At 35.7% G+C, this 121,317-nt stretch overlaps 18 protein-coding genes and 4 long non-coding RNA genes across 29 annotated transcripts; 15 read left to right on the plus strand and 7 right to left on the minus strand.

The window, feature by feature from the left end:
• Positions 1 to 10,621: 10,621 nt before the first annotated feature.
• LOC148173654 (retinoid-inducible serine carboxypeptidase-like) lies at positions 10,622 to 12,187 on the plus strand. Its single transcript, XM_088039910.1, has 6 exons — positions 10,622 to 10,670; positions 10,743 to 11,203; positions 11,251 to 11,361; positions 11,409 to 11,601; positions 11,652 to 11,822; positions 11,871 to 12,187. The coding sequence occupies exons 1-6, from the start codon at positions 10,625 to 10,627 to the stop codon at positions 12,185 to 12,187; spliced, it is 1,299 nt and encodes a 432-aa protein (XP_087896036.1). The 5' UTR covers positions 10,622 to 10,624.
• Positions 12,188 to 12,229: 42 nt separating this feature from the next.
• On the minus strand, positions 12,230 to 12,511 carry LOC148173655 (NADH dehydrogenase [ubiquinone] 1 beta subcomplex subunit 2, mitochondrial-like). Its single transcript, XM_088039911.1, has one exon. It carries the CDS (start codon positions 12,509 to 12,511, stop codon positions 12,230 to 12,232), a length of 282 nt encoding a protein of 93 aa, XP_087896037.1.
• Positions 12,512 to 12,772: 261 nt separating this feature from the next.
• On the plus strand, positions 12,773 to 14,461 carry LOC148173656 (retinoid-inducible serine carboxypeptidase-like). Its single transcript, XM_088038892.1, has 7 exons — positions 12,773 to 12,904; positions 12,951 to 13,411; positions 13,458 to 13,568; positions 13,616 to 13,808; positions 13,856 to 14,023; positions 14,071 to 14,303; positions 14,348 to 14,461. The coding sequence occupies exons 1-7, from the start codon at positions 12,862 to 12,864 to the stop codon at positions 14,411 to 14,413; spliced, it is 1,275 nt and encodes a 424-aa protein (XP_087895018.1). The 5' UTR covers positions 12,773 to 12,861; the 3' UTR covers positions 14,414 to 14,461.
• A 203-nt stretch (positions 14,462 to 14,664) lies between these two features.
• On the plus strand, positions 14,665 to 16,283 carry LOC148173657 (retinoid-inducible serine carboxypeptidase-like). Its single transcript, XM_088039011.1, has 5 exons — positions 14,665 to 14,782; positions 14,827 to 15,398; positions 15,447 to 15,810; positions 15,859 to 16,091; positions 16,139 to 16,283. The coding sequence occupies exons 1-5, from the start codon at positions 14,740 to 14,742 to the stop codon at positions 16,199 to 16,201; spliced, it is 1,275 nt and encodes a 424-aa protein (XP_087895137.1). The 5' UTR covers positions 14,665 to 14,739; the 3' UTR covers positions 16,202 to 16,283.
• Positions 16,284 to 17,621: 1,338 nt separating this feature from the next.
• On the minus strand, positions 17,622 to 18,608 carry LOC148173658 (zinc finger protein 830). Its single transcript, XM_088039534.1, has 2 exons — positions 17,896 to 18,608; positions 17,622 to 17,851 (listed from the first exon to the last, which is right to left on the minus strand). The coding sequence occupies exons 1-2, from the start codon at positions 18,591 to 18,593 to the stop codon at positions 17,701 to 17,703; spliced, it is 849 nt and encodes a 282-aa protein (XP_087895660.1). The 5' UTR covers positions 18,594 to 18,608; the 3' UTR covers positions 17,622 to 17,700.
• Positions 18,609 to 18,663: 55 nt separating this feature from the next.
• LOC148173659 (uncharacterized) lies at positions 18,664 to 20,080 on the plus strand. The gene is made up of 7 exons (XM_088039533.1): positions 18,664 to 18,754; positions 18,799 to 18,914; positions 18,962 to 19,128; positions 19,167 to 19,402; positions 19,451 to 19,638; positions 19,685 to 19,856; positions 19,904 to 20,080. The coding sequence occupies exons 1-7, from the start codon at positions 18,752 to 18,754 to the stop codon at positions 19,991 to 19,993; spliced, it is 972 nt and encodes a 323-aa protein (XP_087895659.1). The 5' UTR covers positions 18,664 to 18,751; the 3' UTR covers positions 19,994 to 20,080.
• A 3,009-nt stretch (positions 20,081 to 23,089) lies between these two features.
• LOC148173660 (putative carbonic anhydrase 3) lies at positions 23,090 to 25,974 on the plus strand. Its single transcript, XM_088038625.1, has 6 exons — positions 23,090 to 23,274; positions 23,325 to 23,354; positions 24,899 to 25,048; positions 25,092 to 25,318; positions 25,365 to 25,589; positions 25,634 to 25,974. The coding sequence occupies exons 1-6, from the start codon at positions 23,214 to 23,216 to the stop codon at positions 25,823 to 25,825; spliced, it is 885 nt and encodes a 294-aa protein (XP_087894751.1). The 5' UTR covers positions 23,090 to 23,213; the 3' UTR covers positions 25,826 to 25,974.
• Positions 25,975 to 27,559: 1,585 nt separating this feature from the next.
• On the minus strand, positions 27,560 to 47,879 carry jus (EB domain-containing julius seizure protein). The gene is made up of 6 exons (XM_088038626.1): positions 47,635 to 47,879; positions 33,904 to 34,062; positions 30,966 to 31,106; positions 30,806 to 30,920; positions 29,395 to 29,576; positions 27,560 to 27,816 (listed from the first exon to the last, which is right to left on the minus strand). Exons 1-6 carry the CDS (start codon positions 47,732 to 47,734, stop codon positions 27,653 to 27,655), a joined length of 861 nt encoding a protein of 286 aa, XP_087894752.1. The 5' UTR covers positions 47,735 to 47,879; the 3' UTR covers positions 27,560 to 27,652.
• A 923-nt stretch (positions 47,880 to 48,802) lies between these two features.
• LOC148173662 (putative defense protein 3) lies at positions 48,803 to 50,142 on the plus strand. The gene is made up of 3 exons (XM_088039171.1): positions 48,803 to 49,314; positions 49,576 to 49,789; positions 49,839 to 50,142. Exons 1-3 carry the CDS (start codon positions 49,110 to 49,112, stop codon positions 49,900 to 49,902), a joined length of 483 nt encoding a protein of 160 aa, XP_087895297.1. The 5' UTR covers positions 48,803 to 49,109; the 3' UTR covers positions 49,903 to 50,142.
• A 482-nt stretch (positions 50,143 to 50,624) lies between these two features.
• On the plus strand, positions 50,625 to 79,483 carry LOC148173663 (uncharacterized). Its single transcript, XM_088039912.1, has 15 exons — positions 50,625 to 50,660; positions 50,706 to 50,712; positions 50,769 to 50,780; positions 50,863 to 51,003; positions 51,053 to 51,291; positions 62,455 to 62,545; positions 73,528 to 73,556; positions 73,714 to 73,756; positions 73,802 to 73,891; positions 76,755 to 76,957; positions 77,091 to 77,216; positions 77,271 to 77,378; positions 77,506 to 77,662; positions 78,417 to 78,656; positions 78,767 to 79,483. The coding sequence occupies exons 1-15, from the start codon at positions 50,625 to 50,627 to the stop codon at positions 79,039 to 79,041; spliced, it is 1,797 nt and encodes a 598-aa protein (XP_087896038.1). The 3' UTR covers positions 79,042 to 79,483.
• On the minus strand, positions 79,472 to 80,078 carry LOC148173664 (protein CutA homolog). 3 transcript variants are annotated; one of them, XM_088039043.1, is made up of 2 exons: positions 79,947 to 80,078; positions 79,472 to 79,869 (listed from the first exon to the last, which is right to left on the minus strand). In XM_088039043.1, the coding sequence occupies exons 1-2, from the start codon at positions 79,988 to 79,990 to the stop codon at positions 79,485 to 79,487; spliced, it is 429 nt and encodes a 142-aa protein (XP_087895169.1). In that variant the 5' UTR covers positions 79,991 to 80,078; the 3' UTR covers positions 79,472 to 79,484. The 3 variants fall into 3 exon arrangements, with proteins under 3 accessions (XP_087895169.1, XP_087895172.1, XP_087895171.1); XM_088039046.1 differs by having other exon boundaries at positions 79,930 to 80,078; XM_088039045.1 differs by having other exon boundaries at positions 79,926 to 80,078.
• Positions 80,079 to 80,112: 34 nt separating this feature from the next.
• LOC148173665 (uncharacterized) lies at positions 80,113 to 82,751 on the minus strand. Of its 2 annotated transcripts, XM_088039042.1 has the most exons (4): positions 82,363 to 82,751; positions 82,003 to 82,190; positions 81,692 to 81,956; positions 80,113 to 81,650 (listed from the first exon to the last, which is right to left on the minus strand). In XM_088039042.1, the coding sequence occupies exons 2-4, from the start codon at positions 82,154 to 82,156 to the stop codon at positions 80,138 to 80,140; spliced, it is 1,932 nt and encodes a 643-aa protein (XP_087895168.1). In that variant the 5' UTR covers positions 82,157 to 82,190; positions 82,363 to 82,751; the 3' UTR covers positions 80,113 to 80,137. The 2 variants fall into 2 exon arrangements, with proteins under 2 accessions (XP_087895168.1, XP_087895167.1); XM_088039041.1 differs by lacking the exon at positions 82,363 to 82,751 and having other exon boundaries at positions 82,003 to 82,231.
• A 1,933-nt stretch (positions 82,752 to 84,684) lies between these two features.
• On the minus strand, positions 84,685 to 90,144 carry LOC148173666 (uncharacterized). Its single transcript, XM_088038737.1, has 4 exons — positions 90,025 to 90,144; positions 86,688 to 86,823; positions 86,353 to 86,635; positions 84,685 to 86,309 (listed from the first exon to the last, which is right to left on the minus strand). The coding sequence occupies exons 1-4, from the start codon at positions 90,055 to 90,057 to the stop codon at positions 84,770 to 84,772; spliced, it is 1,992 nt and encodes a 663-aa protein (XP_087894863.1). The 5' UTR covers positions 90,058 to 90,144; the 3' UTR covers positions 84,685 to 84,769.
• LOC148173667 (venom metalloprotease inhibitor-like) lies at positions 87,309 to 87,839 on the plus strand. The gene is made up of 2 exons (XM_088038738.1): positions 87,309 to 87,511; positions 87,553 to 87,839. The coding sequence occupies exons 1-2, from the start codon at positions 87,427 to 87,429 to the stop codon at positions 87,771 to 87,773; spliced, it is 306 nt and encodes a 101-aa protein (XP_087894864.1). The 5' UTR covers positions 87,309 to 87,426; the 3' UTR covers positions 87,774 to 87,839.
• Positions 87,993 to 88,390, plus strand: LOC148173668 (venom metalloprotease inhibitor-like). Its single transcript, XM_088038739.1, has 2 exons — positions 87,993 to 88,110; positions 88,157 to 88,390. Exons 1-2 carry the CDS (start codon positions 88,050 to 88,052, stop codon positions 88,348 to 88,350), a joined length of 255 nt encoding a protein of 84 aa, XP_087894865.1. The 5' UTR covers positions 87,993 to 88,049; the 3' UTR covers positions 88,351 to 88,390.
• A 301-nt stretch (positions 90,145 to 90,445) lies between the features above and the next one.
• On the minus strand, positions 90,446 to 91,971 carry LOC148173669 (uncharacterized). The gene is made up of 4 exons (XR_015770241.1): positions 91,898 to 91,971; positions 90,854 to 90,984; positions 90,662 to 90,800; positions 90,446 to 90,609 (listed from the first exon to the last, which is right to left on the minus strand). It is a non-coding gene; the product is annotated as an uncharacterized LOC148173669 (long non-coding RNA).
• A 2,323-nt stretch (positions 91,972 to 94,294) lies between these two features.
• LOC148173670 (uncharacterized) lies at positions 94,295 to 97,067 on the plus strand. The gene is made up of 5 exons (XM_088038915.1): positions 94,295 to 94,447; positions 95,897 to 96,040; positions 96,093 to 96,233; positions 96,286 to 96,561; positions 96,615 to 97,067. Exons 1-5 carry the CDS (start codon positions 94,333 to 94,335, stop codon positions 96,974 to 96,976), a joined length of 1,038 nt encoding a protein of 345 aa, XP_087895041.1. The 5' UTR covers positions 94,295 to 94,332; the 3' UTR covers positions 96,977 to 97,067.
• A 1,352-nt stretch (positions 97,068 to 98,419) lies between these two features.
• LOC148173671 (uncharacterized) lies at positions 98,420 to 118,949 on the plus strand. 4 transcript variants are annotated; one of them, XR_015770234.1, is made up of 6 exons: positions 98,420 to 98,674; positions 98,728 to 98,926; positions 98,971 to 99,242; positions 99,294 to 99,391; positions 109,247 to 109,275; positions 118,804 to 118,949. XR_015770234.1 is itself a non-coding variant. In XM_088038636.1 (5 exons), the coding sequence occupies exons 2-4, from the start codon at positions 98,795 to 98,797 to the stop codon at positions 99,349 to 99,351; spliced, it is 462 nt and encodes a 153-aa protein (XP_087894762.1). In that variant the 5' UTR covers positions 98,420 to 98,674; positions 98,728 to 98,794; the 3' UTR covers positions 99,352 to 99,391; positions 109,247 to 109,334. The 4 variants fall into 4 exon arrangements, 3 of the variants coding, with proteins under 3 accessions (XP_087894762.1, XP_087894763.1, XP_087894761.1); XM_088038636.1 differs by lacking the exon at positions 118,804 to 118,949 and having other exon boundaries at positions 109,247 to 109,334; XM_088038637.1 differs by lacking the exons at positions 109,247 to 109,275; positions 118,804 to 118,949 and adding an exon at positions 99,443 to 99,716.
• LOC148173672 (uncharacterized) lies at positions 99,632 to 100,159 on the plus strand. Its single transcript, XR_015770237.1, has 2 exons — positions 99,632 to 99,715; positions 99,766 to 100,159. It is a non-coding gene; the product is annotated as an uncharacterized LOC148173672 (long non-coding RNA).
• On the plus strand, positions 105,027 to 107,105 carry LOC148173673 (kinase D-interacting substrate of 220 kDa-like). 2 transcript variants are annotated; one of them, XM_088038639.1, is made up of 3 exons: positions 105,027 to 105,042; positions 105,096 to 105,325; positions 105,374 to 105,494. In XM_088038639.1, the coding sequence occupies exons 2-3, from the start codon at positions 105,163 to 105,165 to the stop codon at positions 105,394 to 105,396; spliced, it is 186 nt and encodes a 61-aa protein (XP_087894765.1). In that variant the 5' UTR covers positions 105,027 to 105,042; positions 105,096 to 105,162; the 3' UTR covers positions 105,397 to 105,494. The 2 variants fall into 2 exon arrangements, with proteins under 2 accessions (XP_087894765.1, XP_087894764.1); XM_088038638.1 differs by lacking the exon at positions 105,027 to 105,042 and adding an exon at positions 107,033 to 107,105 and having other exon boundaries at positions 105,220 to 105,325; positions 105,374 to 105,729.
• Positions 106,630 to 108,915, plus strand: LOC148173674 (uncharacterized). Its single transcript, XR_015770236.1, has 3 exons — positions 106,630 to 107,281; positions 108,235 to 108,662; positions 108,726 to 108,915. It is a non-coding gene; the product is annotated as an uncharacterized LOC148173674 (long non-coding RNA).
• Positions 109,415 to 110,443, plus strand: LOC148173675 (uncharacterized). The gene is made up of 2 exons (XR_015770235.1): positions 109,415 to 109,521; positions 110,150 to 110,443. It is a non-coding gene; the product is annotated as an uncharacterized LOC148173675 (long non-coding RNA).
• Positions 118,950 to 121,317: the final 2,368 nt, after the last annotated feature.

Here is a 121,317-nt window from a genome sequence, read left to right on the forward strand (position 1 = left end):
AATAAAGGATTTTCTCGTGTCGAAAAACTCGTATTTAGAAACTGCATTAGTGTGAATAAAACTAAGTTATTGTCTCATAAAACTTATACGCTGTTAAAACTTTAAATGATGGCATAAACCAAGATAAACTTGCGATTTGCATTTATATACAGCTTTGTTTTAAAACTTTCACTATAAAACCCCCTAATAAGAACATAACGCGAATTTTAAATGTACGTTTTCGGTAGATTTTAATTAAAATTTATGTCAGTTTCGAATGGAGAGATTATTGTTTTATCTTTACGGAGGATGTAAACTGGGTGGAGATGACGAAGAATTTTTTGTTATTTTTAGCTTAGATCAGTGGAGCGTGTTTAAGCTGTTTCAATTTCCAACTTTATGGCAGACATCCCCTGCAGTCGTTTGCGTTTCGGGTATCGCCTTTCCTTTCCTGTTTTCTTTGCCAGACGTGACGGGATGCGAGTTTAGACTGTGACTAGTACATTGTCTGAAAAATCAATAAAAGTAAATTAGTTTCGGCTTATTTCGGAAAGGAGCGGCTTTTTGGCTTTTACGACGAAATAACGACGGAAATTTACATATAAATGCGCCCGAGATGGAATCGGCAGGAAATTAATACGGTTTCGTGGGATTTTTTCGGCAAAATCGCCGACTTTTTGTTGTCTTTATCCGTCACATTCTGGGGATGATGCCGCGCTTTAGTTTAGTACTTCCGCTCAAGTGGTTCACGATTGCAACTTTGCCTGCGTCATCACTTTTCCATCTTGGAAACTGTTGCAATTTCGTCGCATCCATAAAACTCTTACGATTTTCCGTTCCGCGATGATGAATCGCGAAAATGGAATCGTCTAATGACTTTTTCTTGCAATACCGTTACCATGCTTTGGAACATTGGTTCCGTTTATAGGTTCACACAATTGAATTAGTTCTATTTAGTTCTGTGTTGTTGGTCACGCCGAGCATGTGCTTAAGAATGCAAGAAACGATCCAGTAATTTGTTTTCATATAACTCACGTACATATTCCTTATTATAATTTTATTGCTGCCTTGGTAAATTCGATAATAAATGCTCACAATGCTGCTTTGTTCAATTAAGCGACTTTCGAAAGAATTTCACTACTGACGTGCTTAACCAAGATGGATTAATTACTTGAGACTAATTGGGGCTGCAGTTATGACGACGACAGACAATTTTAAAATGTTATGTCTTATCTGACTAACTGTTGAGAAATGGAATAAATCAACCTTTAAATAAACTACCGGAAGTTGTTAAGACGGCTGAAAAAGTGAAAAATAAGCGGGTAGTGCCACCATCCTGAAAACTCCAATAAAAATAAAACCAACTGCTTCGTCATCGCAATAAAGATAAAAAATTAATTTTCTTCTATTATAGTTCTCAATTCTAGAAAATTCTCACCAATATGCCTTGCATTCTCTCCTAACAACACGATTATTTTAATAGCATAATAAATCATTTTCTACATGTGTAGTTTATCTTGAGGTTACATAAACATTGCTTTTTTCAATTTCAAGTTTATAATTTACATTTTTTTCAGCACCAGATGAGAGTCTTCAGCTGAAATGGTTCGACATTCCACTGAAAACATCGCTTCCATCGCCTCCAAGAAGTTTTCAGTTCCTTTCCGTCGGTTACCTAAGCGCAATATCCGTTCCTGCAGTTTTAGTTATTGTATTTGAATAAAAATTTGAAAATTGTGTACGCATTAATTTACGGATTAAACAAATCAAATAAAATTTGAGTAAAACAAAAAAGTTCACTTTATTTCACCACACTAAAACTTCTTAGAAAAGTTTCTATTTAAAAAAAACTAACATTTGGTCCATCTGAAACTAAACTTAATATTAGAGAAGCATTAAGATTGTTAAAAAAGGTAAAACAACGCGGACGTCGGCGCACACTTTTAATTGGTTTGCTTCCCCCGTCAGAAAGCCCCTTCTCTCCCTCACCGACTTCCCCCATCTTTAAAAGCCTTTTCCTGTTTTTCTCAAAACGCAGTCCAATCATATAAACCCCGAATTGTGCGCCATAATTCCAAAGATGCCCCATAAAATATTATTGAATATCAGAACGTGCCGCTCCGTTTTGGGGCCACCTTACTTACCGCACCTAGCCCTCATAGGTATTTTTCTCGTAATTTATGAAATATAGATTAATGATATGAGGTGTGAAATACGACTGTAAAAAGTGGAAAACCGTGTATAGTGAGGTGCTCTCGTATTCATGGGACGTTATATGACATGACGAGCTCGTAACCGAGGTATAAAAGGGCAGTAAATATAGCTAGGCTGCTTCTGGAATATGTATTCTCATGCTAATTTTATGTATCTTTACACATTCCGCTATAAAACCTCCGTAAACAATATATTAAAAATATCGACCCTTCAAGAGAAGATGCTGGATGGCTACGGAGCATATTTTAGCAAAAATTGGGTTCGTTCTGGCTTTATAACCAAAGTCATGCAATAACTATATGTAGCGTAAAGACATTAGAGTAGTTGGTCCAGAAGGATAATAAAAGATTTAGAAATTACTGTCGTCCATCAAGCTTTTATGACAATCGGACAACCCTTGGAGACAGTTTATTGCCTGTTTTCTTTCAGAATTGTTTTATCTCAAATTGCTTGATATTAGTTAAAGCAACAAAGTAAGAACTTTTATTTTACGAATACTTTTCTTATGATTTATACCCAAGACTGATAGCAACTAAGTAGGTAGTCGGTGCGTTTGCTTTTAATGTTTGTTGACACGTACGTGCTAAATATGTAAAAACCCTTTTTAAAGGTTTCACACTGAAAAAAATCCGGTCCGGGTGTCATTCATTTCAGGTCTCAATTAAAGAGAAATGGAAGGCATTTTTACAATCCTTTTGCTAAAGAGATAGAGATATGAAAATATATACGCCTATAAAAACACGTAATGGCTATATAAAGTTGTTGATGTTGCTTCTCTACTTCTCAAAATGACTAATTACTATTTCTACAACCCTATAAACAAGATGGCTGGGACGAAAAGGCGCCATCTGTGGAAAAGTAGCCACAGCTCGAGAAGTAGCAGACCGGCAGATCTCTCCTTTGGTGTAGAAATCGATAAGCTTTCACACCTCTTTTGTCTCCCTCCTCTTTCAACAAATAAAACATAAAATTCTCATTTTTTGTAAATCCGCCCCTTTCACAGATTTTTAAAGCCCACATAAACTCATTCTTTGCCATTGTTGCTTTTAATTTTATTTTACAGCTATTTCGACCTCGTCTATTTTTTTCTAAACGTACAACAAAGTCGTATTGGCCTTGTAACAATTGAGAGATTTTACGAGATTTTATATTGCCGCTTTAAACATTATAGACGTGCTTTTGCAAATAGTTCCGGTTTTTCGTTTTATTGGCTGGAAAGAGTTAATTTCTCTTAGTATCTGTTAGACTGTGTTATCAGAAAGTTGCTCCAAAAATGAGGACACGGAGCGCTAGTTTTAGTTTGGTGGTTCAAAAATTTCTGGATATTTTTTCTTATTCGGATGTAAGTAATTTGATTTAGTATATTACGCAACAAGAATGGTAAGTAGCCAATTACGCACGCAGTGAAGCAATTGTATATAATAATTTGACAAGTGCGTAATTGGCCTTACCTTCGCGTTGCGTACTATACTTTTTCTACGAATACGACTACATTTTGTCACCGCATTGATATTTGGAGTTAGCTGATTATGTACACACAGTAACAAGAACATTTATTTAGTATAATAATTAATGTTACGTTGAAACAATTATTAAAAATTAATTAATGGGAGATTATTGTTAGTGCTAACTAACCCACTTACCTAATTAAATACATAAACTGCTGTGATTTGATCTTAAACCAAAATCAACTTAATTCCTTTTGTAAATATCACTAGAGTTACGGAATAATTGTAACAACAATAGAATTTTATTGTAGGCTAATTAGTTGATTACAACATAGCAGAGCGCAGGGGTGTGTTCATAAAGTGAGACGTCTGTGGAGCGTGTGACGTCAGAGTGTTTTTGCGTTTATGAACGGTTTCCGTGGTTATTTAAATGTTCGACAAATAGGTACATCACCTACATACAAAACGCAATTTTCGCGAAAATTCATGACAAAAACTATACCAAACTTCTGATATCGACATCTCGCTTATTTTTTCGAGTAAATTTAAGTTATTATACATCAGTGTAGGTACGCAGAATTTTCCGCAGATTCCAAATCTAGGATTTAAATTCAGATCCGACAACAAATAACTGAGTTATGGCCGATCAAAGTTTCGGAAAGTTGATTTTCATTTTTTCTCATTTTTCGTAATTTTTAAAGTTAAATATCTCGGAAACTATTTGAGATATTGAGATGCGGTTTGCGCCATCGTTTTTCTCGGCTCATTTTACGTTAGAAAAAGTGCTTAAAAGCCCAAAATTCGATAGTCGATTTTTCGCGAAAAAAAATTACGACTCAAACGATGAAAAAGCTCCTCTTTCGACTGATGTATAATTCAAAGCTATTAAACGTCGTTTTCATTTTGGAAACATTGATTGAAAATCACCCTAAAATGTCGTTTTCAAAAGAGTTTTTGGCCAATGCCTCGTTTATTTATCAAGAAAGCTGGGCTCATTTTACGCAGAATGTCACGGTTAATGTCAGAATGTCAAATAACTGAGTTATGGTCGTTTGAATTTTTGAATTGTCGCCAGAGTTTGCGCCATCGTTTTTCTCGCAATTTTTTACATAAGAAATAGTTCTTTGATTTTTCTACAGTCAAAATTTTCGCAAAAATTCATGACTAAAACCTAATACATATTTAGTTTGATTTGAAAATATAGTCGATTAAATTAGAATTTAAATAATTCTTGAATCAGAAAACCACGAATTTCGAGAAGCTAATACAAAAGCAAAAATTAACAAGTTGCATTTAAACTCGAAATATTTTAATTTTGTTGTTTTGCAACAAATCTTTAAAACCAAAAAAATTACATCAAATAAACAAAGCTAGAAAAAAAATTCAAATATTCAGAAAAAATGGCAAATTTTTCTACAACGTATTCCCACTAAAGAAAATGTAATTCTGTAAAGTTTACTTTGCTGGCCAGACACACGTCAACATTATTTGCAGTTTCAGGGGCAGTAAAAAAACTTTAATCCGCCCCTGTAGACTGTCTCTAACGATTTATTTTCATGGTGGTTCTGTGTTTACAAGACATGCGCTTGTTGCGTAACGCCTATTTCGTAATGGTTGCTGAAAATTCCACCAATCAAAGAACAAACCCTCCCTGAACAACCCTCGTCGTATATCAGAGTCGTAACGAGAATAATTTACATTTTACCAACTCCCGGAGCGCAAGATACTTTATTGATCCTTTGAATTTTCTCGTGGTTAAAACACCAACCAGTCTATCTAACATTGCAAAGCTAATATTAATAAGATGACAAACACACCATACATTTTTCAAAATGAAAGGACAAAAAACTAAGAAAAAAATGCGTTTAATAATTCGAGTACGCTTCCAAATTTCAATTACAACGTAATAACCTGTCTTGATGTACTTGCCTATCGATGTACTAGTATAGTGTCAAGGTCGACCACTTTCCATCAAAAGAATAAGTTGTACAATATAACATGTTTTTTGCTATAAACAGGTGGTAATTCAAGTTCCGGGCGGCTTGCCAACACGCATCTGCAAAATTCCTGTTTTGTTTACGTTTGCGAGTTGTAGTAAAACAAGATTTAGTGAAAGTGACGTCAGACGAGTCAGTCAACGGGAATTTACTATGCATTGTAGTAGGAATAATACCAATGGTTGCAATTAATAGTTATTTACAGTACAAGCGCCTAAACAGACCTCATAGCTAAATGAGCGATAATGCATGTGAGCGAGATTTTACTATGAAATTTTTGAGCGACAACTGTAGGTACATGATTTTTTATACTACTTTTTCTATACTAATTATGGTGATTTCATTAAAAAAAATTTTTAGTAATGTTATTATTTTATGTTAACTTCGTCACTAAGCGCTAAACGTTAAAATAGTGTCAACTTCCCTATACAGGGTCCGGCAACACTTGTGTCCACCAAAAACTCGTCTTTAATTTTAAAGATAAAATTTTGAAAATTTACATACGCTCATAGTTGACAAAGCTCTAGAAGCTGACGCAAAGATTTGTTTTTTATCACTAATAGTTTTGGCGTCGCGACGCCTTAAAAATGTAATTTTTAGTTAATTGTGAGGGTTTGTGATATCAACCTCTAATTTAATTTTTTTTCATTATAAATGTGTTAAAAATATCTCAGTTGTCATTTTAGATTCAATGCAAATTGTCTTCAAAATTTGAGAAAAAAATGCGGTTTTATCAAGTTAGTTTCCAATTTTATTACGTCAAAATTGGGAACTACGTTTACACCCATCTGTCAACATCTTGTGTCACAAATGACATCTATCCTTTGGTTCGCTTTAGATTGTAACAAAAGTCTTACTTGGTGAAATTATCGTCTTGTCGATGTTAATTAATGAATTCTGGTGTCCATAAAGTGCAACATGCCCGTGATAATCAAAATTAACTTTTATAAGAGTGAATGAAGTGACTTGTGAAATTTTGGTGTAAACGTAGTTTGGCACTGCGCTGTCAGAATTTTGAAAACTAACTTGATAAAAGAACGTTTATTTCGCAAATTTTAAACACAATTTGTATTAGATTTAAAATAAAAACTCAGATATATGTATCACAGTTATGTTGAAAAAAAATTGAATTCGCGAATTTTTCTGCAAAAACTCAAAAATCGCTAAAAATTATACTTCTTAGACGTCGCGACGCCAACCAAACCGTGATAAAAAATAAATTTTTTGCGGTAGCTTCTAGAGCTTTGTCAACTATGAGCGTATGCAAAGTTTCAAAATTTTATCTTTAAAATCAAAGATGATTATAGGGGTGGACACAAGTGTTGCCGGACCCTGTAAACCATTTGATTGTTGAAAACAAAATTTATTACAATTGCGTCAATTTTCGGTAAATTATGTTATAAAAGCCAAAACAACACGAAAGACCTCAGCACAAGAAACATAACTTCAAACTAACAGCACCAACAGAAGTACATTGGTTGCAGTATATACTAGTACAGACTAAATAACCCATTCGGATATTAAGGGCACTGTCTTCACAGCTTCCATTGGCTTTCTTGAAGATTCGCATTTCATTTAACAACAAATAATAATTATAGGACACTGACTTGCCGAGGTGCCAACTTAAATTCATTTCGTAAATATTCCCTAAGTGTGAGTCAAATTTTACACAAAAACGCATTTTTTTAATGTTAAACAGAAAATATGATCTATGCCTTTAAGAACATGATGATTATATGTCAATAATCGATCTTGATCTATTTCTATCTTGATATCCATATTCACGTATTTTATAATTGCAGTTTACACTTTGAAGCTCTAGATCCTTGAAAAAAATGTTAATAATTGTAAAATTCGTGTTAAACTCGTAGTAAAAATCACACCGATCGCGATCCCCAGTTTTGTTTTTGGAAATGTTTTTCAAAAAGTGACAATTTTTAAAAATTGTCAAAAAAAAAAAGGAAAGTTGAAGTCTTGAACACTAAATTCCTATCAGAGTCACTGTGTAAAACAAAAAAAAATTATTATTTTGTTTCAACAAACTTGATTATTGAGAAAATGTTATCAAAAAAACGAAACACGTCTATCAAACTTCGACGTTTGTGTCGATTTCGCGGCAATAGAAAAAGCTCTTCCATAGTCTTTATGTTTAAATATTGGAAGCGAAACATACGCCAGTTTGAAGCAAAAAACCTATAAATTTTGAAGGTAGCCTGTTTTAAAAAAGTAGATCGAACAGTTACTATCGCGGAATTAAAATTTTGAAAATCAAATCAACTGACGATTAAAATTGTGATGTCAGTCACAATGACAATAAAGCTTGAGTTACATTTCAATTTATAAAAATTCATAAAAGTAATAAAAGTGAAATCACAGCATATCCTCGGCGCAAGTGCAAAATAGTGTATCTCAAAAAATCGCTATTCAAGTTTTAGCGAAATCAACTGCGAAATTTTCATCTGTCTAGAGCTAGTTATAAAACGGTTTAACTCCAAAAAATTTCACGCTTTAGTTGTGCGCAATAATTTTAAAGGAATCGATGCATAGTAAAACAAAGAAGAAAGGAACAAAGGAGAAAGACTACATATTTATTTTGCGTTTATCGTAACAAATATTCTTAGATTTGAATCTGTTCATAAATTCAAGCTTTTTAGACACTGCCAAGATTCTCACATTCTAGAATCTTATGTTCTCGGACATTTGTTTTTTATAATGGTTTTAATGTTTTAATTTGAAGAATTCAGTTAATGGAGATTTTATGAAAATAGTCATTTTTCGGCTCAAAAGTGTTTTCCATCAACGAAAAGTTGAAGAACTGAAATTAATACGAGTTGAATAATGTGTATTACTGGTTGCAGACAACAAAATGTGTTTATAATAATAACTCATTCGAATTATTGTCGTTTCTTGATAAAAATAATACACAAACTAATCTATGCAAACGATGAAACGTAAACTGTTGATTTGCCAGACGATAACTGCGGCATTCATTTCCCAAAGAACCGTCTAAATATTTGTCCTTCATTTAGCAACGGTCTTGATTTTTTCCCAACACCTTTTTTACATTCATTTTTATGGCTAGTTTTAATGACTTGTATTCTTCAAACGCTCTGATTTACGCACTTCAGTTAAAGGTTTAAACCGAATCTTCTGTAATGCTAACCAGGAAGCCATTGAATCTTCCCATAATTTATGATAGGACAAACGTCTCACGTTAGTCGTAAACATAAAAATACTATAAAAAGAAGCCACACACAAAAAATGCGAACTAAAGGCATTGCATAAAATGTTGTTGGGTGGTGACTGCAGACATACAAGGTCCTTACGTGCCTTTATTTCGTAGTTTCAAAAAAAGCTCCCGATTTCATCTCGTTTTTATACTTTTCTCCAATAAGTCCCATTTATTGGTCATCACATTTTTGTAATCTCAGTAACTCAATTTCTATCTATATGACCCTATAGCACTTTTATTCCCTATAGATCTTTACACTAATCTTAAATACTTTTTTCGGAGCCGCATCTCGACGCTATGATATTAAACTATTCCAATTTATGGACGATATTACTTACATATAAGAGCAGCTAGATCGTAAAATTAATGAAAGTTATATCGAATGAAACTTAGCGAAGCAATATTCCCCTCGGTATAAAAATTTTTAGTGCACCATGTGTACTAAGATCGTAAAATTTTTACGGCTTGCCTCGCTCCCCATTGGTTATCTTAAACATGGGGAAATAAAAGAATAAATTGGGAGAGAGGAATGGTCGTAAGCAACCCTTATAAAGTACATACATTTCAGACCCCAAAAGCTATAAAACTGCACTGGCATCTGAAATGGCGGACCGCTGAAATATATTGCAGGGACGTGGATGGGACGTTCCCAGGGTCCACATTGCCATTATTATTATTAACTAATCAGATTTTAAACTGCTGAGTCATAAAGATATTAAGTAATTTGATAAACAGAATCAAACCTGAAAGTCTGTAGCCTGTAAAAAAACAATAAAAAATTCTAATTTAATGTTAATAACAAAACTCATTAATGATAGTAAAAACTTTCTAAATAATATAGGTACGTATAGAAATTAATATTAGAAAAATTTGCAATTCACATTTCATAATTCTTCAATTGCAAAACGTACACAACAAATTTAATCGTAGATTTTTATCTCGAATAAACTGTCTAATTTTTTTACTATTTAACCAAATCCGTTACGACAACTTTTGCGAATTATCCCATTGCTCTCGTCCAGTTCACAGTCATTTGAACTTTGCAACATACACGTAATACCAACATTATATGGACAAAGAGTCGTGAGTGAAGTCCTCCAATTACGTTTTTGTTTATTACAACTTTTTCTATTACCTAACAAGGAGCATCTCCAAGGAATACAATAACAGTGTTCTTATTGACCTACTCTATCAATAATTTCTAATCGATACAATTGTGCTAATGGTGCTAACAGGTGACGGTAGCATATTTTGAGGCCCAATTTTAACGATGCTTTGTTTTATTCATTATATGAGAATCACGGTAAAAATTGTACTACTTTTAAAATACACAGTCTGATTATTGCAATATTCATATTTTGCACACAAAAGAGGGCCACTTTGCATAATATCGCGATAATCAAAATTAATGTCGTTAATAACAAAACAACACAATTTATGTAACTTTCTCCAAGTCAACAGAAAGTATGTGTACTTTATCAATGAGACGGTAAATTGTAATCACTTTTACTTTTCATACTCATAAAGAAGCAATTGTCATCGGTCTGCTTCAAACGAGATGCATCCGTCGGCGTCGCAACGGCCGTCGCACGGATAAAATCCCCGCTAATCTCTTACCACCATATTCAAATAGATAAATAAATAATCAATTAATAACTGAACTAATTGAGAACAATACGGGCGATGTCAAAATTCTGCTTTACAGTCACGAACAACTATATAAATGTTTGTCCCCAACTTCCAATATCAGTAAAATGTTTGCCGTTGTAGTCTTCACTTTATTCTGCACTAGCGTCATCGGTAAGACCAAGTGAACGTTGTTTACAATTCGTGTCCCCTTTTGCTACTTTCTTGTATAACATTTTGTAATAGCTCGCAAAGGTGTCGGGCCAACCGAACAAGAATGGGGTTTCGTCAAGGTCCGCGAAGGAGCACAGATCTTCTGGTGGTTACATCAAACGAGAGCTGAAGTTGACCACTACAGTGAGCGGCCTCTTGTAATTTGGTTGCAAGGAGGTCCAGGCGCCTCCTCTACAGGTTACGGGAATTTCGCAGAATTGGGACCTCTAGACGCCGAGTTACAACCGCGAAATTTTTCCTGGATCAACAATTACAACGTGCTCTTCGTGGATAATCCTGTGGGAACGGGATTCAGCCATGTTGACTCTCCTAATTATCTCGCGACGACCAACAGACAAATCGCTGAAGACTTCGTTGAATTGTTAAAAGGGTTTTATGAAGCAGTCCCTCAATTAAAGGACACACCTTTGTACATCTTCTCGGAGTCGTACGGAGGGAAAATGACGGCAGAGATAGCGCTGATGGTTGATAAAGTACTTATCATAATTGTCTAGACTTTGGGTAATTATTGAATTTGCAGGCGACCAAAGATGGAACTCTAGAGGTTGAACTAATGGGAATTGGACTGGGTGACCCGTGGGTTTCACCCATGGACTCTGTGAACACGTGGGCTCCTTACCTCCTCCATTTCGTAAGAGTTTCAACAGTCTTTTAGTATCACTTTGGTTTTTTTTTTAGGGCGCTGTTGACCAAGCCGGGCACGACGAAATCCAAGCGATGGCCCAACAAACCCAACAAGCTTTTAACGATGAAAGGTACAGTTTAGCCACCCAATTATGGGCAGCCACTGAAGGAGTCATCGCTAAAGTTACCGAAAACGTTGATTTTTATAACGTTTTAACAAAAATACCGTCGCAATGGAAAGCGCGAAGTCTGTTTTACAAAATCGAAAAAAACTCTCGTAATTCTGCAATTTTCCAGGTGGGATGATACACCCATCGTTCTTCCGTGACGCCCTCGATAATAAAATCCACGTGTTAATGAACAGTAAAGTGTCAAAAGCGCTAAATATCAACACAATGTGGGGGGATCAACAACACGCTGTCTTCAGTGCACTCTCTGCCGATTTTATGAAACCAGCGACAGACATAGGTGAGTAAAAAAAGTAGATTCTTCTCATGTATTCACTCCGATTTTTAGTTGAGTTGTTATTGAACACCACCGATGTTAAAATCGCTGTCTTCAACGGCCAGTTGGACTTGATAGTGGACACTCCCGGAACCGTTCAATGGGTGGACAGACTCAAGTTCGACGGTGCTGAAAATTGGGCCACAGAGCCCAGAAAACCCATCGTGTGTGACTCTGCGATAGAAGGTTACTACAAAAAACTCGGGAATCTAGCAATGTTTTGGGTCAATAGAGCTGGGCACATGGTACCCGCCGATAATCCAAGAGCCATGGATTTCATTCTAGCAGAAATGACTGAAAACTTTGATAAAAAAAATTATCTGTTTTGATTGAATAAATGGATTATTAATTCTACTCGAGTTTTATTCAATTTATTCGGGCGGTATTCCCAGTTCTTCATCTGACCATTTTCTGGGATCGGGATAGGGAAATTCGCCAAAAACGTGACCAGGCTCGGTGTAGAAGTGCCATAACATCCACCACCATAAGAAACCTTGGATCGCATCCGCTGCTAGAACTATGGATTTGGAAGGCTGGCAGGGAGGACATCGATAACTCCATGAATGCGAAGACTCTCGTTTTTGGGAGGTGTAACTAGGTCTTCTATGAGCTAATTTAGCAGTTTTGAGGAGATTTAACGTTCGTGAAAACATTTTGGAGTTGTCAGATTGACAAAATATTTAGTTGCCAGGAGCCAGTAGAGTAATAATTCAGCCAAAGTCTCTAGATTTTACATATTTCGTAAGTTTCAAATTTTTAAAGCCTGAGATCTTAAAAACCCAAAGTGCGTCTGACATTGCAGCTACTTTATTTTTCTCAAATCCCTACTTAAAAGACATTCCATTTTACCAAATAATCTTATCTCGACATCACTCAGGTATAAATCCTAAGAGCACAGCTACACAATATTAACAATCGTATCTACTCTAATCAATAAACAATCAAAATAAGAGCTATCGCTATATAAGTGCCCGCATTTCAAAGTTTCACACTTTTAAAAACCATGAAGCACCTCATTTTCTCTTTGCTGTTTGCAACAGCTCTTGGTAAGAAGTCTACATCCCAACTTCTCTTCTCAACCCTTTTTTATAGCCCGTAAAGGCTTCGGCCCCACTGAACAAGAATGGGGCTACGTAGACGTCCGCGAAGGAGCGCACATGTTCTGGTGGTTGCATCATACCAACGCTGACGTTGCTGATTACAGTGAGAAACCAGTGGTCATTTGGCTGCAAGGAGGACCCGGAGGTTCCTCCACCGGTTTTGGAAACTTCGGAGAGTTGGGTCCTTTGGATCCTGACTTGAACCCACGGGAGACGACTTGGTTGAATAATTACAACGTGCTTTTCGTGGATAATCCCGTGGGAACTGGCTACAGTTACGTGGACTCCACCTCTGCTTTGACGAAGACCAACAAACAAATCGCCGATGATTTTGTAGTGTTGTTACAAGGGTTTTATGAGGCTCTTCCTGAGTTGAAGAAAACACCTTTGTACATCTTCTCAGAATCGTACGGAGGAAAAATGACGGCAGAGATCGCTCTAGCTATCGATACAGTAAGTCTATGGTTTAACAAGAGCAGCAAAATAATGTCATTTCTAGGCCACTAAAGCTGGAGACCTTGAGGCTAAATTATTGGGTGTAGGCTTGGGAGATTCATGGATCTCCCCGATTGACTCGGTTTTGACGTGGGCTCCTTATCTTCTTAGTGTGGTAACTTCTCATCGCTGCTTTTACTTTCTTTTAAGAAAAGTTTCTAGGGCGCTGTTGACCAAAACGGGTACGAAAACATCGACAAATACGCACAAGCCACGAAAAAGGCTCTTGAGGCTGAAGATTACAATGGAGCCACTAGTCTGTGGGGGCAAACTGAAGGAATCATCCAAGTAGCAACCGCCGGCATTGATTTCTACAACATTTTGACTAAGATTTCCGCAGGCTGGAAAGCCCATTGTAAGTTCTTGAAACTCGGTCTTTTTGTATTTATTTGATGTTTTTAGATGGGCTGGTAAAACCCGCTTTAGCCGACGATGACGACTATAAAATCGAACAACTAATGAACGGTGAAGTGAAGGAAGCCTTGGGCATTGACGTGGAATGGGGCAGTCAAAGTGGTGTTGTCTTCAATGCTCTCAACGAAGATTTCATGAAACCTGTGGTTGATATTGGTACGTTTTTTATATATCTTAAACCGTCGCTAACAAAAAACTTGCAGTTGAAGAGTTATTGGCAAAGACTGACATCAGAGTAGCTGTGTACAATGGGCAATTAGATCTTATCGTCGACACCCCTGGAACCATTAAATGGGTGGACGAACTCAAGTTTGATGGCGCTAGCAAGTGGAAAACAGCCCACAGAGAAGTCATTAATTCTCACAATATTGTGGAGGGCTATTACAAGCGGGTGGGAAATCTGGCGTTTTACTGGGTGGACAGAGCTGGACACATGGTAACAAAAATCTGAAATTTTTAAATGATACGAGGGGTTTTTAGGTTCCCGCTGATAACACTAACGCCATGGACTTTATTCTAGACGACGTGATCAACGGAAATTGGTGAAAATAAAGTTACAAAACAATTGTGAATAAAAATTGATTTTTGTTTAAACAGGGTTTGATTTCCTCACAGATTCCCATGTTAGTAACCTTTCATCAGATGAGTAATTTTTATTATTCCCGTTTTCATTATAATATTTCGAGTTCGTTGCATATAATAATGAGTTTAATGCGTCATTTTATTATCAATATCAAGGCTACAAAAAAGTGGCTCACTTGACGTGGTTGGGAGGGGGTCAAACCCTACAAAAATCCCAGTAATGATGACATTACTTTTCACTCAAGAGCATCTTATCTTGTCAGTAAATTGACGCAATCAGACTGCACACAATGAAGAATTTGCCCTTCCTACTTCTATTTACAGCAGCCTTTGGTAAGAACCTAATTAGATAAGCTAAAACTGACCGTTTTCCATAGCCCGGAAAGGCTTCGGTCCGACGGAACAAGAATGGGGCTACGTTACAGTCCGTGAAGGAGCCCATATGTTTTGGTGGTTGCATCAAACCGCCGCTTCAGTTTCAAACTACACCGAGAAGCCTTTAGTGATTTGGTTGCAAGGAGGACCTGGAGCTTCGTCCACAGGTTATGGAAACTTCGCCGAGCTGGGACCCTTAGATATTGAGTTAAATCCGCGCAACACCACTTGGTTGAGAAACTATAATGTGCTCTTTGTGGATAATCCCGTGGGTGCTGGCTTCAGTTACACGGATTCTAACGACACCTTGACTACAAATAACAAGCAAATTGCGGATGATTTCCTGGTTTTCTTAAAAGAGTTTTATCAGACAGTTCCGGAGCTAAAGAATACACCTTTGTACATTTTCAGCGAGTCGTACGGAGGTAAGATGACAGCGGAAATCGCTCTAGTCATAGATAAGGCCGTTAAAAATGGAGAAATTGACATCAAATTAAAGGCAATTGGCTTGGGAGATCCTTGGATTTCCCCAATTGAATCCATGTTGTTTTGGGCTCCTTACCTTCTCAGTGTGGTAATCATTAGTTCAAAAAACTCTCGCTTTTTCTAAAAACATTTTTAGGGTGGTATCGACCAAAACGGTTACGAAAACATCCAAAAATACATGTACGCCCTCAAGAAAGCTCTAGATGAAGAAGACTACGAAACAGCTTCAAAACTTCGTTACGAAGCAGCAAGCCTAACCATAGTAGCGAGCGCAGGAATGGATTTTTACAATATTCTAACTAAAGTTCCGGTAGACTGGGAACTTGGAATGGTAATCCCCGGCGTAAGAGACGAAATGGACGATTTGAACAAAATCGCGATTATAATGAACGGTGTTGTTAAAGAAGCACTAGGTGATATTACCTCGATCTGGAGCCTACAAAGTGGCGATGTGTTTCAAACTCTCGACTTAGATTTCTTGAAACCTGTCGTGAACCTCGGTATGAATAAAAATGTTTTATTATTAATACCCAGTTCATCTTTTGCAGTTGAAGAAATCTTGGCTACCACCGATATTAAAGTAGCAGTGTACAACGGTCAGTTAGATCTCGTCACAAATGTTCTAGGGACCATGCAATGGGTGGATAACTTGAAATTTAACGGTGCCGACAAATGGAAGACGGCGAGCCGAGATGTGATTAATGTGGATAATGTCGTAGAAGGTTACTACAAGAAAGTGGGGAATTTGGCGTTTTACTGGGTGAACAGAGCTGGACACATGGTAAGAAAAAATGAGACGGTTTAGATTGAGCGAGAGGTCGTTTTTAGGTTTCCGCTGATAATCCGAAGGCTATGGACTTTATTCTGGATGACGTGATTAATGGAAAGTGATTAAACTAATTAAAAATTAACATTTCTACTTGTTACTTTGTTTCATCTTTCATTTTGTTTGTTATTAAATTAAATAACTGTATTATTCAAGTAATATTTGGTGGTATGCAACCAAACACACATTCTTCCAATAGGGGTGACGTCGCATCAAGCGCAAACGTTTGAACTATTCTCCTACTTTAAAAAGCTGGTTTCAAACTAAACCTTATGTATAACGTCTTTAAGGATCAAAATATCCAAGCATCTTTTTGTTAGCAAATTGTGGTTTTATTTAAAATATTTAGGAAACTTGGACCTATGGATGTTGAACCTTTATACATTGTCTTTCTAAAAAGCATATAAACTTGAAATATAATGTAAACTATTCCAAAAGAGTAGCTACTTTAATTTCTCCGCTGTCTCTCATTGGTCGCCGTAGGACCTTGAATGACAAACCGATCTTATTTTGGAAATTGCAATCTAAACTCCTTGTTCCTTTCTTTCACAACTAAAGCAAAGTAAAAAGGTTCCAGAATCTGGAACAGGCATTTTCATTCCACAAATATTTATATGTGAAGAACAGTGGCGCTTTATAATGAGACCTTCTAATTCTAACCCTTAAGAGCAAGAACTTTGCAGTAGAAGAGTGGTTTAAAAGTTAGCGCTTTCTGGGGCGTCACATTATTCCACCCTATTTGAAGGAAACTAAAAAATGGAGTTAAACTACAAAATTGGCATCTTCCTTGTTATTACTGTCTGGTGCTAAAAAAAAATCTTAATGCTAATCTTACCTTAAACGCTCCAAAATGGCAGCCCCGTCCGTAGCTTAGCCCCCATTTCTGGTGACAGACTCCCGGAAAAATCCTCATCGTCGTCTTGCGAGTTTTGTGCCAAAGTTTTACCTAAAGAAAGAACAAGCATTCCTTAAATATCCCTGCTGTTGCAAGAGTAAAATGATCGTCTATTCAAGCCCAAAACTTACGCATTCAAAGTTGCTTGTGCCCATGTTATTTCACACCACACAACACTCAAAACTGTTCACACACCACAAGAACACAATCACTGGGCCCTTTTCCCTTAAAACAAAAACACTCTAAGAGTTTTAACACTGAAAAACTAAGGAAAACTACGAAGTCTTAAATTTTCAAAACGCGACGCAAACCTGTCAAAGTTACGCTGAGTCGGTAAGTTAGGAACCTGTAACCTTAAAATATTAAAATAAAGCTAATTCGATTTCTGTTAGATTATTTTGCAAAAGTAACTTCAAAGCTGTGATTAAATAAATGGAGTTTAAGATCTGTAGCAGCATTTTTTTTATTTCCGCTGAATAAGCAAGTCGCAAGTTTTAGAGCAAAGTTGGTACTCTTTAAAGAAGTGGCGCGAAATATAAAAAGTTCAAATATTGTTCTCATCTCGTTGGCTGTTTGTACAAGGAACGACATAATTTAAAAACTTTATTTCACTGAAATCTTACAATAGCCTAAACTAAACCTTAAAACACAAAATAGTTCTGTCCATTTCTATTTAAACGCTTTTTTGCACCTCCAGTCTAGATACTCATCAAAATCTTCATTCTCATTTTCGTCATTGGACTCATTGTCGACCTCCATAGCGTTGCTGTGGCTGCTTGCCGAAATCAAATCTTCTTTCTTCTTCTCTAAATCCAAGACTCTAAAACAAACTTTGAGAAACAGTCAAATTAGCGAGTTTCTCACCTTGAGAGCTTCTTCATCTGTTCTTCAATCTCATCAATCTGTCTTTCATTAGTCGCCTCTTCTTGTTCTTCCGCAATTATAGCAGCACTCTTGCTATTCGCCTCGCGGATTTCTTTCTGAAATTTCTCCCATTCTTCTTCTACAGGGTCTTTATATTCTTGATTTCTAGCTTTCGCATCTTGTTTGGGATCATCAAAGAAACCCTCAGGTAACACTTCATTGGCATTCTCTGACTCAATTTCTACACTTGCAGTCTGTTTCTTTACAGGTAAGATTGGTGGCCCAGTTTTTGTTTGAGAATCAAAGAAATCCTCAGGGAGCTCCTCCTCAGGCTCTGGGTCACTCTTATTATTACAATTTTTCAAAATTCCCTTAATTTTTTTCTCGGGTACTTCCATAGGAGGCGTCAAGGGCCGTTTCAGAGGAGTGGTAAAATTGTTTGTCCTTTCCTTCAATCTCTTGGCTAAGTCTACATTTTTCTGGTGTTGCTTGGAATTTATATGGACGTTCCATACAGTCTCCGATTTTACAACAGATTTACAGAGGATACATATGAGTTGGCCTAAATCATTGTACTTTGCTAGAGGTGATTCTATTTTTTTCACGTCTTTTTGTAGTTTGCCCTTTTGTTCACTGATGAGACGACGGAACTCCGTTTGGACAAGTTTCTTTTTTGAGTTTTTAAAAGTTGCAGACATTTTTACGCCTGGAACGGAAAAAAAAGAACTGATATGTTTACAGTGGTTTAACCTCAAAAAATATTTGACATGTGACGTGCTGAAATCTAGGGATTTTTCGTCTCTTTTGTTGTCGCTTTGTTCAAGCTTCACGCTATAACCTTACTTTTTTCGAAATAATGGTGAGTTTTCTTCTGTTTTATTGCTATTACGTCTTATTTTGTAGTACTCTGTTGTTAACAAAAAAGAAAATGCGCACGATGAAAGCATTTGGAGTTGCGCCTGGGGCCGCTATTCCACCGAGCGCCGGAAAAAAGACGATCAAAATGACGAAAAATCCCGGTTCGTATCCTCTTATTTTGGCTTTTATCCCTATTTATGCCTCCTAGGGACTCGGTGATGTCCGAAGACCCTCCTGTAGACTACATAATAACAGGAGGAGTCGATGATTTGGTAAAAGTTTGGGAATTACAAGAGGACAGACTTGTTTTGAAACATAACCTAGAAGGACACTCATTGGGAGTTGTTTCAGTGGCCATTAGTAATAATGGAAAATGTGAGGGTGTAGTAAGATCACGACTAAATGTAGAGTAGTGTGTGCTTCCAGTTCATTGGACTCCAGCATGAGAATCTGGGATTTAGACAGAGGTGAAAAAATAGCGAATGTTGACGTGGGCCCCGTGGACCTATGGACGGTGGAATTTAGCCCTGATGACAAGTTTATAATCTCGGGATCGCACGCCGGTAAAATCACCGTGTATAATGTGGAAACCGCCAAAGCTGAACAGACTTTAGACACTAGAGGGAAATTCATTTTGAGCATAGCATATGTAAACACTTGAACCCATTTCAATTAGAAGCTTATTCTCAGTTTTTAGAGCCCCGACGGTAAATACATCGCAAGTGGGGCCATCGATGGCATCGTCAACATTTTCGACGTAGCCGGGAACAAACTATGGCACACTTTAGAAGGTCACGCCATGCCTATAAGATCTCTCTGTTTTTCTCCAGACTCCCAACTACTTCTAACAGCCTCAGATGACGGCCACATGAAGCTCTACGACGTGTACGAAACTCACATTCTAACTTCAACGATTGAATTTTTCTTGTAGGCAACATACTAACGTTGTGGGAACTTTATCAGGACACGCGTCGTGGGTCCTAAGCGTCGCTTTTTCTCCAGACGGGAAGCGATTCGTTTCTGGGAGCTCTGATAAGACTGTGAAAGTTTGGGATTTTGCGTCAAAACAATGTGTTCATACTTTTAAGGAGCATCAAGATCAAGTATGGAAATTTTGGCTGCGGTTTTTTTGTTACGATTTTTTTTGTAGGTGTGGGGAGTCAAGTTCAGTCCAGATAGCAGTAAAGTCGTTTCAGTGTCTGAAGATAAGAGTATAAATGTTTACAGTTGTCCCATGTAGAGATAACTGATTGATTTGGAATGATTGATAATATTTAATTAAGTCTAAACTGTAAACGTTTTATTGATAAATTTTTTCTAGGATTTTTGAACGAGTTTTATTAATTGCATAACTTCAATGGCTAATTAACAGATTTTTTTTAAAAGATGAAAAAGAAGAAACCTGTTGTGTGTATGTAATGTTTCAATAGATGGTAGCACCAGCGTTCCACTTATCTGAAACTGAAGGTGTATTCAAATATCTTCTTTATCACTATTCGAATGTGTAGAGTTCTTTTTTTTTATAAAAAAGCTGCACGATCTGATAAAGTCATTAAATTATTGACTCATTTTTTGATTAAGAGAAAGACTTCGTCAATCAAAACCAGACGTTTTTTACGATGTAATAAAATTAATGATTTAATTACGAATTAGTAACTTATAAAATCTACAGTTTTATTACTTTTCGAACGCTGCTGCGGCCCCATAAATAGCGAGATAAAACCATTGAACAATAAAACCACGTAGCGTCCTCAACTTTTGGCCTAACGACCTTCCTCTTTCATACATCCCTAATTTAAGTCCAGATGAAATATTATCTATTACTGGCCATGCATAATCTTACGTCATAATTAAAAAATTAGAATATATCACGTTTTGAATAATGCAACGATACCATAAAGGCCAATACCCGTCATAATTAGTAATAATAAGCAATAATTAGTATTGTAATGACGGCGCGTTTTTCTTTGTTGCTTACACGCCGAAATGACGAGAATTACTACCGGAATTGTCGCTTTAATTTGGGTTAATCGGCTAACAAACTCATGCGATTTTATTTATGTAAAAGTAAGTAGTTTGTTCCTGCAATGAACGATTTTTCATGGTTGTAGCACGTTCCTGTTTTTGCCCTTTTAACTTTTTAAAAAAGACAGCGAGCGCCGTCAACCAAGATCGATTTTGTTGCAGAACTTTTAACCTTTGATGACGTAAAGTCTTTCATAATCCATGTCGAGCTGCGATGAGAAGGAACCATGAAACAATTCTTGTAATAAAATTAATTTCGATAGGTCGTACAATTTTCTCTACTGAACTAGAACTTGAGCGACACAATTTGTTATGCACTTCCGATGAAATATTGCGATTCAATGACCTCCATCTTCAAGTGAAGGTAAAAAACAGACACTGCCTCAAAATGATAATTCCTAATTAAAATCAGCGTTAATAAATCTCTGGTAATTTTTTCCTCCATCGTCCTTAACCCAACAATTTCATTGTTGAATATATGGCTAAATGGAATTATTTTATGCGTAAGATGACATGGTTCAGTAGATACATTCGTCTTAAGAAAAACACAGATTAGTGACAGCGGCCTTGTGACCAGGAGCACTTAAAAAGACATCTAACATTAAAAGAGACAAATCACGAGTTTACGTTATGTGCACTATTAATTTCTTTAAATAAAGGTTATCGAACAATTGGAGTTCTTGAAAATGACCGGGAAGGGTGCTAATGATATTTTTCCACGTGGTTATGAAGATAATTGCATTTATCAACTGGCCTCAAATTCTACAGACATGCCTTTTGACGTCAGTGCATTGATGAAATTTTTTTCAGTGTTCGACAGTTGCGTAATTAGTGCAAGAGATAATTTTCTGATAACAGTCGCTCCATTTTTATTGTCAGATTCCGATTGACACGTTCAAGTAGAAATTAAGCTTTCACATTAAAGCCATAAATCTATCAAAATAAGGCGAGGACCTGATTACACTTTAAATAAGAAATTATCAGTAGTGTTCAAATTCTCTGTCAAAATTGAAGTAAGCAACAATGTTCATTTCCTCGGGCTTTAATTTTGCTGTAAAATGTCTTACATAATAATTGCAAAATGTTTAGTAAAAACATCTTGGAAACATGTTAGAAGGATAACAATAGATTGGAAAATAATTAACCAACAGATTTTTATTATTTTTTGTCCCTCATTCTAAAACCACAGTGGAAGAAATATGTATGTAATAAAGTGCACGTAGATAATGTAAATAAATTGCATTCAATAGGTAAATTTAGCGCAATTTATCGCCGTCACTGTATTATCAGTAGCCAACAAGTTTAGTACAAAAATAATTCTTTTTAAGCAGGTCGTTAATGCGTTTTTACAACAATAATTAAGATAAAAATCCTAATCGAGCGGAATTATGAATTAACTGTACCTCCAAAAAAATCGGCGTAATTATCAAATTACTCACGTGCTTGGATCACTGGAATACCAATTCTGTCATCCTTACAATTCGGAAGGATACAAAAAGATCATAAAATATGGTAAAGCCACAGTTCAATTTCAAGAATTTTCTTCAAAAACTTTATCTAATCTCTTTAAAAATGAGTCAAAAGTAAATAGAAGTTGCTTAAACATATTGATTGATCATCCCGCTGCGTTCAAGTTTGAATAACGCGCCTAATTTGCATCAGAAGCTTTTGCAATTCAAAATTATTTATTATTGCTTTCATAGAACGAAAGTGCGATAAAATTCGTTGTTGCCACCTTATCAAATTCATCGGCATGACGAGCATGGTGAAATAGCACATTTCTCAAAGTGATGGTAACTATTAACGAAATAATGACTAAATTAAAGTAACAATAAGAATCATTGACCATTGAAAAAAGTGGTCTTTATATTACAGTCCATATTTAAAATCATGTGACTCTAGAGTGAATAAACTTAAGCCGCATTATTTTTTTCTATTTACGTAAGTCCACATAAACAAATTCTTCGCAATTAATTTTTTAGAATTAGCATAACAAGTGTTAAATCTGCATAACTTCATTGTGTAGTTGTCGTTTTTCATCTTCCTCAATACAATATTACTTTCATAGCAAAATTTCTCGTTAGAAACCATAAACTTTTGTAGTTTTTCCGCCAAATAAAATCTTAATTGTCCCAATCACTCAAAACCGGTTAGTAAGAGCCTCCGATAATAATTTTACGACTCTTTGTGGGGTATAAAATTAAAACTCTTCACCGACAAAGCCTCAGGAAGTCGTAATTAATCCCGGTACTACCACAAAATTTCACATTTTAATTCAAGACGTATGATGAGAGTGGTGGGTGCGGGAAAGATAATCTAAAGATCGACGTCCAACGCCCAATACTTCACAAGGGCAGTTTACTAATAGTACACCGGAGACTCTCCAAGGAAGCAGTTAGTTTATCGGCAGTGATCGTAATAGCAGGAGCGGTGTTATGTTCAATCCAATTGCAAGAAGCGCGTGGTGGGTGATAATCGCCAGTGTTTGGCATTTAGGTGAGTGCTCTTTTCGACGGAAATGCAAATTTATTAATGCGATTTTGCAGAGGCCTGCTCTGGATGGAGCTACAATGAAGGTAAAGTTGTTTAAACTTGACGACAATTTTCCACGCTAATTATAACACGTGTGTCAATTGGGTTTTCGAGGCACGTTTCAAATTAATGATTTCGGTGTCGGATTTGGTCTGCCATTACCATTTTTTTCGCTTTTGGCAATCACAACCGAGGTAGGAAACATTGAAGTTTTTACCTTTTTGAAATTCAAATTTTGTTTACTCGATTTTTTAATAACAGTCATTTTTATTCAGTTAAACTTGCAGGAGACAGACACATTTTATTCTACAATATTTGCTCTTTAAACCTGATAACTGTGTTGGTTTTCCAGTGGTGGATTTCGACAGATAAAACAAACACAATTAATAGCATTTACAGATTTGTAAACTTTAAAATCATTTTGCAAATAATTTTTTGATTTTTATCTTTAGATACAAGACACCGATCCAACACAGAGGCAGTTTTAAATAATTTCAGTTTATCTACATTATTTACAGACTTCCGACCCAAATACTGCGGATTCTATAAAACAAAATCTTCACTATTTTCCTTGTATTACATATTTATCCTATTACTATTTTATTGAAGTAAGATACATTCATTAAAACGAGTCTTTTGACTATATAAATATTTATGAGGCTCAGCTTTATCTCTTCCGTTAACGAAAGCATTTAGTGTTATTTTTTTGCATATTTTGTACACTTGGCCTTAAGATTTTATTACTTTTTTTGTTCGGTACGATAAAAATATTGCATTCTCGGGTTTGCTATTTTCATTAGGAAAAATTTGCGTTAAGCAGATGTTATCTTTTTATTGTATGTTAATACTTACATGGTTTTTATGTTTTAGTAATTAATTGATTAAAAGTATATTTCCGGGCAAAATGTACGACAGATAATAACAGTAATTTCACAAACAAATTTAAATTGCAAAGTAAATAACAGTAATTTACTGTGTCATTGAAAAAAATATGACAGTTTTGTTTAGACCAGAAACTCGCACCAACTATTAGAGAAATATTTTTTACTATAAAACATAAAAAATAAACTTCTTTAAAACTACAAAAATATATTAAACAGAGCAATTTACATAATAACTTATTAGAGCTTAGAACTTGATAACGCTCGCTGTTATCTAAACCGAACAGACATAAAAGAATTGTGAGAAGTTTCTGATAACTCCAATTGATAATAAATCGTCTGGTCTAGCCGTCAATTCTTTGGCTAAGAACAAGTTAATTGTTAAGCGTCTCTTGTCTTTCGCAGGACAGCGTTACTTTCATCTTTGTCGCGAAGACAATAAATTAATTTATTGGCCGAGATTGCAGTCCTCCAGATTTGCTCAATGAGGATACGCTGATAAGAATAAAGTGAATAATCAACACATCATTTCACATAATTTGTTCGTTGCATGGCTTTTCTTTCTCCGCAATCACATTAGCGGGCGCACTTTTCCTATAATAAAATGATTTCCTCTGTGTTAATCCGCCTCCAAAACTCCCAAGGCGTGGCGTGCTGTAATTAATTATTGATCTATGACCTAATATTGGAAGATTGCGTTTTTTTAGATGAATGGCCTCAAGAGTGTAAAGAAGGTACAAAGCAGTCCCCGATTGCACTGTCTCCGGACATTGCCCAAAATGAAGAGTTTTCTTCTTTGATTTTTGAACAGTACGACGAGACGTTCCCTGTCCTCTCCAAGAACAACGGACACTCTGGTAACTCCCCAATTTCGACGATTTTTTTTAAGTTAAGTTGTAGTGGAGATACGACTTCAAGTCGAGAACACGCCGAAAATCAAAGGCGGGGGCCTTCCTCACGTCTACAGCCTAGACCACCTGCATTTTCACTGGGAGTCAGAGCACACAATGGAGGATGAGAGGTTCCCTCTGGAGATGCACCTGGTGCACTACGCCAGCAGCTTCCCCAACGTGTCAGAGGCGCTGAAACAAACAGGAGGCGTCGCTGTCTTCTCCGTGCTCTTCTACGTAAGTCTGGGGGAAATTTCGCTTGGTTTTGGCACCTCAATTTCAGATTTCCCCTGATAACGACGTGCCCTTCGAGCCGCTCATCTCCGTCATCGACAAGATCCAAAACCACGTGAACACGTTCCAAGAAATGTACATAAAAGTCGATGATTTCCTTCCGAGAGACAAAGCTGGTTTCTACCGTTACAATGGCTCGCTGACAACCCCATCGTGCACTGAAGGCATTATCTGGACGGTTTTCACCAACAGACTCCCGATCTCGCAATCGCAGGTCTGTGGACACAATTAAAAACAGTCAATCAGCGATAGTTTCAGGTCAAGGCATTCTCTCAGTTGAAAACAGACCACGAGGAGCAACTCGTGAAAAACTATCGTTCGCTGCAGAAACTTAATGGAAGACGTGTTTTGCTCCGATCGAGTCCTGTCGGAAGTTCCAGCTCTCTGAAAACCATCGACATTAGTTGTAAAGTGTTTCTGGTGTTTCTGTTCTTTAAAAGATTCGTGTGAGAGAAATCGTCAGGGTCCCGTGCTAGTCAGTAATTTAAGATTCTTGCCATATTTGTTTGTAAGAAATCAGTGCAATTTTTACGCTGTGATTTCTGCGTAAACATTGTTACATAAATTGTTAAGTTTTTCTAATAAACTGTAGCGTACCGGCAGGTTTTTTGTCGAAATTTCAGGTAAAGAGGGGAGACAAAGAGGAAGGAAAATACCGAAGGTGTGACGAACGATGGGCAAAAAATCATAACCGGATTTAGTTCATTGTCTAGCATTTTTTTAAGATTTAGAACGTTTGGCAAATTTGTACCAATCCTGAAAACACATCCGTTTGTGGTAGTGAAGGAAATTCCCTATCTCTGCCACAATGCTAATTGAAGGTTTTGATAATAAAAACATTATTTACGAGTCGTAAAAATATTGTTCATTTTTTGTCATAAATTAGGAAGAGTTTTATTACTTTGCGGAGGAGAGTTTGTGATGATTTTTAAATGATTATGTTTTTTGTGGTTTTTTCTCGTGTGGAATAGCGTGGCAAAAGTGACAATAATGAAGTTAATGTCATGAATTTTCATTGTTCTTTGGTAATTCCAGCTGCTTTGTTTTTCTTAAGTCTTGCTTGAATTATTGAAAAAATGTAAACAATGGAGGAGTTTTTTTTATGGAAAATCAAACAGAATTCCGGACAACGGATATAAATATCGTGAAAAATGCTCATCTGGATCCGAAAACTGGCAATTAAATAACTTATTTTTCAGGTTATAGATCAGAAATTTCCATTTCTACTTCTTCACTTTTCTAAATTTAATTGTACTGCAGCCACTCATTCAACCAACACGAACTGAGCTCTGTATTGTGGGTTTCAGCTTCTTCGAATTTCGACCTCATTCATTTATTTATTGTGCGAAAAAATGTATTTGCATAGAACTGAATAAATTTCGCGTGTTTGAAATAAAGTGAAGTAAATCTTTAGTAGCATTTTATTAAAAGTATTGGCAAGTATAGGATATAGTTGTGAAAATACAGTTTACAGTACAAGAGTATAAAGATATAAGCTATGAATAGATTGATAAAAATGCTTTAATATACATTTTATAATTCAACTCGTATATAATAAAGCAAGCAGAGCTAAGCTCGTGTGTAATATTCGATATATCATCAATGAATAAATCTTAAATCTACGGTTACAACGCAATTGTCCACATCTAATTGTAAGATTGAAACCTAGTCTAGAATCTTAAATAACAAAATCTATCTTTGATTTTGAAGAGAAACCTAATAGAGGTATATTTTATCAATGAGCATGAACTGTACTGTATGTTCGCTTTAAACTGTACAGGGATGTTGATCTACCGGATGACAGTGGGCTGCAGGTGGCAAAAAGTTTTCCCACTACTTTTTGTCCCCCGCAGTCCCTAAAAGCTACTAACATACAATCACAGCTTGATTTTGGTAGTATCACAAAATATTCCCAGTATTTTTTGTACCACCAAACTTAATTTAGAAAAATTAAGTAAAGCAGAGTTTTTAGATATCTTATACTATTATACTCTATTAAACCCTAAGTGCTTGAAACGTTTCAGAAACCCGTGCAAGTATTTTTTTGATCATTTTGTACGATTTCCTCGTGAACTAACTTCAAATGAAGAATGAAGAAAACTTTACAGAATATCTTACAAATAACCTAGTGAATTGAACGTGATGATGGACAAATATTTAACCTTTCCTGGTCCCTAACATCACTATTACTACCGAAGTAAGTAAAGAGATTGTAGATTTTCAAAATCCTGCATGTCTTGAAACACACAATGTGAAAAGAGCATGAAAAGCTGCGTTTTACGCCTTGGGCTCTTGCACCTCGACGGTCACGCTTTCCAGCATTGGAGTCGTCGCTGAACTCATGTTGGCTGCTTGAGGAGGACTCTTGTTTGAACGGTTTGATGTCGCCGACGCGTTGCTGCTGCCACGAGAGCCTCTTCGAGATCCTAGAAACAAACGCCCTGTCGTAGGGTCACAATGATTGCTAGGGCAGTGCAGCGATGAGCGGTGAACTACTCTAACGATAAGATGCCAAGTTGCGAAAGCGGATGGTTGTGCAGTGTGCAAAAAAGAGGCAAAATTAGTAACCTTCTGTTGAGTCCCAGAAGCATTAAACAAATTGCACTGACAGATTAATCGGGTTCAAGATTTTGCGGAGTTTAAAATCATATTTTAAGCTTTAGTTTCGGAACTTTGCTTTCATTGTAATTAATTTTGACTCGATTGGTCTTTTTTTAATTATTCCCGGTGGTTACGAGCTGGTAAACATGACGGCGGAAATAGAAAAATCAATACATTTGTTTGCTATTCGTGGTGCGCAAAAATTGATTTTTTACTTTTTTAAATAGAGTTTATAAAAGTTTGAACGGACATTTTTAAAAAACAGACGAAAAAAACACGAATATTTTTGTTTAGTTGGCTATAAAAATGTTTTGCTCCGGCGCATCCACCATTTTTGCATCAAACTATCAAAAATTGGAGGTTTCTTAATTTTAAAGAAATTTGAGCAAATTTTCTTATGTGTACTTGAATAGACTAGATCTAAAGTAAAGTCAAGTTTTGGCAAAAACTAGAAATTTTTTTCTGTGTTAAAAAACGAATTAGAAATTTTAAGTTTTCTATTAAATTCTGTACAATTTTAAAGGTAAAGGCATGAAATTTGTAGAATTTATTAATTAAAAGCAGCTTGTTAAGTGAACTAAATTACAGAATTCTAGAACAAAGGGTAAAAATTTTAGAATTCTTAATTTTAAGGACGAAATAAAAGTTTGGATTTTCTCATTTTAAATTCTGTAAATCCCACAGTTTTGAAGCTAAAAGCATGAAATTTCTAGAGTTTGTTATTTTGGAGACGCTTGTTGAGTGTACCAAATTATGGAATTTTAGAACAAATAGTAAAAATTTTAGAATTTTTTATTTATGGAACGAAATCATTTTAAATTCGATAACCGACAGTTCTGGAGCTAAAGACATGAAATTTGTAGAATTTATTACTTTAGAGACACTTGTTGAGTGTTATCTAGAATCTTTCGGAATTCTTAAGTCTTTTCAAAACCCTCCAATCAATTATTATTGCTCCCTTCAACAAATTTCTTGTAACCATTTTAATAAAAAAAACGAAACGCGATATAAATTAATTACACCGGTCAATACACCCAAAATTTGAACATGCCACCGCACAAAACGAGATTTATTACTTTCGTACCTGTGAGAAATTATGTAGAGGGTTGAAAAACACGCAATATTTTCACATTATTACAGTAATTGCACCGACGCGACGAAATTGTTGAGACGAGTGTCTCTATTCCCTTCAACTTTGGAGGATTTGTTCAGCGCCTGGAAGTTGGTATCGTTCCAAACTTATAAACTCTGGAAGCACAAAGAAAGCAAAATTCCGACATTTAGTTATTGGTCTAGCTGTCAAGAAAAAAAAGGCGTGACAACTACACCGTTCACTGTAATTTTAAGCGTTTTTTTTAAGTTTGAGTTACACGCTCTAGCGTTAATTCCTTCGGTTATCGGAAGAAAGAGGAAGATACCTTGAGAGTTTGGGGAGTGAGCTCTTAGAGATGCCATACTTGGCTGCCTGCTGGGTCCCCTGGCGCTGCTTCTGGAGCCTCTCCTCTCTCCATGCAGAAGCTTATTTTCTCTGAGTAACGACACATTCATTAACCTTGGATTGGGAGTATTGAATATCGTGCGGTTTTCCCTCCAGCGCGCCCTGTGAAAACCACATTTTTATTAAATTTTCTGCATACATCGAAACGCTAATGGACATTTTCCCGACACCTTTATTTAATTTCCTTGTTTGGTTTGAGTACAGTTAATCCGCGCTTCCGGCGCAAATGTAACTAACTTTCAGGTCAAATTTCAATTGACTAATTGACTGTCAAAGCGACGGTTATCGACAAAAGCACTACATACACAAATCAACGTTTTCCGTGATTGATTATGAGACCTGGAAGTAGTTTGTTATGGGTCATGTCAGCTTACCACGGGTCGATAATTGTGGTAAGAAATGTACAACCCGCACCCATCATAATTTCATTGTCATCGAATCAGTTTCCTCTCGGCAATTCCTCGTTTCTCGATCTCTTTTATCAAGATTGTGTAACCCAATCCTACAAAGTGTGTTCTAAATCGTCTTTCAGGTTCAAGGGTGTGAAAATGTGGCTGGTGAACCTCAACGCCAGCGAATTCCCTGAAATATGTTTTCGTGGAAATTTGATATCCGAGGGACAATAATATTTTGTTACGGACAACTGATGCTTTTATGGGGCGGACTAATTGAAATATCGGTTCGTTTTAGAGTGGTTTTTGTCGAGAAGGAAGTGACAGTTGAATAATAAAAAGGACATGTTTTGTTTGTCCCAGAGAATCGATCCATAAATTTCTAATTCGGGGCTCCACGGTGTTGGAAATAGAAAAGATTTATGAAAAACTCCTTCAAAACGATCCTGTTTGCGGGATATAAAGGATATAAAAGACATCCTTAAGAAGGCAGATTGTGGAGTGTCCCTGGAGTATGCTAATGTTCCAGAGAAGGACAAAGCCAGTAGAATAATCCAAATCCTGGAAATGGTGTTACATCAATCAAATTTTCTTCAGATCGATATTAGACATTGAGTCATTTTTTCGAGCAATGAATAAATAAAAACCGTTGATTTCCCTTTTTGTGGTCACTGTATAAATAGAAATCGATTGACCCGGTCATTGAAAGCCCTGAGACTGTGCCATTAATTTTACATTTCCCCATCAAACATGTGGTTTCGACCACTTATTTAGTCACACAAGTAATGATATTCATTTTTCAAGCAAAATAACACACCACGCGTTTTCTGATTTGATCAAGACAACAAATTCACAGTCTTAGCGTTATCTTAATTGTAGATAAAGCACACACAAGGGTGGTCATTGCGGGTAAATTTTGCGCATTGATTTTTAGCTTACCTGCTGAATAATCGCAACACAACGCAAATCGTAATAAACATAAGAAACATTGCGACCAAAATCCCAATCATTGCTGGATCGATGTATTTTTCCGGAGTGTGAACATTCTGGATGACTGAAACAAGATTATTAAAAAATTGCGATTTGATTCAGATCGTACCTATGCATTCTATTTTTCCGTCCGCTTTCGGCATGGGCTGCTTCTCGAACCTGCAGATGCAAAGTCCGTCTCTGCATTCCGTCTCCGGTGTCACCGCCTCGCATTGTTCGGTGAAGAAGCAGCTCTCATTTACTCGAACAGCTGAAACGTTAAGGAATTCAGCTTGATTATACTTATGAATGGAACATTCCAGTTATATTGCGTCGAAGAAGAGGGAATTAGGCTATGTTCCTCCGGGAATTGCGGCGGATTAACAGCTTTAGTTGTAGGATGGAAGCAGAGACACTTAGAACACTAAGTAGAATTAGTTATGAATGCAACAGGAAGTAGAAAATGAAACAGGAACAGAGGTGTTCCGAGCTAACTAATTTTCAAACCGAGAAACGTACAAGAGGCTAGGAAGTACCAATTTATGCAAATTTTCGGCTCCGAGCGATTTTATGTTAATTGCTTCAATTTTTCCAGGAACGTGAGAGAAAATTAATTAGGACAGAATTATCGCACGGAGTCTCGCTATAACGTTAACTATTCGATAAAATTTAACTGCCACTACACGCGGTTTATCTGCAATAAAATTATACAACGATGATATGATTTGAAATGTGGATTTCTCGGTTCTTAGTGTGGGCAATAAAAGTTAATTTTCTCGGTCAGTAAACTTTCAAGTTTGGCACAATTTGAGAGAGCGAGTCGAGTTCAACTTTGGAGATTTACGACTCTTCGGCCGTGTTAGATGCGGAAAACACGCGATATTTTGGATTTGATCTCCTTTGATAAACAAACATTGAGAGGAATAGAGTTTTCATTTTTAGTTTTAAGACGGTAAACTTTCAGAAGAAAAAAAGGCTACGATTTTTAAGTTACAAATTTGTATAAAAATTTGCCATTCTTCGAGTTTTCGTGCTACAGTAACGAAAATTCAGGAAAATTACTAGTTGCTAGCTACTTGTCAACTGTGTCAAATTACAAACTTATGAAGCTAATGAGACAGATTTTAGAAATGTTTACTTTTTATGCATGAGGAGCCAATTTTTGTTTTTATTTCTGATTCTGCTATTCTTTTAATTTTTGGACTCCAGTAATGAAATTTGGGGAGATTACCATTTATGAATTGCTTATTAAGTTTGCCAAATTACAAACTTATAGAGCACAGCAAACAAATTTGAAATATTTTTTTTTATGAATGAGGAACCAACAATTTTTGATTTTTTTTCTAAACCTGTCATTCTTTTTATTTTTGCACTACAGTGATAAAATTTGGGAAAAAGACTACTTTTGAGTTGTTTATTAAGTTTATTAAATTACAAATTTATAGAGCACAGCAGACAGATATTAGAATTTTTTTTTGGAAGAATATATAAAATTGGTTTAAAAATTGGCTACTTCTTGAGTTTTGGAGTTACCCTAACAAAATTTTAGGAAGTTACTAGTTAGAAATTAATTGTTAATTGTAACAAATTACAAAATTTTAAAGTCAATAAAACAGATTTTTTTTTGACATATACCCGGCGCATCCACCACAATTCTCTCCAACCCTCGAAGCGGCTCTAAATTTATTTTTATAAAACAAACTCATTACTGTTCTTAAAGACGATTTAATTAAAGTTTCAGATAAGAATGTCAAACGAGCGAGTCCAAAGATCAATTATCTGATCGAAAACATTTATTCCAATTTCTTATTAGACGTTACAAAATGCCTTCGTCCATAGAAAAGCAAAAAAGCCTCCGTGAGTAAAACTCACTAACCGGAAAGCTATGCTCCATAGAACTTTTCTTTCAAAGAAATTTTCAGAACTAACAAATCTAACCGACACACTAAAAATAAAAACTGTGCAACAGTTTATATCAGCCTAAAAATAATTAGAAGAATAAAGTATAAGTTGACCAATAATTTGGGTCAGCCATAAAAACTCTCAGACATATTTATGTATTTTAGCGTTACGTGTAATGACGATACGAATCAGTAATGTTCCATTGTAGCACATAATGTGCCATACGATCACAGCCCGATAATAAAATTCACGAAAATGTGAAAGTACTCAGGAAAAACGACGCGTGTTCACTAATTAATCCTTCAAATTTCGCGTAACCTCGTTACAAGAGTGACAAGAATGGTACAATTTAAATTCTGCCCCTTTTGAAAAATGCATGCGTCTCGGCGAAGACGGAGATTACTATGTGCATATTTGAAAATAAGCGAATTTCCGTGGATGTTCTCATTTCCAGTTTCTGAGCTGATTATAGAGATTGAGATTGACCTTTATAAATCTGTTATCAGCAAGATTGCAAATGTGTTGAAATAATTAAATTGTCTTGTTTTGTGCTCGAATTTAAATAATCGTCTCAATGATGTGAGTTCACCGAAGCGGAAGACTCGGTCATCCTTGACTAGGCTCAAAGGATTTTGGAAGTGATTTATTTTATGATAAAACCAGCAAGGAAGTACATTAAGGAGAGAGTCAAAGAATGGAAAGAAGCTCAAACTTGTCTACATTGTCCTAGATTTTCCGCCGCAGTCACAAAATTGGGCCCGGGGCTCTGATGATAAAAGGATAAACAGAATCACGCTTTAATTTAAATTTTGATCTCTGCTCCCATTTTCAACCCTTTTAAAACGTCCGACTGCAGTAACCTATAAACATTTCTTCGTTGAAAGAGATATAAAGAAAAAGGTTTTGTAAATCTTTAAGTTTGCAGTTTTGTGAGCTCCGACATGTGGTCTTATTTTACGATTTAAGTAGCGAGCGGAAACAAGCTATCGACCGGAGGAGCATTGACCAGGGTAAGTCTAAATTTACCTATTTCCTTATGTCGGGCACGTACAGGGAGGTAATTATCGAAGTGAGAAATTGGAGGGTCAAGGTGCGAGCCGGTAAATAATGAAGATGGAATTACCGGCAAACTGGGGCAAATTAACTGAAAATATTCTCCGGGTTACCTTTTCCGCATTTGTCTATGTGGTTGGTGACAGGCAGATCCCCTTTACACTGACATTTTCCGTTTCCGTAAATGCCCTCGCACACCGCTCCCACAAACTCGCAGTCTTGATCCGTGGTGCATTTATCCCCAAAGAGATTCTTCCTGTTTCTTTCCACTCCTAGAACAAAAAACTCTAATTACACTCATGCAACAATTGGTCGCCTTTCAACACCACACAATAACTTTAATTTTACATGAGATCCGTCAGCACCAACGATTTCATGAATACAAATAGAACCGTCAAGTGCCGTCAATGAACCAGCGAAATGAGCTCCACCATCTCCAAAGACCATGAATCAACCGTTCAGGTGCCGCAGGATGTTTGATGACAAATTAACATTCATGAGATCCGAGCACGTTTAAATTTCCTAGGATTATGCAGAAAACGCTGACAGCTTTGGGGATCCGATCGCACTTCACGCTCCATATTTGATTTTATCGACATCTAATGTGAGGCTAAAACTCTGCCATTAATGGGGTGAGATATGGGGTAAAGTATCGGAGTTTGATTAAATCTGGCGTCAGGTGGCGTCTCGTACTAATCCGATTCATCCTGTTCTGTATTCCTGAGAGCTGCTATATTACGCTAATGTCAGGACCAATTTCGTCTCTATTCTCATTTTATCATTTCTGCCATGAATCCGGAAATCGTCAAATAAGTGCTTGGCACGAATGTAAAAGAGTCGGAGGTTAATTTCAGTCGTAGGAAGGAAGAGATTTGGATTAGACAATTCCGTTCATAGATTTTGATTAGTTTTTTTCGATCAATTGTCACGTTCTAATATCGTGTTTATTTCTGAAATATAGTATTCCAAGAAACTAATGCGCTCATTCAAAGTTATTTTTTAGACGTTCTTTGCATCTGATCATTCTTCTTCTTAATACATTACGCATTTACTACTTTTATGTAATTTTTATTTTGGCGGACATGATCAGAGTTAAAAGTTAAAAATTCATTTGCAGATGTTTGTTTTTTTTCGATCATTTCGAAATATGAGAATCCTTCCCTGAAAATTCGTAATTTTGGTAATTTTAGTGCTGCAGCTATGAAATTTGGGGAAATTACTAGCTTTTAATCGTTTATTAACTCTGTCAAAATGCAAAGATTTAGATCGAAAGACACAAATTTTAGAAATTTTTACTTTCAAAGCGAAGCTAAAATATAAGAAATCCTCCCTAAAAATTCGTACTTTGGTAATTTTAGTGCGACAGCTATGAAATTTGAGTAAATCACTAGTTTTTAATCGTTTATTAACGCTGCCAAATTTCAAAATTGTAGATCAAAAGACACAAATTTTAGAAATTTTTACTTTCAAAGCGAAGCTGAAATATGAAAAATCTTTCCTAAAATTTCGTAATTTTGGTAATTTTAGTGCTACAGCTATGAAATTTGAGTAAAGTACTAGTTTTTAATCGTTTATTAACTCTGTTAAAATGCAAAATTGTAGATCGAAAGACACAAATTTTAGAATTTTTTATTTCAAAGGCAAAGCTAAAATATGAGAAATCCTCCCAAAAAATTCGTAATTTTGGTAATTTTAGTGCTACAGCTATGAAATGTGGGGAAATTTCTAGTTTTGAATTGTTCATTAACTCTGCCAAATTGCAACATTGTGGATCAAAAGACACAAATTTTAGGAATTTTTATTTTCAAGGCAAATTCGAAATATGTGAAATCCTTCCTTAAAATTCGTAATTTTGGTAATTTTAGTGCTACAGCTATGAAATTTGAGGAAATTACTAGCTTCTAATCGCTTATTAACTTTGCCAAATTGCAAAATTGTGTATCAAAAAACACAAATTTTTGAAATTTTTACTTTCAAGGTGAAGCTGAAATATGAGAAATTTTCCTTAAAAATTCGTAACTTTGGTAATTTTAGTGCTACAGCTATGAAATGTGGAGAAATTACTAGTTTTAAATTGTTTATTATCTCTGCCAAATTGCAACATTGTGGATCGAAAGACACAAATTTTAGAAATTTTTATTTTCAAAGCAAATCCGAAATAGGACAAATCCTTTGCGCCACCGGATAATTTTTTGTTCGGTAAAGAAAAAAAGCGGTGATTAGCAATTTCAAAATAACGTATTAATCTTTTTATTGAAATCAGTTGTGTTTCGACTTTTCGAGAAGAGAGTCGTTTTGATTGTGTGTGTGCTGTTCTGAGAAAAATTCTTGCAAGGTAAGTAGTAAAAATTCGTTATTTAGGTAATTTTAGTGCTACAGCTATGAAATTTCAGAAAATTACTAGTTTTTAATCATTTATTAACTCTGCCAAAATGCAAAATTGTAGATCGAAAGACACAAATTTTAGAATTTTTTTTTTTTAAAGCGAAGCTGAAATATGAGAAATCCTCCCTAAAAATTCGTAATTTTGGTAATTTTAGTGCTACAGTTATGAAATTTGGGGAAATTACTAGTTTTCGATTGTACATTGACTTTGTAAAATTGCACCATTGTAGATCAAAAGACACAAATTTTAGAATTTTTTTTTTTCAAGGCAAATTCGAAATATGAGAAATCCTCCCTTAAAATTCGTAATTTTCGTAATTTTAGTGCTACAGCTATGAACTGTGGGGACATTACTAGTTTTAAATTGTTTATTAACTCTGCCAAATTGCAACCCTGTACAAGGTGTTTATAAATGTTTCAAGCATCAATATAATTACGTCTACGACTTTTCAGTTACGGTTTTGTATCAAAATTTTAGATTTTCAGGCTTCAAACCACAACTTGAACAGTTTGGTTTCAAAACTAACTTTGTTCAATGATTGAGGTTAACTACAAATGTCAGTTGAAAAATCTAAACCCACATTAGTAACGAGCTGCAAATTTATTTGACATTTCATAGCCACCCTTGATGCTAGAAACATTTATAAACACATTGTAGATCAAAAGACACAAGTTTTAGAAATTTGTATTTTTAATGCCAAGTAAAAATTACCCAAATGCTTCACTAAAATAGATAACTCTCGTAATTTTCGTGAAATTTGAGGAAGTGAGTAGTTTTCAGTCGGGAATTAACTTGATTATTTAAATAAGTGTGTAAATGAATTTTGGTGAATATTTATTTCTGAATTTTCAATGCTACATGTCTCCAGATTATTTGATTATTTTTTGTTCGCTCAAGAAAAAGTTAGTTATAAGCAATTAAGAAATTACATATTTATTAATCTCTTTATTGAAATCAGTTGTGTTTCGACTTTTGATAAAGACGGTCGTTTCGAAAATTTGTGCTACAGAGTGCTGCTCACAGAAAATATTTTGTAAGGTAAAGTACCAGCCTATATTCATTCCTAGACATTTTGGAGAGTTTTGGAGAGTTCAGAGAAAAGTTAGGCGCGATTGATTGTCCATTTTTCGGCTAGTTGCTATTAACTAAAGCAGCGTAATATACAGAGTGTTTATGCTTAGTAAGAATAGATTAAGACGGAAACCTTTTTCTTAAAATTAATCACCCAAATAATTAATCTTGCAATTTAGATTTTATTTCAAAGCAAATTTAGAACTCAATTTTATAATCGCTGAGTCAGTAAGATTCACTCGAGTGTTACTAGAAATTCTCTTTTTGGCTTATGTCTTTTCCACCGTGCTGGAATTCATTGAAGTCTTACGTATTCATTTCATCCTTCAATTATGTAACTAGTTGAAGGGCAGTCAAGTTGAGCGGTACCGCACCACCGACAAACAATTCGTTTTTGTTGGCAAAAAAAGAGTTGGATAACTGAAAAATTCGTGAATATTTTGCCCAATTTCAAGTCCAATTAAACAAAATAAAGACCACACTAATAAATCTTTGTTGAAATAAATGCCTTTCCGGGTGTGATCCAGGCGCCTTCTTGCATCCTAACAAGAAATCAAAATCACTTGCGGTCCCTCGAAAATCAAATGTTTGAATTGTGTTGCTTCGTGAAATTAGTGCTTCATCGCTTATTATTTAGAGTTCGGAGTTGCGTTTAAAAAAGGCGTCCGTTAAAAAATCGAAATTTTGGTAATTTTAGTGTTACTAAGAAATGTGGGGACATTACTAGTTTTCGATCGTTTATTAACTCTGCCAAATTGCAACAATGTAGATCAAAAGACACAAATTTTAGAAATTTTTATTTTCAAGGCTAAATCGAAATAGGAGAAATCCTTCCCTCTAAAATTCGTAATTTTGGTAATTTTACTGCTACAGTTTTAGTCTTGTTTTTTTACGCAGAAACCTGCCCATTGTAACACACCTTTTGGGGATTTTTTTCGCGGTTGGAGACGAAGCTGGAAACACAGATGACTATGAAAAGAAGAGTTTCCTAGGACAGATTCCACGGCACCGACTTGTCTAAGTTTATGGACGGCAGTTTTACATAGAGTAATGAAGATGTTGGTCTAGCAAAAAGACAATAAAGTCCCAAGTCTGATTGTTTAATTTTTGATCATCTCAATGTGGATTAATTTATTATTATTTATGAAACTAATTCGAATTTTAACAATATTAAAATCGGTGTTTTTAATTTCAAATTTGACAGTGAACTCTGTTGGTTTCAGCTCGAAAACTGTCGTAATAATAATTTTGAGGCATTTTCGATGAGACCGAGTGAAGTTAGCTTAACGTCAGTCATACCAACTTTAACTGTCAAGTTTTTTTACTAAACATTAGCACAAAACTATAAAACCAGTTTGAATAATTTTCAGGACATATGATGCTCAGCGTTAAGTTTAAGCATAATTGTTGTTTTTCAAATAACTCGAACGCAAAAAGTGCTCAGAATTTGAAAATTAGCACACAATTATCACGTATATTGAAACTCTTTTGCGATGTAAGTGCTCAAACTTGACCCACCTGCTCTTTAAATTAAGTGTGACGACGCATCCACCATTGTTGTTTTAAAAGAGAGATATCACGTAGTCCACTCTAATGCACTTTAAATTATTTTAGTCATAAATCCGAGTTTCTAGCGACAGTCTGTCTGTCACCCACTGCCATATCGATCTGCTTTTATTCTCTTTTTAATTTGCTCGCCGCTGCAATTTCCCTCATTTGCCTGTCAGATCATGTCCACAAAGCATTAATTCCGTCATTCATCCAACCACCGATGTCTATCGCACATCAAAGAAAAAGCAACAAACCAGTGATTCGTAAAATACCTCGAAATTACGCACCGATTCCCTCATGCAAACGCGCAATTAACTTCCTTTCTATAAGGTATGACTTTTTCATGTAAAAAGTGCGATTTTTTTTTAGTTGAATTGGATATTGTGTTAAAGGAATGAAACAAAGAACGTTAATCTTGTTTCCAACAAGCTCCAGTTTAACTTTGTCGAAAGTTGATGGCGTGTAACTATATTGTGAACTTCAACAATGTATGCAACAGTTAAACTAGATCATTTCTTAGTGACCCAATTCTTATTGCATGACAGTAGAATTGATAGAACTGCACAGCAGTTTTGTGACGTGTCGTGCGAATTCTGAGACACAGTCATAGATAACGAAATTAATTGAGCTCAACAGGTGCAATCAAAGGAAAATGCCTACGTGACCAACGAAAAGTTTTCCCAATCTGGAATTATTAATATATGTGTCCCACAATAGCGTGCGAAATTGAATCAGATTTTTGTGTTCTGCGATAAAGCTCAGTTTAGAGTCCGCGAAAGCTATTTCCTTGTCGTGATTAATCGCGCTTTAAGGACCTTTTGTTTGAAAGACGCAAAGTCGCAGTCATTTCTTAATTATTGTGCACCTGGCACTGGCGTTTCTGGTTTTATTACCAGACAGATAAGTCGTTACCACTATCGATTAACCCAATTTTCGCAAAGTTCAAAATAGTCGGAAAACTCCCACTTCATCACAAATTTATTCTTCCCGATTTAGCCGTAATTTCTCTAGCGTATACTATGCTGATTTAACTAGATTAAGCCGTTTGTTCGGGGATAAATCGAGTAAAAAATGACGACTGCGTTTGTATCCGTTTCAATAATTCACGAGTGAATTCGGCGTTTTCAAGGTACCTACAGCTATTTCATCAATAATTTATGGTGTGTGGTGGAATTTCAAAATAGGCTGCGCGGAAGTAAAGAAAGTACACCGGTTTATTAGACTTTTAGGAATAATTGGGAGCCGGATTGGATTTTCGATCTGATCAAAACTGCAATTTTGAACGGGTTGCGCTGCGCTAAACGAGGGAAGAAAAAATTGCGATTTTAGTGGCCGCCGTTAAGACTACCATAAAAAGAACAAAAACCTTTTTATAGACAATTTCGCTGTGGCGGAGTCGGGCGCTTTTCCGGGCATTTAAGGTAGTTGGCACTCTGGTTCTATTAATTTTGTTCTTTATCCACATGAAGGAAAAACTAATAGCTTTGCCAAATACAAATTTATAAAGCGGTTCAGAAAAGAAAAGCTTAAAAAAATTGTCTGTTTGCAGAATTATTAAAAATTTGTATAAAAATTTTCAACTTTTCAAGTTTTCGTGCTACAATAACGAAATTAGGTGGAGTTACTATCTATAAGTTACTAGTCAACTGTATTAAATTTCAAACTGTTGGAGCAACGAAGACACATTTTAGAATTTATTTTTTTGCAGGTGAAATCAAAAATTTCCGTTTTTTTTCTACACATGCCATTCTTCTAATTTTTGCACTACAGTAATAAAATTAAGAGAAACGATATTTTTGCGTTGCTTATTAAGTTTACCAAATTAACATTATAGAACACAATGACAGATTTTAGAAATTTTTGTTTACAGAACTATTAAAAATTTGTCTAAAAATTTGCCATTCTTCGAGATTTTGTCCTACAGTAACAAAATTTGAAAAGGTTACTATTTCGAAGTTGCTTGTTGACTGTATTAAATTTCAAATTTTTGAAGCAACGGAGACACATTTTACAAATTTTTATTTTTTGCATGCGATACCAACAATTTTTGATTTTTCTCTAAACATGCCATTCTTCTAAATTTTGGACTACAGTTCTGAAATTTAGAGAGAATACTATTTTTGAGTTCCTCATTAAGTTTCCCAAATTACAGATTTATAGAGCACACCAGACAAATTTTAGAAATTTTTGTTTGCAGAACTTGAAATTTTTTATAAAAATTTGATATTCTTCAAATTTTTCTAAACCTGCATTTTTTCTAATTTTTGCGCCACAGTAATAAAATTTAAAGAAAATACTATTTTTTAATTGCTTATTAATTCTGTCAAACTTCAAATTTATAGAGCAAAGCAGACAGATTTTTAAAAATTTTTGTTTACAAAAATATTTATTAAAAATTTGTGTAAAAAATTGTCATTCTTTGAGTTTTTGTCCTACAGTAACCAAATTTAGTAAAGTTACTATTTATAAGTTACTTATCAACTGTATTAAATTTCAAATTTTTAGAGCAACGAAAACAAATTTTAGAAATTTTTGTTTTTGCATCCGATAGCAACAATTTTTGATTTTTCTCTAAACCTGCCATGCTTGTAATTTTTGCACTACAGTACTAAAATTTGGGGAAAATACTATTTTTGAGTTCCTTATTAAGTTTGCTAAATTACAAATTTATAAAGCACACCAGCTAAATTTTAAAAATTTTTGTTTGAAGAATTTTGTGTAAAAATTTGATATTCTTCAAAATTTTCTAAATCTGCATTTCTTCTAATTTTTGCACCACAATAATGAAATTTGAAGAAAATACTATTTTTGAGTTGTTTATTAATTCTGCCAAATTTCAAATTTATAGAGCACAGCTGACAGATTTTAGAAATTTTCGTTTGCAAGACAATTAAAAATTTGTATAAAATTTTGCCATTGGTCGTGTTTCCATACTACAGCAACGATATTTTAAAAAATTACTTCTTTATAGTTTCTTGTCAACTGTGCCAAATTACAAACTCATAGAGCAATAGAGACAGATTTTAGCCTTTTTTTTAGGCACATACCCGGCGCATCCACCACAATTCTCTCCAACCCTCAAAGCGCTTCAAAATTTATTTAAAAAAAAAACAAACTCATTACCGTTCAAAGAACGATTTAATTAAAGTTTCAGATAAGAATGTCAAACGAGCGAGTCCAAAGATCAATTATCTGATCGAAAACATTTGTTACAATTTCTTATAAGACGTTACAAAATTCCTTCGCCCATAGAAAAGCAAAAAAGCTTTCGTGAGTAAAACTCACTAACTGGAATAAAGTATGCCCCATGGAACTTTCCTTGCTGAGAAATCTTTCCTTGAAACCGATAACGTGCTTAATGCTGAATGCACTGCACGAAACGACAGTCTGATATCTAAGCTCATGGTGCGTCGATTTATGCATCCAGGGAATGAAGATAAATAAAAATTCTGTTGAAAATTTCAGTGTTTACGAGATGCTGCGGCTCTATTATCTATTTGTAAAGACGAAGGGAAAAGAGAGCTTTGTTTGATCAGTGAAAAGGATTAAAAATGTGTTATTGTCAGCTTTGAGTACTCTTGACAAAGTCTCATGAAAGTCATTGTTGAGCCATTGAAAGCAACGACATTGCGTGTTGGCACAATGACCTGGCATGTGCCGCAACATATCGAACGGGAGGATATCCAAGCAATGCACGAGGGCGTCGCGGCGCCAACACCGTCGAGGTCCAGACGCTTGTAAGTGGTGCATTGAGGGTAAAATTTTTCAGAAAACATACAAACTTAATGTACAATAACACACCAACTTGCAATTAACAAGTTAATTACCACTAAAAACTTCCTTTATATTCAAAGTTACACTTTTCAAACTTCAGAGTTGATAAATTTCTTTCATGAATCATTCATCACGTCTCTGTTAATTTGCAATAGAGGCTTTTCCGACAAATTATTTCTTTACAACATATTAAATATTTGCTCGTTTATCAAAAGTGCCGTGTCAGCGATTATATTGTAACTAGAAGTGTACACTCTTCCTTTAATTAAATTTCAATTTTTGCCCCAGCCTAAGAATCAGTCATAAAATATGCAACAGAAGTGAAAATCAATAAAGAAAATTACGTCAATTAAAACGAACTAACACCAATTACAATAATGCGCTCTCTTGCAGCTACGTGCAAAGGTTACCCGGATCGAATTTACTACCCTTGCAGATGGCAGGTGGCAAAACAACGCGACGTTTTTTCAGGAATCAAATATTCACGGGCGCTGAAACACGAGAAGCTCCTCGTGCAGGTTTCGAAACAATCATAATAAAAAATTAGACGTGGCTTTGTCTTATGAATCATTTTTCGATCGATGGTCATGAATTTATTATTCTTAACGATTTATTTTTACCACACCTCGTAATAAAATATCCTCAATTTCATTATCTCCACCTAATTTAAATAACGACGGAATATTTACCTCACATGTTTTTCATGTCTACAATGTTCAGTTTTATATTTTTGCATGCACATTCAGGTAATGTAGCGTGACACCCTTCGATGGAAATTATCATCGAGGCACTTTTCAAATCGATAACTCCCGCCTTTACATTTTACGATAATTGTTAAGCTAATTAAGATTATTGGTACAACTTTTCAGGTGGAAAAATCGCTTTTCGTGAAACATTGAAAACGACTTCGATAAATAGCGGCGGGTGGATTTCGCAGGTTGATAACAGAGGAAATTGTAGTTTGTTAGTAGGTCCGTTCGGGGGATTTTTAGTACGAGTGGCCACTTACTAACACGAATTTTGAAGGTTCGTGCAAGTAATCGGAGTTGTAATGAGAGGTTTGGGGCTATTTTGGGGCTTTTTGACACTCGTTTTCGTCGTTTGACTATTGGGTACTATCAGAAGAATGTAACGAAAAAAGTTCTCAGATTTTTATTTTTATTTCCAAACCTGCCATTCTTCTTATTTTTGTAGTACAATAATGAAATTTATAGAGAATACTATTTTTGAGTTGCTTATTAGGTTTATCAAATTACAAATTTATAGAGCACACCAGACAGATTTGAGAATATTTTTGGGAAAACTGTTAAAAATGTGTATAAAAATTTGCCATTCTTCGAGTTTTTGTGCTACAGTAACGAAAATTCAGGAAAATTACTAGTTGCTAGCTACTTGTCAACTGTGTCAAAGTTGCAGTAACAAAAGGTGAAGTTACTATTTATAAGTTACTTATCAACATAATTTAATTTCAAATTTTTGGAGCAACGGAGACAAATTTTAGAAATTTTTATTTTTTTGCATTCGGAACCAACAATTTTTGTTTTTTTTCTAAACCTGTCATTCTTCTAATTTTTGCACTACAATAATGAAATTTAGAGAAAATACTATTTTTTTATACTTATTAGCTTGCGAAATTTTGTTTTTGTTTTTAAAACTTTTAAAAATTTATATAAAAATTTGTCATTCTTCAAGTTTTGTGCTACAGTAACAAAATTTACTAAAGTTACTATTTTTGAGGTACTTGTCAACTGTATTAAATTTCAAATTTTTGCCTCCGGAGCGAACATTTTTTGATTTTTTCTAAACTTGCCATTCCTTTAATTTTTGCTCTACAGTAATGAAATTTGGGGAAAATTCTATTTTTAAATTACTTATTAAGCTTGCAAAATTACAAATTTATATTTATTTATAGAGCACAGCAGACAAATTTTAAAAACTTTAGTTTTTAGAACTTTTAAAAACTTATTTAAAATTCATAAAATTAAAAATTCTTCGAGTTTTCGTGCAACAGTAACGAAATTTGGGAAAATTACAGTTTATAAATTACTTGTTCACTGCGTCAAATTACAAGTTCATGGGGCAAAAAAGACAAATTAAAGAAAAATATATTTTGATGCATGAGAAACCAACAATTTTTGATTTTTTTTTCTAAACTTGCCATTCCTTTAATTTTTGCTCTACAGTAATGAAATTTGGGGAAAATTCTATTTTTAAGTTACTTATTAAGCTTGCAAAATTACAAACTTTTAAAAATTTGTATAAAAATTTGTATAAAAATTTGTCATTCTTTGAGTTTTCGTGCTACAGTAACGAACTTTGGAGAAATTACTATTTATAAGTTACTCGTTCACTGTGTCAAATTACAAATTTATGAAACAAACAAGATAAATTTAAAAAAAAATATTTTTTTGTTTTTAGAACCAACAATTTTTTTCTATTTTCCGTCATTAGTTAAATTTTTAGTAATAAAATTTGAGAAAAATACTAAATATTTTTAAGTTATTTATTAGGCTTGCCAAATTACAAATTTATAGAGTAATAAAGCAGACAGATTTCAGAAATTTTTGTTAGAGAACTATTAAAAATTTGCCATTTTTTGAGTTATCATGCGACAGTAACAACATTTGGGAAAATTACTATTTATGAGTTACCTGTTAATTGTGTCAAATTACAAATTTTTGAAGCAAAAAAGACAGATATTAGAAATTTTTATTTTGTATGCATGGGAAACAAACAATTTTGGCTTTTTCTTGAACCTTTTTTTGACCCTCGTTTTATTTCAGAAAGTTTAAAAACAAAAAATACCATCCAAAATAACTCAAAAATGTAACAAATTAGTTTCTCAATTGTGAAGTAAATCGAAAATCATTTAAGAATCAACAAATCGAAACTGCACTAGAGTCGATTCCCAAAACCGATAAGAAAATTATTAAACGCTGCCTCCGCTCTACTGCCCTGTAAAATCTGCAGACTCTACTCAATTTCTGTTATTTAACCCCTAACTTTATTTTACATCCTCGATAAAAACTACCCCGGACCCGTAGATTAGTTATCATAGCCTTTACAAATAGAGCCTTTACCACCATTTATCAACTTGACAGAACCGCTGAATCAGTCTCTTTAACAGACACAAAGACGATATTGACCATCTCCGATTTGACGAAATGTAGACGTCTGGAAGAATTTCATGGCAGCTTGAACCTCCTCTTTTGTGTAATCCGAGCCACAACCGAATTTCCGGATCAAGAACTCAACTGTTAATCACTTTGATCTGCACAATTAATCAGACTTTTGTGTTTATAATTAATTCTTAATGGGATTAATTGCTGAGTTTTGGAGCGAACATTTTAATTAAAACAACGCATCTTTTATGTAATTTTTTCTTACGCAATTTGGTACTTTCTCGGATGCTGACCCCGTTGGAACTGGTTTAAGAGGTGAGTACTTTCAAACAATCGATAAATGTATCTGCTTTTGAAGTCATTTCTTGTCGTCTTTTAATAAACACTGAAAGAAAAATAACGACATTTGGACGCTATACAGGCATAAAATGGTGCTTTGATCGCAAATCGCACTTGATCTTCTGACTTTGGACTGGATAGAAGGGTCGAACTCAGCCCGACATGCTCAATTAACCACGGATGTTCTAGTGCTATTTGCTGGAGCGTTTTTTGCCTTTCTGTTCATTTATCTCGTGCAACATGAACTAAAACATGTTTTAAAAAGTGTACTTCTACCTAATTATGTTGTTGCATTGTGATGGAAGCTGGGCTGAGTTATGTCTGAAATAGTAACAAGACATCTTTATTTGTAACGAGAATGTTTCTCTAGTTGCAAGAGGCGGACAGGGAATTAAATTCTGGTCCAGACAGAAAACAGTTGTTTACCTTGAGCTGAATTTAGACAAGTTGACGCTAAAAATTAATCCCAAATGATACTCTTGTTAAATCCGGTTAATTAAGGGGCCGTTTTCGCGGGAACTACGTAAATTCCGGACAACAAAAAACGAGAGATAATCAAATTTCTTTTAATAAGAAAACTTTTCAACTCGTTTAGCCGAATGCTACTCTTATCTCGCAACAAAACACTCCACCTACATTATATCAAACAGAATTTGTATCACTTCCTAGTTTATCCCACGTATTAGTTCAGTTCCATTAAACTTTGTCTCACGTTGCACAAATCCCCTTATCGCTTTATTTGCCCTATTTTTTCTTCCATTCATCGCCACTATTCAATATTAACACAATCGTTCGTGGCTTTGAAAAGAGTTTGACAGTTTATAGAGTGGTACTTTGCTTATCTCAAATTCTGTACATCTCTTTCGGGGCTGAAAGTTTGGTCAATAATGCAGTTTTCTATTTGCTTTTATTAGGGTTGGAATATCTAAGCGAATCGAGAAGTCGAAGATTCAGGGTAATTACGGTCTGAATGCTAAATCAAATTACGCTCATGTAGGTTTATTGGGGGAGTTGGGTAATTGATCCATTAATTACAGAAGTTAGTCACACTATGAAACACAGATTTTCGACTGGGGGGAGGTTTTAAAGCGCGAATTTGTTCTTACAGAAGAAAAAAGAAATATATTCAGCTGCGAGCGTGTACACCTTTGATAAAGTTGAAAACATAATTCATCGAGTATTTTAATAATCCCTTCTGGGAACAGCAGAGAGATACCCGAGATACGTTTAATTTCCTAGCATATTTCCGTGCGAATTCATTATTTTTTACTACCAAAACTTCATAAAATTCGTTTTTTTCTTTCCTTTATGGCAGTGTAAATATTTAGCCCATTTTCGTCCCCGCCGCTTCCTAAAGAAGAAACTTTTAATTCAAGTTAATGAGATTTAGAAGAAGAGGCTCTTAAACTCGGCGATAAAATCTCCAAACTGCACTACCATCGACCCTAAAGTATCACTTATCGCCAAGAACTGTTAACGTACTTAACGTGTTGACAAACCAAGCAAAAGCTCGCTTTCTCCTGGAAACCCCCTCACTAACAAATTCATGGAATTATCGTCAAGCCGGAATTTCCGGGAAAAGCGTGTTTACCAGAACTCACCAGAATCTTTCGAATCCTGCGAGGCAGCCAAGCGGGATCCGAGGAGCAGCAGGAGCAGGAGTAGCCCCCTTTGGAGCGTCTCCTGCTGACCCTGCCTCATGGTCACTCAACACTTTCACATGGCGCGTACGCGGCCCTCACGCGGATCATGCTGCAACGCACTGCCGCCGTGGTTGCCGCGCCGCTGATGCCTGCTGCCGCCACCACCGCCGCCTTCCTGCAGGGGCGCGGACAGCGAGCGCGCATCGCACAACACAGCTGTTCACTTGTACAAAGGACTGGGTTTGTGCCCTTGGCGGGCGGAAGCTAATCCATACGATGTTTACCAGAAGGAAAAAAAAATTTGGAGATATGGGGGTCAAAGGGTCTTTTTGATAGTCTATCTTATCCACTGTTCGCAGTATTTCTAGTGATTATTACATCACCCAGGTCCTGTGTTAATATTTGTTTGTCAACATCCCCAAAGACATCTCTTTAATGGAACCCGCACAAAATTATTACGATATAAAAACGACAGTTTCGCACCAGAAGGTTCATAACTTATCATCAACTCCTGGTTGTCATTTTTGAGTTTTATATCCAGTGCTACAACTCTACAGTATCAATCAGAGGAGATTCCCACACGAGCTAAACAGAAAATTCAGAAAATCATCCAATTAAAAGCATTGTAATTTCCGTATTTCTGCACCAATTTTACACGTGTCGTAATTTCGACTTTTTAAACGTATTTTTGGTCCTAATTGAAAAAGGTAGCCTCAAGGGTGCCACAATTATAATTTCATCGAAAAAACCCGTCTCACTTCCAATTTTTCCTATCGATTTACGAGCAAGTCCCTTTGTGTTTAATAATAATAATTAGAACGTGCATGTTTCCAGTCATTTTCTTTGTCCTTCGCTACAAAAGAACCTAAAAAATACAAGATGAAAAGCGATGAATTGTTGATGAAGTTCTCGGGATGATTGGAAAGTGGTGAAAGTTTTGATTGAAGGGTGGATTTCCAGTGCATTCGTCGTACAGCAGGTGTTCGATCGATATGCGCCACCGTGTCACTGCCGCAGTGAACTCGTTCATTCACGAATTTCAAATCATGCCTAGTGGCGCCCTACATAAGAATCAGATAATTGTAATATTTCTTTGTTTGCCACTACTTCTTTGTCCGCAGGATTTGCAATCAGCACGCGCCACACTCTCATTAAAATCTTTCTTTCTTCCCGAACTCATCAGTCCGAAATAAGCAAATTACTTCTTGCATCACAGTACCAGTTCTTCTGCCACCAAGCCCACATGTCACCGGTCATTAGTCATTACTAATAGCAGACTTGAATGAAACCACTCGTTATATCACAATAATCTAGTCGAGTGAAAGTGGATCAGAGATTTGGTCCAACCTACATTTCCTGGTCCTAACTGGTGATTTGAGCAGTATTGAATCAACATTCGCAAAGTGCAATTCTTTCCGAGAAGGCCTTTGGAGATGGGGAAGTTTGCCGGGTTGTTGGTTGTGATGGTTGTGGTGGTTAATGTGGCGGGATTTCCAGATGGGGCTCCAGTGGACGCTTGCGTCAAACCGAGACCTAATCAGCCCTATCATGGGCAGGCCCGGCCTCAGCCGCCGGAGACCAACCCGTTCCAGGTGCTGCAGGATGGCGCCCAGTACGGCCCAGGAACCCAAATCACAGGTACTCTTAATTAATTCAAATTAATTCCATAACTCGATTCAGTTATGTACCATCATTAAAATCACCGCAAATTGAGTTTGATTATTTTTAATTATCACGCGAAATTTAATTAGGCAGCGCAGTTTCCACATTCATGTTTACATCAGCCGTTATATAACTCCACTTCCAATAAACCGATTATTAACGTTAATTGCACAACTCTTCCTAATTAACTCCGTTTATTGTACCATCGAATTTCATAACAGAGTTCTTTCCTTTTAGTAACGATCCGAGGATCAGAGTATTTCAAAGGTTTCTTCATCCAAGCCCGAGATGTCGCTTCCAACGGTTGGTTGGGAAAATGGGTAGAAACCCCTAATACAAAAATTCATCCAGAATGTAGCGCCATCACCCATGCGGACCCGAAACCGAAGCAACAAGCAGTTTTTGTGTGGCAAGCACCGGATAATGTACAACCAGGACAAGTTTATTTCACGTAAAGTTTCCGGATTTTCATCGGGGTTTTGTTAATGTTTTTGTTGCAGAGGGACCGTACTGAAGGAATACACCACTTTCTGGTCCAACATCGTGTCGCAAGTCGCACAGTAATTTTGCACCGAGAAGTTTCTGTATTTTTCTATTTCAATAAAAAATATCTCCAAGAAGATTATTTCGGTATAAGCGGATAATCTAAATCTTTATCGTTGCTTGAAGCGAATTTCTCAACCAGAAATTGGATAGTTGGGGACTTTAATTAAACCTGTGTTTATGTAGAGCTGTTAAATTTTTCTGGTAACCGCTCGGTTTAATTTCAAGTTTGTTTTCGGTCTAATAAAAAGTTTTATAGTTTGCTATGAAGTTTGCTGAGTGATTGAGTGGATTTCTATCGGGTATCGACATTTTATGATAAAAATGACGGATTGCATGTCGAGATTATAAAGTTGTTAGATCAACACGATACTGTTTTTGTAACGAGAGAAATTGAACTGTTGGCGTCGCTTTTAACTAGATTTTTGTCGCATCAGGGAGATCAATAAAGCGCCCTAAAACCAAAATCGCAATTATTATTAGAGTATCAATTAAAAAAAACAGACAAAACTTTGACCTGGCGCATTCACCATTTTTATAGAGGTAAAAATTCTAAGCGTACGGAAACCCTAATTTAGTATTCAAAATTTTAACTAAAATCACGGAATCTCGTCTAATAAAATTTTCCTTCTGCAAGCTCTAGAACTCACCAAATTGTGCCTGTCGCTGGAAATCGATTAATGCAAGTTGGATGGCCATAAATTTAGTCTTATCTTGCTCAGAATTTCATGAGGAATCCGGAGATGTCTTCGAATCTCACCTACATCGACGGAGAGCTAGCATAAAAGCAAGAGAAATTTGAGAAATTTGCGATTTATAACAAGATGGGAAGTTTTTCTGAGCAATTTCTTTGATTAATTTCGAATTTAATTGAATTTGTTTAAAAGTAAAAGTGTTACGTTAAATTCTTTAATATTCCGTTTTTAATTAAACTGCTAAATTTAAGGAAGGAATAAACACAACTCTAATTTTTAATTCGAGATGAAGCCACCACCATTAAAACCAGAATACCGCATCAACAGCCACGAAATTTCGAATTTCACCCCTGCAGCCACCCACCTTTATTACCGAACTCTATAAATATCTACACGGAATCGCTCCTTCCCAACTTTTCCAAAGACGGTGCTCATCTTTAATTAATAAATTAAACTTTCCGTTCTTTTTCATCCAGTCCGCGTGAGTTATTTTAGGACGATTTACATCCTGTTTTATACCCTTCCTAAATCCTTGTATTTCTGCGTACTTCCGTCCAATAAAATGGGCGGCCACAAGATGGGGTTAAGGGAAAATGCCAGCGACGCGGGGGCGTCAGCGCCGCGCCGCTTATTCCCATTTCATGTGCAGTCCCGTGCAGTTGTATCGGATAGTCCTGAATACGTTTCGCGCGTGTTTGTAACAGCTGTGACTCCGGTGAGTACTCATTTTTAAAAAGAAAAGTCATTACAAAGAAAAACTTGAGAGTTTCGAATCGGTTTTTCTTTTCTATTAGTGTGAAGTCTGTGAAAAAACTGTTTTTTAACGAAATTATTCTCGAGATTTAAATGCATTCGTATTCATAGTACTGCTATACATTTTCTGCTGTCTTCGATCTTTTTGCCATCCATCATCTGTTTAATTTGTTCAGTAAATTGGATTTTTTCGAGCGCGTTGATGGCAATCAGATAATGGAGTCACTTCAAAACTTAGGAAAATGACACAATTGGAGTAAATAAATCAATAGACGTCACTTGTAAAATAACAGCTAGATTTTGGGAAATGTCGGTTACATTTTATAGACTTTAATATGGAGGACATAAAATGAAAAATTCACAATAATGCCAATAAACTGGAAACAATAAAAATAAAATTCGCGTCCGTAAAAATGCAAATTTGCTACTACAATAATTTTATCTTGGAAATTTGGTATTTTCGTGAAATGTTGACACAACCTCCCTTTTTGAACTCCCAAATTTTTCCTCGTCACGTCCCGATCGTTATTTCTCCATATTCTATTTATCTTAAATCTCGTTTACGAATTTAGAGCTAACTTTTGCTGAAAGCTGATTCTACGGTTGGTATGACTTTCCGGGCAATGCTTTCAAGTTGAAATTACATCAACAGAAGTGTTTCGCGTTTGTATTTATTTCAATAGTGAAAAAACTTAGTATATAAATAACGTAATTAAAGCTGAAAGCTCGTCTTTTAGAACACTATTAAAAGCGTAAAAGAAATAAAAAATTCCCTTTGTGTCTGTAGTTTTATTGCCTCAGTAAATTATTCCGGGGAAATATGGCTCTTTTCAGAGATTGAATTTAATTCCTCCAACATAATATTGTCATGTGAAAAAGGATGACATTGGCGCTCGTAAACAAGGGTAAACGTATAAAAATAGGAAATCTTATCAGTACACAATGGATCGAATTTGAGTGGGCGCCGCATTAAAATCGATGACAAAAATTATCGCGTTCTTCTAACCCACTTTACGTTTTTGCAGTTTCTTTCGGATTAAACCAACTTTAAGCTGCTGAAACTCTTCTTGCGAACAAATAAAAGCTCGCTTATTTTAAAGGATAAAGTTGTGGGGCGGCATTAAAGCGGATATTTCAGCTAGGTGAAAATATTTTCATGAATAAAACCGATACAGTGCTGACTAACACATTTGTGATTTAGAAATTAAAACCCAGTGAAACCGAAACTAAAAACCTTCTGCCCCTTTCCAACTTAAGCCCCATTAAACCTGCATTAATACTTCCTTTGAACCACGCCAAACGCAAACTTCCGTAAAATACCGTTTGTAATTAAAGCAGAAATGAAAACCGCGAAACTTCATGAAAACTGACGTCTCCCGTGGACACGACTTTCTCCATTTTTAATTCGCATTGTGACCCAAAAACGCCACGTCACGTTAAAAATACATTTTTGCATCGGTGATACTTTTTCTGCGCAGCTGCGAGAGATTTGATTAGTTTTACAGGAGCGAAATTTTTTCTCGTAAAGTTTAACAGCTTCAGAGGAGCTCCGTTTTTTAAAAAATGACGACAACTTAATTACAGTAACAAGCTCGTTCTGGGATCAAAAATTCGCAGTTTGCAAAGATCAAGAAATATTTGTTTTCTCATAAACTGTTTCAGTCAATTACTGCAAATGGTCTGCGGCAAGTTTAAGATGCATGGATTTTTTCAGATATTCCGAAGTTTATTGTTGTTTGATTATCGTAAACGGAATGGCGTTCTTACATTTAGGTGATATTTGTTGAGTTTATTTGATTGGGCGCTTCAATAATCGATAAAAATGTTATGAAAGAGCCATGTCGAATGGTGTTGGCAAAACTGTTTATTTATGTTTTATATACACACATTTATTTTTATTTTCGTGTTGTGATTGCTGGAGTGCGCTTCTTTCGCTTGAAATGAAGAAATGAAAAATTCTTTGTGGACCTGAGCATAAACAAAACGCCGTTTTGTATTTTAAATGTGAGTTTTGTTGGGTTATTGGACGACAAGAGTGATAGTTTGCTAAAAAAAAATTCTCTTATTGCTTCAGATCTTTGCAGGATTCTTGAGATTGTCGAATTTCTCAACTCCTCAAATATTTCCAGTTTGCAATTGTAATTTTTCAGAAAATTCTTTAGCATTACCTCCGCGACCTCAGCGTTGATCCCTTGAAATTACAAGAAAACAGATTTTGCGTACCTGTGTCTTAAACTTTAATACGCTGTTTGTAAAGCCCCCGGATCAAATCTCTTCGTCCGACTCAACTCTAAGTACAAAGTAAAGTTCAGCTTTGCAAGATTTAGCGAGTGAAATCCTGCCGCAGTCTTCACAAAGCACACACCTTTTCTTCATTCATGCGCTTAATTAGAAGAATTTCCGAGATAAATCAAGGTTTAATAGTTGGAAGCTTCGACTGAAATATTTTTCCAGAGGCAATTAAAGGCGCAGCTCACAAATTAAATGGAGCTGCCAACAGTGGGAAAGTAATTTACCCCATGCTGAGAGAAAATAACGAGTGTTCGGCCATTACGGGGAATCAAAATACAGAGGTCGATCGCCGGAAATGTCGGATACTTGTTGAGCGAAAAAACCGAGAAATTTGAGTGTGTTGTAAGTTTAGTGATGGATCGATATCTCATCTTCAACTATAACAAGAAACTTGGAAGTTTGACTGTTTCAATATTTATCTCTGCGAACTAAGGAGAAGTTGCAACCTCATAATCTGTATCGACCTGATTTTTAATTGCGGACAAAGTCGATCCATCTTTTGAAGAAAATTTAATAATGTTCCGAACGCGGCCATATTTCACAAACTTAGCGCAGGTAAGCCCCAATAAATTCCCCAACTTTAAGTAATAAACTTGAAGTGTTTGTTAAGCGACGGATAATAATTTTACGTCTCTTAAATTTGGTTAGGAGAACACGAGAACTGATTTAATAACCGATCTTCTCCTATTTCATTTCCTCACAATAACTGCCTCTTCTATTACGTGAAGACTGCCTGAGCAATTCAAACGGTGGCGGAACTGCGGTCTACTTAAACTAGATTTGTATGCACGGCGTTGGCGCATGAAATATCCAATGTAGAGGAAGGTTCAGACGACTTTGCGTGTGGTTCCCCATTGCACAATGTCCAAATGAACCCGCTGTTGGAATAACTGAGCACGTTTTGTGAAAACTTATCATTAGGGTTTAAGCCAATTGCTGCAATCTCAGGCGATTTACCTCCAGAACAGCTGTGCGGGGAATTGCGATTTCGTTAAAAGAAACAAAAATACTTTGTCCGTTCTATTGATACAAAAACGGTTTTTCAATGTAAATTTCCCAACACGTGTTTGCCCCAAAAACGTTGCGTGCCTGCGCGTCATTAATTCCGTGTTCTGTGTATTGATAACATCACACTTTCACAAAACAAAAAATATCTTTTCCGTTAAAACCTTAACGAAATAACCAAAAATCAATCGGATCAAGCGGATAACGATTTCATTTCCGCCCAACAAAGGTAAACGTCCTCCATGACAGCTCCTATTGGATTTCGCAAAGAAAACAAAATCTGTGGATTCGACAATTTCGCCATAAACTGTTCATGTGCATTCGGCAGGGTGTTGGGATACTTTACATCAATATTACCACATAGCCTACAAATTATTGCCAACTGTTGGTACAAGGGATTTATCCCTAAAACCCCCAACACCGCAAAGCACAGTCCCTTGTGTAAAGAAGCTCGCAAACTGTATCTATAGACACTTAAGCTCTTTTAACAGTAACTTAGTGTGAATCTATTTCACAGTTTTTACCAAGCGAGTTCTTTGAGACACCCGTTCAAGTTAGTTAAGCCACAACCCGTCATCTAAACTGACAAGTTCATTAGCACTTTGCAGCTTTGATTGGAACTGGCTTCGACAAGTTGAAGGAACGAATGTAAATGAAATCAGTGAGGAGCTATTCAACACTTCAATTCAATTTTCAGGCACGATCCAGCGCTCGGTAACGAGAACAAGAAAAATTATGGAGAGAATAGAGAGAACTAAATGGATGGAATTGCTTGTTGTCTTTTAAAGGAGAATAATGAGGTATCGGGTTTTATGACAGTGATTGTAATACTAACGTCAAACCAGAACAATGTGTGTTTTTACTGCGAGATGAGATGATAATGAGGCTACTCTTTCATGTCAACGCGACAAAGTCTCATAATCTCATTTATTCCGAGAAATGTGATATGCAGAACTGCAACTAATTGTGTAGTTTTGACGGTGAAGCGGCGAGGTTAACACGGTGAGTTAGGGGAGCTTTAAATTACAAATTTGGTGGACGAGCACAACTAAAATCAACTAAAAAAAAATTATTTTTTTTAATAGATCTTCTAATCACACCACTCAACAAATTTTAGACGAAATTTAAAATTACAAAATAAGTAGCCCGCGTTTACCATTGTTTTTTTCAATTTTGCTTAACGACTTGCAAAGTGATAAAACTCTATAATACTTCCTTAGAAAGGTAATTAAATAAGTTTCCAATAAACTATAGAAGGCGCCGGAAGAGTTAGTTTTTGTTAAGAAATTTGAGAAAAACTGATGAAAATTTGGAAAAACGAACGTTTTTTAAAAACTTTTTTTGAACATAAAGAACTTCTTTTGAGTGATTTGTTTTTTATTGCAATACGTCATTATAAGGGCTGAGATCTCTGCTTTCTAACGCGGTGTTAAACAAGTTATTAGCTCCTGCCATTTAAAAGTAACATGACAAAGAATGCAGAGCGATTTTTAGGAAAAAATCATGTTAAAGAATTTGTCAAAATTTAAATTTGTATGTCCCCAAAATTGTAGTTTTTCGATAAATTTCGAGTTTCTAAATGATTTTATTGGTCAGACAACGACACTGATTTTTTTATGAAATCGCCGAAAAATAAAAAAAAATTAAAAACTTTGCAGTTTTGACTTGTAACTTCTAAACGATAACAGATAGCAATGCATTTTCAGCGCGTCAAAAAAGCAAATTCTCAATCTTTTTAATGATGCATTACAGTAAAAAATCGATGTTATAATTCCTGAGTTATATGCAAACTTACATAAGAAAATCACTAAAAGCGGCGTTTTTTAGGACATAAGATCAGTTTTACAAAAATATTATGAAAAGTTCTTACCATAGCAATGAGTTTCACGGGTCATTGAAAAGCTGAAAACATTGTCGAGCAATCCCATACATTTATTTACAAGAAAAAATGAAAATAACAAGTTTGTACGGTAAAACCTTAAAATAATTTTCCAAGAATATCTTTGAATCCGGACCTGGTGGAGCAAAACAAATTTCAGATTCCTAATCAAAAGACCGTTTATTTTTTAAATTTGTAAACTAATGTAAACCATCCCTTTACAAAACAAATGTAAAACATTTTCGATTTGATTTGAGCCTGAAAATGGTGGATGCGCCGGGTTTCAAATTTTTAAACAAAAAATTATAACTTATAGAATTTGTTTCAAATTTACCTTTTGTAATAATTTTCTTTTAGGTATTAAAAAAAGTGGAAATCTCCCAAATTTTCATCACTCTATTCTTAAAACTAGCAGAATTACGAGTTTTAATAAAACATTTTTATAACTTTTGTTTTGCTTTATGAGTTTGAAATTTAACACAACCAACAAAAAAGTAAAATAAAGTAATTTCACCAAATTTCTTCAATTTATCTTGAAAACTACTAAAATTACAAACTATAGTATAAAATAGTGACAATTTTAGTTTCTCGTGAAAATTAAAATTTCTAAAATTCGTTATTATCGTTTTATAACGTTAGCTTTTGGCACGATTATTAAGCAAATAAAACGACGTAACCTCACCAAATTCTATTAAATTATCTTGAAAACTAGTTTAATTGCGGGCTTTAATGTAAAGCATTAAAAATATTTTTCAGACGCCATTTCGCCAGTTTTCTCTTCCAACTTGATCCGAAATATAAATTTCCGACTAATCGATATTGAAAGATCTTTTAATCCACAAAGTACAGTTAAACCAGAGTGCTATAAACTGTCTACATGAATAAAATATGTAGTACCTATCGTAAATTTGATCTCGATGGATTTTTGATGAACTCGTTAAATTTATTTGTTCGGACGATAGATTTTAGAACATTGCAATTGTAGCTCTTAAAATGGTTAATATTTATTTTAAATGCGTTTACGTACCTACAATTGACGCTTAATAATTTATATAAATTATTGTAGTTTCCAATTCCCTGATCAAACAATAATAGATGAATACGCAAATTATTATTTATTCCGACGAAATGTTTTCCTAGAAAACATTTCTCGTTCGTTCTATTTATACACTAAAACGTAGTTTATAGGCAACGTGCAACGTTTGCTTTGCTTTATAAATTATGAACTCATGCCGAAATCTGCAGCCTTTCTTCAGCTTTAATTTTAATGAAGAACGCTAAATCCGAGTTGGATAAAACACGTTTCACTTTGTGTAAACATCATCAAAAATTCAGTATTTTGCAAAAGATGAACCAAAGCAAGTATTTGTATTAAAGATGATGGAATTGTTTCCTCCATCGCATGTTAACTGCAACATAAACTAGTGCATCTTCGCGAGAATCACGCAAGGCCGCCATAAAAGAAAGAGGATAAGTGATATTAATGAAAGAAATCCTCGAAAGCCATGTCGGAATCTTTCATAACGATTTCTTACTGTTCTCGAAGTAAGCTGGGCATTCAACGAACCCACCCCATTCATCAAGATCAACAAAAACAAGTTGACTATGAAAAAGCAGTAATAAATTCTCTTGTGCGATCTCCAGAAGCGAGTCGACCCAACCGGAACCGACCGAGACGACCAAATAACTGACGAAAGCTCGAGCTTTGAAGCGGTGATTGTGTTGGAATAAAGCTCCTTTGGTTCTGATGGGGCAAAAGAACTTGATTTTAATGAGCTAAAAACAGAAAAAACGGAGCTTATTAAAGTACTAGTCAAATCGAACAAAGCCACAGCACGCCAATCGATACACCAAACACTAAATAAACAGCTGTTATCTGATACTGTAATCACTAAACAGCACAAAAGAGGTTCAAGTGAAAAGCATGTGGGACCAGGCTTTGTAGTTTCGCAACTAAAATAAGCAAATAACCACAGTTAAGTTGATGAAATTCCTCTTAAAAGCAAACTCACAAGTTGCAGCTTCTTTGAAACACCACAAAAGTACTCCTAAAAGCATGCAAATGTAAATGTAAGGTCTCTACTAAATAAGCTGCTTTTTCAGAGAAGTCTTAATCCCGAGACTTGAGTTACCAACGATAGTTCTTGGCTTTGAGAGCGACTTTAATTACCGATGGTGGCTTGTTTTAGAGCCAATTATGTCTTATATTTAACGGCAATTAAAAGGGTAAAATCCCCCTCGTGCTGTCTGAACACGCCTAATTAATACACTCGCTCACTTTTGATTTACCTTCTTGTTCAACATAAAAATTAACACTAATCCTGATAAAGCACAATTTCCAGTTGCAGCTAATTAAATCAGTTTTACAATGAAACGTGTTAATGGCATCAATCTGGTTCGACTGATTTATTTGTGGTTTAACATTAATGTTATTTTAACACAGATAATGACCCTTCAAATCACCTCGATATTTATTCAACGAACCGCAGTAAAATTCATCCAACATTTCTCTATTTTTGTGGAAATTAGACGAGATCAACAACCCTCGAATTCATTACACAAAGCGGCGTTTCTAGTTTAAGCTAATTCGAGAGAAAAATCAATGTTACTGCAATACCTTCCCTTTAAGATGACGCCATATCAATTTGCCAAGAGCTTAAATACTCGCGAAACAATTTCCTTGCAGAATTTCTGCTTAATGTTGCATAGAAACAGAAAGACAAGAACAGGGAATTTCTGTGATAAATGGTAGCATTTTAATCCTTTGACCCGTGCACAAAATCATTTATAAGAGTTAAACGAACACTTGGAAATATCTGGGGGCCGTTATTGGCTTATATATTTATTACCACGATCTACACCCCTATTATCTATTCCAGAGAGGCAATTTTTTACGGTCATGACACGTCTATCGAACGCAATTTGGGGTTTTTAGGTCACATTTTATTTTCCGGAACGGTGTGTCTAATTTTGGAGGCTTTTTACACAAATAGGTTCGGGTAAGATCTGTTTAATTAAAACGATATGCAAATAATGACCCCAACTAGACCAGGGACGCTTGGCAGGCCTGGATTAGACCGAAATGGGAAAAATTGAGCTGGAACAGAAAGGTCGCCACTTCAAATTATTCTAACGCTTAACTAGGCGAGGAAGGAAGTCGTTAGTGGTGGCTTTTCGTATCAGATCACTAAGTGGGAAATTTTCAAAGTTCTCACACAAATAGGAAATGTGGCAGTCGTGCGGCGAGTTTTACATAAAACATTCTAATTTTGTTAAATGGATATTTCGCTGTTTAAATTTACCTTTTTGAACGGGAAACTCAATCCCAACCATCTGCTTACAGAGCTGAACTAAAAATTGTCCGTTTTTATTTGAGAGCAAAAAATGGTGGATGCGCCGGGACACTTTTTTTTTTAATTTGCAAGATTCTCTATAATTTTCTTTTTGTTGTGATTTTTTTGTAGATTATTTGAAAAAAGTGATGATTTTTCATCGCTGTATTCTCAAAGGGTAACGGAATTCCACACAAAAAAAAATGTGAATATTTTATTACTCCAAAAGTTAAAACTTTGTAAAAGTGATATTTTCTAGTTTACGATAGTCAGATTTAGCTGAAAATAAATATTTCTAAAATTTCTATCTTCCCCTCTATAATTTTGCAATTTAGCACAGTTAAAACACAATTCAAAGATAGCAACCTCCTCAAATTTCAATTCTCTAGAGCGAAAATTGACAGAATTAGAAAATTTATTAGAAAATGTTGGAGTTTTCTTTGGCTCATTTAAAAAATAAGAAATTCTAAAATCTGTATCTTTTGCTCTATAATTTTGTAATTTAGCACAGTTGATAGATAAATCAAAAGTAGTAACCTCCCCAAATTTCATTTCTTTAAAGTGAAAATTAACAGAATTGGAAAATTTATTGAAAAATATTGGAGGTTATTGATTCATTTAGAGAACAAAAATTTATAAAATTTGTATCTTTTGCTTAATAATTTTGTCATTTGGCACAGTTAATAATTAGGTCAAAAGCAGTAACCTGCTTAAATTTCATTGCTCTAGAACAGAAATTGCCAGAATTAGAAAATTTATTGAAAAATATTTGAGAGTTTTGGCTTATTAAGAAAATAAATATTTCTAAAATTTCTATCTCCCGCTCTATAATTTTGCAATTTGACACAATTAATCTCTAGAGCGAAAATTGACAGAATTAGCAAATTTATTGGAAAATGTTGAAGTCTTTTGGCTCATTTAGAGAATAAAATTTTTAAAATATGTCTGGTGTGGTCTATAATTTTGTAATTTGGCATATTTAATAGATAGATCAAAAGTAGCAACTTCCCCACATTTTATTACTCTAGACCGCAAATTGACAGAATTAGGAATTTTATTGAAAATTTTGGAGATTTTGGTTCACTTAGAAAATAAAAATTTCTAAAATCTGTATGTTTAACTATATAATTTTGATTTTTAACATAGTTAATAGATCAAAAATTAAAAAAAATTAAAATTTTTATTGAAAAGCTTTTTTCTTCTCTTTTCTGCTCTACAATTTTGTAATTTGGCACAGAAAATAAGCTAATAGTTAGTAGTTATATCTCTAAATTTCATTAGTCTATCCTCAAAACCAAATTTTTAGAGTTTTATAGTTAAAAAAATTGCCTCCTTGATAGTTTTGATGTTTAACACACTTTACAATCAATTCAAAAATAATCGCAGCAAGTCAACCCTCCTATTGTTTTCGTCAACATCCAAAACTCCATAATCCCAAAAACACAATGAATTCGAAACCGAACAGATCCCTCCAAAATCCATCTGATTGTATGAGCATCCGCCTCATGAGGGATTAAAAGCAAACAATTAAAATCAACCTTCGCCTCTTCCCTCGTATTTCCAATTTTGCTTTAACAGGTGCACGACAAATTACTATCGATGTTCTCTCATCAAGAGGAAGTAAAATATGATTTATGAATCCTCTGGCTCCCTTGTTGTACGCACGCATAAATCATCAACATTTATAGACTTGCTGTTTCCCAACTGTAATTATTACGTGCTACTTGGAAAAATAATTTAACTGACCCAAATTCGCAGTTGATCGCTTGATCTGTTTCCATTGTGAAACTCGGAAAATTCGCTTTTTGCTCTGACAGATTTCAAACACGTTACGTTTAGTCCAAAGTTGGAGTAAATTAGGCTGTTAGTGCGAGCTCGTTAAATTTACAAGAAATCTCGAAAAACTTCTCTGTTTTAATGAATTTTTAGCAGGTTTTTTAATTATTTCTTTTGAGATTTCTCGTCTCTGCCATAATAGAAATTAATTACTTATTTATTATCGCGGTGTTTTCTCCTCTTCCCACGCCCAATTAATTGGCCCGAAGAAGGGGATAAACCCGCAAAAAAATAATAATGAGATGATCGATCCACCGGAATTGCCCCGAAGTGCTAAAAATTTCGATAAAGTAAGACACTTAAATTCTCTCTCGGATGCACTTTCCAGTAAATTCAATAAGAGCCCAGACTTCTTTCTAATTTACAAAGTGTTGAAAAGGCTTTATATTCTTGCGCCGGAAAAGTCTTACCACAGAACTCATAATGGTAATAATCATTAATTCTTTAAGTTGCACCTCAGCTTCGCTCAAATCCCCAAAGAGACTTTTCCTTGGAATGGATGGCTCGTACCGAGATAATGTTGTACAGAACTACCGAGTAATGTCGGCAATAAAACGGATACTTTCCGTTTTATTTTGTATTATACATGCCACTTTCAGGTTAATCGCATTTGGTGGAAACTTGGAACATTTTTAATTTGTTTTCACGCCAAATTACGTTAAACTGTAATAATCAGATTTCGGTCTAATTTCAGTAAATCAATACGAAATTAATTGGGAAGTTGAAGCTGTGGCAAATAATATCTCTAAAGAAATTTTTGATTTAATTTATTTTTTTCCAGGACTGCAACATGTCGGCTGTGTTCGTAGCTTTGGCCCTCTTGCTGGTGACGTCGAAACAAAGTTTTGTAGACACAGCTCCTTTGAATTCAGGTAATTAAAATCCTCTTCACTTTCCATCCCGAAATTGAAATGTTTGTCGTTTTTTTTCCGGTCAAACAAGCAGCGCCGGAAATCAATTCTGGCATGATTTCGATTGCATTCCTCGATTTTGATTACCAATTTAATCCTTTGATGTTCTATATACTCGTGATGCATTTCACATGTCAGAGAAAATGGAACAGAACCTCCATAAATTACCCATATCGAATTACACGCCACAATTAGTTATTTATGTCTTTAATTAAGAGACAGTCAAAAATGGTTGCTTTGCAATCATAGAATCTAATTAATGGTGGGATTACTTTGATCCTCCACGTTCTTATTTCAATTCAAAAGAGCGCGTTTAATTCCATCAAAGACGAAATCGACAATCGGAAATCGTTCGCTAAATAAATAAATCGTCTCAGTGGAAGCGACAAAGAAATTGATTCGTTCGAGGAAAAGGGACACTTCCATCCAACTTTATTACTTTGCATGAATTTGTGTAATCTGACCGAAAAGTTTGGATAGTTCGATCCAATCAGTCAAGGCTAAAACGGAGATAATTACCATACAAAAACGCGAATTGGTTTTTAACTCAAAGTTGAAAGTTCAAGAACCGGAACTTCGGACCCGTGTCACTTTGGATTTACATTAACGATCAGTTACCTGTCCTTTGAGGTAAATTTCGATAATTTAGTTTGTAACTCCATTTAGGGTTATTAAAGGGAGCGAACACTCGAGAAATATTTACTCGCTCACAATAGTTTCTAAAGTGTTTCGTAGTCACAAAGCGAGATGATAATAATAAAACATGCCACATGCGAGTTATCGAAGTTTTATGAACCGTACATACATTATTAGCAATGTAAATTCGAGGAATTGCAAATTTACGCATTTCGAGATTTAGACGCATTAAGTTTTATTAGTTTGCAATAAATATTGTACAAATTGGAACAAATATATTTTTTCTAGTTAATAGTGAGCTGTCGAATAATAAATTTTAGTTAATAAAACGTGGCAACAACCCAACTGGCAACGTTTATTAATAAATAAAGCGCAAACAAACGTGATATTTATGTGTTATTATCTATTCAACTCAAATTCACAGTTTTTAGCTTCAATTACTGAATAATTAATAGAAAACGAAGCAAAACTTTAATCTGCTTTGATCACAGTTTTTACATCAAATTTTTCTTGTTGTTTTTTTTTATTGATTAAAATAGTCAGGTGAGCGTAAATTTGTAAAATTAGAGGTAATGCCATTTTATGTTGATACAAAGTTATTAGGAAGTCATTTGTACAAATAAAATAGCATGGATCGATAACTTATTTACGTTTGTGGATGCTATTTGTGTTAACTAAACTAGAATATTAATGCAGTTTGGAGTAGTTCAACAAATCCATTTCGTCTATAAATTGCAACTATTCTGAAAATAAAATACTATTTAATTATTATCTGTTGACTGTGCGAAATTAAAAAATGATATAGCAGAAGATGCAAATTTTAGAAGTTTTCATTTTTAAATCATGTCAAAACTGTTATTATTAAATTATTCTATAAAATTCCGAATTCTATCAATTTTGGTTCTAGGGAATTCTGAGAAGGCTAATACTTTTAAATTATACACACGACCTTTATAAATGTATTTTGCCGCTTTATTCTCATAGTGAATAAACTATATTCAAAATGATTTAAAATATCACTTACGTCAACGACTTTTCAGTTCCGGTTTTCTGTTAGTTTTAGGCTTCCAGGCTTCAAACCACAACTTCAACTATTTTTTTCCAAAAATAACTTTATTCTATAATTAAAGTTAACTACAAATGTCAGTTGAAAAATTGAAACCCACATTTGTAACGAGTGGCAAATTTATTTGGCATTTCCTAGCCACTCTTGATGCTAGAAACATTTATAAACACCTTGTATTAACTGTTCCAAATTGCAAAATTATAAAGCGGAAGAAACATATTTAAAAAAAATTATTTTCTACATGAGCCAAAAATCTCCAACATGTTTCAATAAAATTCCTAATTCTAGAGCATAGAAATTTGAAGAAGTTACTACTTGTAAATTATCTGATAAGTGTGCCAAATTGCAAAATGATAGAGCCGCAGATGCAAATTTTTCGCCGTTTTCTGTCTTAAATTCGCAAAGAAGAGCTCGAAATCTACAAAACCATCAATTTTTATCAAGATTCAACGGCTGAATGCAAGAAAACAGCAGAAATCTGCACGAAATCATCAAAATTCTTAGAAAAATCCGTTTATTTCGATGCAAAACGACGATTTCTAGCTGATTTTTGCCGTTTTCTGGCTTGAATTCGCAAAGAAAAGCTCGAAATCTACAAAACCATCAATTTTTATCAAGATTCAATGGCTGAATTGCAAGAAAACAGCAGAAATCTACATAAAATCTTTTATTTTTATTTTGTGAACAAGGTTAAAAGCTCCAACATTTTTCAATAAAATACCTAATTCTGTCAATTTTGAATTATCTGTTAAGTGTGCCAAATTGCAAAAATATAGAGCGGAAAACACAAAGGAAATTTTTGTTTTTAAACGAGCCAAAATCAGCAACAAAAAAAATCAGTTTGTTATCTATGTGAAACGATTTTTTTTAATTAAATAAACAAACACGTTATATGGAATACCAGCTTGCCTATTTTTCAATACAATGAAACATAAACATGATATTTTCCCTGTGTTTTTTTCACAGTTCTGACCACAATTTTTGTTATTATGTTAGGAAAACAATCCATTAATAAACAACCGAAAATTACACCCTCCAAATTCATTATTAATTATCTCTCAGAAACCTTACCACATGTCCGTGACAGTGAAACCTCTGTTTAAATTAATTCGTAATAATCCCAACTAAATCAGTGAAAACTGAAATTTTCCATAATTCCACGCGATTCTCCCCAGCTACTGATCCTTTAGAAAAACACGAAAAGTATAAAATCCAACAAAGCTCCACATCTGTTTTTTGGTGCGTGACAGTCCACGTTTTCTTTTTGTCCATTCCGACAAACACTGTAGCTCTAGCACACATTTTGGCATCGAACCAGTCACGTAAAGCAATCAATTCAAATGTATTGCTGCAGTGATAAAATTGCATAATGAAAAATGTATTGTTCCTGGACTCAGTTAATGCAAAATTACAACAAAAGTTCGTTTTGTTGTTCCCGACAAGTGCATGCGCCACATTTTCATGCCATCACAGCGTGATCTAAAATGTCGGCCTTGTAACGGCTTGAAATTGCTAAGAGCTCATGCACTGTTAATTGGTTTAAAGATTGAGTAAATTGGATTGGATTGTTAGAAAATGGAAATTTTCTTCGCCTTGAAAAAAAAACATGTTCTTTTGGGACAGGGTTGAGATTGATGGTTTCCCATATCGCCCATTCTTGGAATAATTCATGGAGTTGACGACTGAAACAGAAGCTACTTATAAATTAGTTATGGAGCCACGCTGACGTTAATTTAAAGTGTGTTTGTTGGAATTTATGGAAGGTGGTTGCCGTGACTGTTATTAACAGAGTTGGACTGTGAAATTCGCCGCATGCTATTTGGAATGGCTCTGACACCAGTTTGGTGCAGAGGATCAATGCAAAAATTTCAGTTATAATTACACAATTCCCGGGAGCAAACAACTTGAGCACTAATCCGTCACTTCGTACCTCCACGTCTAATCTCTTTGGAATTATGATGCAAATTAAGTTTCATATTCCTCCCAAAGTTAACTGATACAATTTCGACTTTTAACTGCTTCTGTTTTTCTTCCTGAAAACTTCATCATTAGTCAATAACACCGCTCTGAAGATTAAAACTTTGTCGCAATAAATAATCCGAAATTCTCAAATGTCATCTTCAGACGGTAGCACACGCCCCAAGAGAATTATATTTCAAACTCTTTCCAAAGCAACCGCAAAGTACGTTGCGCAAACTGCGAAATTAACGGCATGAGTTTTTAACTTTTAATGGAGATACTCCGTCAAAATTATCGCCATTTAATCACACGATTCGTGTCGATTTTTTACCTTGAGACGACATTTAATCTGGGGATGAATGAACCCGCGGCTACAACGCCTTAATTAAACTCTAATGGTTTTGTTTAATTAAATGGCGGGTTTTTGACGAGCAGCTCCAGGGATTTTCCGACGGAGATGAAAACTGCATTGAATAGAAATTCCGCTGCAAAAATGTGTGTCGTTTATCGACATTTCCACATTATTGAATTTGTGGCACACTTCAGTACGCCCCTGTTTGTCCCAGTTTTTGTCGAAATTAGCCGAAACACGCCGCTCTAGCAAATCCGTTTGAAAAATTTCCGTTCGCCCTACTAAACTTCCCCGAAAGTCTATGCGCGGATAAAAGCTTTCTCTAATAAAGCTCTGCAAATGTCAGTTGTGTCGGCTCTAAAATTCACTAAAAACTAAAATCGTGTACAAGGACGAGATTTGTGAGCAAGCTTAGCACGGATTTACCACGCTTGAAATGGGCTAAATCGCGCAAATTTGTATCTACTTTCCTTAAATTACAGCGTTTTATCTTCCGGGGCGTTAGAAAAAGTCACAGAGCGACACGTGCGTTTTTCAATATTATTTTATGGGCGGTAGTGATTTTCCATCACCGAGCCTCCGGCATCTTCACGCAGACAATGGCTCTTCTGCGTGTTTTTTCCAAGCTACAACGGCCATCATTAAACTTAAAAACGGCGTCGCGCTGCAGCGGAAAATATTTAGTAATCCACTAAACTGACCCATTTCTTAAAGGCCTCGCATTTTTACTTAAGCGGAAGAATAGCTCAGCCGTGAAATGGACACGTGCTCTTTCCCATTTTCCAGTGTTCTTCGCAGCGATAGCTGAAATATCGAAAAGCGCAATTAAGTGTAATTTAACATCAGCTAAGACGATTAAACCGGTCAAGAATTAAACCGAAAGATTATAATATATTTGCCCGGCGCATCCACCATTTTAACAACTATAAATTATTATTTTTAATCTGAGAGCTTCTATACTTTGCTTTGTTACTTTTCCATTTTGCAATCTCAATTAAGAAATCCAAATTAGTAACCTCTCTAAATTTGATTAGTTTGGTGTTAAAACTACCAGAGTTATGGCTCTTAACATATTTTCTCAGAAGATTTTAGGTCATCCTCAAAACAAAAATTTTATTTATTGTGTTCAGGTTTATGTATAATTTTGAAATTTGGCACGTTTAATAAGCAAGTCTAAATTAGTAACTTCCCCAAATTTGATTAATTTGGTGTTAAAATTACCACATTTGTAGTTTTTGATTCAACCAAAAAATAAAAATTTTTCAAAATCCGTCGTTTTCGCTTTATCGTTTTGAAATTTTGAACACTTAGTAATTACGGCAAAATTAGTAACCTCCGCAAATTTCATTAGTTACAATTACCATAGCAACGTCCTTTAACATATTTTCTGAGAAGTTTTTGGTTCATCTCCAAAACAAAATTTTCTTTAGTTTCTTCCGGTTTTTGTATGATTTTACAATTTGACGCGCTTAATAAGCAGGTTTAAATTAGTAACCTCCAAATTTGATTAATTTGGTGTTAAAATTACCGGAGTTACAACATTTAATTTTAATTTTCCGTAGTTTTTGGTTCATCCAAAAAATAAAAATTTCTAAAAACCGTCGCTTTTGTTGTATCATTTTGAAATTTTGCACAGTAAGTAGTCAAATCTAAATTAGTAACCTTGCCAAATTTAATTAATTTCGTGTTAAATTTACCGGAATTACAACCTTTAATAATTATTTTTGTAGTTTTTGGTTTATCAAAAAAAAAATCCAAAATCTGTGGCTTTTGCTCTATCATTTTATAATTTTGCACAGTTAATAACCAAATCAAAATTAGTAACCTATCCAAATTTGATTAATTTCGTGTTAAAATAAAATTAGCGTAATTACTACCATTAGTAATTGTTTTTTGTAGTTTTTGGTTCATCCAAAAAATAAAAATTCCTAAAATCCGTCGGATTTGCTCTATCATTTTGAAAGTTTGCACAGTTCATAACCAAGTCAAAATTATTAACCTCTCCAAATTTGATTAATTTGGTGTTAAAATTACCGGAGTTACAACTTTTAATAAATTTTTTTCGTAGAAATCGGTTAATCTAAAAAATAAAAATTTCTAAACTCCGTCGCTTTTGCTCTATCATTTTGACCTTTTGCACACTTAGTAACCAAATCAAAATTAGTAACCTCTTCAAATTTGATTAATTTGGTGTTAAAATTATCGGAGTTACAAGCTTTAATAACTTTTTTTCATAGTTTAGGTTCATCTAAAAAATAAAAATTCCTAAAATCAGTCAGATTTGCTCTATTATTTTGAAAGTTTGCACAGTTAGTAACCAATTCAACGTTATTAACCTCTCCAAATTTGATTAATTTCGTGTTAAAATAAAATTAGCGTAATTACTACCTTTAGTAATTTTTTTGTAGTTTTTGGTTCATCCAAAAAATAAAAATTCCTAAAATCTGTCGGATTTGCTCTATCATTTTGAAAGTTTGCACAGTTAGTAACCAAGTCAAAATTATTAACCTCTCCAAATTTGATTAATTTGGTGTTAAAATTACCGGAGTTACAACTTTTAATAAATTTTTTTCGTAGTAATTGGTTAATCCAAAAAATAAAAATTTCTAAACTCCGTTGCTTTTGCTCTATCATTTTGACCTTTTGCACCAGTAACCAAGTCAAAATTAGTAACCTCTCCAAATTTGATTAATTTTGTGTTAAAATTACCTGAGTTACAACCTTTAAGAATTTTTTTTGTAGTTTTTGGTTTATCCAAAAAAATAAAAATTTCTAAAATCCGTCACTTTTGCTCTATCATTCTGAAATTTTAAACAGTTGGTAACCAGTCTAAGTGAGTAGCCTCTCCAAATTTGATCTATGTGACATTAAATTTCCCAGAGTTGCAACCCATAATAAAAAAACTGTCGCTGTTTCCCCCTCAAAAATGGTTCAGCGAAGCGTGCCGAGCATTTAACGCATTTTTCGTCAGAACCATCAGCTAAATCAAAAAATATCAAAAGGCAAAAAACATTCTTGAAATTCTCCGTAAGACGAGCTCTAAACCATCCTCCTAGGCCTTATGTAATTTGTGCAATAGTAATTCAAACTTCGGACTTGCAGCGTTGAATTCCCAACAGCCTCGACGTATAATCATATCTCATTAGAATGATTCTGATGTCTAATTATTGCCTCAATTCACCTTCCGAATACCAAACTAACCTCAAATATAACCAAACAACATTGTATATGTACAATGCAACGTTCGTAAAATCATTGAAAATTCCAGTAGCACGGTATCTTCGGGGACAAGTTTTACGCGTTGCGAGCGCGAAATCTATATTTTTTATTGTTTTGAATAGAGCCCTGCGTTTCCCTCACAAATATTTCAAACGACTTTGAAAAGGCTCGGACATTTCCCTCCTTCGCGATTGTAAACACTTCACTTTCCATTTACGCCATAGGATGATCCTTCTAACTTTCCAACTGCTTTAACAGTCCATACAACGCACCTGTTATGAGTTTAAGTCGACGTGCATTAAATTTTCTTCGGGCCACACATAAAAGTTTCGTGGTTTCATATATTCTGACTTTGGCGAAGTTGCAAGAAGTTTTCCAATATGCGACATATTACAGATTATGGTGAAATGGGATCTGGTACAGGAAATATATACAGAGCCGAACTTAGCAAACATAGAGATATAATTGAATAGGTGACTGGAGATTTTCTTCACAGGGTCAGCGAGTCGAAATCTCTAGGGTAATTTCGGAGCGGAAGTAATCATCGCGGGGGCGTTCATTTAAAGATATCAATTAGAAGTTTCTATTGTTGGGTGTAAGTAACGCAAGCGTAAGCCCATTATCTAAATTATTTGCTTTGATAAACGCGTGCATTACTATATAAGTTTCCTCCAGAGTTCTATCCTCCATAATTAGCAAAGCTCTAAGCTCCCCATAAACCTAATTACTTCTTGTGGTTTACAACGTACGACCACGTATGTAGACTTCCAGGAATATACATGCGTTATCGATTTGACAGAAGGTAGTAAACCAGAATTTCAGAGTTAAGGCCAAGTTTATTGCTTGTAAGCTCTGACTTGTATTTTATCCTTAGGGTACAGCACTCAAGCTGCATATCATCAAAAGACGAGTAATATTGTTACGGTCGATACTCGCGACTCTGCGGGATTTTATAGAGATATGTTACGGATTTTTCATGTACTAAAAACAATGAGCTGCTCCTTTAGTTTGCGTGAACATATTTATTCACCTCGTTCCCCCAAAATATGTAGACGCGTCATTTGCATATTGTTTGGGATAATAACATCGCCACGCACTAGTTTGCTTTAAATTTGTCGTTTTATATTCAAAAGAAGGACAAAAAAGATTGCAGATGTAGGCTCTCGAATATTTTATCTCGGAAAGATTTATTCCTTTAAAGCGTTTGAAAGTAAAATTTCCACAGAGGGGGAGATATTGTATAAAGTTTCCTATCGCCCCGCCTGAAAAATTGTCCACATTGTCATTCTTTCGTGCACTACTTACATAATCTCAGCGGACTTGTATAAACTTCACAATTGAGGAATCTGCCATGGAATGTTTTGATAGGTCCTCACTCCAAACTACAGTATTCCTGAAATGTTTACTTTGAGCTTAACACAATAAATTGGGACGTCCAACCGGAGTTTTGCTGCCGGATCGTTAAATTTTACCAAGAGAAAAAAACAAAGCGAGATGTTAAACATTTATTATTGATTAGGTTGAAGTTCTTGCAAAAAAAAGGGGGAAATGGTGGATGCGCCGGGTTAATTACCAATTACACTAGTCAAACAAAATTCTACTGAAAACATAAATAGTCATTTCTACAGCAAAATAGCCCCCCGATTCCGAATATAAAATTCGTTTTGCTCCATCAGGTCCGGACTGATTCTTCAAGAGATATTCTTGAAAAAATATTTTTTTAAGTTCCACTGTATAAAAATTTCTTCTCTTTACTTTTTCTTGAAAATTTGCAAAGGTATATAGTGTTTTAAAAATATAATTTAATAAGCTTTGCAACCGCCTATAAAACAAGAAAATGTGCATTTTTTTCTAAAAATCGCTTCATATTCATCTTAGTCATGTAACTTTTAAATGCCAAAACATTAATAACTTGTTTAATACCGCATTAGACAGCAGAGATCTCAATCTTTATAATGACTTATTAGCGATTAAAAATCAAAGTAGCAATTTAGGGGTTCTATGCCAAAAAGTGTAAAAATGTTATAAATAGCGTTCGTTTTTAAAAATTTTCATCAGTATTTTTCGACTATCTTTGCAAAAACTAACTCTCTTGGCGACTTTCATAGTTCGTTAAAAGGCTTATTTAATTATCTTTCTAATGATACGTTACAGAGTTTCATTACTTTGAACGTTGTTTAGCAAAACTGAAAAAAAAACTCGCAATCCGAGATTTTGAACACTTTTAACTTAATTATTTGTAGACCTTCGTTAAAAAATGGAAATAATTCCTATGTAAAAAAACGCGAGAAAAACGATGTTAAAAACCGTACCTTTCTATCTGTGTTAATTTCGGAGTTATCGAGGTTTATGCATATACAGGGTCCGGCAACACCTCTAAAATCGTCTTTAACTTTAAAGATAAAATTTTGAAAATTTGCATACACTCAAAGTTGACAAAACTCTAGAAGCTGACGCAAAAATTTGTTTTTTATCACTGATAGTTTTAGCGTCCCGACGCCTTCAAAATGTAATTTTTAGCTAAATGTGAGGGTTTGTAAATTCAACCCCTAATTTAATTGTTTTTCAGTATAAATGTGTTAAAAATATCTCAATTATCATTTTAGATTTAAAATGCTGTTTTATCAAGTTTGTTTCCAATTTCATTACGTCAAAATTGGGAACTACGTTTACACCCATCTGTCAACATCTTGTGTCACAAATGACATATATCCCTTGGTTCTCTTTAGATTGTAACAAAAGTCTTACTTGGCGAAATTGTCGCTTTGTCGCTTTGTCGATGTTAATTGACGATTTTTAATGTCAAAAAAGTGCAACATGCCCAAGTTAATCAAAGTTAACTTTCATACAGGAGAATCAAGAGACTTGTGAAATTTTGGTGTAAACGTTGCTTGCCACTACGCCGTCATAATTTTGAAAACTAACTTGATAAAACAGCATTTTTTCGCAAGTTTTAAACGCAGTTTGCATTAGATTTAAAATAAAAACACAAATATTTGTGTTACAGTTATGTTGAAAAAAATTGAATTCGCGAATATTTTCGCAGAAACTCAAAAATCGCTAAAAATTATACTCCTTAGGCGTTGCGACGCCAAACAAACCATGATAAAAAACAAATTTTTGCGTCAGCTTCTAGAGCTTTGTCAACTAAGAGCGTATGCAAATTTTCAAAATTTTATCTTTAAAACTAAAGACTATTGAAGGGGTGGACACAAGTTTTGTCGGACCCTGTAGAAACTAAAATCTGTCCTAACTTTTCGCTGGTCGATACAAATTTCGTCTATAATTTGTGGACTAGTGTTATTTACAATACCAACTGTACTTGTTTTCAATTTAAATGACAGTCATTCCAAAAACGCGACAAGTTAAATGAAAACGAATTAACAATAAAAGTGTCCTGTCAAGCAAATTTATATAAAGAGATATTATTGTTAAAAAAACCTTTAAACCTGAAAAACTGCCGTTTTATTTAAGACTAGTTCTGAGCTGAATTAATTGTTAAAATCAGGTAATTGTACCAAACTATTGATCAGTACCTCCATTTCACCACCACCTGATACAAACCAATCAAACTCAATTTACTTGGGCATGTAAACGGACAACAGCTCTGTGCCTTTCCAAGTGTTATCGAGCGGATGAAGCAGCAAATTATACATAGTAATTAAAAAACTTAATTTCGCTTTTTCACGGAAATCGTTTATTTCGTTGCAGGTTCCTCCGGGGACTCCACATCAGCACAGGTAATTTCCCCCAAATTATTAACAGTTAGTACCTGCGGCTAAAATGATAATTAGTGTAATTTTAATCTGTGTTAAATTTGCCAGAAGATTACACCGAGGGTTGTTTTAACGCTTTTTGTTAACGAGCGAAAAGATCGTGAATTTTAAATTGTTCCAGGATGCCAGTGTTAAGGAGTTGGAAAGTTTAAAACAGCCTCTAGGTAAGTTAGTTTTCGTCACTACTTTCCTATTGGGATTCTTTGTAGGAAGCTCCTTGGAAGTGCTAAAGAGCCAATCGACAGTCTATACGAACAACAACGGCCAGAGGGAAGCTCACGCCGAACGCAAAGAAGAAGGTAAAATCCCGAAAATCTAGGCATTTCCCTTGGCGCAACTTTTCCCATTTCCTAATAGAAATTTAATCCGACGATATAATCAAAACTTAAAGAGGTTGAAGCGTCACAATATCACACATCAATGCGTACAAATTACAGTTCAAACGTTATTTAAAAGTTTGTTTACTTTAATTTCCGGGTAAAAATATAGTTTGAAGTTGGAGCAAAATCCCATAAGAGAGTACAACCGCAAAGCAAATATATCGATTTTCTTCGCGTTTAAAGAGAAATGGAGAGTGTCTAAACAATGTTTGCGTTGTTATAAAACATATCTCAAATGGTAAGCAAACAATGCAGTTTGTTTAAAGTTATAGCAGCGAAGTGGGAGCTCGCTGCAATATTTTAAATGCAGCAGAAGAAACTAGGACTGGAGGTCAACGGAACAAATTATAAATCTCAATTAATTGTTGGTGGATGCGCCGACTTAATTGCAATTAATGAACTAGTCCAAAAATTCTGTGTTAAAGTTAATTAATTTCAACATTAAATTGGCTTCTGTTTGCACGAGACTTGGAATGAAACGTTTTCAATAAACGCGGTTTTTAATGCATTCATAACAAATGTATCCCTAATTTAAAAAAACCTGTAAATGAGTAAATATCAACATGCTTCAATTCGGGAGTTTGCAGTAACACAATTAATTAAAATTTCTATTGAAAATGATCGAAATTCACAAATATCAATATGTATGTCTAGCATCAGTGATTATTTCATCATAAAGTTTATCCAGCTCCTGCTTGAACTTGCATATCCGAGCTGGAATTTAATGAAAAATTCCACCTCTTCCCATGCGATTATATCTAACACTACAATGTGATTAGTTCCTTAATATCCCATAAAGTTGGCATTAACTTTAAAAGCGCACTACAAACTGCGAAAGAACTGCTCGTAATAATAAAATTTGAATACATATTGTTTTTGGAATTACTCTTCTTTTTGTTAATTATAAGCGCATCCACCATTTTTGAAGCTCGGCTCCCTTGCATTGATTTAAATTTATATTGCTACTGATTGACACACTCCGGTATCAATTTATATTAAACGTCAAACAGAGAAACAAAGCGCCCAATTAATTAATCGTGAGTTTGTTTCTTACCCAAGTAATTAATTAAACACTGGTTTGGCTGTTGATCAAAGAAAGAAGTTTGCTCGTGTCAGTGAGATAACGCAGGATAAATGTCATTCGCAGTATTAAATAAATTGCGCAATGCATGTTCCTCGCTGTAAATTAGACTTTATCTGCATCTGTTTATGCTAAAACGGGGTTTTATGTGGGAATTGCAATAAATATTCGTTAGAGTAAGCCTCGCGAAAAATATCGTGTCTACATAAAAATTGCGTATTCAAATTTATGCAGACTCGACGTCATAAGTTATAAATTTTAATTGTAAATTCAACGTCAGAGATTTAAAAATTCTCAACACGGATTCCGACTGCTTTAAATCACTATCTACTCCGTGTGTGAATACCGGGCGCATAATTTGCGTTTCTGCGTTATTACGACAGGAAATATGTATGCCAACACAACGAAGAAACGGAATTACGTATTTAAAAGCCAGCGGAAAAACGTATTTGGGGCAAAATAAATGATTGGGCGCTGACCTGAAATCATTTAGTGGAAAACTCCTTCAAGATCCATTGATTTTCGGCCCCTGAATGCTAATACAGATCCGGGATTAGCATATATTTTCCATTTCTCCCGAATTTTTAATCAAGACTCGGATTATATTTCACGTAACTTCGTAACAAAGGTTGCTTCTAATACATTTTTGATGAGTCGGTTTTGCGACTTCTGTAGTTGAACTTGACTTAGAGAATCACTGCCTTTTCATCAATTTATAAAACACTCTGCTGAGCAGCGCCCAACTATAACCTCGGTAATTCGTTGCGAAGTCGGACAAAGCAGAACGAAATTGATTATTAGCCGCTTTTAAAGAGAGTCTTTTCAGAAACGAAACTTCTTTACGGGCTTCACTTTCCAAACGGTATTGAGAGAAATTTTACATTTTTTCGTCTCTTCCAGATGAGCGAACTTCGCAATTTTTTCATGGTGGATGCGCCGCGCGCCGATATTCAACTAGATTAGTAATTAATTCTTTCTTAAGTTTGTCAACTTGCTCTTTTTGGAAACTTTGCGCCTGAGTCGTTTATCGAGAAAATTTAATAAAAAGTTTCTCGCGTCTTGATTATATCAGCACACTACAATTTCTTTTAGCGTCGGATGAACAAACTTTAAATCTTTCCTCTTCGGTAAATCTAAGAAACTACCAGTTTTTTGGTGTGCTTGAAAAATAGAGTTTAATAAGACCAAACGCGACAAAATGTCTAATTTATCTCCGTAATTCGTTGAAACAAAATTGATTATCCCTCTCTTTTTTTTTTTGTTGTGAATGTTGTTAAACTAAGATTGAAAGTGCATTCACAGGACGCAAATTAATTCAAAGTTAGAACGTCTTCATAATTAAGTTTTCGAGACATAAGCGCTGAGTAAAATTCAATTTGTTCGTCTTCGTGTTAAAATGTGCGGCACGATTCTGCTGTCACTGCCTTTAATTTTTTCCTGGCAAGAAAATTGCTTTAAGGTGCACTGTTGTTTTCCCGGAATGTAAATTTTTGAGCGCCGAGAGAATGTGCAATTATATCGAGTCATTAATCTTTCCTATCAATATTCGGGTTATCAATCATGGTCAATTTTAATAAAAATGTTTTTCTGCACGACCCTCATTTATCACACTAGTTGAATTTTCATGATCATCAGAAAGTCGTAACTGAATTATGGGAAAACGGAATTTTATGTGGTATAAACGGCAACTGTTTGTTTTAGTCAATAAAAATGGGAAATTGCTGGCTCGTGTAAATCAGCATTTGGATTTTGAGCCCAAAGAAGCGGAGAAGTCTTCAGGAGTACAGACGGAAGTGGAGGTGCCGTCGCAAGGAATTCACAAGAGTGTGGTCCACGACATTGTGGGCTATCAAGCGTTGACGGGAAATGGTAACAGAAGATCGCCAGATTCGCTTGGAAACAATGTGAGCTGTTATCCTATTCCTTTCACATTTGGTCGGTTGTTGCGTTCTTGAGGAGCATATAAAGTGTAAAATAAAAATACTCGTAGAAAAAAATCATAATTGTTGCGCGAAATGATCGATCTCCTTTTTTCAGGTGGACAAATACAATTCCTTTACAGGAATTCAATATTCACCCCTCGACATGGCTGAATACGTGTTCTGGACAGGGGATGAAAAAGGAGTTACCCTTGCAATTGAGGAATTCCTCCAGGAAGGACTGGTAAAAATAAATAAATAACAGCAACGACTCCGTTTCATCCAATTATTATTCTAGATGTCCAGAGAAGAAGCCATTTCCTTCCTCCAGGAAATCAAGTACAATTTAGACTATCTCAAGAACCACTACACTCAACTGGGACTAAACGCGAAGGAAAACACGAGGGTAAGCACCCCATTAATTGAAGTAACCAATTTAGACTCGGGTCAAGACAAAGGAATCTGAGTTCTCTCCGTTTTATTGGAATACTTTAAAAAAGCACCTGAAAAGTTTAACTATTGTTCTTTCCTAGCTTCAAGAAACTCCAAAGTATGCGGCTTACTCCAAGAACGGAGCAGCTGACAAGCCCGAATTACGGAACTCTTTTAATTTGAACCAACTTAGGCAAGAAGTAACTAAGAAAAGGGAGCCGGAGGTTACTCACTCTACCATGCTAACAAAAACGAACGGTAAGTACGAAAGTTGAAAACTAAAGTCAAAACGAAGCTTTTGAATCCACCTCTGCTTTAATTAAAAGTTTTAATTTGAATGCAACGAGAATAATTAATAAAAAAGCGGGCCGATATTATGTTTCCAACATTTTATTATTGGCTCAGTTTTCTTCACGGTCTGTTCACAAACTGTACAATTTTTTCCACCACAATTATCCTTATGTTGTCTTGAAGCAACTTTTCCAATAACATCCCCTGAAAGATGTCGCAATTCTCTCGAAATAATCCCGCTCTGTTGCGTAACCGTCATCATCACGCATAACATGTAGTACAGGAATTACCACTCTCCAGACAATAACATTGTAACACTGTATTAATATCCAATCGTGTCTTGAGCGAGCTCTGGGGAAATTATACCAGGGAACACGATATTAAACATAATTGAGTGGAAATTTAGGGATACCGTATATTTGTCAATTTCAATTAAACCAGCCAACAATGTAAGAGGCGAATTTAAATGTGTCATAGAAATATTTGTGTTTTGATGCGTTCTAAACTCTCTGATATGTTATTTTCCAAGACGGCAAAGTCACGTGTCGGAATGTAATTTCAACGCTATGTGCCACCGCCACTCCAAAAGAGAAGAAAATGTGTCGGACGCAATGCTGACAATATTAAACAGAATGTGGAAACTCAGCTTTCGCGACACCACTTCTCTGCAAATATCAAATTACTTAACAAAATTCCCAGTTACAAGTGTTTATAATTTCAGACGACAAAGTGCAAGACGAAGACTACGACGAGCTCCTTGAACGTCTCCGTCTCGCCGACTTTTTGTACACCGAGTACTCATTAGAAGAAGTAATCTATCAGCTCGCTAAAGTTATGTTTACACAGTCGCTCACACGTGGAAGCGCCGAGGCTCAACAGGCACTCCAGAAATTCACCAACTTTCTTGAAGTGGAAGCCGAGCAAGGACACATATCCAGGGCCCTTGAAAAGAAAGTTTTAGGTGAGTCGGGCTGAATAAATAATCAGCAAACTTACAAATTAATTGATCAGTTTTCTCGTTGTTACATGTCAAATTCCGGTGTCGATTCATCATTCTGACATTTGTTGCAGATGTTTTGATCGCCTCTTTGTCGGACACCCTCACGGAACACCCGGAACTGCTCTCAGCAGCTAAGGAAACTTTAAGACCGACGTCTACTAACTCCGATGGACAGCATTTCCTGAGACAAATCCTTGAAATTAGTCCTGACGATAAAGCGGTGCGAGTTGCTCTAGATCCTTATAAAGGACAAAGCGAGAGGAACATCCAACTTCCTGAGCAGATGAAGGAAATGAAGATGACCAACCATGTTCCTCTGGGTCTCGGCAAATACAAAAATCCATAAATGTGTATATTTAAATATATTAATAAACTGTACCTCTATGTTTCGTATGGTAAGAGTACCTCTTCAGTAGCGCGGTTTACCTGAAACGACAAATCGTTGCAGGTAAACGTGGAAACTACCGTGAATATATTTTAATAAGCTCAGATTTCAGTACAAGTTATTTATATCAGTCCTCGGGTGAAGAGGTGACCCTCGGTGCTCTAAAATCTCCTCTCAATATCAAACTCTTGTTCTTTTCCACAAAATAACTGGGATATAGAGACTATAATCATGTAATTAGTTGTAAGATTAGTCTTAAGCAATTTTGGACCATCGTTACTTTCGTTCAAGGCAAGTGGAGAAGCTAGTGGAAACCATCTCCAGTGAACTGATGTAAGGTAGTGGCTGGCTACTAGGTTTGTACATAAATGTAAGAAAAATAAAGACTATATATAGAACAGCATTTATTGTGGGACAATCTCCCCAACCCATTTCAAGTACGCGTCGTTTCCCCCTTGAATAGGCAAAGAAATGACTTCACACACCGTGTAAGGGTGATTCGACTTAACAAACTGCGTCAAGGCGTCAATCTTCGACGTCCGCGTCTTTATCATGAGTAGCAACTCCTCATCTTCATTGATTTCGTTTTCCCATTCATAAACTGAAGTGATTTTTGGAATGATGTTGACACAAGCTGCAAGCTTCTCTTTGACAAGACCGTGGGCTATTGCTTTGGCGACTGTCTCATTGGGGGTGGTCACATAGACCACTGAATGAGTCCCGGGCAAGTATGATATGTTGCGGGAGATCGCTTCACCGGACATGTCGCCGGAAGTCAGTCGACGAGTGCTAAAAATGACGTTCGTTTACATGGTGATTTAAGAATAAAAAAAATGAAAGAAGACCAACAAGAAAGAGGTGTTTACCCTAAAAGAAAAGTTGAGAAGAGCAATTTTTGCGTGAAAGACATCCGCTGAAGAGGTTAGCTGGAAAGCTTGAAGGAACAGCTGATTTTGACACTGTAAAATAGGCAACACATAAAACACGGCGGCAACACAAGCTCAATACAGGCGGCAAATTCAAATAAACAACTCTCAGTAACCGGTTTATTACTCAATCAATTATTAAACAATATATCTAAAGTCTTCTTAACTCTTGCGTAAACTCCGTCACAATGACAGTATTTCCTCAAAATAGCGTTATCAACACAAGCACTTGTGTTCCCGTACCGATCAACCCGACTTATCACCCCTTGCAACGTAAATAACGGCTTCAGATTCTGATAGGAAATGCTCACCGTGACTTCAAAAACGGCCTTTGGAAACGTCTCAAACACTATCAGTAAATAATTCACAGATTCGTCTTTCTTATTAAAGAAAGTTTCTGTAATTCCCGAGGAAATTATGTGTTTTAGATCGTAGATAGCACACATGGAGGGGCCATCCTTGAAGGAGTTGATAGTACTCCTGAGTTTGTCCAGCGCGAAATATGTCGCTTTCTTCACAATCTCGGAGTTAGGATCGATGTAGACGTGTCCCATGCAAGTGCACAAATGTTGGGAGATGGCGGCGTCGGTACAAGAGCGATCCTCTTGGACTTGTTGGAACAAAGATCGGCATTTTGGGCACGCCAAACTTGGTTGTACTTTGTAAGAATCATTGGACAATCTTAGAATGTCCTGAAGAGTCATGTAAAGGTCGTACGGTGTTGTCAACTTATTAGCGTTCTCTTTGAGATTATAGTAACTGTCTGGATGATCCCTCCTGAAGGAAAGAGGAACCCAGATGTGGATAAAAGGAAGTCGTTCTTCCAACCATCCACTATACGTATACCTGATCTTCCCGAAACGAAATCCGTGGTCACTGAAGAACACCACCACACTATTCTTTGAAACTTTCCTCATTAAACTGGTCAGGAACCTCTCGAAGACATCATCCATTCCAGACGCGGTGTTTATGTTATTGTGGCTAAAAGTATTCATCCAGAACAATCCAAATTTCGGTTTGTCCTCAAAGGCTTGACTAAAGTCCGTGATGATGTCAAGGATCCGCTCACCAGAAGTCTCCGGACCTGTACAATATGAAGCCAAATACTGCGTGACCACCGTTAGAGTCTCAGCAGCTAAAAAGTACGGTCTGAAGTAGAAATCAGTCGGAGTATCATTAAATCCCTTCATCAAATAGCTAAATGTGTTCAAACGACTCTCATCTTCAGCGTACGCAGTTACATAACCCATCTTCCGAAACCTCTTCCAAATGATATCACACTCATCTAAAAACTTCTTTTCAGGGTTACACTTGGTGTGGATCTGAGTCAAGTTCATACCACTCAAAATCGCCATCAAGTTCGGAAAAGTGTTATCGTCAATCTTGTTGTAACCTCTAAGGTTGATCCAGTCGTTATCTTCCATCAAAGCGTAAGTCTTCGGCATTGTTCTCATGAGATTGAGTTGCGACATCGTGTCGATCCCAATGAGAAAAACACTGTAGCCATCAACTTCCTTCTTTGGTTTCTGAGTGATGATGCTGTGGACGTTGGAGTAAACCTCCTGGTAGTCGTCGCGACACGTCACTTTAATGAGGCTTGAAGAGATCTGAGTGCGGTACTCAAATGAGAGACAATCTGAAAAACTACACCGAGTTGGAGGACGTGGTGGTGACGAAGAAGTTACCTTATCGTATGATCAATGTCGTCGTCATCACCTCTTGTCACGTTGCTATAACAGCACGAAATAGAAGACGAGCTGTAGGCCCCCAAAAGCGTGTAGTTGACCTGAAGGAACGTCTTATTATCCGTACTTTCGATCGATGTTAAAAGGTCCAACGTGCGGCAGTGAACATATTCCTGTTTTTGATAGTACGGCCACACGTCACTGTTCAACGGGTCGATGTCAGGAATTTTGCAATTTTTAGTGTCCACGAGATACTTGTTCAGGTCTACGACGAAACGTGACTCGAATGAAAGTAGAAAATTGTTACTCACCGGTGTAAGGAGAGTCTCCTCGACCGACCGCTTTGAACAAAATAATCCCGTTTTGGGTCCTGATGTAGTTCTCGTAGTATCCAAACAAAATCATAATATTCGGGATGAGGCATATTAGGAAGTATCGGTGTCTTAGAAAAAAGTGCGATTCCATTTAGAAAACAATGAGAGCGCAAACATGACTGAAACTAGTATCGAAAATCAGTAAAATCATCGGACTCAGCTGAATCATCGGAGATAATCAGGTGAAATTGTGCTAACACTCATATCTTATCAGTAGTTATCAGTGAAGGTGTAACTTCTGACAAATTGATCGTTTTAGAAGAAATCAAAATTGACATCACAAAACAAAATACTTACCTATCTCAAATGCATATTATGTAGTTAAAAAATTGAGTAGCAGCGTTTTTGAAGCTCGAAACAGAAGATGAAACTGTATATCGACTCTGTATTACCTCCATTTTGATTTCGGTGGATGTTTATTTCGAAATATTAAATGTTCCATATCTACGGAACTACGCCAGTTAGAAAGATGCGGTTTTCGCATCGTTTTTATCGCATCTTATCAAATTAGTTTAATTTTTTGTGGTCACTCGGTATTTGTAAAAATGATTTTAAATAATCGAATTCGACTACTTAAATAGGTGCAAAATCAGTTTTCCCTACAAATGGTTGGGAGACTGTATATTCAGATTTATTTTGCAACCGTTTCAAAAATTTCTCATTCATTTCATAACGTTACGTTATAGCAATGGGCCACCCAAATATGTTTGTTAGCTCAAGGAAAAAGTAATGAGAAATTAGGACATTTACGGAAGTAGTTAGTCCACAAAGAAAATTTATTGGATCAATTCTTGGTGTTGACAAATTATTAAAATTACAATTTTTTCCCAAACACCAAATTTTTACAAAAAATGCTGACGCGCGTTTCGATAGCAATGCTATCATCAGCAGAGCGATGATTAAACTAAAAACTAACAAATAATTCGTCCTTATATACTAAAAGCTTGTCGACGCGCACCCTTTGGCGCAGGTAGAAGCGAGTAGAGGGAGGAGGAGGGGATTGTGTGAGTTCATTATTACATTTTTGTTCCTAAATATTTCTAGACTTTCATAAATGTCTAGAAATTTACAATTATTTACATTTTTAATTAAACAAAGACAACTTTCATCAATGTGGTGGTCATTATCAAAAACAACGCTTGATTTTTCAAACCTTCCAAATTTGAGATGAGCTTGATGCTCTTTGAACCTTTTTAAAATTGACCTTCTTATTTGCCCAATATATTTCTGATCACAATCTTTACATTTAATTTCATAAATCCCCGACTTTTCTGTTGTTCCTACTGTCTATAGGATTACCTAGAAGACTTTGGAGGCTTGGACCCGAAGTAAAAACTACTTTGAGATCGTATACTATAGGGTAAGTGCTAGAATTAAGTTAATTGGTGCAGATATTAAATTTCTAAAAAGCTGCAAACACCACGGTGTTTTTCCAAATTTCATTAAAGTCAGTGTTTCCAGTAATTGTAAAAATAGTGAGAGAATAATTTCTCTTGCTAAACGGAAGCGGCTTTCTTCAGAAATTCAATATCTGTACTCCAAAAGAAGTATGCTTGAAATTCAAGCTTACGAATTTTGGAAAAAACTAACATTAGGTTTTAATAATTTAGAATTTCAACACTGGTCTGACTTTCAACGGAAAATGTTCATTTCAATTGATTGTAAACTAAAAAAGAAGATCTTCTCTCATAAGAAGAAACTTCAAAACCTCAAAACACAAATTTCAAGAAAAAGTTTTCCTATGAAGGCCATTGATATTGTTGAAAATCATTCATCTCAAGTATTTATTTTTTTTTTCATTTAGTCATAACAAATTCGTGTTTTAATAGCAATTCCTTGACGAAATTCAGTCAGTAGTATTTAGTTACGCTGTTTTAAAATTTATCACCCATTTAATCGAGCAGGCGGATAGCATTACCGGATATCGTGCTGATAATGTTACGTATGCAAATAAAAAAATGAAATAAATAAAGGGTGCTTTATACTGTATGACAAAAAAATGGCTTTGACCTCGAAAATAATTTGACCGCAACTACACGTAATATCCATCAAATTCCTTAAGACAATTCCCAAATCAAATACATAACTTTTTTGCAAGTAATGTTTAGTATTTTTTTCTAAATTGTAATGTTCAGTTTCATTAGGTGGGCTCCAAAATTTCAAGGTACATACCACCACTGGCATTCAGGTATTTGTTCAGGTTTGTTTAGGTATATTTAGATTTGTTCAGGTTTGATTAGGTTACCAATCTGAAATTTTACCAATTGATAGATTTCGAAAAAATTCATGACTAAACATGTCTAAAACTATGTCAAATTTCTGCGATCGATATTTCGCTTTTTTAGAGCGTTATTTGAGCTCATTTTACGCAGAATTTTACGTAAATTCCAAATCCGGGCCCAAAATTCAAGTACAACCACAAATAACCGAGGAATGACCGAAGATTTCCTGAAGAAAATTTTACGCGTTTTTGATGGTAATTAAACGAAGAAAATTAAAACCAAAAAACATATTTTTAGTTTTTTGATTGCTCCTTTGTAAACTGCGACCTGAGATTTGAAAGATCTCGAGCTGTTTTTTTGTTGTAGACAAGACTCGTTTCTAAAAATTAAAAATAACTTATTCAAAATATAAAACAAATTTATTAACTGCAGAAAATATCATTTTTCTTCGACTTTGTACAATAAATTCAACAAATATAAAATTAAACACAATTCAAAAAATTACATATGGCACTTTTAATTGAAGTGAAGAGTCCATCACAGTAGCAATATTTTTTCAAAGAATCTTGAATACATTTGCTATTGTCACTATATCTATTTGTACGACTAATATCACCTAACAAATGAAAACGAGGCATATTGTGAGGTTGCGAAGCGACTTCAACTGTCGCTTCAAACATTGCCGGAGGTCTAGTCTCCACCATAAGTAACAAGTAGTTAACACTTTGATTCTTCTCATTTAAGTACACCTCAGAGACCCCGGCAGACACTACCTTCTTGAAGTAGTAAACAGCACACTTACTGCCCTCTTTAAAAGATTGTATCAACGAATTGATCTCAGAAACCACATATTCTGCGGTTTTAACGACAATTTTCTTGTTCGGGTTGACGTAAGAGTGACCAGAACACATGCACCAGTGTTGGTCTATAGCACCATCTTTACAACTACGCGCTTCATCGACTTCTTGGAATAGAGAGTGACATTTGGGACAAGCAACGCTTGGCTGGACTTGATAACTTTGATTAGCAAAGAATAAAATATCTTGGAGAGTCATGTAAATATCATAAGGATTGGTTAGTCTTTTGGTGTTGGTTAGGAAGTTGTCGAACTCTTGCGGATGGGTCTGTTTAAAAACTTTCGGTAAATGGATGTAGATGAACGGTAAGCGCTCCTCCAACCACCCAGTATGAGTGTAACGAATATTACCAAATCTAAACCCATGGTCGCTGAAAAAAACTAAAATGGTATTCTCCAAATGGTGGTACATCTCTTGTAAAAACGCCTCGACTTTGTCATCCATAGACGACGGAAGATTCACGTTGTCGTGACTGAACGTGTTCATCCAAAACAGTGCGAATTTGGGGTAGTTCTTAAACGTAACAGCAAAATCTTTGGCAAGGTTCATTATTCTTTCTCCAGAACTCTCCGGACCGGAACAAGTATGCATCCCAAATCTTCGAATAGAGCGTAACTTTTCCGCCGCAATGATATAATGGCGAAAATACATATCCGTCGGAGGCTTCGCGAAGCCTTTTCTATTGTAATTAAACGTCCCAATAGAAGCCTCGTCTTCAGCGTACGCTGTAATATATCCTAACTCACTAAATCTATTCCATATCATATCACAGTTATTCATGTTATTTTTCTTGGGGTCGCACTCTTCGTAGACCTGCGTCCACGTCTTCCCCGTCAAAATCGCCATTAAATTAGGAAACGTATTGTCGGCGATCTTCGTGTAGCCTCTTAAGTTTACAAAGTCGTGCTCTTCTAGAAACTTGTACGATTTTGGCATCGTGCGAAATAGGTTCATTTTGGAAATACTGTCGATTCCGACGAACAAAACGCTGAAAGGGGTTGCTTCTGGCGGCCATGTTCTCACTTTTTGTGGAGCGAGCTGACTGGGGGTTATAACAGCATGAACATTCGAGTATACTTCGTGATTGAAAGAAGATTTGCACTTGACGGTGACGATGGAAGCGGTTATGTTGACGCTGGTTTCAAACGGGAAACAATCTGAAAAACTACACAAGAAGTAGCAACAAGTTAAATTTTCAACTGTCTTACTTCACGTCCTCGTCCGAGCTGTTATTCCTCGTCACCTCCGAATAGCAACAGTTAATTTGAAAGCGACTGTACTTCGATAACAGACTCTCATTAATACGTAAAGTCACAACAGAATTCTTCTTCTCTATGTATGTCAGGATTGGTTTGTTGGAACAAGGACGGTAATACTCCTGATGATAAAACTTCCGAACTTCTTCATTAAAAGGATCATCGTTAGGAATTCGACATTTCGATGTGTGTATTAAGAATTTATCAGAATCGCTTAGAGCACTGGCTTTGGAATCTAAAAATTAAACCTCATTAGCGGTGACGCTTTTACAGTGAAAGATATTTACAATTTAGTTGAAATTCTTCCTCAAAGTTACTATGAATATTAAATTGTGTATAATAAAAAAAAATAATTACAAATGTCAACACGACACAAGTAACCAAGCACTTGCGCACGCTTCCATTCTTTTTGATAGGCCAATCCTGAAAAAGAAAAAGATGTTAGACACCAATCAAATAACTTATTCTATTAAAGGGAACTGTTAAAACCGCTCTATTACTGGGTCTATGTATAATTCAGGAGAAAACCGTCATGAAGCTGTGGTCTGTTCTATGAATTTTAATGTTGATGGCCTTGGGCACGCCATGGGGGTATTTGCATGGTATTAAATAACGAATTGGTTTAGCATTACCAATGTGAAACTACGAACTATATTTAATACCATAAAATCGAATGCTTTGTTTAATTTTACTATCGACTAACAAAAAATATTCATAATTCATAAGCGAGCATGAGAATACATTCAATGATAATCAACATCATTGTCATAAATATTCCACATACTTAGATTGTCTCGATAAAAGCGCAGTCACGCAACATGGAGACATTCATTAGATCCTCTTCAAAGATATTAGCATGCCTTCATTACAGAAACACACATTATTATAATAGGCAATTAGTATTCCCATCAATAAAAACGCATGAAAGAAAATATCCGCGCAAATTCCGCTAATTAACATCTCGTGACAAGAAGTGGGAACGACGCTCATATAAAAACATGTCATTTAACACCTCAGTGTTTCAAAATGATGAAGTTCTCCATTACTATTGGCATTGTAATTTGTGTGGTGCTTCCATTGGTAGCACCTACACCAACGGATCTATCAAAAGGTCAGTACACTTGCTCAAGACATAAACTAATTTTTTTATAGATTCAGAAGAGTTCATTAATTGTACTCGTCCCAACGAATTCTACGACTGTGGAAGCGTCTGTCAGACGGAATGTGCAACTCTTGGAAAACCGTGTGACATTGAGAGCGCATTATGCAATTCTGCGTGTTATTGTATTGATGGATTTGCAAGGAATGAAAAAGGAGACTGCATCCCAAATTCCGAATGTCACCATTCTAGCGAATCTCAAGATGATGTGTAATTAATAAATAAAACAATTGTGTTGATTAAAACGGAACACGCCTTGGGTGACGCAACCAGCAATATACCTCCATTAGTTTGATTGGATTTTACCTGTTTAATTCTCCTCAAGGTTGATTTAAAAAAACAGAAACAGATTTGCAAATCGTTCTTATTCCAAACAAGACAAAACTCCTCGCACGATAGCAAATAGATAAACAAAAGATAGGAATCCCCGTACATATAAAATGCTCGGTGTATTTTCCCACATGAGTCAGTGAGTATTTCGCACTTTAACATGAAAGTCTTTTTAGGTGTTCTCGTCTGTATCGCCTCCGTAGCCTTTGCAACACCAAGAGGTAAGAAACGTCGTTATACAATCACAGTCTTATTAACTTTTCACAGGTGTAACCAAACTCAATTGCACCCGTCCCAATGAGTTTTACGATTGCGGAAGTGCTTGTCAGACAGAATGTGCCACTCTTGGCCAAGTTTGCCCCATTGTCAACATTAGATGCAACGACGCTTGTTACTGTGTCAAAGGATATGCAAGAAATGCAGAAGGAGTTTGTATTCCTGTTTCTGAGTGTCGCAAATGAAAGATGTAAATTATGGTTACAATAAATGTCTAACCTGAGACTGTTACTTTAAATATTAGTGGTTTAAAATAGGCTAACCGAAAGTAAATATTTGATTGCTGCCGAAAAGCTGAGATTTGTAGATCTGAGGAGTCATTTCTTTGGCAAGTCGTAGGCGGAAAAATGTGGAAAATTTACGAAAATATGACCAGTTTAATGCGCCAGGCAATTTTGGATATTCTCTTCGTATTATTTTCTTTAATTCTTTCGAATTTTTCAGCTTCAGATTCCTTAAATCCGTTTCTAATCTTTCAGATACTTGCTAAAGTCCTGAAGTTAAATAAATCAAAATCGAATTTTGGGCTTCATCTTTCTTTTTTATCTTTGCATAGTTCAGAATGACCTGAATTTTTCACTGGAAAATTGAGTAGAAAAATATATAACAAAGAAATATCGACAAAAGATAAGAACACTTATAGGTAATAAAACTAACTTGCCACTAAGCAAATTGCACTTTAATTGGATAACTTTATGACTGGATAAGACGATAAAAGTTATAGACAAGCAATTAGAATTTTATTTTAGCCCAAGTTTATTTTACTATTGTCATTCTATAATTTATTCGAAACATCTATTCTGTCCGCAGCCATCAATAATTCACTTTAATCAATAACAAGGTCAATTCTTGTCAGAACAAAGATCTCTAGTTCGCAGTGTTTACTCACTGACAATAGTATCTTAATTTCTTACATTCCACGCTTATAATTATATGTAGATAAAACTACCTTTTCCCGCTGATATTTAACATTAATTAATGGCATTTTACGATGCTTCTTTCAAGCAAATATTGGTTCAATCGATCGCTAACGTTACCTCAATAATAATAAATTGATCAGTTTCGACGCGGCTAAAACCGAATTCAAATGGAACAAAGTGATGTCACTTGTAGTGGGTTCAGGGTCAGTTATACCAATTTTGCAACTGAAACGTGCAAAAAACTACATAAAAACTTCGAGGAATCATAAAAAATGCTACCGTGACGTAATCAAAAAATGTTGCATTTTTCCGTGTGCGATCGATTCTTTGCATCGTAAAATGCGTTTTGAAAAGATCTCACACGTTTTTCGTTAAAACACAAACTATGGAAATTCAGTGTTTTTTCTTGTAATCTCGTCCTTCGAATTAATGGCTTCGTTCCAGTGCAGCGATGTGAGGACAAATAAACGAACAGTACCAAGAAAATAAACATTTCCAAGCAATTTGCGCACCTGCAGCGCCAACAATGACTGGAGCCCTTGGCACCCTCTGTTTGATCGATGATTCACCCCGAATTGTCGCACTATGATTTCACCGTTTAATGGATTTTAATGATTAAAATTTTATCAGTCATAATTCACCGTGACAGCGACCTTACTCTTTTTAAACAGTTTTAACAAACTAATTAAACACCGCTTGGCCAAACAATAAACAAATTCCCGAGGAAATATTTTCGTTCTGGATAATCCCACCCTAGAAACTGATTAAGGGATAAGGCAGGAGCCGTCACGAATGTCAAGGGTGAATGTACAGTTCGCACGCTACCGCATATTGACGTCAATATCGCGAAAAAGAGGAGCATTGAAGTTGACGAGGAGTGTACACGTTGTCGCCCATGTTCGCACTGTTTTAATAAAGTAAAAATGTAGGAATACTCACAAGGAGGGGGTTTTTAAGAGATGGGGCTCCCATTGTTCCCTTTTTTCACTCATTTTCTACCTCGCAATGATCATGTTGAACGTTGGGTTGAACGGAACAACGTTTACCTTGGTGTCTATTTTCGCAGAAGGCACTTTAGTCTCGTTCCGACGTCTGAACTGCTCTAAGCTACGGTCTACAGCTACACCAACTCCCCCAGTTACCCGACTGACGCCAAACCGCTGAAAGAGGCGGGAGAACAATATCGATCACTGTTGCTTGCTCAACTATTCAAATGGACCATCATTGGGGCGATCGGGGACGTTCATTGCAATTATTAATTACTTTAGATATCAGTTAATGGCCATTTGCTCGTTATTTAACTGTGTGGAGGGGACTCATTGCGATGCGAAGAAATCAAGACGAACAGATGTGGGGAATTGGGATATTTTTAGAGTGTTCCTGGTGATATTTTTAGACACGGAAAAACACCACGTTTCTTTGAGTTGAGAAATGCAATACAGCTCATGAGAATCAAACGGGAGGAGTACAAATCCGTTGGTCCTGACCACCAGTGTCAGTGTCAGCATAAATTGCACCTACGGTCTAGAAATATTTGCTAATTACGTAGCACTAAACAGGATATTACTAAACAAACCAACGGATCTATTAACTGTGACCCAACGGTATTGTGGGCTCTTGGGCTATTGGTATTATTGGTAGAAAACAAACCTAGAAAATTCTCTATCCAAGAATTGTTTATGGGTACTCGGCCAACCACCTCGAAGAGACTGGACCTAAAAATCGTCAATTTTGGCACAAGGGTTTAACTTTGAAAGAGATTTTTTACGACTTCGACAAACTTTTCACAGTCATTTGAATTATTTGTTTATTTTAGTTGTCAACACGTTGTCAGTAGCAACCGTTGACAAATGAGCATACTGCATGTAGCATTTTGGCACGATATTTAAATTAATCGATCTAAAAATTACAAAATTAAGATATGGAAGTACATAAGTGAGTACTGGGTGTTCCGCGAATTGTTCAAGATAGTCAAAGAAGGTTGAATTTTGAATTGTTTTTTCTTGTTCTCCCAAACAATACAAATTAAAATCGGTTAATGGTGGGTTGAGCTTTAAAAGATTTTTATTTGATAGCAATTTTTAGAATCCAATGTTATTGCGGCATTAATAAAAAAATCCAATCAAAAACGTGAAATTTCAAATCTCCCACTCGAAATTTCGAAGTTGGTGGTACTGGAAATTGGAGAGCTGTCATGACATTTAGTCTATCTAACCTTACTTTTTTACTGTAGTGCGTGCTTGGCACCTAAAGTAAACACAAGCCATAAAATTGATTTGGAGAGACAGATTTGCAGTAAAAAGGTTAGTTTAGGCATAGAGCGACGTTATCTAAGTAAAAAGTGACAGATCTTCATTTCGCAGTCACACAACCTTTGAAATTTCGTGTGGGAAATTTGAAATATTACATTTTTAAACTGTTTTTTTTTACTAATGCCGTAATTACATTAATTCTGAAAATAACTCTCCGAATAAGACTTCTCTTGAGCCAAAATGCTCTATTAGCCAAAATTAATTTAAAAATTCAGCAGAGCAGGAAAAAATAAAATCCAAACTCCCATGTTGTTTCCTTATGATCGGCAATTCGCGGAACACCCGGTACATACTTGTATAACTTTAGAGGCCGGTTTACACAATAATTTAATTGAAATTAAGTTAATCTCGCAACTATTTTGATGATTGCTGACATTTGATTGTCGGAAAAACCATCACCTTTAACATGATGGTAAATATTTAATCGAAATAAAGATTTCATTTAGGTTCTGTGAACCGAGCCTATCGTGTTTTTAGAACGAAGCGACTTTTAAACTCACCTCTTATAGTTCGACAAATTTTAAGCTTACAGCCACAAATTTTATACAGTAAAAATACAATAACTAGTCTCAGCAAAAAGCGTGGAAATAATCTCAGATAATCATAAATCCTAAGCTCAAAACTGATAAACTTTATCAATTCAAAGCAAATACATTACACTTACAGAGTTTTATTGATTTGTGATAAGGGTTCTAAAAATTCTGGTATCTTACAAGTATTGTTACACCAAGAATTGATTTATTAAATAAACAATATTGATTGTGAAGAAATTTGGCTTTTTTAAATTATACATATAATAAATTATGAATAAATCAGTAACACAACTTTTATATTAATTGCCGACAGGCGCTGTGCTCTGCAGACTGGTATCAATGGATAGTATTGATCCGTAGTGTAACCTTCCAAACCGGTACCAGATCGGAAATAACATCGCCCTAAATTTTTGCGAATTAGATTCGCAAATCAAATTCGCTGATGTAGTCTAAAATTAAAATTATTAGAAATTTTGAATCATTTTCTTGGAATATGCAACCAGTAATCCATGCGAGTAATTATAATACAGGTGTCCGGAAAGTGGCGCACCACCTTGAAAGGGGGTAATTAGGTGGTCTCCCAGAGTACCAAAAAATGTTAAAAAAAATTCCAGACTCTCTGTTTTCGCAGGAGGACCAAAAGAAAATTAGGAAAATGCCACACTGATCGAGATTGTTGATTCAAAAATCTTGTTAACAGTTTTCAGGCATTTCTTACAAGATTTTTCCGATTTTCTTTGCACCATGCCTTTGCGCAAAATGTCCTTTAAGTAACAAATTCATCTGAACGTAAAATTATTGCACAGAAATGGTTAATTTTCGCATCAAACTTTGCCTCTTCAATCCATCATACCTCGAAAAATTGAAGATATGGATTTTTTTTAACATTTTTTCGGTGATACATATGACATTGTTCGATGATACAGTTTCACGGTGGTGCGAGACTTTCCGGACATTCTGTAATTATTATCTTTTCTAGCTCACTTTAATTTTGGGAGGTTGGGGGGGTTATCAACTAAATGGAAAGTAAAAGAAAAGAAATTAAAAAAAAAGTGTAGGTATTAAAACTATCAGTCTACTTTTTTATTTGTTGCACAAAACACTGATAATAAAATAGGATAACACAAAGTCAAAATTTTAAATAAAATGTTCAAAGACTAATTTAGAAATACTAAAAATAAATTTCCATTTGTACTGAACAATATAATAAAACACAAAAGTGTAGTAAATAATAATCACCATAAAATACTAGAACGTAAATAGAAAAACAAATAGTCAATTATGCGTAGACATAATATTTCCTTCAACGAATGTACAATATATTTTACAGTAATTAGGAAAATTCATATTACACAGTTTTTGTTTTCTACAGAATAATTTAGATCTATTATCATTCATAAGAAACAAATATAAAATTGACAATAATCAAAACAATTGCATTTTTCGTTATAAAAATTGACAATCTTATTTTAACAGGCTAATACAAATCACACTCAACGAGAAATTTATTCGATAAACAAAAATATCTTACAATATTGGTCCAAATCGGCGAATGAAAAGAACGGGTGTAAAAAATCAAATAATATGTTAATGATTGGTCTAAATGATGAAATTGATCACCTTCAGAAAAGAATTTTATAAAAAATTGGTCCAATTATCAGGATAGTCAATTTTGAGTTCCGAAATATTTAACACTACATATTTCCCAAACTAAGACAGATTGAAAAATTGAAAAATGCGATCTTTGCCATGGTTTTCTCGCGCTTTTGTTGCTTGGTCAATGTCTTATTTATTTGTGAAGGAAACTTAAGTTATTGGGTGCTCATTTAACATAGAATCTCACGTTCAATTCAAAACTGTTCTATTTTTTCCGTACCTCAATAAATAACTATAAGTTATGGCGGATTAAAAATTTTGAGTAGTTGCTAAAGAGTCAAATTTTTGAAGATTCAAAAATATCGGTGCTTCATATCTTAGACACCACGATAGTAGAGAGATGTGGTTTGCACTTTGTTTGCCACAAAAAAATATTATTAAACCTATGTAAATCTTCTTCGGTCGATTTTTCGGTTATTTTTAGAGGCTTATTTTACGCAGAATTTGGCGCAATTTCCAAATCCAGGCTCAAAATCTACGTACGTCAACAATTAACCGAATTAGAAGCTTTTGAAGTTTTGGTTATTTGGAATTAATCTAGTAGGTATCATAAATTTTATCATCAACTTTTAACCAACTCACACATCTTTTACGACCCAGTAAGTACGTTTATATAAATAGATCTAAGTATGTTTGATTAAATTTACCATAAATAAAGGTTACTCCCTACGTGAATCATATTCGTTACAGCAACAGACGCAGGTGAAATGATATCTTATCACTGTCAGATATGAACATTTAAAATTATGTTCCATAAAAGTAGCAGTCAAAAAATAATGGTGCCGAGTAGTTTTCTAATATCAGTAATTCTAATTAGCATTAAGTGCACATATGGCCAAGAACTTGCTCAACAGAAAATCCGTAAGTTTAACCATACTGCGATTAGCCATTACTATTCTCGATGATGAGTTTTATCAGACAACTATATCAATAAATTTAGCTCCTTTATGTGTAGGTATATTCAGAACCACATATAAAATAAAAATGAGAACATACTCGTACTTAAAGTTTTTGGTTTCGATTATTGAGTTTGGTAATTGTTGCAATATTAACAGATTAAATATCTAAAAGCAAATAAATTATGTCACACTCACACCTACTTATAGAACATTTTTGGACTATCGCAATTTGGTAACAAAATAATAGTATATTATGAAACGCGTTTCATAATGAACATTTTGCCGCACGCACGTTTACATAAAGTAGTAAGTGCGGCAAAATGCATTATGAACAAGTATCATACGCTATTTTTTCTATTTCGCCTTATTTTAAACGAAAAAACTTGATTTCGAAATCTAGGGAATTTTAGGGTGATTGGCATTTGCAAAATGTTCGGGAAAAAAAATCGAAGTAGCCAAATCCAATTTCAGTCAGTTTGACAGGTGTGACGTTTTGAGGTTACCGGAGCGCAAGGGAGCCAAGAGAGCGAAGATGTTGATCATGATCATGATGGTTCTCTTGCATCCAAAGAGTTTTTCTCCGATGAATTATTAAGCCAAGTACAACAAGAAATAATAGTGTATTGATCGATTTATCATGGTTTATCAAAACCAAAATCTAAATTGTCAACGTTGACGGTTTGTCTGCTGCAAACCTAAGAAAAATATAAGTTCATGGGAATATTGGCACGGGATTGGTTCGTTATGATACCGAAATACGCTCAAACGCGTATCGAAATATCTTCATTTATGAACGCGAAATAGAAAATAGTATATTAAAACACCGAGTTTCATAAGGCAATTTTTTAGGCACGAATCCAAGTTTATAAAACGAGCGGCAAAGCCGCGAGTTTTATAATGGATGAGTGCCTAAATGGCCTTATGAACGAGGTTTTTATATTATTTTTCCTAATTTGTTCTTGTAACAGAGCTATTTTCGCTATTTTCCAATTCGTTTTCAGTGCTAGAATATCCATTTCGATACGGAATGTTAGAATAGCTTTGTTTCCATAGCAACTTGTGAATATTTAAGATACAAATTAGGAAATAGTATATTAAAACACCGAGTTTCATAAGGCAATTTTTTAGGCACGAATCCAAGTTTATAAAACGAGCGGCAAAGCCGCGAGTTTTATAATGGATGAGTGCCTAAATGGCCTTATGAACGAGGTTTTTATAGTATTTTTCCTAATTTGTTCTTGTAACACAGCTATTTTCGCTATTTTCCAATTCGTTTTCAGTGCTAGAATATCCATTTCGATACGGAATGTTAGAATAGCATTGTTTCTATAGCAACTTGGGAATGTTTAAGATACAAATTAGGAAAAATATATTTCTTACTCAATAAACGTTTTTGCGATTATTGTTACAGAATCATATGCTTCATGTTCAACAGACAGAGACTGCAAAGAAAATGCATTTTGTTTCGGAAACGATGACGACAAAAAAGGATACTGTAAATGCATCAAAGGATTCGAATTAGACAGAAACGAAACATTTTATGAATGTTTTGCAGGTTCTAAAATTTTACATACCTAATGAAAAATAAAATTTACTTTTTATTCTAGCGGTAAAACTGAAAGATGCCTGTCAAAGAGACATTCACTGCCAAGTTTCCGGAGGAACTTTAGCAACATGTAACACGAACCAAATATGTGAATGCAATTCAGAGTCGCACGAGTTCGATGGAAAATGTTATAAAAAAGCTAGTCTGTACTCATAGTTTATTTTATTCGACTTGCCAAACTATACTTTTTCTAGGATTGGGAGACACGTGCCAAATCGACGCAAACTGTTACGTAGAAGATAGTACTATCAAAGGAGCAAAGGGCTTCTGCGTGGACGGCCACTGTGAATGCAACATCAACGAGAAGTCCTCAGATGACAACACTCGCTGTCTTGCTACAAGAAAGCTAGGACAAGCTTGTACCACCGACGAAGAGTGCAACGCAGCGACACCAAATACAAGATGTTTTCAAATCTGCCATTGTGCAACAGAGTACACCGCATCTAGAAATCAAACCAGTTGTGTTAAAGGTTAGAAAACTTACTTTTAAGCACCAAAAATAATAATTCTTTTTCATTGTTAGCTGCTACTAAGTTTGATGAACCTTGCGAGTTCGACGGACAATGTTCGAAATTCTTACAAGAAGGTGTCTGTAACAATGGTAAATGTGGTTGCAATGATGGTTTTCATGGGTACGGGATTCGATGTGTGCAAACCAGAAGACCCGGAGAGCGATGCGAACAGACTAGTCAATGTGTGTCTAAGAAAGAGTTGGAACGAAATGTAGAATGCGAAAATGACGTCTGCCAGTGTCTGTATGGAGATGATGGAGCTGGTTCTTGTAAAATTCAGAAAGGGGGCGATGAAAATAATGCAGACGGGCAGTTGTCGCTGAATTTGTTTATTTTAATTGCTGTTGTTTGTAAAGTTTTTTTATTTAATTAGTTTTTTGTAAACAAAAATAAAATAAAAAGAATTTTGTATAGAATAGTAATAGATGTAGTAAACAATTTTATTTGTACATAAATGTACAATACCTCGTTTATTTATTAAGCAAACTCAACGAATATGGGTCTCATTTTATGCAGAATTTTACGCTGAATTCAAAAACATGATAATTTTTTGGTTTTTGTCAACAAATAACCGAGTTATGGCCGTTTGAAATTTTGGGTTTTTGCCAGAATTTTCGAAGGTTCGAAACAATTCATGCTCGATATCTCAGAAACTATTTCAGATATTGAGATGCGGTTCGCGCCATTCGTTTTTCTCGCAATTTTTTACATAATAAACAGTTCTTTGATTTATCCTCAAACGAAATTTGCAAATTTTCGAAAAAATTCATAACTAAAACTATGGCCAAACTTCTCATATCGATATCTCGCTTATTTTTAGAGTAAACTTAGTTATTATACATCAGTGAACGCAGAATTTTACGCAGATTCTAAATCTGGGATTTAAATTCAGATACGACTGCAAATAACCGAGTTACGGCTGATTAAAGTTTTGAAATGTTGATTTTCATTTTTTCTCATTTTTCCTTATTTTTAAAGTTAAATATCTCGGAAACTATTAGAGATATTGAGTGAGATGCGGTTTGCGCCATCGTTTTTGATTCAAAAATTCTAAGTTTTAAAAACAAAAGTTTAGCCCTCTGGTGAGAGGAGGCGTGAACTATCAACTTCGGCGTTATTCCGCTAGGTGGCTCTTATGCAAAAACTTCTCTCACTTTTCGATGTAAATAAATACAATAAACTACTTAACTTGTTAATTTTAACCTCAGAAAAACGAATTAGAACTTTGATTTAAGATTTGCGACTTTGTTAATATTTTATTTAATATTATTTATGGACTAAAGACTGTTGACGCATGTCCTAGCTTCTATGCTTCGTTGACAGATTGCTTGACGCGGGAAATTAAATTTTGAAATTTTTAATTTGCATTTTCTCAAAAAATCTTACAGATAGCGAGGAACGGAGACCAAAAATGGATGTGGAAATGTCAAATTATGCCATGTGCAAAGTTTCGTGCCAATCTGCGAACTTTCGCGTTTTTCGCCAAAAAAAGTTCAAAGACTAAACATCATGGATTTTTGGCGATTTCGACAAAAAATAAAATCTCCTTGAAACCGACTTTTTCCATCAATTTGGACCTCAGGAACAAGAATCCGTCAAAGATTTTTCGATCCGACGCTCCGTTAATGTTTTATTAATTTTTCAAACTTTTATTTGGTTTGCAGTTTTTCGATGAAAATTAAAGCAAGAAAATACTCTTTTTATTAATTTTGTCCTCAGGAGTAAGAATCTGAAGTCTGATTTAACATTCACGACTTGGTTACGATTCTATTAATTATTTAAAAATGGTATTGTGTCTCTATCTTAACGTATGTCTTAACTTGAATATTTTGACAGCACACATTGAGGTTATGTTCATGATTTACTAAACTTATTTTCAGAGTACAACAAATGATTAACAACGATCCTGCTTGCACAAGAGACTACCAGAATTCTTTACTGTTTACTTTCTCGTTCTTCTGGGCATGGTAGCAAAGAAATTACACAAGTTAAGAAGTTCATTTGAAGCTATTTTTAGTTGGAGTTGATTTGCAACAAATTTATGGGTCTTTATTGAAATTTTTAAACGCAGGTAAGCTGAAAACTGTTTGAATTCCAGCCTTGAAATGTTTCGTGGTATTTCAGGTTCCAACTTCATTACCAGAGTTTATTATTAAGAGACTGAATCGATGGATGATACCCATAGCCTAAGATGTCGAAAAGGCGGTTGTCGTCGCTCAACGCTAAAGGACTCTGCAAGTTATTGCACAGAATTGAAGAAACCACCCATTCAGTGCTCCCAGAGTACAGTGAATTGATCCAGGAGCATAACATCACGAAAAAGGTGATGAAAAAGGTTAAATTCAAAATCAAATGTTCTTTTTCCAGTGGTTGAAGATGTCGTTCAGTGACTGGGAGACGTTTCAAGTGTTGCTGATTGCATTGCGGGAGCACGAAGTTTGCAACGTTTTCAAACCTAATGAGTCTATGAGCAGAAAACGAGTATTCCTCTGGAGAAGACCCAAAGGAACTCAACCAACGGAAACAGAGCATCATCGAGATGCAGTTGTCAAGAAAGAAAATACTACAAAGGCTCTGAAGGTCATCTGGTGTCTTGTGAGCTATTTTGTGAAGATCTGCTTGTTCAGGAAGGATGGAAGGTTTGTTTGTTTTCTTTTCTCTCCATTCATGGTCTCACCTTAATCTCTTAGTTGCAGCTTAACACAACTTTGTTGTCTTTCCTCTTGGTCAAGAAGCAGGCGCAATTAATTAAAAGCTTTGCCTTGAAGAAATAGCAATTGTTTTTCAGGTGAGATAAACAAACAATGTTCTTGATGAAGCTTTTTTACACTTCTTGCACGAAGGAAGATGGTGGAAGGCGTGATATTACATCAACACTCAACTCAGGCATAGGAATGATGCCGAAGAGAGGATGCGAAATCTCGAGGTTTTATAGGTTAAACAACTCCGGACTGACCGGACTATCCAGATACTTTGGGTGACAGTGCGGCGCGCGCGCGCGCTGTCGACTGAAGAGTCTGTTGATTTCGCTCAAGGATGGAATCGAAAGCGATCATTTCTGTGTCGAAGCTCCTCGAAATCGGGGAAGACCCAAAACCAAACACAAGTTTCGGTGAGTGGTTTGGGTTTGTGGTTTTTCTTAAACTAATTTTGTTGATTTAGGACAAAACGTTGCCAGAATTCGCCGACGAAATAAGAAAGTTGAAGGCGATGATCGTCAAACACGAAAACAGAATTCGAGCGTTGGAAGCTGAAGTGGCTCTGGTGCTGGTTTAGCACGCACAAATTGTTGTCTTATCATTTCTAAACAAGTGCTCAAATCGTTTGCAATTTTCGCTTCTACTTAATTATTATGTCATTTTTTATCACCCCAAAGTGCTCTTTAATATATATTATCTACGATTGTTAAATGTCTTGTTATAGAAGATTATAATATTTTTATGAAACGTTAGTTATATAGTTTATAAAGTTCAGGCAAGTGTCGATCAGGACGTTTCCGTCTTCACATGACAATAACGACAGGCTCGCTTTTTCTTGATTTTTGTACATAACAAATTTTTCATAAAACGTTAGGAAAATCTTCAAAAAAAAACATTGTACATAATTGTATAATTTTGTTAATTAACGATAGAGATGGCCTTGACGACAATTCTCGGATGTAAATTTTGTGTGTTCCATGTTTAACAACGAATAATGTAAATAAATGTATAAATTATGTAATGCATTTGCAAAGAACAACTAATAAGAATTGTTTTACTAATATTTTTACAAATATATTTTAAAATTTTCTTCGGGACTGTCTTTTTCCACTCATTGAAAAGTTAAGTTTGACCTTGACGCAACTGTTGCATGCGTGTAGAATCTAATCGTCTTGCGCAAGATTGCCAAAACATGTCAATGATGTCAAATCTGTATCGAATCTGTTCTTTGCATCAAATTTTTGATTAATTATAGATTAAGTTCGACAACCTGTTAACCTCAAAAATCGCTGCATTCAATTTCCCCCTAAATTTCTCCCTGAAAGTGAATGCAATGAGTGCACTTTACATTTGTACAGTTGCGAGCATGGAATTTTGGGCCTAATTTTACCACACCGTTTGGTGTGGCCAACGCAGGAGGGGTGTGGCTTCATGAATGAGAGGAGTGGCCAAATGGAAGTGTGGCTTAATGTAGAAGAGGTATGGCTTGATGAAGACGGAGGTGTGGTCTATAGAAAAAAGGTGTGGCTTAATGGAGAAGGAGTGAGGTGGAAGGGTGTGGTTTAGTTGAAAAGGGGTGTGGTCAAATTGAGAAGGGGCGTGGCTAAACGGAAAATGGGGGTGTGGTTAAATAGAGGAGGGGTGTAGTCAAATGGAGGATGGGCGTGGCTTAATGGAAAAAAGGTGTGGCTTAATGGAAAAGGGGTGTGGTCAAATAGAGGATGGGCGTGGCTTAATGGAAAAAAAGGTGTGGCTTAATGGAAAAGGGGTGTGGTCAAATAGAGGATGGACGTGGCTTAATGGAAAAAGGTGTGGCTTAATGGAGAAGGGGCGTGGTTAAATGGAGGAAGGGCGTGGCGAAATGGAAAAGGGGTGTGGTCAAATGGAGAAGGGGCGCGGTCAAATGGATAAGGGGCGTGGTCAAATGGAGTGTGGGCGTGGCTTAGTGGAGAAGGGGGGGTGTGGCTTAATAAAAAGGTGTGGCTTAATGGAAAAGGGGTGCAGTCAAAAAGAGGACGGGTGGGTGTGTGGTTAAATAGAGGAGGGGTGTAGTCAAATGGAGGATGGGCGTGGCTTAATGGAAAAAAAGGTGTGGCCTAATGGAAAAGGGGTGTGGTCAAATAGAGGATGGGCGTGGCTTAATGGAGAAGGGGCGTGGTTAAATGGAGGAAGGGCGTGGCGAAATGGAAAAGGGGTGTGGGCAAATGGAGAAGGGGCGCGGTCAAATGGATAAGGGGCGTGGTCAAATGGAGTGTGGGCGTGGCTTAGTGGAGAAGGGGTGTGGCCAAATGGAGAAGGGGTGTGGCTTAATAAAAAAAGGTGTGGCTTAATGGAAAAGGGGTGCAGTCAAAAAGAGGAGGGGTGGGGTGTGGTTAAATAGAGGAGGGGTGTAGTCAATGGAGGATGGGCGTGGCTTAATGGAAAAAAAGGTGTGGCTTAATGGAAAAGGGGTGTGGTCAAATAAAGGATGGGCGTGGCTTAATGGAAAAAAGGTGTGGCTTAATGGAGAAGGGGGCGTGGTTAAATGGAGGAAGGGCGTGGCGAAATGGAAAGGGGGTGTGGTCAAATAGAGAAGGGGCGCGGTCAAATAGATAAGGGGCGTGGTCAAATGGAGAAGGGGTGCGGTCAAATGGATAAGGGGCGTGGTCAAATGGAGTGTGGGCGTGGCTTAGTGGAGAAGGGGGTGTGGCCAAATGGAGAAGGGGTGTGGCTTAATAAAAAAAGGTGTGGCTTAATGGAAAAGGGGTGCAGTCAAAAAGAGGAGGGGTGGGGGTGTGGTTAAATAGAGGAGGGGTGTAGTCAAATGGAGGATGGGCGTGGCTTAATGGAAAAAAAGGTGTGGCTTAATGGAAAAGGGGTGTGGTCAAATAGAGGATGGGCGTGGCTTAATGGAAAAAAAGTGTGGCTTAATGGAGAAGGGGCGTGGTTAAATGGAGGAAGGGCGTGGCGAAATGGAAAGGGGATGTGGTCAAATGGAGAAGGGGCGTGGTCGAGTGGAGTGCGGGCGTGGCTTAGTGGAGAAGGGGGTGTGGCCAAATGGAGAAGGGGTGTGGCTTAATAAAAAAAGGTGTGGCTTAATGGAAAAGGGGTGCAGTCAAAAAGAGGAGGGGTGGGGGTGTGGTTAAATAGAGGAGGGGTGTAGTCAAATGGAGGATGGGCGTGGCTTAATGGAAAAAAGGTGTGGCTTAATGGAAAAGGGGTGTGGTCAAATAGAGGATGGGCGAGGCTTAATGGAAAAAAGGTATGGCTTAATGGAGAAGGGGCGTGGTTAAATGGAGGAAGGGCGTGGCGAAATGGAAAAGGGGTGTGTTCAAATGGAGAAGGGGCGCGGTCAAATGGATAAGGGGCGTGGTCAAATGGAGAAGGGGCGCGGTCAAATGGATAAGGGGCGTGGTCAAATGGAGTGTGGGCGTGGCTTAGTGGAGAAGGGGGTGTGGCCAAATGGAGAAGGGGTGTGGCCAAACGGAGAAGGGGTGTGGCTTAATAAAAAAAGGTGTGTGGCTTAATGGAAAAGGGGTGCAGTCAAAAAAGAGGAGGGGTGTGGTTAAATAGAGGAGGGGTGTAGTCAAATGGAGGATGGGCGTGGCTTAATGGAAAAAAGGTGTGGCTTAATGGAAAAGGGGTGTGGTCAAATAGAGGATGGGCGTGGCTTAATGGAAAAAAGGTGTGGCTTAATGGAGAAGGGGCGTGGTTAAATGGAGGAAGGGCGTGGCGAAATGGAAAAGGGGTGTGGTCAAATGGAGAAGGGGCGCGGTCAAATGGATAAGGGGCGTGGTCAAATGGAGTGTGGGCGTGGCTTAGTGGAGAAGGGGTGTGGCCAAATGGAGAAGGGGTGTGGCTTAATAAAAAAGTTGTGGCTTAATGGAAAAGGGGTGCGGTCAAAAAGAGGAGGGGGTGTGGTCAATGGAGGAGGGGTGTGGCTTGATAAAGAAGGGGGGAGGGGTGTGGCTTGATAAAGAATGGGGGAGGGGTGTGGTCTATAGAAAAAAGGTCAGCCACACTTGGTGCCCTATCAGCAACTTAAAAAGCTTCCAACTCGCTTATTTTTGGACTAGTCTATTTTTTGGATTCTACTCGAAATTCTACATTAAATGAGACCAATTTTTATTAAAATTGGTTAATAAATAAGCGAGATATCGATCGAATTAGGTTTTGCACCATAGGGTTGGGCACCCTTGGACTTCGAATTATTCGTCAAATGTTTCGATATTTTACTAGCAACGGATTCTTATGTAAAAAAGAGCGAGAAAAACGATGCTTCAAACCGCACATCGATAGAGGACTTAGTTTCGGAGATATCGACCTTTATATCTGGCGGCCCTATCAGCAACTTAAACCCTTTTAACTCGCTTATTTTTGGACGTACGTGACTCAGAGGCCATATTTTTGGATTCTACTCGAAATTCTACACAAAATGAGACCATTTTTATTAAAATTGGTTAATAAATTAGCGAGATATCGATCGAATTAGGTTTTGCACCATAGGGTTGGCCACCCTTGGACTTCGAATTATTCGTCAAATTTTTCGATATTTCACTAGCAACGGATTCTTATGTAAAAAAGAGCGAGAAAAACGATGCTTCAAACCGCACATCCATAGAGGACTTAGTTTCGGAGATATCGACCTTTATATCTGGCGGCCCTATCAGCAACTTAAACCCTTCTAACTCGCTTATTTTTTCACGTACGTGACTCAGCGATTCGAGGGTATTGTTTTTTTATCATTCTTATTCCTGCAAATGGTTTTGATTCAAAAATTCTAAGTTTTAAAATCAAAAGGTTTGCCCTCTGGTGAGAGGAGGCGTGAACTATTAACTTCGGCGTTATTTCGCTAGGTGGCTTTTATGGAAAAACTTCTCTCACTTTTCGGTGTAAATAAATACAATAAACTACTTAACTTGTTAATTTTAACCTCAGAAAAACGAATCTGAACTTTGATTTAAGATTTACGACTATGTTAATATTTTATTTAATATTATTTATGGACTAAAGACTGTTGACGCATGTCCTAGCTTCTATGCTTCGTTGACAGATTGCTTGACGCGGGAAATTAAATTTTGAAATTTTTAATTTGCATTTTCTCAAAAAATCTCACAGATAGCGAGGAACGGAGATCAGAAATGGATGTAGAAATGTCAAATTATGCCATGTGCAAAGTTTTGTATCGATCTGGGAACTTTCGTGTTTTTCGCCAAAAAAAGTTGTAAGGGGTTAATTCATGGATTTTTGGCGATCTCGACAAAAAATAAAATCTCTTTGAAACCGACTTTTTCCATCAATTTGGACCTCAGGAACAAGAATCCGTCAAAGATTTTTCGATCCGACGCTCCGTTGTTTTATTAATTTTTCAAACTTTGAAAAATCCTCTTTTTATTAATTTTGTCCTCAGGAGTAAGAATCTAAAGTCTGATTTAACATTCACGACTTGGTTACGATTCTATTAATTATTTAAAAATGGTATTGTGTCTCTATCTTAACGTATGTCTTAACTTGAATATTTTGACAGCACACATTGAGGTTATGTTCATGATTTACTAAACTTATTTTCAGAGTACAACAAATGATTAACAACGATCCTGCTTGCACAAGAGACTACCAGAATTCTTTACTGTTTACTTTCTCGTTCTTCTGGGCATGGTAGCAAAGAAATTACACAAGTTAAGAAGTTCATTTGAAGCTATTTAGAGTTGGAGTTGATTTGCAACAAATTGATGGGTCTTTTTGAAATTTTTAAACGCAGGTAAGCTGAAAACTGTTTGAATTCCAGCCTTGAAATGTTTCGTGGTATTTCAGGTTCCAACTTCATTACCAGAGTTTATTATTAAGAGACTGAATCGATGGATGATACCCATAGCCTAAGATGTCGAAAAGGCGGTTGTCGTCGCTCAACGCTAAAGGACTCTGCAAGTTATTGCACAGAATTGAAGAAACCACCCATTCAGTGCTCCCAGAGAACAGTGAATTGATCAAGGAGCATAACATCATGAAAAAGGTGCTGCTTTACTGCAATGTGGATGAAAAAGGTTAAATTTAAACATGTTTTAAGTCAAAGTCAAATGTTCTTTTTCCAGTGGTTGAAGATGTCGTTCAGTGACTGGGAAATGTTCAGAGTGTTGCTGATTTCATTGCGGGAGCACGAAGTTTGCAACGTTTTCAAACCTGATGAGTCTACGAGCAAAAAACGAGTGTTTCTCCAGAGAAGGCTCAAAGGAACTCAACCAACGGAAACAAAGTATCATCGAGATGCAGTTGTCAAGAAAGAAAATACTACAAAGGCTCTGAAGGTCATCTGGTGTCTTGTCAGCTATTTTGTGAAGTCAAAGAAACATCAAGGAATGGAAGTTTATAGAGAATTTTTATTGGTTTTTTGAAAACGCGAGATCTGGAATTCTGGATGCATCGCTGCTTGTTTGAGGAAGGATGGAAGGTTTGTTTTCTTTTCTCTCCATTTATGGTTTTTGGCAAACCTGCGCTAGACGTTAACTGTTACCAATAAACATCCCTAGGGGCTGCTACCAACTTTAGACGAGTGCATTTGATGGTCACGTGCAGTAAAATTCGTAATTTTGGAATGCGGTTTGCGGCATCGTTTTTCTAGCGATTTTTTACATAAGAAATCGTTTTTAGATTTTCCAAAAGTCGAAATTTGCAAATTTTCGCAAAAATTCATGACTAAAACTATGGCCAAACTTCTCATATCGATATCTCGCTTATTTTTTAGAGAAAACTTGAGTTATTATACATCAGTGAACGCAGAATTTTACGCAGATTCCAAATCTGGGATTTAAATTCAGATCCGACAACAAATAACTGAGTTATGGCCGATCAAAGTTTCGGATAGTTGATTTTCATTTTTTCTCATTTTTCCCAATTTTCAAAGTTAAATATCTCGGAAACTATTAGAGATATTGAGATGCGGTTTGCGCCATCGTTTTTCTCGGCTCATTTTACGTTAGAAAAAGTGCTTAAAAGCCCAAAATTCGATAGTCGATTTTTCGCGAAAAAAAATTGCGATTCAAACGATGAAAATTTTTATTTTTTTTTATTTTTGGGCATAACTCCTAAACCGTTTGTTTGATCGATCTCAAATTGGGCCAGTAGATAGATTTTGAGCTCCTCTTTCGACTGATATATAATTCAATGCTATTAAACGTCATTTTCATTTTGAAAACATGATTGAAAATCACCCCAAAATGACCACTTCCAAACAGTTTTTGGTCAATGCTTTCTTTATTTCGTAGGTAAACTCAATAAATTTTGACTCATTTTACGCAGAATCTCACGCTGAATCCAAATCTGGAATTTAAATTCAGAACCGACAACAAATAACTGAGTTATGGCCGTTTGAATTTTTGGGTTGTCGCCAGATGGCCAAATTTTTGAAGGTTCCAAACAATTCATGCTCGATATCTCGAAAACTATTTCAGATATTGGAATGCGGTTTGCGGCATCGTTTTTCTCGCGATTTTTTACATAAGAAATCGTTTTTAGATTTTCCAAAAGTCGAAATTTGCAAATTTTCGCAAAAATTCATGACTAAAACTATGGCCAAACTTCTCATATCGATATCTCGCTTATTTTTTAGAGTAAACTTGAGTTATTATACATCAGTGAACGCAGAATTTTACGCAGATTGCAAATTTGGGATTTAAATTTAGTGTCTTTATGATGTCATGGCTTTTGTAGTATCAGAGGAAGATTAACACCTAAAACTATTTGGTTTGTTTTAGTCGGAAAAAGAAATGAGCACTGAAATGTCCGACAAGCTGGCTGCGGTTACATCAGCATATAAAAACAACAATGATCTACAAGAATTGAAGAAGTCGTTAAATGAGATATTTTTGAGGAAGCGCCACTTGCGAAGGACTAACCTTGGCTCTTGGCTCTTGGATCAGTTGGAATTAGAGCAATAATCAATTACCATTAATTAAGAATGGATAGTTTCGTCCATTTCAGATTGTTTCCCTCGTCTTTTTTAGGTAAGCCAACAAACATGTTCCTAATGAAACTTTTTCACACTTTTTGCAAGAAGGAGGGAGAGTGTCGAGTTTGTGTTTTTTTATTTTATTAATACTCCTTTAGTTTAATTTGAGGGTATTGTTTTTTATCATTCTTCCTTATTCCTGCAAATGGTTTTGATTCAAAAATTGTAAGTTTTAAAAACAAAAGTTTAGCCCTCTGGTGAGAGGAGGCGTGAACTATCAACTTCGGCGTTATTCCGCTAGGTGGCTTTTATGGAAAAACTTCTCTCACTTTTCGGTGTAAATAAATACAATAAACTACTTAACTTGTTAATTTTAACCTCAGAAAAACGAATCTGAACTTTGATTTAAGATTTACGACTTTGTTAATATTTTATTTAATATTATTTATGGACTAAAGACTGTTGACGCATGTCCTAGCTTCTATGCTTCGTTGACAGATTGCTTGACGCGGGAAATTGAATTTTAAAATTTTTAATTTGCATTTTCTCAAAAAATCTTGCAGATAGCGAGGAACGGAGACCAAAAATGGATGTGGAAATGTCAAATTATGCCATGTGCATAGTTTCGTGTCGATCTGCGAACTTTCGCGTTTTTCGCCAAAAAAAGTTCAAAGACTAAACATCATGGATTTTTGGCGATTTCGACAAAAAATAAAATCTCTTTGAAACCGACTTTTTCCATCAATTTGGACCTCAGGAACAAGAATCCGTCAAAGATTTTTCGATCAGACGCTCCGTTAATGTTTTATTAATTTTTCAAACTTTTATTTGGTTTGCAGTTTTTCGATGAAAATTAAAGCAAGAAAATACTCTTTTTATTAATTTTGTCCTCAGGAGTAAGAATCTAAAGTCTGATTTAACATTCACGACTTGGTTACGATTCTATTAATTATTAAAAATTATTGTGTCTCTATCTTAACGTATGTCTTAACTTGACTATTTTGACAGCACACATTGAGGTTATGTTCATGATTTAACAAGAAACTACCAGAATTCTTTACTGTTTACTTTCTCGTTCTTCTGGGCATGGTAGCAAAGAAATTACACAAGTTAAGAAGTTCATTTGAAGCTATTTAGAGTTGGAGTTGATTTGCAACAAATTGATGGGTCTTTATTGAAATTTTTAAACGCAGGTAAGCTGAAAACTGTTTGAATTCCAGCCTTGAAATGTTTCGTGGTATTTCCAGGTTCCAACTTCATTACCAGAGTTTATTATTAAAGAGACTGAATCGATGGATGATACCCATAGCCTAAGATGTCGAAAAGGCGGTTGTCGTCGCTCAACGCTGAAGGACTCTGCAAGTTATTGCACAGAATTGAAGAAACCACCCATTCAGTGCTCCCAGAGTACAGTGAATTGATCCATCACGAAAAAGGTGCTGCTTTACTGCAATATGGATGAAAAAGGTTAAATTCAAAGTCAAATGTTCTTTTTCCAGTGGTTGAAGATGTCGTTCAGTGACTGGGAGATGTTTCAAGTGTTGCCTTATTGCATTGCGGGAGCACGAAGTTTGCAATGTTGAGTCTACGAGCAGAAAACGAGTATTCTCCTCTAGAGAAGAGCCAAAGGAACTCAACCAACGGAAACAGAGCATCATCGAGATGCAGTTGTCAAGAAAGAAAATATGTACTACAAAGGCTCTGAAGGTCATCTGGTGTCTTGTGAGCTATTTTGTGAAGTCAAGGAAACATCATTTATTGGTTTCTTGAAAACGCGAGATCTGTTTGTTCAGGAAGGATGGAAGGTTTGTTTGTTTTCTTTTCTCTCCATTCATGGTCTCACCTTAATCTCTTAGTTGCAGCTTAACACAACTTTGTTGTCTTTCCTGTTGGTCAAGAAGCAGGCGCAATTAAAAGCTTTGTCGTGAAGAAACAGCAATTGACTGCACAGAGTAAGAAGAGTTTTTCAGGTGAGATAAACAAACATGTTCTTGATGAAACTTTTTTACACTTCTTGCAGGAAGGAAGATGGTGGAAGGCGTGATATTACATCAACACTCAACTCAGGCATAGGAATGATGCCGAAGAGAGGATGCGAAATCTCGAGGTTTTAGAGGCTAAACAACTCCGGACTGACCGGACTATCCAGATACTTTGGGTGACAGTGCGGCGCGCGCGCGCGCGCTGTCGACTGAAGAGTCTGTTGATTTCGCTCAAGGATGGAATCGAAAGCGATCATTTCTGTGTCGAAGCTCTTCGAAATCGGGGAAGACTCAAAACCAAACACAAGTTTAGGTTTGTGGTTTTTCTTAAACTGATTTTGTTGATTTAGGAGAAAACGTTGCCAGAATTCGCCGACGAAATAAGAAAGTTGAAGGCGATGATCGTCAAACACGAAAACAGAATTCGAGCGTTGTTGTCTTATCATTTCTAAACAAGTGCTCAAATCGTTTGCAATTTTCGCTTCTACTTAATTATTATGTCATTTTTTATCACCCCAAAGTGGCTCTTTAATATATATTATCTACGATTGTTAAATGTCTAGTTATAGAAGATTATAATATTTTTATGAAACAAATTTTCGCGAAAATTCATGATTAAAAAAACAATGCCAAACTTCTCATATCGATATCTCGCTTGTTTTTTGGTGTAAACTTGCGTTATTATACATCATTTTACCCATCGGCCACGGTGGATTATTCCCACGGACATTTACCCATTGTTAATCCCATCCTGATCTGAAGGCTTTGGATCACATCCCTTTGGTCCGTCCAGAGGTCGATTCTCCACCCACATCTAGCCCTTAAGATCTTGTACTTGAAGTTGGTATGGTTCCTAGCCTTTTTCTTTTTGGCGAAGTCAGAAACGCAGCTGCTGGTGGTGCTGATGCTAGTGACAAGTTGTCACGTTCCAAATGTTGCAGGTGAAGCGAGAGTTCCACGACTTCCGATGCACGTGACGTTGACTCCGCGGAAGCTTAGCCCTTCTTCGTTTTCACCGGCCTCATCTTCAGTCTCTCTGCCTCTTCGTGGTCCTCACCGCCCAAACACGGTACAAGAAATTCACGGCTTTCATCCAAGTCGTCTTCTCGGTTCTAATCCTCCTGAAATCAACCCAGAAAACTGAAAAACGATATTAAAATCCGCTCGGTTTCGAACAGTTTTCGCACCATCTTCGATCACGCAAGCAGTCCGCGAAGAGTGCAGCTCGTTTTACAGCGCGATCAAATCGACAAGAGGTACAACTTGTACACGTTCGAAATCACCACGAAAGTGCAAGCGGGGATTTTAAGGGGGGACACTTTTCAACAACGAGGTGGGGGGTTCAAGGTACAAGTCGGGTTAGACGAAATCGGCTGTCTCGCTTGTAGTAACAACAATTTAACGACGGTCAAAAGACCGAAAGAAGCGAGATTTAATGTAAGGAGTGTAGTCGAGGCGGTTTTCAACGTCTTTCTAAGTCCTGTTGTAGTTTTTAAGTAGAAACTTTGTACTCATTAATTTATTCATGTTAATGTTTGTGTTATTAATAAATTTCTTTAAATTTGCCGGTTCTTATTTGGGCTGTGTGTGATTGGTTGAAAACTAAACAGGTTTCTTCGCGACTGATATTTGAAATTTAATCGAAACCTTCTTAAAACATTTTTTTTTATTAATTTAGACTTCAGGAACAAGATTCTGTACTCTAAAGTCGGATTCAAAACGTAATTATAAGTTTACTTAAAATTTGCAATGTAGATAGGCAACCAATTATACACACATTATGCATTCATTTTTCGGTGTAAATAAATACAATAAACTACTTAACTTGTTAATTTTAACCTCAGAAAAACGAATCAAAACTTTGATTTAAGATTTACGACTTTGTTAATATTTTATTTAATATTATTTATGGACTAAAGACTGTTGACGCATGTCCTAGCTTCTATGCTTCGTTGACAGATTGCTTGACGCGGGAAATTGAATTTTAAAATTTTTAATTTGCATTTTCTCAAAAAATCTCACAGATAGCGAGGAACGGAGACCAGAAATGGATGTAGAAATGTCAAATTATGCCATGTGCAAAGTTTCGTGTCGATCTGAAAACTTTCGTGTTTTTCGCCAAAAAAAGTTCAAAGACTAAACATCATGGATTTTTGGCGATTTCGACAAAAAATAAAATCTCTTTGAAACCGACTTTTTCCATCAATTTGGACCTCAGGAACAAGAATCCGTCAAAGATTTTTCGATCCGACGCTCCGTTAATTTTTTATTAATTTTTGAAACTTTTATTTGGTTTGCAGTTTTTCGATGAAAATTAAAGCAAGAAAATACTCTTTTTATTAATTTTGTCCTCAGGAGTAAGAATCTGAAGTCTGATTTAACATTCACGACTTGGTTACGATTCTATTAATTATTTAAAAATGGAATTGTGTCTCTATCTTAACGTATGTCTTAACTTGAATATTTTGACAGCACACATTGAGGTTATGTTCATGATTTACTAAACTTATTTTCAGAGTACAACAAATGATTAACAACGATCCTGCTTGCACAAGAGACTACCAGACTTCTTTACTGTTTACTTTCTCGTTCTTCTGGGCATGGTAGCAAAGAAATTACACAAGTTAAGAAGTTCATTTGAAGCTATTTAGAGTTGGAGTTGATTTGCAACAAATTGATGGGTCTTTTTGAAATTTTTAAACGCAGGTAAGCTGAAAACTGTTTGAATTCCAGCCTTGAAATGTTTCGTGGTATTTCAGGTTCCAACTTCATTACCAGAGTTTATTATTAAGAGACTGAGTATATAGATGATGGTCTTCTCATGACTACACACATCTTGCAGCATCTTGATGGTACCACCCATAGCCTAAGATGTCGAAAAGGCGGTTGTCGTCGCTCAACGCTAAAGGACTCTGCAAGTTATTGCACAGAATTGAAGAAACCACCCATTCAGTGCTCCCAGAGAACAGTGAATTGATCAAGGAGCATAACATCATGAAAAAGGTGCTGCTTTACTGCAATGTGGATGAAAAAGGTTAAATTTAAACATGTTTTAAGTCAAAGTCAAATGTTCTTTTTCCAGTGGTTGCAGATGTCGTTCAGTGACTGGGAAATGTTCAGAGTGTTGCTGATTTCATTGCGGGAGCACGAAGTTTGCAACGTTTTCAAACCTGATGAGTCTACGAGCAAAAAATGAGTGTTTCTCCAGAGAAGGCTCAAAGGAACTCAACCAACGGAAACAAAGTATCATCGAGATGCAGTTGTCAAGAAAGAAAATACTACAAAGGCTCTGAAGGTCATCTGGTGTCTTGTCAGCTATTTTGTGAAGTCAAAGAAACATCAAGGAATGGAAGTTTATAGAGAATTTTTATTGGTTTTTTGAAAACGCGAGATCTGGAATTCTGGATGCATCGCTGCTTGTTTGAGGAAGGATGGAAGGTTTGTTTTCTTTTCTCTCCATTTATGGTTTTTGGCAAACTTGCGCTAGACGTTAACTGTTACCAATAAACATCCCTAGGGGCTGCTACCAACTTTAGACGAGTGCATTTGATGGTCACGTGCAGTAAAATTCGTAATTTTGGAATGCGGTTTGCGGCATCGTTTTTCTCGCGATTTTTTACATAAGAAATCGTTTTTAGATTTTCCAAAAGTCGAAATTTGCAAATTTTCGCAAAAATTCATGACTAAAACTATGGCCAAACTTCTCATATCGATATCTCGCTTATTTTTTAGAGAAAACTTGAGTTATTATACATCAGTGAACGCAGAATTTTACGCAGATTCCAAATCTGGGATTTAAATTCAGATCGACAACAAATAACTGAGTTATGGCCGATCAAAGTTTCGGATAGTTGATTTTCATTTTTTCTCATTTTTCCCAATTTTCAAAGTTAAATATCTCGGAAACTATTAGAGATATTGAGATGCGGTTTGCGCCATCGTTTTTTTCGGCTCATTTTACGTCAGAAAAAGTGCTTAAAAGTCGAAAATTCGATAGTCGATTTTTCGCGAAAAAAAATTGCGACTCAAACGATGAAAATTTTTCAATTTTTTTATTTTTGACCATAACTCGTAAACCGTTTGTTTGATCGATCTCAAATTGGGCCAGTGGATAGATTTTGAGCTCCTCTTTCGACTGATATATAATTCAATGCTATTAAACGTCATTTTCATTTTGAAAACATTGATTGAAAATCACCCCAAAATGACCACTTCCAAACAGTTTTTGGTCAATGCTTTCTTTATTTCGTAGGTAAACTCAATAAATTTTGACTCATTTTACGCAGAATCTCACGCTGAATCCAAATCTGGAATTTAAATTCAGATCCGACAACAAATAACTGAGTTATGGCCGTTTGAATTTTTGGGTTGTCGCCAGATGGCCAAATTTTTGAAGGTTCCAAACAATTCATGCTCGATATCTCGAAAACTATTTCAGATATTGGAATGCGGTTTGCGGCATCGTTTTTCTCGCGATTTTTTACATAAGAATTCGTTTTTAGATTTTCCAAAAGTCGAAATTTGCAAATTTTCGCAAAAATTCATGACTAAAACTATGGCCAAACTTCTCATATCGATATCTCGCTTATTTTTTAGAGTAAACTCGAGTTATTATACATCAGTGAACGCAGAATTTTACGCAGATTCCAAATCTGGGATTTAAATTCAGATCGACAACAAATAACTGAGTTATGGCCGATCAAAGTTTCGGATAGTTGATTTTCATTTTTTCTCATTTTTCCCAATTTTCAAAGTTAAATATCTCGGAAACTATTAGAGATATTGAGATGCGGTTTGCGCCATCGTTTTTTTCGGCTCATTTTACGTCAGAAAAAGTGCTTAAAAGTCGAAAATTCGATAGTCGATTTTTCGCGAAAAAAAATTGCGACTCAAACGATGAAAATTTTTCAATTTTTTTATTTTTGACCATAACTCGTAAACCGTTTGTTTGATCGATCTCAAATTGGGCCAGTGGATAGATTTTGAGCTCCTCTTTCGACTGATATATAATTCAATGCTATTAAACGTCATTTTCATTTTGAAAACATTGATTGAAAATCACCCCAAAATGACCACTTCCAAACAGTTTTTGGTCAATGCTTTCTTTATTTCGTAGGTAAACTCAATAAATTTTGACTCATTTTACGCAGAATCTCACGCTGAATCCAAATCTGGAATTTAAATTCAGATCCGACAACAAATAACTGAGTTATGGCCGTTTGAATTTTTGGGTTGTCGCCAGATGGCCAAATTTTTGAAGGTTCCAAACAATTCATGCTCGATATCTCGAAAACTATTTCAGATATTGGAATGCGGTTTGCGGCATCGTTTTTCTCGCGATTTTTTACATAAGAAATCGTTTTTAGATTTTCCAAAAGTCGAAATTTGCAAATTTTCGCAAAAATTCATGACTAAAACTATGGCCAAACTTCTCATATCGATATCTCGCTTATTTTTTAGAGTAAACTCGAGTTATTATACATCAGTGAACGCAGAATTTTACGCAGATTCCAAATCTGGGATTTAAATTCAGATCCGACAACAAATAACTGAGTTATGGCCGATCAAAGTTTCGGATAGTTGATTTTCATTTTTTCTCATTTTTCCCAATTTTCAAAGTTAAATATCTCGGAAACTATTAGAGATATTGAGATGCGGTTTGCGCCATCGTTTTTCTCGGCTCATTTTACGTTAGAAAAAGTGCTTAAAAGCCCAAAATTCGATAGTCGATTTTTCGCGAAAAAAAATTGCGATTCAAACGATGAAAATTTTTATTTTTTTTTATTTTTGGGCATAACTCCTAAACCGTTTGTTTGATCGATCTCAAATTGGGCCAGTAGATAGATTTTGAGCTCCTCTTTCGACTGATATATAATTCAATGCTATTAAACGTCATTTTCATTTTGAAAACATGATTGAAAATCACCCCAAAATGACCACTTCCAAACAGTTTTTGGTCAATGCTTTCTTTATTTCGTAGGTAAACTCAATAAATTTTGACTCATTTTACGCAGAATCTCACGCTGAATCCAAATCTGGAATTTAAATTCAGATCCGACAACAAATAACTGAGTTATGGCCGTTTGAATTTTTGGGTTGTCGCCAGATGGCCAAATTTTTGAAGGTTCCAAACAATTCATGCTCGATATCTCGAAAACTATTTCAGATATTGGAATGCGGTTTGCGGCATCGTTTTTCTCGCGATTTTTTACATAAGAAATCGTTTTTAGATTTTCCAAAAGTCGAAATTTGCAAATTTTCGCAAAAATTCATGACTAAAACTATGGCCAAACTTCTCATATCGATATCTCGCTTATTTTTTAGAGTAAACTCGAGTTATTATACATCAGTGAACGCAGAATTTTACGCAGATTCCAAATCTGGGATTTAAATTCAGATCCGACAACAAATAACCGAGTTATGGCCGATCAAAGTTTCGGATAGTTGATTTTCATTTTTTCTCATTTTTCCCAATTTTCAAAGTTAAATATCTCGGAAACTATTAGAGATATTGAGATGCGGTTTGCGCCATCGTTTTTCTCGGCTCATTTTACGTTAGAAAAAGTGCTTAAAAGCCCAAAATTCGATAGTCGATTTTTCGCGAAAAAAAATTGCGACTCAAACGATGAAAATTTTTATTTTTTTTTATTTTTGACCATAACTCGTAAACCGTTTGTTTGATCGATCTCAAATTGGGCCAGTGGATAGATTTTGAGCTCCTCTTTCGACTGATATATAATTCAATGCTATTAAACGTCATTTTCATTTTGAAAACATTGATTGAAAATCACCCCAAAATGACCACTTCCAAACAGTTTTTGGTCAATGCTTTCTTTATTTCGTAGGTAACTCAATAAATTTTTACTCATTTTACGCAGAATCTCACGCTGAATCCAAATCTGGAATTTAAATTCAGATCCGACAACAAATAACTGAGTTATGGCCGTTTGAATTTTTCGGTTGTCGCCAGATGGCCAAATTTTTGAAGGTTCCAAACAATTCATGCTCGATATCTCGAAAACTATTTCAGATATTGGAATGCGGTTTGCGGCATCGTTTTTCTCGCGATTTTTTACATAAGAAATCGTTTTTAGATTTTCCAAAAGTCGAAATTTGCAAATTTTCGCAAAAATTCATGACTAAAACTATGGCCAAACTTCTCATATCGATATCTCGCTTATTTTTTAGAGTAAACTTGAGTTATTATACATCAGTGAACGCAGAATTTTACGCAGATTGCAAATTTGGGATTTAAATTTAGTGTCTTTATGATGTCATGGCTTTTGTAGTATCAGAGGAAGATGAACACCTAAAACTATTTGGTTTGTTTTAGTCGGAAAAAGAAATGAGCACTGAAATGTCCGACAAGCTGGCTGCGGTTACATCAGCATATAAAAACAACAATGATCTACAAGAATTGAAGAAGTCGTTAAATGAGATATTTTTGAGGAAGCGCCACTTGCGAAGGACTAACCTTGGCTCTTGGCTCTTGGATCAGTTGGAATTAGAGCAATAATCAATTACCATTAATTAAGAATGGATAGCTTCGTCCATTTCAGATTGTTTCCCTCGTCTTTTTTAGGTAAGCCAACAAACATGTTCCTAATGAAACTTTTTCACACTTTTTGCAAGAAGGAGGGAGAGTGTCGAGTTTGTGTTTTTTTATTTCATTAATACTCCTTTAGTTTAATTTGAGGGTATTGTTTTTTATCATTCTTCCTTATTCCTGCAAATGGTTTTGATTCAAAAATTGTAAGTTTTAAAAACAAAAGTTTAGCCCTCTGGTGAGAGGAGGCGTGAACTATCAACTTCGGCGTTATTCCGTTAGGTGGCTTTTATGGAAAAACTTCTCTCACTTTTCGGTGTAAATAAATACAATAAACTACTTAACTTGTTAATTTTAACCTCAGAAAAACGAATCTGAACTTTGATTTAAGATTTACGACTTTGTTAATATTTTATTTAATATTATTTATGGACTAAAGACTGTTGACGCATGTCCTAGCTTCTATGCTTCGTTGACAGATTGCTTGACGCGGGAAATTGAATTTTAAAATTTTTAATTTGCATTTTCTCAAAAAATCTTGCAGATAGCGAGGAACGGAGACCAAAAATGGATGTGGAAATGTCAAATTATGCCATGTGCATAGTTTCGTGTCGATCTGCGAACTTTCGCGTTTTTCGCCAAAAAAAGTTCAAAGACTAAACATCATGGATTTTTGGCGATTTCGACAAAAAATAAAATCTCTTTGAAACCGACTTTTTCCATCAATTTGGACCTCAGGAACAAGAATCCGTCAAAGATTTTTCGATCAGACGCTCCGTTAATGTTTTATTAATTTTTCAAACTTTTATTTGGTTTGCAGTTTTTCGATGAAAATTAAAGCAAGAAAATACTCTTTTTATTAATTTTGTCCTCAGGAGTAAGAATCTAAAGTCTGATTTAACATTCACGACTTGGTTACGATTCTATTAATTATTAAAAATTATTGTGTCTCTATCTTAACGTATGTCTTAACTTGACTATTTTGACAGCACACATTGAGGTTATGTTCATGATTTAACAAGAAACTACCAGAATTCTTTACTGTTTACTTTCTCGTTCTTCTGGGCATGGTAGCAAAGAAATTACACAAGTTAAGAAGTTCATTTGAAGCTATTTAGAGTTGGAGTTGATTTGCAACAAATTGATGGGTCTTTATTGAAATTTTTAAACGCAGGTAAGCTGAAAACTGTTTGAATTCCAGCCTTGAAATGTTTCGTGGTATTTCCAGGTTCCAACTTCATTACCAGAGTTTATTATTAAAGAGACTGAATCGATGGATGATACCCATAGCCTAAGATGTCGAAAAGGCGGTTGTCGTCGCTCAACGCTGAAGGACTCTGCAAGTTATTGCACAGAATTGAAGAAACCACCCATTCAGTGCTCCCAGAGTACAGTGAATTGATCCATCACGAAAAAGGTGCTGCTTTACTGCAATATGGATGAAAAAGGTTAAATTCAAAGTCAAATGTTCTTTTTCCAGTGGTTGAAGATGTCGTTCAGTGACTGGGAGATGTTTCAAGTGTTGCCTTATTGCATTGCGGGAGCACGAAGTTTGCAATGTTGAGTCTACGAGCAGAAAACGAGTATTCTCCTCTAGAGAAGAGCCAAAGGAACTCAACCAACGGAAACAGAGCATCATCGAGATGCAGTTGTCAAGAAAGAAAATATGTACTACAAAGGCTCTGAAGGTCATCTGGTGTCTTGTGAGCTATTTTGTGAAGTCAAGGAAACATCATTTATTGGTTTCTTGAAAACGCGAGATCTGTTTGTTCAGGAAGGATGGAAGGTTTGTTTGTTTTCTTTTCTCTCCATTCATGGTCTCACCTTAATCTCTTAGTTGCAGCTTAACACAACTTTGTTGTCTTTCCTGTTGGTCAAGAAGCAGGCGCAATTAAAAGCTTTGCCGTGAAGAAACAGCAATTGACTGCACAGAGTAAGAAGAGTTTTTCAGGTGAGATAAACAAACATGTTCTTGATGAAACTTTTTTACACTTCTTGCAGGAAGGAAGATGGTGGAAGGCGTGATATTACATCAACACTCAACTCAGGCATAGGAATGATGCCGAAGAGAGGATGCGAAATCTCGAGGTTTTAGAGGCTAAACAACTCCGGACTGACCGGACTATCCAGATACTTTGGGTGACAGTGCGGCGCGCGCGCGCGCGCGCTGTCGACTGAAGAGTCTGTTGATTTCGCTCAAGGATGGAATCGAAAGCGATCATTTCTGTGTCGAAGCTCTTCGAAATCGGGGAAGACTCAAAACCAAACACAAGTTTAGGTTTGTGGTTTTTCTTAAACTAATTTTGTTGATTTAGGAGAAAACGTTGCCAGAATTCGCCGACGAAATAAGAAAGTTGAAGGCGATGATCGTCAAACACGAAAACAGAATTCGAGCGTTGTTGTCTTATCATTTCTAAACAAGTGCTCAAATCGTTTGCAATTTTCGCTTCTACTTAATTATTATGTCATTTTTTATCACCCCAAAGTGGCTCTTTAATATATATTATCTACGATTGTTAAATGTCTAGTTATAGAAGATTATAATATTTTTATGAAACAAATTTTCGCGAAAATTCATGATTAAAAAAACAATGCCAAACTTCTCATATCGATATCTCGCTTGTTTTTTGGTGTAAACTTGCGTTATTATACATCATTTTACCCATCGGCCACGGTGGATTATTCCCACGGACATTTACCCATTGTTAATCCCATCCTGATCTGAAGGCTTTGGATCACATCCCTTTGGTCCGTCCAGAGGTCGATTCTCCACCCACATCTAGCCCTTAAGATCTTGTACTTGAAGTTGGTATGGTTCCTAGCCTTTTTCTTTTTGGCGAAGTCAGAAACGCAGCTGCTGGTGGTGCTGATGCTAGTGACAAGTTGTCACGTTCCAAATGTTGCAGGTGAAGCGAGAGTTCCACGACTTCCGATGCACGTGACGTTGACTCCGCGGAAGCTTAGCCCTTCTTCGTTTTCACCGGCCTCATCTTCAGTCTCTCTGCCTCTTCGTGGTCCTCACCGCCCAAACACGGTACAAGAAATTCACGGCTTTCATCCAAGTCGTCTTCTCGGTTCTAATCCTCCTGAAATCAACCCAGAAAACTGAAAAACGATATTAAAATCCGCTCGGTTTCGAACAGTTTTCGCACCATCTTCGATCACGCAAGCAGTCCGCGAAGAGTGCAGCTCGTTTTACAGCGCGATCAAATCGACAAGAGGTACAACTTGTACACGTTCGAAATCACCACGAAAGTGCAAGCGGGGATTTTAAGGGGGGACACTTTTCAACAACGAGGTGGGGGGTTCAAGGTACAAGTCGGGTTAGACGAAATCGGCTGTCTCGCTTGTAGTAACAACAATTTAACGACGGTCAAAAGACCGAAAGAAGCGAGATTTAATGTAAGGAGTGTAGTCGAGGCGGTTTTCAACGTCTTTCTAAGTCCTGTTGTAGTTTTTAAGTAGAAACTTTGTACTCATTAATTTATTCATGTTAATGTTTGTGTTATTAATAAATTTCTTTAAATTTGCCGGTTCTTATTTGGGCTGTGTGTGATTGGTTGAAAACTAAACAGGTTTCTTCGCGACTGATATTTGAAATTTAATCGAAACCTTCTTAAAACATTTTTTTTTTATTAATTTAGACTTCAGGAACAAGATTCTGTACTCTAAAGTCGGATTCAAAACGTAATTATAAGTTTACTTAAAATTTGCAATGTAGATAGGCAACCAATTATACACACATTATGCATTCATTTTTCGGTGTAAATAAATACAATAAACTACTTAACTTGTTAATTTTAACCTCAGAAAAACGAATCAAAACTTTGATTTAAGATTTACGACTTTGTTAATATTTTATTTAATATTATTTATGGACTAAAGACTGTTGACGCATGTCCTAGCTTCTATGCTTCGTTGACAGATTGCTTGACGCGGGAAATTGAATTTTAAAATTTTTAATTTGCATTTTCTCAAAAAATCTCACAGATAGCGAGGAACGGAGACCAGAAATGGATGTAGAAATGTCAAATTATGCCATGTGCAAAGTTTCGTGTCGATCTGAAAACTTTCGTGTTTTTCGCCAAAAAAAGTTCAAAGGGGTTAATCCATGGATTTTGGCGATTTTGACAAAAAATAAAATCTCTTTGAAACCGACTTTTTCCATCAATTTGGACCTCAGGAACAAGAATCCGTCAAAGATTTTTCGATCCGACGCTCCGTTAATTTTTTATTAATTTTTGAAACTTTTATTTGGTTTGCAGTTTTTCGATGAAAATTAAAGCAAGAAAATACTCTTTTTATTAATTTTGTCCTCAGGAGTAAGAATCTGAAGTCTGATTTAACATTCACGACTTGGTTACGATTCTATTAATTATTTAAAAATGGTATTGTGTCTCTATCTTAACGTATGTCTTAACTTGAATATTTTGACAGCACACATTGAGGTTATGTTCATGATTTACTAAACTTATTTTCAGAGTACAACAAATGATTAACAACGATCCTGCTTGCACAAGAGACTACCAGAATTCTTTACTGTTTACTTTCTCGTTCTTCTGG

The sequence above is a fragment of the Gnatocerus cornutus genome, chromosome 6 (genome assembly GCF_029298725.1).
Source record: "Gnatocerus cornutus isolate USDA-ARS CGAHR chromosome 6, icGnaCorn1.1, whole genome shotgun sequence".
NCBI lineage: Eukaryota > Metazoa > Arthropoda > Insecta > Coleoptera > Tenebrionidae > Gnatocerus > Gnatocerus cornutus.

Excerpts from the sequence above, each read along its gene's own strand:
- LOC148173667 (XM_088038738.1), top strand. The coding sequence starts at position 87,427 with ATGATGAAGTTCTCCATTACTATTGGCATTGTAATTTGTGTGGTGCTT. Across the intron at positions 87,512-87,552 it reads ACCAACGGATCTATCAAAAG|ATTCAGAAGAGTTCATTAAT; the intron begins GTCAGTACACTT and ends ATTTTTTTATAG.
- LOC148173657 (XM_088039011.1), top strand. The coding sequence starts at position 14,740 with ATGAAGAATTTGCCCTTCCTACTTCTATTTACAGCAGCCTTTG. Across the intron at positions 15,399-15,446 it reads CTCCTTACCTTCTCAGTGTG|GGTGGTATCGACCAAAACGG; the intron begins GTAATCATTAGT and ends AAACATTTTTAG. Across the intron at positions 15,811-15,858 it reads GAAACCTGTCGTGAACCTCG|TTGAAGAAATCTTGGCTACC; the intron begins GTATGAATAAAA and ends CATCTTTTGCAG.
- LOC148173658 (XM_088039534.1), bottom strand. The coding sequence starts at position 18,593 with ATGTCTGCAACTTTTAAAAACTCAAAAAAGAAACTTGTCCAAACGGAG. Across the intron at positions 17,852-17,895 it reads CAGATGAAGAAGCTCTCAAG|AGTCTTGGATTTAGAGAAGA; the intron begins GTGAGAAACTCG and ends AGTTTGTTTTAG.
- LOC148173666 (XM_088038737.1), bottom strand. The coding sequence starts at position 90,057 with ATGGGAGCCCCATCTCTTAAAAACCCCCTCCTT. Across the intron at positions 86,824-90,024 it reads CTCTTAAAAACCCCCTCCTT|GATTGGCCTATCAAAAAGAA; the intron begins GTGAGTATTCCT and ends TTTCTTTTTCAG. Across the intron at positions 86,310-86,352 it reads AGCTCGGACGAGGACGTGAA|TTTTTCAGATTGTTTCCCGT; the intron begins GTAAGACAGTTG and ends CTTCTTGTGTAG.
- LOC148173670 (XM_088038915.1), top strand. The coding sequence starts at position 94,333 with ATGTTCCATAAAAGTAGCAGTCAAAAAATAATGGTGCCGAGTAGTTTT. Across the intron at positions 96,041-96,092 it reads ATTTTATGAATGTTTTGCAG|CGGTAAAACTGAAAGATGCC; the intron begins GTTCTAAAATTT and ends TTTTTATTCTAG. Across the intron at positions 96,234-96,285 it reads AAAATGTTATAAAAAAGCTA|GATTGGGAGACACGTGCCAA; the intron begins GTCTGTACTCAT and ends TACTTTTTCTAG.
- LOC148173671 (XM_088038635.1), top strand. The coding sequence starts at position 98,795 with ATGTCGAAAAGGCGGTTGTCGTCGCTCAACGCTAAAGGACTCTGCAAG. Across the intron at positions 98,927-98,970 it reads AGCATAACATCACGAAAAAG|TGGTTGAAGATGTCGTTCAG; the intron begins GTGATGAAAAAG and ends TTCTTTTTCCAG. Across the intron at positions 99,243-109,246 it reads TTGTTCAGGAAGGATGGAAG|GAAGGAAGATGGTGGAAGGC; the intron begins GTTTGTTTGTTT and ends CACTTCTTGCAG.
- LOC148173664 (XM_088039043.1), bottom strand. The coding sequence starts at position 79,990 with ATGTCTTTCACGCAAAAATTGCTCTTCTCAACTTTTCTTTTAGG. Across the intron at positions 79,870-79,946 it reads TTCTCAACTTTTCTTTTAGG|CACTCGTCGACTGACTTCCG; the intron begins GTAAACACCTCT and ends CGTCATTTTTAG.
- LOC148173655 (XM_088039911.1), bottom strand. The coding sequence starts at position 12,511 with ATGTTTTCACGAACGTTAAATCTCCTCAAAACTGCTAAATTAGCTCAT.
- LOC148173656 (XM_088038892.1), top strand. The coding sequence starts at position 12,862 with ATGAAGCACCTCATTTTCTCTTTGCTGTTTGCAACAGCTCTTG. Across the intron at positions 13,412-13,457 it reads TCGCTCTAGCTATCGATACA|GCCACTAAAGCTGGAGACCT; the intron begins GTAAGTCTATGG and ends TGTCATTTCTAG. Across the intron at positions 14,304-14,347 it reads TGGACAGAGCTGGACACATG|GTTCCCGCTGATAACACTAA; the intron begins GTAACAAAAATC and ends AGGGGTTTTTAG.
- LOC148173665 (XM_088039042.1), bottom strand. The coding sequence starts at position 82,156 with ATGGAATCGCACTTTTTTCTAAGACACCGATACTTCCTAATATGCCTC. Across the intron at positions 81,957-82,002 it reads AGGAGACTCTCCTTACACCG|ACCTGAACAAGTATCTCGTG; the intron begins GTGAGTAACAAT and ends GTTTCGTCGTAG. Across the intron at positions 81,651-81,691 it reads GACATTGATCATACGATAAG|TTTTTCAGATTGTCTCTCAT; the intron begins GTAACTTCTTCG and ends AACTCGGTGTAG.
- jus (XM_088038626.1), bottom strand. The coding sequence starts at position 47,734 with ATGAGGCAGGGTCAGCAGGAGACGCTCCAAAGGGGGCTACTCCTGCTC. Across the intron at positions 29,577-30,805 it reads GTGTTGCGATTATTCAGCAG|GGCGCGCTGGAGGGAAAACC; the intron begins GTAAGCTAAAAA and ends TGGTTTTCACAG. Across the intron at positions 27,817-29,394 it reads TCACTCCCCAAACTCTCAAG|GGCGTTTGTTTCTAGGATCT; the intron begins GTATCTTCCTCT and ends ACCCTACGACAG.
- LOC148173663 (XM_088039912.1), top strand. The coding sequence starts at position 50,625 with ATGTCTTCGAATCTCACCTACATCGACGGAGAGCTA. Across the intron at positions 62,546-73,527 it reads CACAGCTCCTTTGAATTCAG|GTTCCTCCGGGGACTCCACA; the intron begins GTAATTAAAATC and ends ATTTCGTTGCAG. Across the intron at positions 77,379-77,505 it reads ACGCGAAGGAAAACACGAGG|CTTCAAGAAACTCCAAAGTA; the intron begins GTAAGCACCCCA and ends GTTCTTTCCTAG.
- LOC148173662 (XM_088039171.1), top strand. The coding sequence starts at position 49,110 with ATGGGGAAGTTTGCCGGGTTGTTGGTTGTGATGGTTGTGGTGGTTAAT. Across the intron at positions 49,315-49,575 it reads CCCAGGAACCCAAATCACAG|TAACGATCCGAGGATCAGAG; the intron begins GTACTCTTAATT and ends CTTTCCTTTTAG. Across the intron at positions 49,790-49,838 it reads CCAGGACAAGTTTATTTCAC|AGGGACCGTACTGAAGGAAT; the intron begins GTAAAGTTTCCG and ends TTTTTGTTGCAG.
- LOC148173668 (XM_088038739.1), top strand. The coding sequence starts at position 88,050 with ATGAAAGTCTTTTTAGGTGTTCTCGTCTGTATCGCCTCCGTAGCCTTT. Across the intron at positions 88,111-88,156 it reads AGCCTTTGCAACACCAAGAG|GTGTAACCAAACTCAATTGC; the intron begins GTAAGAAACGTC and ends AACTTTTCACAG.
- LOC148173659 (XM_088039533.1), top strand. Across the intron at positions 19,403-19,450 it reads TCATTTTGAGCATAGCATAT|AGCCCCGACGGTAAATACAT; the intron begins GTAAACACTTGA and ends CTCAGTTTTTAG. Across the intron at positions 19,639-19,684 it reads CACATGAAGCTCTACGACGT|GCAACATACTAACGTTGTGG; the intron begins GTACGAAACTCA and ends TTTTTCTTGTAG.
- LOC148173660 (XM_088038625.1), top strand. The coding sequence starts at position 23,214 with ATGTTCAATCCAATTGCAAGAAGCGCGTGGTGGGTGATAATCGCCAGT. Across the intron at positions 23,275-23,324 it reads CGCCAGTGTTTGGCATTTAG|AGGCCTGCTCTGGATGGAGC; the intron begins GTGAGTGCTCTT and ends GCGATTTTGCAG. Across the intron at positions 25,319-25,364 it reads TCTTCTCCGTGCTCTTCTAC|ATTTCCCCTGATAACGACGT; the intron begins GTAAGTCTGGGG and ends CCTCAATTTCAG.
- LOC148173654 (XM_088039910.1), top strand. The coding sequence starts at position 10,625 with ATGTTTGCCGTTGTAGTCTTCACTTTATTCTGCACTAGCGTCATCG. Across the intron at positions 10,671-10,742 it reads ATTCTGCACTAGCGTCATCG|CTCGCAAAGGTGTCGGGCCA; the intron begins GTAAGACCAAGT and ends ATTTTGTAATAG. Across the intron at positions 11,602-11,651 it reads GTCGCAATGGAAAGCGCGAA|GTGGGATGATACACCCATCG; the intron begins GTCTGTTTTACA and ends GCAATTTTCCAG.